This window comes from Pipra filicauda, unplaced genomic scaffold (genome assembly GCF_003945595.2).
Source record: "Pipra filicauda isolate LSUMZ 115617 unplaced genomic scaffold, ASM394559v2 scaffold67_size6003252_pilon, whole genome shotgun sequence".
Lineage (NCBI taxonomy): Eukaryota > Metazoa > Chordata > Aves > Passeriformes > Pipridae > Pipra > Pipra filicauda.
The window spans coordinates 2,274,333-2,418,511 of record NW_024104842.1 but is presented as its reverse complement, the minus strand read 5'-3'; the positions used below and the strand labels follow the sequence as shown (position 1 = coordinate 2,418,511).

At 38.5% G+C, this 144,179-nt stretch overlaps 2 protein-coding genes, 1 long non-coding RNA gene and 1 pseudogene across 4 annotated transcripts; 1 reads left to right on the top strand and 3 right to left on the bottom strand.

Moving 5' to 3' along the window:
- The first annotated feature begins 23,583 nt into the window (after nucleotides 1-23,583).
- On the top strand, nucleotides 23,584-126,748 carry WWC2 (WW and C2 domain containing 2). 2 transcript variants are annotated; one of them, XM_027735820.2, is made up of 23 exons: nucleotides 23,584-23,940; nucleotides 60,490-60,599; nucleotides 73,167-73,370; nucleotides 74,317-74,393; nucleotides 78,960-79,039; nucleotides 82,286-82,415; nucleotides 83,101-83,247; nucleotides 84,174-84,247; nucleotides 88,904-89,146; nucleotides 94,723-94,812; nucleotides 96,622-97,235; nucleotides 100,651-100,774; nucleotides 103,212-103,292; nucleotides 103,376-103,462; nucleotides 106,426-106,618; nucleotides 108,248-108,412; nucleotides 109,234-109,346; nucleotides 110,340-110,532; nucleotides 112,485-112,649; nucleotides 115,120-115,212; nucleotides 116,296-116,538; nucleotides 121,945-122,072; nucleotides 124,052-126,748. In XM_027735820.2, the coding sequence occupies exons 1-23, from the start codon at nucleotides 23,810-23,812 to the stop codon at nucleotides 124,116-124,118; spliced, it is 3,552 nt and encodes a 1,183-aa protein (XP_027591621.1). In that variant the 5' UTR covers nucleotides 23,584-23,809; the 3' UTR covers nucleotides 124,119-126,748. The 2 variants fall into 2 exon arrangements, with proteins under 2 accessions (XP_027591621.1, XP_039244664.1); XM_039388730.1 differs by lacking the exons at nucleotides 23,584-23,940; nucleotides 73,167-73,370; nucleotides 74,317-74,393; nucleotides 78,960-79,039 and having other exon boundaries at nucleotides 60,556-60,599.
- Nucleotides 119,610-140,033, bottom strand: LOC113995606. Its single transcript, XR_003543471.2, has 3 exons — nucleotides 139,945-140,033; nucleotides 120,017-120,076; nucleotides 119,610-119,752 (listed from the first exon to the last, which is right to left on the bottom strand). It is a non-coding gene; the product is annotated as an uncharacterized LOC113995606 (long non-coding RNA).
- Nucleotides 127,571-128,198, bottom strand: LOC113995605 (annotated as a pseudogene).
- LOC113995604 (claudin-22-like) lies at nucleotides 129,420-130,073 on the bottom strand. Its single transcript, XM_027735822.1, has one exon. The coding sequence runs from the start codon at nucleotides 130,071-130,073 to the stop codon at nucleotides 129,420-129,422; it is 654 nt and encodes a 217-aa protein (XP_027591623.1).
- Nucleotides 140,034-144,179: the final 4,146 nt, after the last annotated feature.

Genomic DNA, 144,179 nt, shown 5'->3' with positions numbered 1-144,179 from the left:
GAGTACAACCATAAACCTAGCTCTGCCAAGTCCACCATTTGAACCTAGTGCATTTGAACCTGAGCTCTGGGTAGGCAATAATTAAGGTTTGTTTCAATACAATCCTGATAGGGATGGTGGGACTGAGGGTAAGAGAGTAATCAGGCATTGGAATGGGCTACCCAGAGAGGTGGTGGATTCACCATCCCTGGAGATTTTTAAACGCAGATTGGACGTGGCACTGAGTGCCATGATCTAGTAAGTGGACTGGATTTGGACCAAGGGTTGGACTCGATGATCTCGGAGGTCTTTTCCAACCCAATCGAATCGATTCTATGAACTGGAACTCCATGGGAGTAGAGGGCAGGCCTTAGGGACAACATTAGGCTAGGGGACCCAGAATCTGTCTAAACAATGACAGCTTAAAAACAGAGTCTTCCTGCATGGATAAATAGTTGGTTAAAAGATAGAAAAGAGAGCATGAGAGTAAATAGTAATTTTTCATTGTGGAGGAGATCACAAGTGGAGATTTGCAGTGGTCTGCCTGAGATGTTTTCCAGTATATTACTTTAAAATGGGAGCCAATAAGGAGATGTCAGTGTGTGTTGACGATGTCATAAAATTAATGGTTAGTGGGACAAAGGTTTGTTGTGAAGAACTGCTGCAGTCTGAGAGACCAATGAAGTCCCTAAACATATAATACAAATTGTCTCCTCTTTGAAGGGAGTGAAAGAGAATATGCCATGAAGAATACTCGCTGGTCCAAGATTATGTAGAGGGAGATGTCAGCTGTCACTTCACTATTTAGCTCCCAGTTACAACTCTATCTGGTGTGGTTCAGGGGGCTTAGGGCTTGCATAGTCTGCAAGATCAGGTGTCACAATGGACAACCCCAGGGGCCAGAAACCCTCAAGAAACAATGTTAGGACACGTGAGTCAGTGTAGCAAAAGCATTAAATCACATGAATGGTGGAGAACCAGTCCTCTGAGGTAGTCTGAGGCTGACCAGGGAAGTTGGCTGTAGTGGTCAAGTTTATGGGACCATGCTTTGCATATGGAACACAACTGTCTTCTCTCTGCATGGAGAGTCACAAACCCAGGCTTTGTTCTGATTCCATGAAGCAAACAGAGAAGATGCTCACATTTTCCTGTTTGTTTTTGTCATTATTTAAAATCCATATCCATTAATAAAGCACAAAGAAATATGACGTATGCAAGGAAAAAAAAACCCTATTGCTAACAAAAGTCTATATTACCCTTAATTGCCCCAAATTTTTAGAGAAGTAAAAAAATAGGATGTGATTAAAGTCTCAAATCAGACTTCTTTTCACCATGAATCCCTGTGGAATTCATAAGGGTTTTGGTGGCAAGACTTTTTAAAGGATTTCCAGTTTTAAACATATAACAGCCTAATATGTTGGATCAGTAATTCTTCTTCCATTAAATTTAATGGGTACTTTTTAGATTTCATATGTTTGTGACATTTTTGCAGGTTCATATTTCCTTTGTTGTCTTCACATTGCTACAGAGTCGCACCCCAGGGTACTTTATGAAACTGTAACTGATGTAAAAACTTGACTGGCAGATTTTTGTGCATAAAATATATGTTTCATGACATTTTAAAGTATTTCTTGATGAAATCTACTTTGTTATTAGGCTGTAGTTCATTTCTGTTATGTGAAAACATATTTTTGCATTTGATACAGTACCAAATACACCGCTTTATGCACTGTCAGTAAAATGTTAAATATTGCTTATGGCATTATGACAGGTATCTAAAAATACAAGAGGAACATTTCTATTTTGGTAAACTGCCCAGATCTTCCATGCAAATAGAATTTTTAATATTTCAGTGTGAAGATTACCAAAATGGAAATCACATATAAAAAACTAACTTTATTTCTTTGAGGAAATGACAATAAAAGTAGACAAAAGTAGAGAAGCATATATTATTCACTTGGACTCCAAGGAAGTTTTTAATCCAGTACCAAATACGCTATTAATGAATAGGGCAAGAAGGTAAGGAAGTAATACTCAACTGGACAACAAGCTGGCTTGCTTACAAAATCAAGGAATGACCACAAATGTGAAAGGAAGATGACAAATGCAGAAAGCTTAGCATTAGACTCTCATTTTTACCATATTAATGGACAACTGACAGAGCTTCAAGGTGTGCAATTTGATGTGTGAGGAATACAGGTAAAAGCTGATCATGAACAGAAAGGAGGAAAATATAGTTCAAATTGAATGGGGAAAAAAGAGTGGATATGTGTATGCCATAAAAGTGAAGATATAAAATGTATAAAAGTAAGCATAAGGAAGTTAAAAAAATAACAGAGATTATGCTCTAAATTATGGGCTGTACTGAGCATGTCAAAGACCTAGCAGTGTTCAATACAAAGTTTAAAACATCAGGTAATTAGATAAATGATTACATTAAATTATGTTCAAACTATTTGGTAAAAACATTAAATACCATTAGCCATTCAATATCTGGCAGCAGCTAGAAAGGATAAAAATGATGTGCAGAAGATGGAGAATGCTAAATCCAGACTCATAATACAACGGATTGTGGAAAGAATTGAAAACTAGAATATTAGTTTGAATTTGTCTCAGGAAGACAAAGATTAACACGTCTTGCCATCAGTCTACTTGTTTGTCTGTCTGTGCAGTGAACTGATAATTATGCCAGCGGCTACAGAATCACAGAATCAACCAGGTTGGAAAAGACCTCTGAGATCATAAAGTCCAACCGATGACCGAACACCACCCTGTCAACTAGACCATGGCACTAAGTGTCTCATCCAGCCTCTTCTTGAAGACCTCCATGCACAGTGAATCCACCACCTCCCTGGGCAGCCCATTCCAATGCCCAGTCACTCTTTCTGTGAAGAACTTCTTCCTAATGTCCAACCTAAACCTCCTCTGGCACAGCTTAAGACTGTGCCCTCTTGCCCTATTGCTGGTTATCTGGGAAAAGAGACCAACCCCTACCTGGCTACAACCTCTTTTCAGGGAGTTGTAGAGAGTGATGAGGTCTCCCCTGAGCCTTCTCTTCCCCAGGCTGAACAACCCCAGCTCCCTCAGCCTTTCCTCATAAGACTTGTGCTCCAGAACCTTCACCAGCCTTGTTGCCCTTCTTTGGACATGCTCTGGCACCTCAGTATCCTTCCTGAACTGAGGGGCCCAGAACTGGACACGGTACTACAGGTGTGGCCTCACCAGTGCTGAGTACAGGGGAAGAATCACTTCCCTGGTCCTGCTGGCCATACTATTTCTGATACAAGCCAGGATGCCATTGGCCTTCTTGGTCAGCTGAGCACACTCTGGCTCAGGTTAAGCTGTCAATCCAAACCCCCAGGTCGCTTTCTGTCTGGCTGCTCTCCAGCCACTCTGCCCAGCCTGTAGCACTGCAGGGGGTTGTTGTGGCCAAAGTGCAGGACCCAGCACTTGGCCTTGTTGAACCTCATACTGTTGGACTTAGCCCATCTCTCCAGCCTGCCCTCCTACCCTCCAGGACATCAACTCTCCCCGCCCCGCCCCAGCTTGGTGTCATCTGCAAATTTGCTAATGGTAGATTTGATCCCCTCACCCAGATCATTAATAAAGATGTTAAACAGGACTGGGCCCAACACTGATCCCTGGAGGACACCACTAGTGACCAGCCACCAACTGGATGCAGCACCATTCACACCACTCTGGAACATTAGTGACTGACAGAAAATGAATTTTTTTCTTTCTCTGAGAATCTTCCACTTATTGTCAGAAAACCAGAAGGAGGAATACAGGTAGAGGACAGACAGAATATGTAATACTATATATGCTATAATACTTCTGAGAATAAAGAGGGATTTAGCACATTGTATTTCAAAAGTGTATATATTATGCACTAAGTGATGTTTTTCATTGCTCTAGTCTCTAACTAATGCAGTATATGCAAGCTCATAACTACTGTATATATCCTTGCACTTTGAGTGTTGCAGTGTGAGTTCTCCTCTCCCCTTGAAGGTGCATACTCAAGAACTGGAAGTGACTGGAAGCAGTGCTATTGCTACCAAATCCTCGGTTTACATAAGTCGCATGAAGGCTGCATTTTTCAGTTAGACAAGGAGAACGAGTTAGGCAAGATGGCCATAAACTAAAACACAAGAAGTTCCACCTCAGCATGAAGAAGAACATCATTACACTGAGGGTGGCAGAGCACTGGAACAGGCTGCCCAGGGAAGTTGTGGAATCTCCCTCTCTGGAGACATTCAAAACCCACCTGAACACATTCCTGTATAACCAGCTCTAGGTGACCCTGCCTTGGCAGGAAGGTTGGACTAGATGATCTCCAGAGGTCCCTTCCAGCCCTAACGATTCTCTGATTCTGTGAAGATTAAGGCAACAGCAAGTGTAAGCTACACTTCGAATATGACCATACTCATTAGCATCAAGATAGCTTATTCTTTTGTCAACAACAGCTCACAAATGAACACTTAGCTGAAACTGAAGCAAAGAAATAAGTGATGGTACTTGAAGAGCTCATAGAAAATAGAAAAGCTCTGAAAATAGAAAGCTGGCTAACTCAGTCCTTAATTCTGGACTGTTTGTGGATTCTTACATCTTTGCATTTAAGACTAATGCTCGCTCTCAGGTAGTTGTTTTTGTTGAACTGCACTAGATAATGATCTTTTATTATTCTCACTTCAGTTACCTAGATTATAGCAAGGCAGAGTAAAACCTGCAGCTCTCCAGGTGCTCTAGCCTACTTCTTATATTCTGAAAATCAGAGTCAATTCTGGACACATAAAATTCATTCTGCACTCTTCATATTTATTTTTCATTGATTTGAAGTCTGAAGATCTGAGATCTCAGTATTCTGCAGCCTCAAGCCAAGGTAACTGAAATCTAGAGGGTGAAAATGTGATTTTGGCAGAGTTGCTTCGCTGCCAGTCTATGTCAGAATAACATGACCTGTATGACAGACAAAATTCTGGAAGGACTGAGGGTAGGGGGAAAAAGAAAAAATAGAATCAATCCTTACAGAAAGAAAAGACAATCCCACAGGGTCACTGCCTTCCGTTTCATGTACAAGACCAGCTAAACCATGAAACAGACCCCTCCTCGATGAAGCAAAACAAAATGATATATATGTTTCCCCAGTGTTTTTAGGGCAGAGGTTAAATGAGGATAGTCATTGTATCTTATTATTGGAAGGAATTCTAATACTAAGATACTAAGTGTGGCATGAGAAAATGAATAGAATAGATAGGTCTTTTTTTTCCACAGTGAGTTCTAACCTTCACTACGTAGAGCAATACAGCTGTCTTCCTACTGATGTCAGATGCCTATGGAGAAAATAAGACTGAAAGCAGTGATGGTGAGGAATCCTTCCTGAGAGGTTTTTGTGCTGGAGATCACGGTACTCAGAAGAAAATAAACCTTCTCCTTGTCCCATCTGAATCCTTCTCGCAGCAAAGGGATGAACTAATCTCTGCCATGCTGACCAGTTCAGTGCTGGTCTTTGTAGTTCCTCTATATTATTAAACATTTCTAAGTCAGTATGGAGATTGTTCATAGTTTTCCTTTATAATTCTCTTGAATTAGCCTGTGGCTGTTTTTGCTTAATTTTTAATATATCTTAGATATTTTCATCATCTTACTGGGTGATGGTAATATAAAGGTGCTGTCAAACTCTCTGATGAATCTTAGATCCATACTTCATATCTAATATTTTTTGTAAAGAATTTTTCCTTAAAGACGTTCAGATATTCACCTTTGGTAGATTTCCAGATTTTGTATCCACACATTAAGATGCAAATTATCCCTACTCTCCCTCCTCAAAGCAATCTCCTAATGCTTCTTTTCATAATATTGTCAGCTTCTAACCTTTGAATGCTGAGTTTTGCAATACTAATAAACATTTTTGGTAGAATATGCAAAATAGAGCAATCTGCTGTTAGCATGTCTGGCATCAGTGGTATTATTCCTACTCTTGATGAGTACAATGATGAATACAAATAGACCCAATGCATTTGCGAACAGTTTCTTGGGATCCTATTCTGGACAATTTTCCATTTAATTGTTTCTTTTATGAAGCTTTCAAGACATCCAGAATTTTTCTATAAGTCTTTCTAATAGGTTGGAAGAAATATAATAATATATTTAATAGGCATGTAGTGAATGAAGCTATGAAAATGAAATGAGGATAGAAACAGAAATGGAAGCAATCTTACTACTGTACTTGAAAGAAAGGAGTTACTCTGAGTTGCTTGCTTTATGTTATTATATTGAAAAGAATTATTATATTTAATGTACTTATTGGTAGTTCATTTATAACTAAATGATCATCAGCTATGGTCTATATGGTGGTCTTACATTATTTATTAGCTCCTGTATCACAGCATCTAAATGTAAGTGATAATCAATAAATCATCAATACCTCACTTCTTCTTTATTCCGTGGGAACTAAATTATGCAGCTTTCTAGTATATATATGTGTATATATATCTATATAGCTGTATATATATATACACCTATATATGTGTATGTGTGTGTGTGTACATATATATAAATGTATATAATGCCCAGATTCTCCATCAGAAATAAACTTATTTCTAATCAATAGAGATGCACCTATCATAATAGGATAATAGTTAAACAGCATGGGATAAAATGGCAGGAGTTTTTTATGCATTCCAACTTTGCAGACTTACAGCTTTGAATATGAACAGAACTAGGTTCAATGTTTAGACAATGTTTTTATTTTATTGTGAATTGTGCTCATGTGACATGAGAATAGAGAATCCTCAAGATCTCAAACTCGTTGAGGAGAGGAGGGGAGGAGAGGGGAAAAGAGGGAAAGAGAGGGGAGGAGAGGAAAAGATTTTAAGTGATTAATAAGGAATGGTAAAACTTCATAAAAACAGAGAATTTTTTTCAATAAAATGCTTCCTTCAGGAAAGCAAGTTGGTTAATGATGCAACAGTAAATGCTAAAGACACAGCTTGGCATACTTTCTGTAATGGAAGTCATGTTAGGCTTGTAGTAGGCCTTAGGCTGGCTGTTTAAGCACAGCTACATTTCACCCACAGGCTTGAATTGAAGTTCAGTTTAGTTAAGAATTCAACCAACTTTATTTCAAACCACAGGGAAAAAATCGCAACATTTAAAACTTCTATTACCCCTAAACTTATTTTAAAGGTGTCTTTTGATAAGAAAAACTAACTCATTAATCTGAATGACAATTATTACTGTTCTCAAAATGAAACCACTTAAATAATCTGGGTGTTCTTATGGAAAAGTTTAAAACTATTATACTTCAAATTAAATTTGAAGGTGTTGCATATTGAGTTGCCTTTTTCTTTTCTCCCATCGATTTTAATTACTAGTACATTTGCATGAAAATAAGATCTTTATTTCTTGAAAGCTCATCAGCTCCCGCTGCTCATTCTTCATTGAAGATATCATATGCAAAGGGTTAGATCTTCGGGTGAGGTAGAATCAAGAGCAGATGTGCTTAGAAGAAAGAAATTTTTTTATGCAAATACTATTTTTAATAAAACAGAAGAAGATAAAAAGTGAAAATACCCGCTCTGAAAGCAAAATTCCAATCTCTCTTCCAGGATATATAGATGTCCCTCAAAAAAAAGTAATTTTGAATTTAAAAGCTGAATATTGAACATGAAAATACAATATGAAACACTAAAGACTTACTAGATCATTGTTTACTCCAATTACCCTAATTTCATACTCTTGCCCTTACTGTACAAGAAGGAAACACAAGTCCCAGGCAGTCAGGTTCATTTAAACCCTCAAAATAAGACTTTCCCTATACAAAGGCTTCTAATTTTTGATTGTCCTTTCTGAAACAAATGGCTGATTTCACATGGCTTAAGAGAGGCCTTCATATAGTAAAAACCGTAAGTCAAATGCTTATGTGAAGAAACCATGAGAAGCCAATACTGAATGCACACGAACTGTAAACTAATTATTGGCTCTCCCATGTGCAGATCCAGCTGTAATGCAGCTTTGAGGGAGTTTGCACCACCACGTGTGCTTTCAAGGACAACTGGAGGTATTTAACACCATATTTAATAGAAGAACCCTGCTTCTATTTCCTCATAGTGTGGCTTGATTTCAGCTACCAACAAAACCAAGTATGTGAAAATAGTAATGAGAGCCTTAGCTGTATTCAAAGTATGGGAAAAACCATCAAAGACTCGCACACTGCTTTGCTTTAAAACTACTCCTATGCTCTACCAAATTTTACTGAATATTAACTCATTTTTGGATAGCTCTGCCTTTTGAGGTAATCAATGTGGCAGTTATGTTTGACAATCATTGCAGCTGCCTGCAGCCTATCTGGGAAGCATCCTGAAGTTCATAAACTCTGGGCACCAGACTGGTAATGACAGTAAACAAGCTGTTATTCCAAAACTGTGCACAAAAGTTTGGCTGTGTAAATGTTTTGGAATGACAGAAGGGCACTAATGATTGCCATGGTCAGATCTCCAGTCTGTGTAAAGTAAAATTTAGGTAGTACTGCCTCTCTGATGAAAGGGGGGCACCACGGTAAGGGAAGGAAGGGGAGGGGAAGGAAGGGAGTTTGGGTTTATAACGAGTCCTACTAAGAAAAATACAGTTCTGTCAAAGCTCCAGAAATAGCATTTGACCTCATTTCTTCTGGTACAGAAAATGCCACAGAGACAGAGGGAAGGCCCAGAGAGTATTTTACCTGCAGCCAGGAAATATTGACAGTGCATCATATACTCAGATTCAAATCTGCAAAACAAATAAATTGCTACTAATAAAAACAAAGCACAGAGTCCCTTTTACATTGTTTTATCCTGTTTAAAAGACAAACATTTGCACATTGCAAGCCTCAAATGGATAAATGCTACCATGAGAACTTATAAGCCATCTGCTAGCTTCCTAATGAAGCCAGTAACTATTATTGTTTACAGTTGAACACCGGGGGTCATGTGTATTTGCTGTAATGAGAGAATCAATGCAACACTGCAGATGCTAAAAGATGGAACGTTTTTTTTCAGACAGCTAATTATAAATACAATAAAATAGCAAATTAAAAAAAAAATCTGTTCATTTCCATAGAGAAATAGTGCTTGGCACAACAAACACAAAATGCAGCATTGCTCTGTTTTCTAGTAGTCTCCACCTGACAGGTTCAGCTTACAGAAACAAAATCACAAAAAGTTACTGTCCAATATTTAACAAATAGCTGATCACCAAGGGGTGCTTAGTCCCTAATTCTCTAGCTTTTACAAACCTCCTACATTATTTTATTTTATTGTTTATCTGAATGTAATGATGAAGTGTGCATTAGCAGATATCTCTGTTGCTCTTTCACTCTGTATTTCTTGCTTGAAGAAGACACTATGATATATGAAAACTTTGTTTGGTTGAGCTATTAAAAATGTCTTGAAGTTTCTTGGATTTTTTAAATGTTTGTTGAAGAGAAACTGATACTATACTCAGCTATTAGGAATAAGCACTCCTCTGCTCAAGAGAGAGGATATAGTGGGTACACACCATAGGTCACCCTGTGGTTTTATCTGTGTGAACATGGGAAGGACACAAGGAAGTGGGATGAAAAATCAAGCTCAACCCCATAGGGACAGGTACATGAGTTGCAAGAGTGCTCAGTGTATAAACTAGGGGGAAAACTGGCTGGAGGCCACTGCTTGGGAACTGGCTGGGCATTGGTCAGCAGGTGGTGAGCAATCACATTGTACCTCACTTGTTTTGTATATTCCAAGTCTCTTCCTTCTTCTTTTATTACAGTTATTAGTCCTTTTTTTCATTTCTGTCCTATTAAACTGTCTTTATCTCGAACCATGAAGTTTACTTTTTTTTTTTTCCCCAGTTCATTCTCTCATCCCACTGGCAGGGGGGCAGTGAGCAAATAGCTGTGTGGTGTTCAGCTGCCTGCCAGGTTAAACCATGACAATAATTTAGTTATTTAATTTGACCATGCTTCCATCTTTGTGGACTTAAGTGAATAACTATTTTATATGTCTTAATTCTCTGTTTCATAACATGTCTGAGATAAGACTTTCTTCCTCAAACAGGCAAATATGTATGAATATACTTGATTCCCCAAATTACAGGGAGTTAGTTGCAAGAATTAATTAGTTAATGTTTGCTTCGAAGGCAGAAACCATTCTGTAAATGCTAATTACTAAATCAAAGGTTTATCTGACTTTATTACTAAACCACTAATAAAATAAGTTACATAGCTGTTGCATGTTGGAAAAAGCACTTTTACTGTCTAAAAGATATAAAGGTTTTAATTAGCAAACATTTTGAAAGCACTTTACTGAGGAAAAAAATGCTAACTATTAATACAGATTTTCCCTAATGACAATGGCTACAAAATATTAACTCCTGGATGCTACTGTAACTTCTGCATATATTATCTAAAGTTTTGTCCCATGGCAACGATATTTTTATTTTCAGCACAATTTTTGTAATATTGATGAAAAAATTGTGCTTATCTTTGTCAAATAAATGTTTAGATGCAGCAAGAGATTAAAAATATCATTCTTAGCAGAGAATAGCAAAACCTAATGTATTGTCAAATTAGACATATATACACTTATCATATTTTTGCTACTTAACTTAAAACTGTATTTTGCTAAGTTCCCAAGCTTCTGCTGATTTACAAGGCTCAGATCTTCCAAACGCTGTACTGTACCAGCACATATGTGACCTGTTATCTACACCTGATCTTAAAATCCAAGCATGCAAACAGATTTGAAATGTTTATGTGTAGGCAATTAGGCAGTCAGAAAGACTGAATTCTGAAAGTGCCTCAAGCCTTCCTACCTGCATTTTAGACTCATCCCCTTCCTACCTGCATTTTAGACATAAACTTGCTTTGAGAGCCTTCCAAAGTATAATTATTATTATTAGTAGTAGTAATATTAGTATTAGTATTTCAAAATTGTCAGATGGTAATCAGTATTTCTCAAGTGCCTAGGCTAGTGGTTTGAAAAGAAGTTTCAAAGTAGATCATGATATGTTTAATACCTGTTGTAGTGTCTGTCTGTGGCTGTAGAAAACTTGGAAGAAAGCTCAAGCTATACGAAAAGTCCTATTAGTCTGCTTTGCTGAGAGAGAAGCATACCAGCATCCTCCCTGCTTAAAACTGGGCTGATGGTAGGAGGATGAGGATGCAGTCAGCCAGGCCCACTCACTGAAGCAATGAAGCCTGGCTGCTGAGACAGAAGCTGCCTGTCTCCACAGTCCATGAGATAAAATACCTCCTGCTATCTCTAGTGCTCCCAGCAGGATGGAGAGGTCCAGGTGTTGCTCCTACAGAAACCAAAGGGGTCTGCTGCTTTCCATTGTCACAGCTGGGTGGCTCCAAAAGGTCCCTTCCCAAACAGCCCTGGGGGAGGCAGTAGCATGTGTTCATTAATTTGAGCCATAAATCACAACTTCATGTGGCTGAAAAATGTCCAGAATATGCTACAGTAAAGGGTTACATCCATTTCTGCACTCTTACTATAGCTCTTCCAGGCAGATGGGGATTCAGAGCAACAGCAGGAGTGCTAAACCTTTATCACTGCATTGATTTGTCAACCTATCCCTGAAGGAAAGATGACCGAGCTTTTTTGGAAAGGAGGCAGGGTTCAGGGCTGGGGACATGAAGGACTGTCTAGGAATAGATGGGAAATGAAAAGTGTTCAGGAGACTTGTCAAAATGTTAAAAGGGCCCTTAGCAAAAGAAACTCAAGAGTACTGAATTTCTCTAAGCCCAGGGGTTTTTGAGTGTGTTTTCTTGGCAAGCAAAATTATTATATCTTTACAAAATAATTCTAGGCTAACTAATAAACAGTCCAAATCATTTTGTGGTTAGTCAAAAAATACACATTGTGAAATAAGGTGTCAGTGACATAAAGCAAGAACGGTAGGGCTGAAGTAATGTCTTAATGATACTTTTGCTGTTATTCTTATAACTATTAGCCCTTATTTTTTAAAAGTTATAGGAGCTTGTGTGGCCTTTCTGGAGAAAATTTATGGATTTTAAAATTAATGGATGATATTAAGATTATACTAAAAATTTGTGAAAAAAGAAAAATAATCCCTTTTTTAATTTTTTCATGTTACATTAATTAAATCAAAGTGGACTCTGGTAAAATATAATTATAAACAAATCCTTATTTAAAAAACCTTAAAATGTATGTCAGCTTCCACGGAATAATTCTTATGGCACCAGTGCTCAAAAAGACAGGCCTACTTTGAGTTCTGTGTTTTGACTTTGTGTAGTTTAGCTTTTCACATTCTGATATCACAAATGGTAAAATGGATGGCCAACAGAATTAGACACAATGCAGAAAAAAATCAGACATTTCAAGAAATACTTCTCTTTTGTAGCTGGGGAGAAGGCACATTAAGTGTTAATAAGTGATGCTAATAAAATACTTCCTGTTTTGACAGTAAATTGTGAAAAAACGGGTGATGACGCTGGGATGGGCATTAGAGCTTTGGAATATGATGCCAAAAGTAAAGGATATGGGTTTCAACCGGAAAAATAAAAAATCATGTTATCTGGGAAACAAGTATGTAAGAGAAGGGTGGCCTTAGTCCTGGGAATCAGAAAAAGAGCTTCAGTCACAGTAGCAATCCTTGCACACAAGTCCCAGTGAGGTGCTGTAACAGGAGTTAATCCAATCTATGGCAAAAGTAATGTGGAAACTGTAGCAGAGGTGGATAGATGCTACGTATCACTATATTTGGCATTAGTGTGACTGTTGATGGGGAGTTAGTGTTCTTTCTGATGTTTCAAACAGAAGAAAGATCTCCTTTAATTGGAGTGGAGTCAGAGGAGAGAAATTAAAAGTATTAAGTGACTGGGAAGTGAGCTTTGCAGTGAAAGCTTACCAAAGAGAAGATTAAGAAGTTATTTGATCATATTATGTACAGTTGCAAAACAGAAATAGTCATTTCCACTTGTTCAAGATGAGATTTAAACGCATCTGATAAAATACAAGAGTGAAGAATTCTGACATGGAAATGCTATAGCTATGCTTAATTCTGGTATATATAAAGCACTAAAATTAAAATCTAGTATCTGAAGAGGATGCAAAAATGCCCTGCTTGACTTGCTTGCTTCAATTAAAAATTCAGCAGTTACTAACACTCAGCTCTTTGTGTTTCCTGGAATAATTTGAAGGCAACCCTAAAATTTTTCTATTTGGTTTGGTATCCATTATCCTTGCTTAGTTTAGCAATTCAGTTTTCTTCCTACTTGCTATGCATTTGCTTTCAAGAAAGTCTGCTCCTGTGACTTGTCCTAGAACAGTTTGCTTATACAGGTACACATTAAAATTATGAGTAAGCCTAACTGCACATTGAGACAACCACACATTTCAGAAACCATGTGTAACTATCTGTTTAGATTATATCCCAGCATTGCTCAGGAAAAACAAGACTTTGTAGAGATTAAGAAGCTCTGCCATACCCTGGAATTGACACCGTTTGCCCTGAACCCAGGCTGGATGACATTTGGAATATGGGATCAGGTTAAGAATTTAAATCACTGGACTAACAGGACTTCACATGGTGCTGCAAAAGTATCAACTGTTGGGTACAGCAGCAGAGAAAACAAAGTTTTGATGTGTTCATTATGCTTTCCTTTCATCCATCATAGTTTGCCTTTGGTTTTGGGTGGGTTTTTTTGATTGGTAGGTTGGTTGGGGGTTTTTTTCTTTGCTATTTCTTAGTTTTCTGCAAGTTCTTCAGTTTGGTATTTGACATGGTTTCAAAAAATATGACATGACAAGACATCATAATTATTCTGTCATGATGGTTTGATATATTTAAACATAAGAATTCTCTGTAAATAAAGTGAAAAGTTGTGAAAAAGAATTTTAGCTCTGCAGTCTGGTTTGTTTGGGTTTTTTTACCTTGATTTGGAAATGTCATGGTTCGCTGCAAGCTCACCAGAGTGAGTTTAATGGATTAGAATATATTATTAAAATGAGACTGCTGGAGAAGTATATCCCACAGATGTGGAATACTGTGAAGGGAGTTTAAACTCTACTGTATTAAGACGCAGTGTACCACTACTTTTTCTTTCTTACCTTACAGGATAAAGGGCAGGAGTAGCACTACAAGTTTACTATAGCAGAAAAGTTGTATCTATTTTTAGCTTTTCTTCATTAATGTTGATACATAAAAAAAGATCTTTTTAAAGTATATTCAGAAAAGCATTACTCTTTCATGTGGCATTATGGACACAAAATGTGCATATATGTGCTTTTGAGATTTTTTTTAATATTCTTTTTGTGATTTTTTTTTCCTGAAACATGATTTCGCTCAAGTTTTTATTTGATTCAAGAAAATTTCTTTTCATAAACAACTCGTTATCTTCTTCCCTGCCCCGGGGTATTTCTTCGCCTCCTCTTCTCAAAACAAAACAAGAGCTTGTGTTAGCTTGCTCACGATCTGTGAAATCCATCTAAAACCTTAAAAATCTGTATTTAATTGGGCAGATCTTTGCTTTCTCTTAACAGCATCTCAGCACCGGTGATTAGTGATGCTACATGTAACTTGAGAACAGCTTGCTCCCTGAAAATAGTGTAGAAGGCACACCCATTGTAGAGGTGTCAGCAGCCTGCAACCTCCAGTTCCTGCTTCTCAGTCATAGAATATCCTGTGTTGGAAGGGACCCACAGGGATCATTGAGTCCAGCTCCTGGCCCTGTGCAGGACAACCCCAAGAATCACACCATTTGTCTGAACAAGTTGTCCAAAAACTTCTTGAACTATATAGAATCATAGAAACTTCTTCCAGCTCTCACCAGATGGAATTGCTAGTGTGACTGTTGGTGCTGTTTTGAGGCCACTGAAGGATGTGCAGCATGTTCCCCTTCACTCACAACCCCTCCCAAGCAGAATCGAGGCTTAGCGCTCCTGTTTTGGCTTTAACCATATTTTTCTGACTCACAAGAGTGGGATGGTTTGAATGGCAGCCCCAGCCACTGACTCTAACAGCAGATGTCACTGTCGGCAGCATGGTTCTTTGCTGACAGTCCACAGCAACAGGTACAGAGAGACTACAGTCACTTTCAAGACTGTTCCGGGAAGGTAGAATGTGGGATCCTCCAGAGAAGGGAGCAGCAAGGTTGATATAGGTATGACAGCACACATTGAGAAGTGCAGTGATCATCAGTGATATATCAAAAATTACCATGAATTTTGATTTAAGTACATGGAGTGAAACTAGATGGAAACTGTAGAACAATGAACCCTTGTTCCACTACATTTTGAAGATACACACCACTTTATTTCCTTGGTGTGGAAGGCCTAATTCTGCAACCTAAAAAAAATGCCCAAAACTTACTGTTTCTGCATTCCTGGAGTGAAACTGCTGCATAAGAGTATTGTACTTCTTTCCCATTTATGTTTCGGAAAAAAGGTATTAATATTAAGTGATCAGAGAGTTTCTGAATGAGTGTTTGAAACCACCATTTTTCTTTATGTTAAAACCCCCCTACTTTTATTTGTTTCAATTGCTGAAGGTGGCATATTGAGTTGTACAGTCATGTATTAATGCTTCCATAGAAGAACCAAGGTCTTTTGTGAGTGATGACGTCCACAATAACCACAGACGGCTGCAGAGACTGCAGTATTGAGGCAGTTTATCTCTTGTTCTGATTGCCAAGTGACACTAAAGGGAAGGCAACACTGATTCCAAACATTCAGCTGCTTGCTTGAAGGGGAACCTCTGGCCTACGGTTTAAGAAGCCAGTTTGCAGTGTAGCAGTTTCTCTGGTTTGGTGTGTTTGAATTATGTGGCAAGCTTTTGTGCCCTTTAAAGTCGTGGAGAAGTGGGCAAACAGGAATCTCATGGAATTCTACAAAGAGAAATGCAATGTCCTGCATCTGAGGAGGAATAAAACCTCAGGCACCAGTACACGCTCCAGGCACAGTTGATCCTTGGTGATACAAGATGATCGAGGGAGGTGATCCTTGTTCTCTACTCAGCACTGGTGAGGACACACCTGGTGTGCAGGGTCCAATTCTGGGCTTCCCCATACAAGAGAACAGCAAAGGGCCACACAAAGACAATTAAGGGACTGGAGCACCTCACGTATGGGTAAAGGCTGAGAGAGGTGGGACTGTTGAGTCTAGAGAAGAGAAGGTTCAGTTTTATCTCATGAATGTATATAAATACCTGAAGGGAGAATACAAAAACAATGGAGCCAGGCTCTTTTCAGTGGTGCCCAGTCACAGGCCCAGAGGCAATGGGCACAAACTGAGACAAGGAAGTTCCCTTTGAACATCAGGAAACACCTTTTACCTGTGAGGGTTACCAAGCAATGGAGCAGGATGAGAGCCCGGGGGTACTCTCAGGAACATGGTGTGACTCTTGTGGATGGTCCTGCACAGGGCCAGGAGCTAGAATTAATGATCCTTGCGGGTCCCTTCCAACTCGACATATTCTGTGATTCTGTGAATCTCCATCCTTGGAAATACTAAAAAAATATGCCTGGACTTGGTCCTGGGAGATTGGGCAATCATCTCTGGTGGCCCTGTGCAACCAGGGGGGCTGGACAAGATGACCTCCAGACAACACCATTCCAACCTCAATCATCCCATGATTCTGTGATTCCTTTGGTATAAGCATCAACTATATATCCTTTTGCTTTCCTTGTACACCTTTATAGAACAGCTGGTTATGAGCAACAGCTCTGACATTTCATACTCTGAGGATTAATCATTATTTAGTACTTGAATTTTGCAGACTGCCTAGATTCAATTTTTTTTTTATTATTCAGTGTAATCTTCTTATGCTGTTGGAGGTTGTTTCTTTATTAGTATATTTCATTTATGACCACACAAGTACAGCTAACTACAATTTATGCTTTTGTTTTTCCACCGAGAAATTCAAAGGATTGTCATGTTTGGATGCAATCATTTCATAACACATGCTTGACCATATGGAATTGATAACTTTTATACACATTTTACCTAGGAATGAGATACCAAAAAAAAGGAGGTTTTGTGTGAATTATAATCTTTTTCTTGTGATAAGAAAGCTTATCCGAAGTATTCCTGAGACCACATATTGGAATAATAAAAATAACACAATTCAGTTCAATAGCTTCAGCTCAGGAGCTGAAAGCACCCTACATTCTAATCCCTATCCAATTTCATTTAGGTATTTTTTATTCCATCATGTCACTTAACATGATTCTTTTTTAATGTCCACTACAAAGTGGACATAATAGTATCATGCTGTGTTCTTCAAATAGTTTCAATCCTCCAAAAAGTGCAAACATTGTGATTCTCTGTTTTGGATAACCAGACTAGAATGAAAATTGCCATGGAATGATTCATACAATTCAGCAATACCTCTAGCAGTCTAGAAGTGCTAAATCTTGGTATTAATGCATCAGTCCCATTTTTGCTATAAATTTGCACAGATTCAAATTTTATTATTGCAGCACAGTTTTTACCTTAACTTAGCAATAAGATAGGATTGAGGTTACTTTGTTGTTGGCCAGGCCAAACATCAAAGTACTTTGTATTCATGCAAAGAAACAGTATTTTTTGAGGGGAAAGAAGATATGAAAAGTGGGTAAAGGAGAAAAGAACTTTCTTCGTATTATAGTTCGGCAAGTTCATACTTCTTTGCATTTGAAATAAGATTTTTTATTTGTTAGAAGAAATGTTCCCTAAGCCTCTCCATCAGTCAGAGGATCTTTTTTTCTTTTGTAGTGCAGACGCTAAATACTCTATTACTCAAGTCTACTTCATTCACTGCACGGTGTTTCTGAAAGTACATGTATGACAGAGAGCAGAAATGTACTTCAGAATGTTATTGCTAAAACTTTATTTCATCTGTTGTGCCCCCTTAGGTACAACACAGCACAGACTAAGTCCTTTCTACTGGCTGTGGTGGGAGCACATAATCCTTGTACCAGTAGAGAGGGACTGTTAAAAGCATTAGCTCTGTAAACCTGTGAACTTGGATACTGCTTGATGGAGGATCCTTAATACTTGAAGAAATTAATTGCTGTTCACTGCCAAAGGAGCTCTTACTGAGAAACTCCTCCATTCTTCCCTCCCTGCCAATGAGCACATACCCTCTATTGCTGGCCTGCTCCTTTCTTACATGCAGCCAAAAGGGAAGACCGGGCTTGTGGGAACCTTCTTGGCTGACCAGGCATGCTTTGCGGTTTTCCAAAGCCATTAGACAGCAGTGAGTAGACACTGTAATTCCATAGATATGATGAAAGGTAGGACACTTAAATGTGTGTACAAGTATCAGAAATACACAAAGAATAGAGTGAGAGTGTTACTCTGGAAGATGTAATACCAAGACTGGATCAAGAATTTTTTGGGAATATGAGTCAGAGACTAATTTGGACTTCATCAGTCACAGGGGTTTTGGAATAACCAAAATTCTTCATCTCCTTTTTATTTTGTCCACAGACATTTCAGCAGTATGAATCAAAATTAACAGAACTCAATGATAAGTCAGTTTAATGAGTGGTTTGGGGCAAGCTTGAGAAGACTTTATCATGAAAATGTTACATTTCCATAGCTAGGTTTGAGGCAAATCTCATACCACATCATTTCCATTCTAAACTTTCCATTTCCTACTCTAAACTCTTAATCAGAATAACAATCAGTTAAAATTGTTCTGTGCACTTACTAGGAGACATAGGATTTTAGTTATGTCTGCAAGGACTCAAAACATGCAATTGCTCATTACTTTCTCCTATACATGCTTGAAAGAAAGGAAAAAAGGCCAAAATTAAAAAAAAAAAAAAAAAGGAAAAAGCTAGTATATATTAATTTGAAGCAGAATCTGGTATGGTCTTTTTTTGCTGATACTTTGGGAATTCTTTGTAGAACAGTCTAAGCAATTGAATTTAAGTGGAGAGAGCAGGCTTTGAAATAACAAGAAAAGCTGAGTAAGCGTAAACATTATCTGGCTCCATCAATTCTGCAGAGCTTCATGATAAATTCAACCAGAAACAATATTAGTCCAGTATCTTTTACTCTCAGATGTATACATGCATTAGAAGGTGACAACAGTAAAAGCAGCACTCCTCCTCCTTTCCTCCCTCATGCATGTACACTGTTTTTCTTTACAGGATTTTTAAACCCTTTTTAAAACTAAAAAATCTCACTGCATCATGGAGTCATATTTATTGGTGTGGGTTTTTTTTTATTTGAAAACATAGCTGTCAGATAAAATTCACTGTTGTTAAACAAACAAATATTTAAAATGCTGAAAATACTGAATTTTTTTTGAGAGTTCTACAGTAGCTACACGTGACAGAAGTCAGGTTCACTGTCCATACTCGGTGGTTTAAGTGTTTAAAAAACCCCAACATAACCAATACATATTTTCAAACATTTTTGTCAGATGTGTCTAGAAATTAATTCTATCATCATACTTCATAGTCCATTCCGCACTGAAATTCTGTGTGAAAGCAGTGGAGACTGAACTATGCAGATTTTCAGGGAGACACCTGTGGCTCCTGCTTCAGAGCTGTTTGTGGACAGTACAAGTTAGAGCTCTAACAGCTGTAAATTTCATCAGGGACAAAACTCTAGTGGATCATCAAGTTAAGGGAGTCTCTTATTAGGGAAGAACAAGGTACAAACACGTCTTTGTTGATTACAGTCAGTCCCAGGAACAGATTTACTGTGAAAGAAGAAGCAAGCAGAGAGTATCAGGAGATTAATTACATTAGTAAAGACTGGAGTAGGGTATGTTATGTGACAGGATACAAGTATATGCCTTTGGAGACCCCAGTTCTGGATACAGCCATTTCCACCCTTGTGTTGTGAATTTTCACATAAACATTTTTTCTTCTTCTAGCTGACACAACATAGGTATTATTCTAATTCCCTTTAGCTCAATCTTTTAACTATGTACTACTTAAAACAGGACTTTCTTCAGGCTGGTTAAACATGCAAAGAAAAAGAGTGGAATGATTAACTCCTTTTCGTTGATTGCATCTTGTTGTTTATCATACTTACTGATAGATACTTAAGTTCATGCCATAGCTACATTGTTGTGTGCTTTTGGGCACCTCCTTCCTATGCACCCTTCTGTGTTTTGAATAAAGCATGTTTATGTCTTCTGAACTATGCTGTCTTACGCAATTAAGACAAACAATCTGTGGTATGCTGTCAGCTGACAATGTCAGTACAACATGCTAGGCAGGTTATCAATGGAGATGTAGGAGGTATACTTGAAAAACTACTTCTAGTTAGAATTTATAGCATATTTTAGGCTAAAAAGAATCAGTATGAACATCTGCTCTGCCTTCCTTTACTAGATTTATTAAAAAAATATTACAGGGTAGTGGAAGAAATTATTTTCTATCAGTCCAAATTGCAAAAGAACAAAAACCTAGGAGGATAATTGGATCCCATTTTGTACAATAGCCATCCTTCAAAAAGCTGTATGTTCTCACTGGTAATCTTAAAGGTCTATTTACAAAAATAATACCTAATTTTGTCTGTTTGACTTCAAATACTGTCATTTCTAAGTAGTCCTAAACTGGCATTCTGGACTGTAGACTCTAACTGCAGAGGCAAACACAATGAAGTACTCAAACAATGGAAATTAGAGGGAGGATAAAGAGAGCTTAACACCATGCAATAGTTTATATTTAAGTGTAAGCACATCTGTATATAGACACTCAAGCATATACATAAAAATTAGACAATTATGCAATGATACTAGTGCATTTATTTCCAAAAATTTAAGAATGGCAATTTCTATCTGTTGTGCAAATTAAAATATTGATGTTTTCTGATGAGAAGTTTTTTATAAATCAGATCCACATCCCTGTGTATCTCATCTGACCAATAATCGAAGATGTAGGTCTGGCTGCCTTGATGGTGACACAGCTGTACAACTGATTTCAGGAAGAAAAGTATATCCTCTATAGCTTTTTATCAACTTACATAATGAAATATCTTATTGATAACACAAACTGAACTTTAAATGGGAAAAGGAAATCCAGTTTATCCTGTCCCACAACTGCCACATGTACTTTCTCACTGTAGGATGTCACAAGTTTATAAAATTTAGTCATCTCATGGCTGGGCTTTGCAAACGAAGATCCGGGAAGGCTCTATCCACATTTGCTACAGGTACGTTGGTGACTTATGAGGCCAATACGAGACAGACATATCCGATTGCAAAAGGCACAGTAGAAAGACTCTTTAGGTGGTATATTCTGCAGAACACGGTTCTTTCTGCGTTGCCTTTTCTCCTCGAGAGTGATCCTGCGTGTGTTCTCAAAGGAGACAGCTGCGTTATAGATGGTGTGTCTCCAGGCCTCCCGGTTTGAGGCCAGAGTAGACCAGTTATGGTGATCAATATGGCCAAGGCTGAGATGTTGTTTCAGGGAGTCCTTGTATCTTTTCTTAGGGGCTCCTCTCTTGCGGCAGCCAGTGGCAAGTTCACCATAAAGCAAGATCTTAGGGAGACGGTGGTCCTTCATCCTGGAGACGTGCCCTGCCCATCGCAGCTGTGTTCTCAGCAACTTGGCTTCTATACTTGTGACTGCTGCTTGCTCTAGAACAGATGTATTGGTCACATAATCTGACCAGTGGATGTTTAAGATTGTTCGGAGGCAGCGTTGATGGAAGCGTTCTAATAAAATTTAGTAGATTATTTAAAAAGACACAAATGTAAATGCATAGTAAAAGTGGGGTTCTTTTACACTGATGGAAAACAAGACTGGTCTTTATAAACCAATCAGCTCACTGAAACTTAATATTCTCAATGAAAATAAATGCATCTGTCACTTTAATAGGCAATGATCCTGTTGCATTCCCTAAGTGGGTGAACTCTTATGGATATCCAGAAGTTAGGACAGCTCAGTTTTTCTCCATTGTTAACTACCAGGGCTTTCTTCATGTATGAAGTTTCACTGCACATTACCTTAATATTCACTGCACATTACCTTAATCTTTGTTCGCAAAGCCTAGCCATGACTGACTGACTGACTGACCTTAATATACCAGATATCAAAGTAAAATCTTCAAGAGAATCTGAAGGAAGGCATATGGGTCATGTGGAGACAGTGTTACACAGTAAAATAAGTAGAATGAATAAAATAATAAAGGTCTTACCCGTACCAGATTGACAATTAGCTAAATTAAAATCATATCTTGCTGGTACTTTTTTCTATTTAGGAGCAGATCCAACAGTAGGACTTAAAGAGCTGTAAATTAGTTACTTTAGTGCCTGTCAGATATGTGGCCTCTGAAGCAGAATCCAAAAACTTGTTACACACTGAACAAGTCCAGTACTTAATAAGTGTAAATTGTCTCTGAAGAAGAATTCGTAGAGCTGAATGTTAGACAGCTATAATGGAGTAGATAAATAGACTTAAAAAGAAAATAAGAAAAGACAGCTCTGGGTCACATACTTCCTCTTCCAGGAAAATTTTGTTACTTAAAACCAGTAACTTTAAATGAAAAGAAATAAAATATTCTAGGGGACAGGGACTTGGGTTACCTCGGAGTCCTAGCCACTAAACTAAAGAGTCATATTCCCCCACAGATGCTCTGTTTCTGATGCCAGATCTTGGGAATCAGATACACATGCAAATTAATAGAGCTCATTAAGTTACCTTCTATCCATGGTAACCGGCCTGGGATACTCTTCTCCTGTGGCAAATGCGAGATAAACACACAGTAACTCACACCTGGTTTCTATACTTAATGCGACTTAGCTGCCTGCTTTTCAGGCCACAAGGGTTCAGGGCACACATGGTGTACGTGTATTTTCCACCGATGCTTCTGTTAAAAAAAAAAACAAAACAAAACAAAACCACAACCAACCAATAAACACATAAAACCAAAACTAAAGACACTAAGTTTAGGTACTTCCAAGGTTAAAGAAGAGTTCACTTTTTAATTTAAATTTTGAATTCAAGTATTTTAAACGTGAAGGTTCTTTTTGGGAACCCTTGAGCCTTACTGGAGTTTTTAGGGAGAGTTCACAAGATGTGAAGTGAGGTTAGCGCGCCGTGAAGGGCTGGGACAGGGAACTCGACACCGCCACGACTGATGGAGGCACTGGCAAAGCTGCCTTTTCCCTGGGCGCGTTCCCTGAGCCCTCAGGGCCAGGACATCCCCCGCGATAAAGTCGCCTGCGCTACCCGGTGCGGGGCCGCGGCAACTTGGCAGACAAAGGACGGGACGCGCCGGTGTCCGTCGTGCCGTGGCGCTGCTGTCCCCGCGGGGCGGCCGTGGCTCCCGGGCCTCCCCAGCGTCCCGACAGGCTGCGGGGACGCGCCGGAGCCCTCGTCTGCCGCAGGGAGTTGTGTCCTGCCTTCACGCCGGCCGAGCCCCCGGGCAGAGCCCGATGGAAGCAGGAGGGTCCCTCTGGCAGCCTCTCCCCCGCCGTCCTGCCCTACGCGCTGCCCCGCCGGACGCTTCCCGTGCCGAATCCGCGGCCACGGCCTGCCCGTCCCGGCGGGCAGCGCGGGCAGGGTTAACCCTGAGGAATGCGGCGGGAGGAATGTGCATGTAGATGAGATGGATGCTAATCTCATGCTAATGAGCGGCGGCCGGGGCCGCCCGGGGCTCAGCCGGGCTCCCCGCGCCCAGACGGCAGCTGGGCTCCGCCGGCAGCCCTGACCCGGCCGGCGCGGCGCGGGCGAGGCGGCATCCCGGGCATGGTGGACTGAGACCCGGCCGCCGCACAGGGTTTCCCTGGGCTCCCGCGAGCCCCCGCTCCTGGCCCCTTCCCCGGCCCAGGTCGTGGCTTTTCCCGCTTCCCGTCTTTCTTTCTGTCCCAATGGAGCAGCTACTCCCACCGCTCGACCATGCCTAGGAAAGCGGGGAATGGGCAGCTCCCCTTACCCGATGGCTGGGAGGAGGCAAGGGATTACGACGGCAAAGTGTTCTACATCGATCATAACACCAAGCAGACCAGCTGGATCGACCCCCGGGACAGGTGGGCGCTAGGGCAGGGCGGCGGCGAGGCCCGGCCGGGGTTGGGCTCGGAGCGGCGCTGCCGGGGCAGCTCCGGGGCGGGGGGACGGGCGGGGGGCGCGCCCGAGGGTCCCCTCGGGACTGGAGGTGCGCCAGGGGGTCCCCTCTCGGGGCGCGGAGCGGGGGGGGGGCGGCAGGAGAAGCCCCTGCCTGCGTGGGGATAGAGGATTACTAAGTCCGTTGCGAGAGTTCGTGTTGGGGCTGGAGGGAAAGCCCGTAGAGCTCTTCCCGGAGTGGCCAGGGGTTGCTGGCGTTCGTGGAGTTCCTGGCGTTCGTGGAGTTCCGACAGGTACCAAAGTTTGCGGGTCCCTCCCAAAGCGGAGGCGCTGGCTCCTCGCCGTCCCTCTCCCCCGGGCTCTGCGGAGAGGGGCCGCCTCCCTCCCTCCCAGTTGGCGGAGCATCCCGGGCGCCTGCCCCTCTTGTGCCCCCTCTCCCCTGGCCCTCGGTCCGTCCGGAGCGCTGTGCGGGGCTGGGGGGGAAGGACCGCGGCTGGCGGAGGCCCCATGCGCTCGCTAGGCCTCAGCAAGCCCAAATCCGCTCACTCCCCGCCAGCCGAAGCCCAGGGTGTTTGTTGCCCTTCCCTGGTCTGAGCTCTGTAAACCTCCTGTGGAAGTGCTTCGGCGAGCGAAGGACCCAGCGGGAAGGCTGCTCGCCCCAGGGCACGTCTGCCAGCTGGTGAGGGATGCTAGTGACTCTTAGAGTCGGCTTCAATGCTGTTTTTAATAGCAGGATCTCAGGCGCACAAGATACCTATTGTAAAACGTATATTTTGTCCAAAGCGGTGCTGAAAAGTAATTAGAAACCAAAACTTGGTGCATATTATGAAGTATGATGTTGCTATTGAAAACAGTGCAGCCTAATTATAAAAAAGTTTTAAAAGACATTATAAATTTATGGAACAAGCAGCACTGAATTATAAATGAGGGCCTTGGCTTATGTTTCTCAGATAAAATTAGAAAAGGTAGTTGTCACGAAGCTTGCTGGCTGTAAGTTGCATAGGAAAGTTTTGACAAGCATCATGTGCTGTGTAAGGCCTACTGCTCTTCCCACTTGCTATAACAGCAAATTCCAGTAGTGGCAAACTTAATACTGAAATTTCTCTGTACTTCAAAACATGTTAATTTCCTTGTAAATATTAGTGAGGTGGTAAGGTATTACAGGACAATGTTATTTGTTACACCTGGCCTTCTCAGGTGATTTTTTTTTTTAATGCAGGCACTATAAAACTTCTGGCTTTACTGTCCCTAGAAATAGTGAATATGAAGTTTTGTTTAGTTTTAGACCTTTAATTTGTGTTTTCAAAGCAGAATAGAAGATGGTATAATTGAAGTAAAGCAAAATTGTGACACCGGAGTTCACTTGTTATAATACCGCCTCATGAGTATACTACTAATTTAATTTTTTAACACATTCTGTAGTCCTGAAAAGTTCAAGACTATACGTATTGGATGGTAAAATTTGAATCTTCACTCTTATTAACAGAGTAGACAGCAAAGTGAGTAACACTTGTGTGTTTGCCATCCTATAGAGATGGAATAAATATTGTTTCATTAATATCTTACAGGTGAAAGAGAAATCAAGTCCTGAGAGGTTACTTCCTTAGTTCTCATTACAGATTATAAAGACCTTTTTCAGAAGAGTAGTGTTTGAAATAATTGTTAACCTGTGTCAGTCATGCAAAACAAACAAAAAGGAATTTTGCCCTAGGTGCTTGAGAGAATCCATGCTTTAGTGTACATGGCTCAACTGTGAAGCTGAATTGCCTGCACAGAAGAGAGACTGACAAACCTGTTTAATGTGCAACTTGCAGTATTTGTATTTACATTATCCCTGTTTCCAGTCAGTATTTATACTGGTGACCTGTTTTGGAAAAATGAATAAGAAATGCATGAAAGCCCTGTGATGGCTTTGCTCCAGATTCCATTTTCGCTTCCAGCTATTTAGAGAATATACATTTGGAAACCATACAGGACATAATTAGAGCTTGCTGTCAAAAAAATTGAGAAGTGATTTTCCAAGTTTGTCAATACAATAAAATCTGGATTCATGCTGTTTCAAAAACATATCTTAAATTGTCAAAATGAAAGTAGTGGCCTCTACAGAAGGACTGAAAACACATTCCCTTGTCTGATGATACTTTAGGACTTTTTTGCTATTTTCTCTGATGGAGATGATAAAGTTTTCATGATGTTCTTGTGGAATGTACATGGGCTCCTAAAATCTTTCATTGGTAAAGCAAGTGTAAAATAGATAAGTTTTTATGGACAATATTCCTTCTAATGTTACACTGCATTCCCTGGATGATTACATAGAAAAGTCACGCCTGATGTTTTTAAATAATTTTTATCCTCTTAGATTTAGAAGATACAAATACCGAAGACTAGTGCTGTGAGACATTAGTCATATGGTTGTGGGCTGCCAGGTGTATTTGAGCACAGTTAGGAATGGTTTAAAGTAATCATATCTAGAAATAAGTTGATGTTGGAAATGCCATATTTCAAAGCTTCTTAGAAAATTCTGTGTTTGTGGTTGTTGTTTTTTTCTTAATATAGTGATGCTTTTTCTCATGTTCTTTTCTAGACTGTTCTGATAGTATATGTTTTTTGTTAGTGCTTAGATGGTGCAGGTTTGTTAATGTAATTATAGCCTTGTCGTACAACTGTGAAAAAAAACCTCACATCAGCTTCAAGCTTGGGGCTCTGTTTCCAGTTTTGCCCACTTCATTTATCTAAGTAATCCCACTGATGTTATAGAATCTCACTCTTTCAAGGGCAAGAGTGACTTGGCTTGTTGTGTTTTAGGAGTGTTGTGAAAGGTCAGGGATTTTTAATGTTTTCTACTATTCAGCAGTGATTTTTCTCTCCAAACACTTAGGGTACCGTTCTGATTTGTTTTGAAGACTGGTGGCCCAAAAGAGAGGGCCCTTTAAGATATAAAGTATGAGAAAGAGAAACATAAAGGCAAGAATGTGAGAGTTGTAGTAACATTTTCACTCACTAAATATATGGTTATGATTTCTTTTTTTATTACTCCATCACACTACAGCAAACTGAGTACTTACTAGTCTTGATGGTTCTTCTGAAACCGTTTTATTGTAAGACGGGGAGTAGCCCAAAATATCAATTGTATCCTTGACAAAGTTGTAGAAATACAACTATGGACTGAAGAGAACAAGCCAGATGAAAAGGGGAGAAAGGGCTAGAGGATTCATACTTTTCTTTGAAGTTCCCTTGAAACTCAGGTTCTTGGGATACTGAGATATGGTAAGGTATTGATGTGTTTTTGTTTCTTTTCTTTTTCTGATAGACAATTAAGAGGCACTTGGGGTGGGACAGAAATTTGAAAAGGAAAATATCTCTTTTTTTCCATCATTCAACAAATTGTAAATGGGCCTTATGTTTATTATATTTCTTAGTGGAACCAACAGAATAAAGCACTAATGAGGAGCGAAATGGGAAGCAGGAATCTCAATACCCTGAATTTTTCAGCAGTTTTCTTGATTGGTTCAGCTTGGTTTTCTTACCATGAATGCAGAGCTTCTCATATCTTGGTTTCTATGTCATAAATAATCCAGTGCACACATTGCTGATCACAACTGATTCAAAACAGATGATTTTTTTTTTTAATAGCTTGGCTACAATGAGTTCTACATCACAAATTCTGAAGCTACAAGTGATCTTTATTAAATGTTTATCTGCACTCCTGTCCCACTCCTGTCAGTGGTAAGGAGTATGAAAACCAAACTATGCTGTCTTTCTATCCTCACTTTGCTTTCCACTGAGGAGAAAAATCTGTTTAAAATGTATTTGTACTTTTGAAATGTTCATGGTATGGTTTTGCTAGTATGTTTGTAGAGTACTTGCTAACTGTGTAACCAAGAAAGTGCTTGAGAACATCGGATGTGCAGAAACCAGAGAACTTTATGAGTTAAGAGGTAGTGAAAGAGTTTTCTGTGTGAATAGGGAGTGCAGTTTCCATTGCTGCTTTTGGCTTGTGGGGAGGTGAAAACACTAGCAGTTTTTAGCATGGGATTCTGTAACTTGTGCAAGATTGGATTTGTCTGAATTTTAGAACATTTAAGTGTTGCTTGCACTTTTCCCTTAGAAAAGAAGGGCACTTTGTTCCTTACCTTCTCATTGGAATTTGCTTTCTTTTGTCCTGTAAACAGCAGAGACTGTGAAGAGTGAAGATACTGAGGTTTAAGTTATGTGAGGAGAGGGACTTTCATCCTGTCTCTTTCCTGGACGCTGCTGTGGCTTAGGCGTGTGTGGGTAGAAGACTTCCAGTCATAGCACTTCAATGTGTACAGCTTGCAATAATCCTGTAGTGAGATAGGACAAGAATTTTTCTCCCCAAATGTCTTTTTCTTCTTGGTTTCATCCTGTAGTATCACTTGCTGGTTTTTATCCTAATTCCACGTGTTCCTGCCTCCTTGTCTGCTCAGGAATGTGCATGTGCCCTGTGAAACTGTCTGGTATCTCATTCTGGTTTCAGTGATGGGTTGGGGACTGCTTTTACTTAATTGATGTATATTTATTGAAAATAAACCTTTGAGGCAAGTACTGAACGTGCAATGAGAGGCTAGCTGTGTCTGAAGTTCTGACACCTTCATTTGTTTATCCGGTGTAAAGCAGAATTCTAATATTACAGTGCTGATATAGCTGTGATAGCATCAGACACTGTTAAAATAGTGCTTGTGTATGTGGGTTTTTTAACCAGTCTGTCATTTGCTTGAGGCTGTGTGTTGTTGATTTTTAGCATTAGTGAAAATGGCTATGTTAACTCTGAGATAACACTTTTATTCTTTATTTCTCTGGAAGTGATAGGGCTGTACTGTATCTTTCATCTCAGAGCATGTGAAGTTAATAAGTCAGGAAATGCTGCAGAGTATTTGCTTATGTGTGCAAAGTATGTACTGCTGGTTACAGCCAAGGACTGTGACCTGGTATGTAAAGTGGGGCAAGTGGTCTAGACTGTGGTTTATCCAGACCTGTGTCTGAAGTACTTGCCTACTAGAGCTATTTCAATTAAAACCTATCTTGACTTACAATATAGTGTTACAGTAGTTGTCTTGCACAACATAAGTCTTAATGAGAAGTTGTACATGTGAAGGAAAATAGACTTTTTCTCAAATGAATGGAGCTGAGCTGTTTGCTAGGTATGTTGTCTTACCACAGTATGGTTAAATGAAAGAATACTTCAGAATTCTGTTTTCAGAGAAGAGTAACTGATTTTACTTTGGCGTAATGACTGAGAGTTAAGTTTTCATTTTTACAGGCAAGGATCAATATATAGATCAAGTAGGGAAAAATATTTACAACTTTAGAGATCTGTACGGATGACATGAGCAGTTCTTGTTTTTTTTTCCAGTTAAATAACTTATCTTCAGCTGTTTGGTTAAAATTCTGTGCTTTGAACATGAAATTGAGGTTATTAAAATAAGGTAAGAGGTTTCTCTACTTCCACTTACTAATGTTTGTAACATCTAGAGACAAAAGTGGGTTTTGTTTTAGCTTTCTTGCTACTTTTTTCTTTTTAGCCTAAAAAAACCTTTGGCTATTTGAGATTTACCAATTTTGATGTCACACAGATGACTGGAAACTGGAGTATACTTATGGAAGTAATGGAAAAGATTGAAAATGACAAACTTATTTACATACAGTAATATTTCCGTAGTTATACACTTTCAGGAAGGCATGAATAGAAACGATGCTAAGATTCCACAACTGTTATGCTGTGGTGTGTAAGAATGCTGTGGTATGAATTTACAGAAACCTGAAAGGGAAGTGGAAAACGCTTGCAGAGGGGCAATTCAGCCCACTGAGTCCAGAATGTCATGGTTCTGTTTATGTGTCCTTCTTCTGCCACCAAAACTGACCCCAGGAGGTGATTTGACTAAAATGAAATGTCTTGGTATTAGGGTTGTTTTCCAGCGGAATCAGCTCATTGTGTCACTGAATGGGTACTAGTACTAGTGAGGCTGGAGGCAAGTCCAGAGCTGGGAGCAAAAGGGGAAGATGGTACTGTAGAAATCAAGATGCAAATCAATCCTAGTTGCCATGGAACTGTTGTCTTCGGTGTCCATTTCTTTTGTTGGATGTCTCCATTGCTTTCTTGTACATGTCTTTGTGCTCACCTTTGCTATGAACCAGTAGTACAACTGTCACAGATATCTCGATCCTAAATATGTTTTCTATCGCCAATAAACCTTTATGATGTTACAGACTTTTTTACTGACTTTTTAAATGTATGTTGCTGTGAAGCTTTTGTTGAAGAGAAATTTTGTCATTGCACAGTTGCAGTATTAGAATCTATTTTTGGGAATGTGCTGCTGTTGACAATATGTTTATGAATAGCTAATTTCTACTGTGTATGAAAGTAGATAAGAAATTATTTTACTTTGGTGCTTTTTGTTCCTAATTATTCATAAAGTGTGTTTTATGATCTGCTGCAAAGTGTCTCACCAGAATAATGTTATAATTCAAGATTGTGAATGTTTTATTGTGTGAAGCAAACTGGAGCCATTTGTCTTCATGCATTTGAGGTTGTTATCTGTATGGACAAATGGCCTTCATTTGGAAGGAGCAGCTAGTGTCTGAAAAGGGCAGTTATATAGTAGTTATGGTTTGCCTTTTGTGTTTCTTGAGTAATTTGTAGGGTTTTGCTTTGTGGGTGTAGGGTTTGGGTCTTTTTAAATAGCACATGTTGGGTATTGCTGAATACTGTTACTCTTCACAGTGACTTTTTCTGTGGAAAACCATTAATTATGGTGAAGTTTCTACCTGATGAAGTCAAACTCTGGCTCTTGTTTTTAAAAGAGCTTCCTGGAGGAGAGATTGCTTCCCCCCCCTTTGTTTACATGTACTTTTTAAGGGCCAATTTGCTTTTAGAATTTTTTTGTTGGTTAGGACTTCTGGGCTAGAGGCAGTCTGTCAGTGTATTTTATCAACTGAAATAATCATTTGCATCTAACAGAACAAGATCGGATGCTGTCCTTTGAAGTTGGATACTATTTGTACTTGAAGAAAGGCAACTTTATCTCATCAACTCTGAATAATATTGTATTCAAAGTAATTGTTTGGGTATGTAAAGAAGTAGGGACAACAAACTCGAATTTCTGCATACTCTTGCTGTGTGCTACATAATACTCTATGTTGGACCTGCTTTGATATGTATGTGCTATTTTTCTCAATTCATGAAGTAAAACTTTAATCTTTATTTGAAAAACAAAAAGAACAACCATACTGGGATGCCTTCCATAATATGCTGTTTGTTCTGGTAATCAGGCATTCAGTGTCCAGAAATACCAATATTTTTTCACTTTTGGTATAGAGGAAAAGATTTAGAAAAATCTATATTTTAACTAAGCTCTGCAAGTGTGTTGTTAGTGAAGGAATAGTACTTTACACACCTATTTTTTCTTTTTAAAGTACTTTCAAGTGCTAAACTATAGTCTTGCCCAGATAAGTTTATCTTATGGCTTATAGATCTGACCTGTGAAGAATTCCTACTCTAATTCAATGCCTGGCCCTTCAGTCTCAAGAGCTTACCTCCCTCGTGGAGTTGGAAATGTCTGACAAAGATGCATCTGGTTTTAATCGTGGCAGATGAACTTTTGATAAAACCTGCAAATTGTGTGCAAGCACATCATACCATATGGCAGAAAATATGGCCAATGCATGATGAATAGTGCCTGCCTTTTAGCTATGTGGCAGCCGTATGTCTTAGTAGCATCTTGTCAAGATGAGTTTGACCAAAGCACAGGTGTCCCCTGTCGTATCACTGCATGGCAGTGTTTTTATTGGGATCACGCTGAGGAGGAACAATTCTGGTCTCTTCTGCTTGTCGCTCTCTAGGACACTTCTGGGCAGGGTGATTTGCTATGTGGTTCTCTTAATACTTCCAGAAGATGAGGTATGGGCCCCTTCAGCTGAAAAAGTGGGCATTTTAACATTGGTAGCTGTCCATGATGGACTGCAGAAAATTATTAGGGAAAGACATTTATTTGTTTTTGGTGGGCAAATAATGAAATCCTTTGTTTAGTACTGTCAATAGTTAAACTGCAGTCTAGCCTAGAAATGCCTGTCTCATGAGAGGTGGTGATGATCTGATAGAGAACAAGTACTCTTATTCAAAGACTAGTCTCTTCATTCTTAATACATATTTCTTTGATTATGCAAAAAATGTCAATGTAGACTTAGAATTTTCTACCTCTTCACCAATGCTAACAAAATGTCTCTTTTAAAACTCAGAATTCTTCTTAGAAGTAACCTTATGCAAAATTTGTTGGTTAAAAAACAGTTGATGTGCATCAGAGAACAAGATGTGATTCAGATTTACGTGCTAGATTTTTTAAATGCTATTATTAGCAAATTACCTGTATTTTTTAAATGTTGTTACTTAGCAAATGATTACAGTCTCGCCCTGTGGTTTGGTTCGTGTTCATGAGCCATTCTGACTGTAGCCTGACTGGTGCAGAGTCTGACCAAGGGGGTGCTGGTTTTGGCTTCTAGGGAGCAGTTGTCAATGGAAAAAGGTTTATAGTGCAGTAAGGCTGAAATAGCTGGGAGAGGACCTAGAGAGGGACTATTTGGGTGTGTTTCTTGCTTTTGGAAAGGCGGTGGGAAAAGTAGGACGTGTATTGGCATCTAATGGACTTTGCTTCTGTGAATTTGTGGTTACTATTGCTTAAGAAGCTTCTTTGACCTATGTTTATTCTTCGGTGGATTTGTAAGAGATGCTTGTGATACAAAATTTCCTTGTGAGCTAAGGGTCATTTTATCCACATTCCATAAATTATCCACCACTCAAGTCTAATTGTACTTCTGTTGTCATATGTGTGTTGTTACTGAGGATGTGATTTAAGTTTTAAAACGTTTTGGCTGTCCTGAGTTGCATTGTGAATACCCAGCTTGAGGTATCTCTGTATACATTGTTTCTTGGTACAGCACCAAATAATTATTTTTAAGAGATATGGAGAACATCCTGTGAGAAAGTCATGAGATTTCAGAAGTTTAGGAGCTACTATTTTATATAGGAAGTGTTGTCTTGGTAGGAATGTATTAACACATTATTTGTGTTCTTAATTTATTGTTAAAACTGTGACATAGGTCATGGTTCTGCCTAAGGGCTATATGGCACTTAATTATACTTTTTGTGTACTCTTGGGGATGTACTCCCAAGTGTACCTAAGCTCACTATCCATCCAAATCTGATCCCCATATTCCCAAGACCTCTGCAATGTATAGTCAGTGTAATCACATATCATAAAAAAGAAAAATCAAGTCCTTTTCAGTTAATTCTGTTAGTGCTGCCTTAACACATCATCATCTTGTACGGTAATTTGTGATAAATTTTAAATTATGACCCTTGCAAAAAGTTATTCATGTTTGTATTTTTTCTGAGGTACTGAATTTATTTGAGTTACATTCCCAGTAATGGAAAGTTTTATTGTTCTGCAGGATCTGAACCCAAATGGTATTTTGGGGTTTTTGTTTCTTGAGACTTTAAGTGCAAAGGCTTGCACATAGCCTCTCTTTTTAGTTTGGATGGAATTCAGAGCAATTCAGTTTGGAGGGCTAGGGACTTCTCTCAGAAAGACTTGCAAATTAAGTTATGGTATGAGTCTAAGGTACAAAACCATTTAGTACTAAATTCCAGGTTGAACAGTGACAAAATACAAAACCAGCATTGGAATGTCCATGGGGTTGGAGTAAGATCAAGAAAGCAGGATATTGCTCAGATGTGATCTCTGAGGGTCTGACTTGAATTTCACCCTTTTGAAGTAACAGCATTCCCTTTAATTTATGGATCAATTAATTAATTGGTTTGGAATGTAGACCTGTAGAGAAACTCCAAAATTCAAGGTCTTTTCTTCTGTGTTTTCATGCATTAATGTTCCTGAATAGTAGGAATTTTGCCAAAGTTTTTCACATTTTGTTTTGTAGTTCCCAGTTCCCTGCCACGCAGAAGTGGCAGGCTGAGGTGGTGCTTTACTGGGTTACATTATGAAGGAGGATCTTTTGGAATGGAAGTATAAAATATTTAAAATATATTTGGCTTAAGCATTGATTAGTAAATGGTTATACATAAGAGAATGCAATTCAAGGCAGCAATCTGACAAGGATTAAAGACCTCTTTCTGTCATGCTGTCAGCACTGCAATGTTTGAAATGAACTGTTAACACATTTACAGTCATTCTGGTGAATAGTAGAATGTTATGGATGTGAATAATCATCTGAGACCTCTACAGGACATTCCTGAAATAATGTTTAAATGACTAGAGATATTATGGGATGCAGGAAAGTATGCAAACACCGTAGTCAAGCCAGCATGGTCAGTGGTTTACTACTGCAGCAAGTAAGGCTTAATATGCAGGGTTATTTAATACACAGTAAACAGATAATTTGTTCTGAAAGTTTCAGAACTTTGCATATTCTTTTCTGGTTTTTTTTTGGTTGGTTGGTTGGTTGGTTTTTTTGTTTGGTTGGTTTTTCTGTTACTGATAATCCCTAGGCTCTCTTTTTATATCTACTCTTTGAGACAAAGACTGTAGTGGACTGAAGTTCAAGGTTTGCTAAGGCATCGTTAGTTGGTTGGGCTGCTGTTAGCGAAGTTAATGATGCTGCGGTCTAGAAGGTGAATTGCTGATAGCAAAAGAAGTTATTATGGTGATATGGATTTGGGGGTTTGGTTCTTTCTTATGTTTTCATTTGCTTGTGTGGTTGTTCTGCCTCACTTGCTAGCATGACTTCCAATGATATAAAATGAGCCATAGATTTCTGTACTGTGGCAGGTTGCTGATTTGCATTCAAGACCTGGCTGGCCTGTTTGCTCAGAATACGTGAAAGCCATCAAAACTTTATTTTTCCAGGCAAGATTTTGGCAAGAAAATGAGCTTGGAGGACAGATGAAGAACAGTTAAAGATTTTTAGTGCAAAACCTTTAGAACCTCCTAGACTTGATATTTCATGTACTTTTTTTTTTTTTGTCAGTTAGGGTTTGCTGAGAAATTGTAAGGTACCTTCTTTCTGCTTAAAGTTGTGGTGCCTGATGTGGCTAGTATTTTAAAAAATGTAGGAAGAGTATTTAAAAAAACAAACAGCAAGAACAACAAAAAACACAAACTAAAGAAACCCAACCAAACAAACCCCCTTGAAATAACCTTCCTGTAATCAACACTTCATTTTTGATTTTGTTCTGAATTTGGCAGGTGTCCTAGTTAGTTAAGCAGCTTCATCCAGCTGCCTGAAGTTCTTGAAACATTATCACTGCAGGTGTCTGGTGTTGAGGGGTGACAGTACTTACCAAAGTACCCTTCTTGTGGCAGTACTTATTAAGGTAGTAGGTTTCTAACAGATCCTTTGGGAATGAGCTGTCATAAACATCTATTTTGTAATACTGTTAGTTTTTTAAAATGGCCAGTATTAGAACTTTGTCTGAATCCCCTCTTTGTACTTATGCGTGACTAGTACCCATCTGTTTAAGACTTTTGGTGATATTTAAAGCTGATGTGATGATGAACACAGTAACATCCAGATACTATGAAGGTTTTCATGTGGCCTTGATGATGATGATGTCCTGATGGGTTTTTTGATTACATAGGAACTTAGTACTTAACTTTAAATGTAAGATGATTGAATACTTGCAAAAATTTTGAAGGACAAGAATCTTAAGGGAAGACATTACCCCTTTAGACTAATACATGGAATTTGTCTCTCCACAGGCAGTCATTTATGCAGATGCCTTATTGAAAGCAGACATATTTTAAAAAGCAGCTGTACTGAAAGAAGAGGAAGTTGTGAAACCTGATATATATTTTTTTCCTGAAAATATATTCTTTGTGCTGGATTGCAAGCTCTGTTTGGAGGTATTCCACTGCAGAATGTTTATAAACTTCTTTCTTGGGCTCTCTCATTCCACCTTTCATGTCATGTTAATACTCTGATGTCTAGCAAAAGTTGAGCTAGATGTTTTTATCCTCTTGGTAAGAGAGTTAGAGAGATAAGGAGATTTTATATTAGTCTTTTCTGCAGCTTCTCTTTCTTACAGTGGCTTTTAATGCAAAGGTCAGGTTTGATCCAACTTAAGAAAGGTTGCATCTAAACAGAAATATGTGTATGAGCACATACCCTGGAAACCTAATCCCGTGGTCACCTGAACTGTAGTCCTGACCATAACAGGTCATAGGTCTCTTTTGGCCCAGCTGATCCAGAAGTCAGCATTGAGAGATGGGACTGATACTTAGATAAGTTTCACTTTGCTATAGTGTCTGGTAACTCAGGAGGTTAAAAGCACTCCCAAACTCCACTTTTCCCAGTTGAGATGTAGCCAGAGATTGTTACCTTTCTGTTTCTCCTGGGGATATCTCCTTTGGCTGTTGATCAACCTGATGTTGCTTGATGATGAAGATAAAAAGGAATATTGGGATGGCAAAATCTTTCAAAGCAGCCATTCCTATACTGTGTGATCTGTTGTCTTTTCAATAACATCTACCCTGAAGTCATAGACTTTTGAGCTAATCAAGGAGTGTAAATAAACTTCCCACTGCTGTGGACAAACTCATTAAGGTCCAAGTGAGGCAGTTTAGGGACAAATTTTTTGTCTCCAGTGTTAAGACCTTTGGATCTGCTGTAGAAATATCCTAAGAATATAGGAGGTAATAGAAATCAGATATTAAGTCGTAAGGGAGGAAAGTGGGCAGAGAGTCTATATAATAAATAACAGTCTTTATTTTTAATTATTTTTTAAATAAAAAGAATCAAGTGCAAAATTTTACAAAATCCATGTTTGCTGTTCTGTTTCAGAGAAACATGTTAGTGCATTACTGTATTTCAATTCTACCTGTTTGGTTGAGATATATTTGATTTTCATGTGAAAACATCTCTAAATTTCTTTCAGGGAATAAAATGGTTCATGATATAAAATGATTGGGGCAATATTTGGCTGACACTTGTCAGTTTGAGTTGTCTGATGCACAGATGACTTTATGAAAGAGAGAAATGAGACTAGTAGACAATGAAGTTTTGATTTTGTGAATAACATTTTGTGCTAGTAAGAGCTGAAGGTATTTCTCTTTCCACTTTTTGCTTCTTTTTGACACCCCCCATTCAACTGTACTACACATCTGTTTGTGCAACTTTGCTGCGAATCAGAGTAGAAAGGCTTAAAAGCAGCGAGAGCAAAAATGAAAAAAGATGGCAATAAAGGTCATATCACAACATAAGCTTGTAGTACTTCTGCATCAGAGAAAAGTCAATTTACCTCTTTTTAAAAAATTATTATTTTGAAAAGATGACTCGTCCTCCTTACACTAGCTTTGGTACTGAAGACTTCACGTTGTGAAAGCACAATCTCTGGATGGTGTGGAGACTAAGGATAAATTACATATATAGAATAGGTATAGAATGTGTACCACATGAATACTGACTGGTCTTCCACACAAATGTTAAAGTATGTGAAAGTAACAGCGGGCAACTGATGAAAAATTTTTTTGATAGAAACCACAGAGTGGTTAACATGGAGATGAAATTAATACTGTTCATTATATTGAAACTGATGGGCCAATGTATAATCTGTATCCTAGAAGAGGTTTAAAAATAATTGCAAATGGAATTGCAGTGATTTACTACATCCAAAAAAATTGACAGTGTAGCCTGGGATTTGTGGTCAAACACTACAAGAGGTTACCCTGAATGGTTGTGGGCATGACTCAAAGCAACCTGGTCTGATTTCAGAAGTGTCCTGCATTGGGTAGTATGTTGGACCAGATCTCTTCCAGAGGTTCTTTGTCTTCATTATTTACCAAGCATATGTGGGTAAATATGGCTTTATCAGTGTTAGATCATCAAATTAACTAAACATCATATTTTAAAAAAAGATACTAGTTTCAGCAAAGTAGTCTTGATGTAATCTGTTTAAATGCAAGGAAATACTTATTACCATACCTGACATGAAGTCCTTAATCCCAAACACCTGTACCTTTAATGGAAAAATCAGATGATCAAGTAGCTGTGGGACAAGGAGACTAAAATGTGCTATATTGGAATGGGAATTATGAGAGTAGTTGGAGGTTATAAGTGCTGTTTAGCAGCATAATGACAGTAACTCAACCACTCTTCGCTTTAGTAGTGTCTGTAAAAAGATTTAAAGCTTCAATTTGCTTTAGCTATCAATTCTACAAGCAAAAATGTAGAAATTAAATTTCTTTATCACTTTGAAGAGCAACTCTATTTGATATCGATGTAGATCTCCCACACTTTGGAGTTATCATTGTACTTCTAATAATTTGAATTATAGAATTTGGTGAGGAAAATGTGTGTTACATCTAGTGGTTGGTTTATTAAAGATACCTCTGTGTGGGCTACGTTATATGCAGTGCAATATTAAAGTTACTACTAAATGTATTAGAAGCATCTCATTACAGTTGTTTTTTTTCCTGTTCCTTCAAATGTGACTTTGGAAGGGACAGTATTTTAAAGTTTGTTCCAGAAGGCACTTTCAGAGATGGATGATTGAAAACAACTCTCCTGAATGACACTTTGCTGTACTTCATAGATCATAACAGCTTTTATTCACCTCTGTGATTGTTTTTTAAATTACTACCTGTGGATGAATACTTGAAAGAATTGGCCTGCTGGCTACGTTTGGTTTGATTGAGGGCTATTTTGAAGTTACCTTTAAATTACATGCGGTTCTTGATGATCCTAGCGTTTTCTAATCTTCTTTGTACTACATGGTTTGTTTTGTTTCTTAAATTCTTGCAATTTTAGAAAGAATAGTAATTCTATATTTAATTTATTTTTTGTTTCCAAAAAATGTCATTTCAAGCTAAAAGATACAGAAATACTTCTTTAGCAAATGATAGTTGCTGTTTATTTTGCTTTATTCTTCCACTGGAAGCCATAAATTATGTAATGAATAATTATTATACTAATAGTTGCTGGTGGACTGGAAAGTAAGAGATATATTTGTCATAGGGATAGTTCCAAGATGTCCATAACAGTGGTGTACAAAAGCAAAACTGCTTTAGTAGTCTATTGAAAATATCAACATGGCAGTGGTGTGCTATGTGGGCTTTTCACTGGACTGTCACTAATAAACCAGGCAGAAGATGTCATGGTTTGAGAACTCCAAAATCCAATTCCCTAGTCCAAACCCCCTCCCACATCTCAACCCAGTGTGAGATGGTTTTTCCAGACACCACACGAGACTCAAAAATGGGGGAAGGGAATATATTACAATGACTGTACAAAATAAATACTACAATACATTATATACAATCTTAATTATCTCTACCATGACATAAGTATTTACAATGGATCAAATCTCTTCTCCCCTCCAAATAAAAGTCCAGGAGGGAAGAAGGAAAAGATCCCTTTCTACTCTCAGAGCAGCAATGTCTCTAAGGCAGCAGGCATCTGTCCTCTTCTCATGCAGCAGCTGTAGCTGGATCTCTGCCAGTATACATACAAGGGAGTATCCAAGCCCCTCGGCCACTCGTCTTCAAGCAAAGGTCTTCTCTTCCGTGGGCTACGTTCACCCAGACAACAGTTGCGTCACCACATCATACCATGAAGCACAGGGGTCTTCGTGACGGTCTGTATCTTCAGGGGGTTCAAGTCCCCTTTGCAGAGTTCTGTGCTCTGTCACAAGCAGCAGGGGGGGGCAAGGTCACCCTCTCTGCATTCCTTCTCTGAGCTTTTCAGCTCCTTCCTGCAGTGCTGTAGCACTCCAAGACTAAAAGTCCATCATCCCTTCCTTTCTAGGAGTCTCCAAGGAGTTTGGGGGTCTTTGATTCAGTTCTTACCCCAACCTCTGTCTCTCTCTGTGTAGAGCCTAGTTCTCTCTCTGCTGCTGGCTCTCTCTCGGCTCTCTCAGACAACTCTGTGTCTTCCTGCTCAGCTGCATGCTTGTTGCTGCTTGGTCTTACCTCTTCTGCCTCTCTGCCACCGATTCTTCGGTCAGTGCAGTTCTGCCGCTGCTCCTGCTGCTTCTTACAGTAGAGAAACTCCTTCAGCTCTCAGCCACAGGTACTTAGCCCAGCCTTACGCTGTTCCAAGTCCCTATAACCCCCCCTGCCAGGGGCTGGGGGGGCCAGAGGCCCCAAGGGGCTCCGAGCCCCTTCCTCGTGGCTCTACAACATGGCTACTTCTTCTACAACAACTACAACAACCTTCTCTTCCGTTCTGCTTGTGATATGTTTATATTTTGCAGAAGCGCTCATTGGGTAAAACCTCAAAACTTCAAGGGTCACCACCCCCTGGGGTTTTACCATTTTATAACTTCAGGGGGAAAACTGTTTCCCACCACCACAGAAGAAAAGGGAGAAAATGAATGTCAAAAGACAAAGTGACAGTTGAAGTTGTGTGATATATTAAAATAAGCTTTTTTTTTTTCAGAAGTTAGTGTTCATAAGTCTGTATAGAACATTCCATTCTTCTGTTTTGATGAAAAATTTGTGTCAGGGCTCTTTTGGGAGTGTAAAAGACTGGGAAGATTTTATTGCTTGTTAGTCAGTGTAGTGGTCTGGAATGTGAAAGAGTCAGATTCCAGTTCCTTTCCTGGCTCAGAATGACTTGGTGCTATTGAAAAACCAACCCCCAAATGAATGAGGTGGAAGAGGTACCTGAACATCCTGGTTCTGTTTTCTGAACTGCCATAACCCAAGGCAACAGGAAAATCTAGGTTTCAGTTTTGGAAATGGATCATTTTGAAAAATTTAGGGTGGGAGAAACAGTGCTGTAGAAATTCCTGTGGAATGTAATCATTGTCCTATGGATAGCGTTAAGAGGTGTGCCTGTCAATAGAAACATTTAACCAGTCAAAGACTGTCTGTGATCTCCATAAATTCTTCTCAGATTTTTATCAACAGCAGTTCCCAGCTTCAAGTACCATGTCCTGTGTGCCCTCTGTTCTTAGAATTTGATCATTTCTCTTTAGGTTCAGAAAAAGCTCCAGCGAATAAGCAAAAGATAGGAGTGTGATGAAAAGAATGGGTCTCAACCTGTTCAAATACATCACTCCATCGGTGTGAACAGTATGGAATAAATAAAAAGTAGGTAAGGGTGATGGCAGCAGGAGAATGAAGCATTTTTCAATGCTCTGAAGTCTGCAGTACATTTTAGCTTGTTGGCAGCTTAACAACACAACTAGAATTGTTAGTGACTGGCAGAAGGGTTGTGATTTGCACTATACACTTCTTGTTAGTTCTGCTTTTTGGACCACAACAGCAAAACAGAAGGGAACAAAGACTTGAAGGTCAGGGTTGAGGTGTTTAAGTCCTTGTATTATCTTAGTGGGGAGTTTTCGGGCTGCAGACATCCCCCCCTAACCTCAGCTAAGGGATTTCCCTGACCCCTCTCTACCTCAGTCTGCACCTAGTGACCGCAAATTATTCTCTGCAAGAAATACTCTGTCCCGCTTTGCTCTTCTGACAGACTTGGCAGTCTTTCTGCTAATGTGGGTATCACAGGAGCATCATGCCACGTGAATCTTTTTACCTGTGTCCCTACTGTCCCTGCAGTCATCCATATTGCAACACACTCTAGGTTACAGCCATTCATAAGTATTTGGACCATTCATAAGGGACTTGGGTTATAGCTTAAACATAGCAAATGTCAGTACAGTAAAGGCCCTTTGGACATCAGTTAGGCTTTCTAGTCAGGTTTGCGAAAGGAAGAGATTTTGCCTTCCCAAAGTCCAGTGAAAGAATCAAAAAATGCCCTAGCCTGCTTTTTTCAGCTGGCGCAGTGGATTGCCACGCTCCATCAACCAGACTAATTCTTTGGCTGCCGGTGAGGGTCACCAAGCACTGCTGTTTCCTTGTGTATCTCCCAGCAGCTGGCTGCTGGCTGTAGAGGGACAACAGGAAGAACAATCCAGGCATGGAAAAACAAGGAGATAACACTGTTAGTTACTTTGCAAACTTTATTCATCTCTGTTGCACAAGGCTATGTATTTTTTCTGCAGACTCTTGTCAAATGAAGCCAGGTGTCATTATCAGAAATTACGTGTGGTGGTGTTTGGTTTTGAGTGGTGGGTTTTTGTGCTTATTAGGATTACAAATAAAAGATATCTGCTGTTATGATTAGATTTTGGAAAGCAGAAATCAATTCTAGACAGAATGTCTTCTATGTGTAAATACAGAAATGCTAATAATGATTGAAATACTGTAATGTTAAGAAATTAACAATACTGTTTCTTCACTGGTACCCAGAGACTGCTCTGATACCGTTTGGCAGAGGTCTCTAGTTCTTGTTGCTATTTAAGTAAGTTTATGTAAACCAAACCAGAGACCTTGTTACAATCTGTTTATTATAAATACAAATGATAGAAGTACAATGAATTTAACATAGAGAAAGCAGTATGATGAAGGAGAGGAAATGTGATGGGCAAAATTAAATTCTTTTTGTGTCTTTGGCATGAAACAGTGCAGCAGCAAAAAAAGACAGGACTTGGACCCTTTCACCTGGACTTCTAGTAAAGAGCAGAGTTTTCACACTATTTGTTCAGAGTTAAAACTGCTGAAACAGATGAAACGTAGAAATTAGGTTGGGAGAGGATGAAATTACCATGTACTGAAAAGTGAAGAGCTATGCAGATCACATTTAAGAAGGAATGCATGTTTTATTTTATTGAAAACTCCTACCTTTCTTCCGTACTGTTTTTGCCTATAAAAGTTTAGTTCTTCATGGCATGGCACAGAAAGAGGTGCTTAGTATACTGACAACTTCAAGCATGAGATGATAAGCTCACAAGTGTGTTAAAAATGTTTAGAACTAAATGTAAAAGAATGGATTTTTCATTAAGCAAGCATGCAGTGCTAATGATTCCTATTAGCTTCTACCATTTCAAAGACTTGTCAGAAGATCAGATCTCTCTTTTTATGGTGGATTTAAATCAATCATTGTTCTGTCAGGCAAAATTCTAAACCCACCTTTGAAAGCTCTTTTGAGAATTATCCTTCCCCCACCCTAGGTTATATCTGCCAGATCAGGAAATTCCAGCTTCTTCTCCTAAATTTACTATGGAATCCCCAGAGTCTAAAACTCAGAAAACAGATTTTTGCTGAACTGTGAATAATCACGATCCTCTCTTTCTTCCCTAACCTTTTCACATACTTTCTAAATTAGAACTTTAGCCATACTGAGTGCCTGCAGATAAGCTAAAAAGAATTGCATGGGCTGTCACGAGCTTGGAAATCTGTCTGCTTGTTAGGTCAAGCTCCACGCTCATACACATTCTGACTGAATGTTAATTTCCCTTGTATTTGTTTTCTTTACATAGTATGTCATAGAGCATTGGAATACATGCAGATGCCCAGTGGCATTTTCAACAGATTAGAAGTTTGACTCCTGTTTAATTATAGTGTGCCCACTTTTAAACTTTCCAGTACTTCTGGAAATTGTTTTAGATGACTGATGTTTATAGGATGAGAGTCAGAAGCCTAACCTTCAAGTAGATATATATGTTTTATTTTAAAAGCTTGAATGATACATGAAGTAATTTCCTGAAGGAACCTAAGGATACTATGTAGAATTGGAGGAAAAATAGTAGCTCAAAGTATTAATATTTATGTTAAAGACTTTTCACAAAAGCAACTGATGTAGATTGATTTATGAGAGATAGTAAGAGCCATCCATTGAGAAATTGAAAGAGAGTACATAAGTAATTGGATAGTAGAGATTCATATCTAGACTATCTCTTAAGAGCAATCCTCTCTATTCAGTTTAAAAGAATAATAAATGGCAAATGGGGATGTAATGGTTGTCTTGGCAAGGAATGACTATTTCCACTGTATGAGCTAATGTTGAGGTTTTTCATTACTCAAACTGTATAAAAGCTTTACATCTAACAAAATACTGAAAATTATTTTTATGAAGGATTCATTTAAAATTACTGTGTCTAAGAAATTCCAGAAGTCTGTGAAATTGCAACTTTCTAGTCAGCTGAATTTATTGAAACGTTGCTTATATGGCAATTTGCCTTTTCCAGTACAAAAGATATGTACAGCATGGGAGATTACCGTTTAATCAATTGTTTATGCTTAGGTGTTGTTTTTCTGTGGAAGTGCCTCTGCTCAGTATTTGAGACAGTGTTGTCATTTTCTGTGTCATTAGTAATTGTTTTTAAACTCTCTCCTTGCTGGAGCCTCATTAAGGAACTAGCTTTGATGGAAAAATAAAAGTCAAAATGTCTAAAGTGAAGCCTCTCAGAGGAGGACAAAATATTTTTTAGATTTTGTTTTGCAAATATGACAAACATCAGGTAACTAAACTATTAATTAACCTCTATGCTGGACTTCAGGAGGGCAGATTTTGGCCTATTCAGAAGACTGGTTCAGAGTGTACCCTGGGAAACAACCCTTGAAAACAAAGGAGTCCAGGAGGGATGGACATGCTTCAAGGAGGAAGTTTTGAAAGCAGAGGAGCAGGCTGTCCCAGTCTGCCAAAAGGCAAGCCGACAGGGAAGACGACTGGTCTGGCTGAACAGGGAGATTTTGAAGGAAATTAGGGTAAAAAAGAGAGCCTACCCATTATGGAAAAAAGGGCTGACTACTCAGGAAGAGTTTAGGAATATAGTTAGGTCATGTAGAAAGAAAATTAGAGAGACGAAGGCACAACTTGAACTTAATCTTGCCACTTCTTTGAAGGATAACAAAAAGTCCTCCTACAGATGCATCAATAGCAAAAGGAGGGGCAAGGAAAACCTCCATTCTTTATTGGACATGGGCAGGAATATAGTTAGCAAAGATGAGGAAAAGGCTGAGGTGTTTAATACCTTCTTTACCTCAGTTTTCAACAGTAAGACAGGTTGTCCTGAGGACGCCTGGCTTCTGGAGCTTGTAGAAAGAGATAAGAATCTGAATAGCCCTCCTGTAATCCAGGAGGAAACAGTTAGCAACCTGCTGAGCCACTTGGATCCCTGCAAGTCTATGGGACCAGATGGGATCCACCCAAGGGTGATGAGGGAGCTGGCGGAAGAGCTCGCCAAGCCTCTCTCCATCCTCTACCAACAGTCCTGGCTCACTGGGGAGATCCCAGATGATTGGAAGTTGGCAAATGTCACACCCATCCACAAAAAGGGCCAGAAGGAGGACCCGGGAAACTACAGGCCCGTCAGCCTGACCTCAGTGCCTGGCAAGGTTATGGAGCAGATCATCCTAAGTGCAATCACACAGCACCTACAGGATGGACAAGGGATCAGACCCAGCCAGCACGGGTTTAAGAAGGGCAGGTCCTGTCTGACCAACCCGATCTCCTTTTATGATCAGGTGACCCACCTGGTGGATGAGGGGAAGGCTGTGGTTGTGTCTACAAAGCAAAGCCTTTGACACCATCTCCCACAGCACACTCCTGAAAAAACTGGCAACCCACGGCTTGGACACTCTGTGCTGGGTTAGGAACTGGCTGGAGGGCCGGGGCCAGAGAGTGGTGGTGAACGGTGCTGCATCCAGTTGGCGGCTGGTCACTGGTGGTGTCCCCCAGGGATCAGTTCTGTTTAATATCTTTATTGATGATTTAGATGAGGGGATTGAGTCCACCATTAGCAAATTTGCAGATGACACTGAGTTGGGGGGGAGTGTTGATCTGCTCGAAGGCAGGAGGGCTCTTCAGAGGGACCTGGACAGGCTGGAGAGTTGGGCTGATTCCAACGAGATGAGATTCAACAAGGCCAAGTGCTGGGTCCTGCACTTTGGCCACAACAACCCCCTGTAGCGCTACAGGCTGGGCGCAGAGTGGCTGGAGAGTAGCCAGGCAGAAAGGGACCTGGGAGTTTGGATTGACAGGAAGCTGAACATGAGCCAGCAGTGTGCCCAGGTGGCCAAGAAGGCCAATGGCATCCTGGCCTGTGTCAGTAACAGTGTGGCCAACAGGTCCGGGGAAGTGATTCTTCCCCTGTACTCAGCGCTGGTGAGGCCACACCTGGAGTACTGTGTCCAGTTCTGGGCCCCTCAGTTCAGGAAGGATATTGAGGTGCTGGAGCAGGTCCAGAGAAGGGCAATGAGGCTGGTGAAGGGACTCGAGCACAAGTCCTATGAGGAGAGGCTGAGGGAGCTGGGGTTGTTCAGCCTGGAGAAGAGGAGGCTCAGGGGAGACCTCATCACTCTCTACAACTCCCTGAAAGGAGGTTGTAGCCAGGTTGGTGTCTTCTCCCAGGCAGCTATCAGCAGGACAAGAGGGCATGGTCTTAAGCTCTGCCAGGGGAGGTTTAGGTTGGATATTAGGAAGAAATTCTTTACAGAGAGGGTAATCAGGCATTGGAATGGGCTGCCCAGGGAAGTGGTGGATTCTCCGTCCCTGGAAGTTTTTAAGATGAGACTGGATGTGGCACTTAGTGCCATGGTCTAGCAACTGCAGCGGTAGTGGATCAAGGGTTGGACTTGATGACCTCAGACGTCCCTTCCAACCTGGCTGATTCTATGATTCTATACATACAAAGGTTGCTTCTAGCCTTGTTGAAGGCAAGGCTGCCTTTGGTGTAGAAATTTCCTTTCTGTGAAGTTGTGTATCCTTCATAGGATCAGGCAGTTGCATCCCTCTGAAGCTGCCTCTTCTCCAAGCTGGACAAACCCCAGTCCCTCAGTGTCTTCACAGGGCAGGTGCTTCAGCTCCCAACCATCCCGGTGGCTTTCCCCTGGGCTTGCTCCAGTTAGGTTTGGGGATGGTTTTTTTGCCTTAGAAGATCAGAACTGAGTGGAGTATTTGAGATACAGTTTAATGACTGTAGAGTAGAGAGGGTAATCACTTTCTTTGATGTACTGGCCACATTCTTGCTGATAGAGGAGGCTGTTTGCCTTCTCTGCAGCCAGGGCACTGGAGCACTGCCAGCTCACTGCCCACCAGGACCCCAAAGCTACTCCACAGCTGATCAGTCCCAGCCTGTATTATAGTAGAGGGCATTTGCTTCCTGGATGCAGGACTTGGCGTTTGTGTTGCTGAATCTCTGAAGGTTCCTGCTGGCCCATTCCTGTAGCCCAAGTCTTCTGAAGGCTGGTCATGTCCTTAATAGTGTTGGTTGGTCCCTCCAATATGGTGTCATGTGCAAGTCTGATGAGAGTGCAGTCTGATGCCTTTTCCAAATCACTGAACAGATGTTAAACAGGACTGGTCCCTCCAATAGTCCACATTTCATGATTTTCCAGGTAGAATACAACTTGTTGACTACTAGACCAAAGGAAGGCAAGCGTGGTTTGCAGGTTGCTGTTACAAAACTGGGGCAGATGATGAGAATTGGTACCATGTTTTTAGTCAAAAGTAGAGACTAGCTATGACTTCTTTTGTTCAACTCAAGATGGACCTCAAACTTGTTTCCCCTCATCTAGGTTAGCTTTCTATTGCTCCTAAAATTTAATATTATTTGCTAGAAATGGGATTAATGTAAGTCTAAGAAATGTTAGCTTTGTGATACTCTTTAAAAAAAAAAATTCTTTGTGACTATAACTAACAGAAGCAAGAAAAAAAAGAAACTCTAGTGATTCATTATAAAAATGTTCAATAACTAAATGGTTTTTAACTAAGAATACATTAAACGGACTTCAAAGATATTTGTGTTTATGAGTTTCAGTGTTCCACAATATTCTCTGTAGTAAGACAGTTCTAAGAATACTTTCTAACAAGATCCAGTTTGAACTATGTGTACAAGACCAAAGTATTTTTCTTCTTTTTCTTTTTTTCCCAGTGGGAAGTATTTTCTTCATTTTCATCTTTGTATGTTAACTCTTAGGATTTGTGTATTATATGTTCCTTTCTGTTGCCAAAGAATATTGCTGCTATAATAGTAGCTATCCTGAAAAGTATCACCTGCCTTGGTTGGTTGGTTGGTTTTGTTGTCTTTTTAATCCTTAATGTAAAGGTCAGTAGATCCTATATAGCCAGAGCCTTTTCTTTAAGTTTACTTTAAGACAAGGTATTGTGTGTGACACAATTTCTACCTTTGGAATTCCAATTTCCAGTCTTAACAGCCTTGGGAAAGGGGGGAGTGGCAGATTTAATTAATCTTCCCGCATGTGCTAGGAGACAGGTGAATTTAGAATAGCAACTTCAATAGGGAAACAATTGTATCTGGAATATCACATTTACTGTCACTATGAATCTGTTCTTTGTATTTTTTGTCAAATCTGTTTTTGAAAGCAGTTATGATTTTGACCTCAACAAAATGCAGTGGCAGTGTGGTCCAGCTATGATTGTGTATTGTATAGAACTTTGTTTTGAGCCTGCCCTTCTGTACTTTCTGCATGTGCTTTCTTGTAGTGTGAGAAACAGAGAATAAGTGCTGCCTGTTCCTCTCATGTACACCATATTTCCACTCTGTAAGAGACTACTAAGATGAATGATGTTAACCTGTTCAGTTACATTACATTCTATACTCTGATTGCCATTGCTTGCTTTTCTCTGCATCTTGGTTTGCGGTTTTACTTTTAAGATGTTGTGGTGGTGCAGGAGTACAGGGCTATCAGAGCTGAATGGAGCATTAAAAAGTAGTCACACAACAGCTTTAAAAAAAACTGTATGGTGGTATTTTCTGTTTTGTGTTATATTTCTTTCCTCGTAACATGTAATTAAGCTGTTTGGCATTTTGGCTTCTGCTAAGCGTTGAGCTGATTCAAAGAGCCACCCACAAGGAGTTGAATGATTTCTGCAGTGGTGTTGGCAAAAATAGTTGTCTCTTGATCCAGTTAAATGTGATACAGTAGTACAAAGTCTCCTCACAGATTTTTGTAAATAGGCTACTTCCTTTTTTAATTTTGAGTTTTAAGTGTTAGCTTAAGCAACTGAATTTCAAAATGTGCAGAATAACCTCATTCTGGTGTTCTCATCTTCTTTCCCCTTCTCTTTCACCTTGAAGGACAGGACTGGTAAAACATTGCTTTTAGCTACTCATGAGAGCATTTTGTATATTGTTTTGATGTTAGTATGCTTATTTAAAGAAATGCTAATTTACTCTGTGCTATTAGCCACCACAACTAGGGACTAGGTTTGAATATGTACTATGTTCTCTGAAGTAATTCTTTAACCTGAATTATTCTAATTTTTAAATCATCAATACAAACTGCTAATAAACCTGAAGGGAGTACATTGTCATGTTTGGGAGAGGTAGGCAGCTTTATTCCAGCATTAGCTCATCTGGAAATTCCAGGTTTCCTTTGACAGTGTCTCAGAGAATTTCTCAGCGATCTTTGCAAATTACTGCTTTGGAAGTATTTGCTCTGAACAGCTTTGTGCCAAACATACTTGGTAAAGAGGGATGTGTGACAAGCAATTGTATGCTGGGGGTAGAAAGGCTTATAAGGGTTCAGGGAAAGGGAGCCAAAAAGGATAGCTGACCTGAAAGGCGTTTAGTCAATCTGACATGAGAGGCAGAAGGTGATTCTTCTTTTTTTTCTTTTTTTTTTTTTTCTTCCAACAGAAGGCCAAGCTTCAATAAACTGAATATGTGCTGTATTCCTCCTAGGGACTACTAGAAAATTTGCTGCCTTCATTACAGATTCTGAGGTGGTTTTTTTCAGGCAGTTTCTGGGAGTGGGTATGTGGGAAGGAAGTCACGGCAAACTTACATGTTTCCTGTTGGATAATTGTTGCATATTTCCCATTCCTCAAACCTTACAGCCACTGGGAATAAATTTGATGTAAAACTTGAAGTCAATTAATATTGTGAATAAAGAAATATAAAACCAGTAAAGATGGTGAAGAAACTCTTCATTGATTTTGTTTAATATAATACTATTTTCTGAGTATCTTGAAATATACAAAGAAAGACAGTTTAATTAAAGCATTGCAAACTAGAGCTTTTCATATTAAATTAGTGGGAGGGGATTAAATGTGTAGGCCAGAACATATATATGAAATCTTCTTATAATCATAATTTTATGCTACTGTAATTTTACAGTACCCTGACACTTGATGATCTTGCACTTTTAATTTCAATGTTAGATTTGTATGAAGCAAACATTTGCTACAACCTTTACTTGTTATTTCAGTTTTGTGCAATTTTACTAATATATAATATAATAACTCAGTCTGTGACTTCCATATGATCTCAAGAATGTAAAGATTTTTCTAGATTCTGTTTTCTATGAAAATTTCTATGAAATTATTTGAAGGATCTTTCTGAACCATTTGTATCAAGGGTTGGCAGACATTTTTATGGTCTCTTATTAATATTAAAATACAAATATATTATCCTTTTTCTTTTCAATATTATGCTGCTTGCTGTTTTATATAATCAGTGTTGAGTTTGTTCTTTTTCCATTTAAAAAAATGTTAATACATTTTTAAGGGTTTCTTCTGTAGCATCTGGATACAGGGTTTACCAGTGGCCAGAGATGGACCAAGTGGTTGTGTACCATTTGAGCTCTGATTTAACTCAGTGTTTTTGCAACAGGAGCTGCATTGTACTGCAAAACACATAATGATTTAATGAAATACGCATTAAAAATTGTTCCAAAACAAGTGGTTGGATGAGAAGCCGGAATCGAGACAAGAAGAACTTAGTACTGCGAATAACAGAGTGGGGTGTTGTCCCCTGTTGGGTTCAGTTTGTAGGTCTGTTACCAAATTGCAGTGACCTTGGACTTAACTCAGGTTTACTCTTCCCTTCTTCTGGAATGATTGGTATACTTGACTGAAGTGCTTCACAGTGATGAAGCTGAATGTTTGTGAGGTTATCGGCGATGTTCAGATGGATAGTACTTTTCAAAAGTGCTTGTCACAGACTTAAGTTTCCTGCTACTGAGATTGGTAACACTCCTGCTGACTTCAGTGGGAGCAGAGTTAGGCAAGGAGACTCTTTAAATATCCTGTCTATAAATCCAAAGGTTCCTTGCATTGCAAGTAAGTGTTTGTTTGCAGGAGAAGTGGAATTCACAGTACAAAATTTTCAAAATCATTTTCTGTAGCTGACGAGGTGAGTAGTGGGGTGATTTGAACTAGTGCGTGTATGAAATTACAGAGAGGAGGAAGGGGAAAGATTAGAGGTAGGGAGGATCTTTTGATGATGACGTTGTGTGATTGTGTTCTGGTTTTGACTGTGTTCTTTCTTTGAAATACATTTCTCTTTCCCATATTTAATTATCACACTACAAAAATGTCCTATATTTAACCCTTTAGTAGTTAACTATCTGTCATGAAGCCTACTTTTGGTACTTTGTGACTGACAGCCAAGATGACAAATCATTCAGATTAACAGAATAAATGTTTTAATCCTTTCCTGTAAGTGTATCTGTTTTGATTTATTCTAATAAAGTACTCCGATCTATAGGTATTTTCCTCCCATTGTTTGTTGTGTCATACTTCAGTTAAGTAGTAAGCTTTTGGAGGCAGATGTTGCTCCTGGTTTGCATATGGAAATTTCTGTAGTGTGTGCCATTATTTGAATTTCAAAAACGAATGATTGACTGCATTTGTTGGGTTTTCATGGTGCTTTTTTTAGGGTTTGTGTGGTGTTTTTTGTTGTTTGGCTTTCCTTTTTCCTTACCTTGTGTATTTCTAAGGGTCCATCTTCATATTGTAGAAGAATACTTGGATAATGAATGTATGAAATGAGAAGCAGAGTGATACAAGACAAGTAAAGGAAACATTTCCAAGTCAAGTTTGTAGGCAGAAATTGTAGGATTGGAAACATTTAAAATTACTGGAAAAATAGCATGATGTATATGGACTTAAAACTAATAGCCAAGTTTCTTAACAGTCTTCTCAATTGATGACAACACGGTGTCTTTCTATCAACAGTGTACAGTCATGTATATATATAAATAACCTTTAGCAACGCTGCACATAATAGCCTTTTCATAATGTCACTGCATTTGAGCTTTCCAGGGACAGGCTCAAAGGTCGTATCATTGGTTTATGGCTGTGGAATTATCCCTGTGCTAGGGTATGGTTATCAGACATTCCTCACATTCCAGGTGTCTAATATTATAGTGCTTACGTGCCAGTGCAGGACCAACTGCTGCGGCGAAGAAAAACGCGGGAGAAAACATTCACGGCATTACCAATTTCCACTTCTTTGTGCCCTCCTTTTCCCCTAACCTTTCAAAACGTCATCTTTGCATTGAACTGGGCAATGTTAAAGAGATAATTTAGTTACAAGTAGTGACTTGGTTGGGGGATTTTCCATTTTCCTACAAAAATATATAGCTGGAATGCTGAGTTGGAAAATAATGGTTCTCCTTTTCACTTACAGACTTGGTTTCTTTCAGTACCTTCAATTATGAAATAATGTAGCAAAATGTATAGCTGTGTTCAGTGTGGGCTTTTTTTTTTTCACTGATAGTGATTGTTAAGTGAAAAAGCCAAAACAGTTTATCATAATCAAAAGGCAAAGGAAACAAAAAACCGTACCAGCAGGCAGTTTGACCTGGTCCTGCAACCAGTGGGTGTGGGTCCCTTCCTTCCCCAAAGTGTTCTTCCCCTTCTGAGTCTCAGCTATTCAGTTCATGTGCCTTTTCAGAAGCACCTGTGAAGGGACAGAATGAGCTGACATTGAGCTAATGCCAGCTCAATGGGAGGAGGCAGTTATGCTCTGCTTCCTTGCTCTTAAAACGTGTTTTTATGGCTAGTCATTAACACGCACGTAGCATCTTATGGTGAGCTGGAGGGCAGCACACTCCCTCTGCACTCATCTCCCCCTATTTGCTACCTCCTGGACTGAAAGCTTAAGTTGTGTATTCTCTGCTTGCTTCTTTTTGAGTGTTTGTGTATGAGAAGGACATAAGCTGCCCATTCTGTGGAGAGGTTTTTTCTGTAGAGGAAATGGGCAAGATCTTTAGAGGACCTGAAGATTTCTATCCTTATCTTCTGTGTATTGCATAAAGCTTATAGAGTTTGGGGATATACCCAAATAATGTCCCACCATTCTATGTTGCTTAAGTTAGCAAACTTATGTATGTCTCTTAGTATAATCCTCCATCTGCACGTTTGTACATTTTTCTTTACCAAGGAAACTTGTAAAACCAAGAAATATATTTCTATAGGTCCTTTTGTCTTTCATAAGTATTCAAGGGCTTAAAAGAATCACAGGATAGAGGTTGCAAGCTATTAAAAATGTATACCTGTATGTTTTTTTAGAAAACTAGAATCAGTGCCCACATATTTCAAGTTTACATTCTTTTATATGGATTTGACTGTTTTACCCATCTTTGTATTACCAGGAGCAAAATTATCTGAAATCTGGAAAACAAGCGAAGACTCATTAAATGTATCCAGGAGATACTTGCCAATGGAGTTAATAAATTTTTGTCTCCTAGAAGTGTATAACTCCGCTGTGACTTTAGTCTCTGCAATTAGATTTTGAGAATCCACTTGTGGTGCAAAAAGGTGGAGGTGCAGTACTGTCGACTGCTACGTGCCCACGCTAGGTAGGAGTGTGGCTGGGAACATTTGACTGTAAGCCTATACTGTGGTGTGCATGTGTGGGTAATACAAAACAAACACATTAGTGGTGCACATGCTACTGGCTATAGGCCTACATTTAATGCTGTTAAGAAGCATAATTTAATATTATTGAGAATTTTTCATAAGTAAAGAATGGGGTGAAGTTTAGTTTGAGCTATTAGTAATTCTATATTGGCACAGAAAAGGTAATATGCATGTTTGCTGTCTTGTAGGCATAGGCATTTGTTAACATTTGGTTCCACACATCTTGGGAACAAGGTAAACGTGCACGACCTTACCATATTTGTTTATTTTACACTACTGTTCTCATACAGGCACTGTGACCACGCTACTCCTGTTTTGATCTGTTCTAATGTGGTACTGATGTCCACTTAGTTACTCTTTCAAAATAATACCTGTAATAAAGTGGCAGTATATCTTAATAATACCGTTACTAAAAGAGAATGTACCTGAGCAATTCAAAGTTTGTACATAATGTCTTGTCCTGATATCTGAATGGGAGGCACTACTGTGTTAAGAACATGGTGTTTAGAAGAAGAAATCCTGTCGAGAGACTCATGAGTGCTTTTTGGAGAGAGAGGTTTTGTGTGGGATTTGCTAGTTTATAGAACTGAATGAACAAAGAATATGGCAAAAGGGTGTTTTGTGGGCAAATTCTGCCCCTTCCTACAGGTAAACAGTGCAACTACCACTTTTTAAAGTTTGGAAAGTGATAGCAATATAATTAATACAAAGCAAATGCATTTTGTAACAGCTTCAGCCACTGTAATTTGTAGAAGAGAAAATTGTATTCCCTGTGCAGTGTAATTTTCATACTGTTAATGACCTCAGCCATAGGGAGCAGCAGTGCCTTTCTTTAACTCTGACCTGCAAGGTGGTGCAACAGTTGGGACTCTTTCACTATTCTGTATGCACTCTGATACCTGCTATAGTATTCATCCCACTTAAATTTAGTTACTCTTGCATAGGCTAAGGAGTGTTGCATTCAGAGTCCTGTAGTTACTAAGAAAAGAGGAAAATCTTCATATGCTGAATCTGCCTCTCTAGGGAACCTGAAACAGTAATTCAGGTTAGATAACTGACTCTTGAAGTTAATGAGATTAATTGCACCCCTGAGTTTTATACAAGAAATTTGTGTTGGATGCTTGAAGTGAGTAAAATCCACATTTGTAAAGATATTTGGGGTTGGATTAGAATACATGGTTATACACCCTTCAAAGTCATAATGCCTATAGCATTAGAAAGTTGGGTAAGAATTGAATTGATTTTGAAATCTAACTTGAGCACTAAATTCAGGAGATGTGAGGAAGAATTTAGAACATTTTTCTTCTTCTGTTTGTACATTCCTTTCCTTGATGAGTTGATTTAAATTTTTACCTTTGCTTGTCTCAAGCTATGGACCAAAATTAAGAGTAAAATACTTTCATCCTTTTGTAAAATAAGAAATTAACGGATCCTGATCATATGTTCCTCTTCTATGTCATTGTGCTAACTGAAAGCACTCAGAGTAAACTTTTTGTGTTGCTGTTGTACTGTGTTATAGGTAAATCATCTGTACACCCTTCTGTAGAGGTGTATGTAGTTAAATGAGCCAGGTTCCAGGTAAGTATGCATATAGTTCTGCCATCGTTGGTTTCTTCTGTTATGCTTTAATAGATGCTCATTCCTGCACATCTGAATCGTAAGTTGTGTTTTGTCTTCTCAGTTCTAGATTGTGGAGAAGAGATATAGTTTTCAGAACAATTTCTGTCTAGAAAAGGTTCTAGAGAGTACTGCATTGTAAGAGAAAATAAATGATGTAATATACATCATTATATATGAAAATGAGTAGATGTGACATTTAATCCATGCAGTGTTTCATATAAGTGTCACACAAGGTCTTGCTACATGGAAAAGTACAGGAGTTCATTTTGGGTATTTGAAGAAAGTTTTGAAATGCATGTTGAAGTTGCTATAGGAGTTGTGCATTAACCCTAGTTATAATTGAATTCCAAACTTCAAGTGTTGACTGTAGGTGAAGTGTCACACAGCAAAGGAGGTATTCTTGAAAGTAATTTTGAAAGAGATTAAGATGAACCTGTTCATATTTCTCAGGTATTTGTGTACCTCTACCAACCTGTATTTTCTTCCTTTCTAATTGAGGAAAAATCATCTCAGGTTTGGGTGGGGTGGGATTTTTTTAGTATCTGTGTCTCTTTCTCCCTCTTCCCCACCCCACCATTTTCTGAGATCTGCCTACTTTAACCTTCTCTCTTCCCCACACCCTCCACCACATGTATTATAAGTCACAGTAAATCATTGATGCAATTGATGCACATTGTTCTATGTAAGCAAATCATATCAGTAGCTGAATTCACACAGTAATTCAGAGTATGAATAAAATCAGGTCTTGGTAGTAGGGTAAGGAGATAGGTGATGCTGGTATCAACTGAGTTTAGAAGAGGATGAAGACTAAAGTGTGGAGTTTTCTGTTGATAGAGTGCTAATCATAATATGGTTTAATTTACAGTTCAATGTTGCAATCGATTTAATCCTCAATGGATTTTGGAGAAAAATGGTGCTCAGAGAAGGAATGCAGCAGAATGCAGCATTTCTCTTGCATTGAACAGTGTGTTCAAAATAGTTTGTGTATATACATAAATACATATGCATACACATTTTTAAGAACATGCACATTCATACTCTCAGATTACAGAAATGGGAAATACCATGGGCTGTCTGTATCTTCACAGAATGATAGTAAGTTTTACTAATATATATAGTAAATTTCTTATTTTCTGTGGACCCTGACCTTAGAAATAAGTCTATCTTCTATGTATTTTTGGGATCTAGGGACTGCAAAACGTGGTCTACATCAAACAAGAAAGTTGTCCCAACGGAGCAGTGTTTCTGCACAGACAACCCATCAGTCTGTAGTTACGGTTCCATTTTACAGTATCACCAGCCTCATTTTTTTTAGAGCATGGTGCTAACAATGCCATGGTTGCAGCTTCGATCCCCATATGGGCAATTCACTTAAGGGTTGGAATCGATGATCCTTGTGGGTCCCTTCCAACTCAGAATATTCTGTGATTCATTGTTAACCTTAGATGCATATACAGACTTATTCTTAAAGTTATGGCTGTAGGTGCAGTAACAACTGTTAACAATAACACATATATCATCATAGAAACTGCATTTTAAGAGCTTAGCTAACTCTGTATTTTGGAAACTAAAGAAAAAAGTGGATTTGATATGATATTACAGCTTTTTGATTTATAAACTGTATTTGTCTCCTGGGTTTCCCCAGGAGAATTCACTCTGAAGTGATTGGCAGTAACATAATTATAGATTGTTTGTATAGTGGAATTACAGAATGCTTCCTGGTTTTCCTAAAAATAGCCACTTTAACACACACCTGCTTCTTTTTTGCTAAGGCTAAAAAGAAAAGTGCCCCTGGGTGAGCATACTTGAGCTTAGATAAGCATTAAAAAACCCCAAGCCTTTTGTTAACTAATTGAACTTCATTGGATAGTAAATGTGGACTTTTAAGTTCTACTTTTTAGAGTATCAGCATTCTTTTAAGAACATGTAAATTGATGGCTACAAATGAAACGGTATTATGAACTACCTCAGAATATCAGCGCCCTAGAGATGCAGCACTTAATCCTCTATTATGGTGCAATAAACCTCATTTTTCTTGGGTCACGGTTAATGAATGTAATGGTAGTCCATCTGTCATAGGTTATTATGTCACAGATAATGATCTTCACACAGACAAGATTCCTTCAGTCCTTGTTCCTAGATATTATTTCCTTTCCAATTACATCTCGTAACTCTCTGCTTTCAACTTTTGTCTTGCAAATTTTCTCTTGCTTCATATCAGGTTAATCTCACCCATTTGCCATAAGTATTTTGAAAGTAAATACTATTTATATTGAGACAATTCTGAGGGCCTTAAGCAATCAGGTATCACCTTGTGCTGATTCTTGTTCAAATGTAGAAGTACGCATCGGACTCAAAAATCTTGTGCCATTAAAAGACTCTTGAACAAAAAAGAGAGTTGTGGGAACGTTACACTCTTAAGTAATTGTGATCTTACTATGTGCAAACTTTCTCATGTTTTAAAAATCTACTTGGGAGCACTTCTTCTGACATAGTTCAGATCTTAAGGATGTGATATGTAAGCATGATCCAGCAGAGCAGAACTCATAGAACAATTTATCCAGTACTACCTGTGTTTTTGGACCTCTGTCTCCCTCTTCTTCCCATTTTGTTTAAGGTCTAGAGTCGGTCACTCAAGTACTTTTCCACAGTTTTTTAGAGTCGCTTTAATGTATGAAGTGTCTGGGATGAGAGAATGGCTGCTATTCATTCCCACGGTATCTGATTTCAGAGAAGTGATAACACCTGGACAGAACATTTGCATGAGCAGAGTCGACTGCAGTCTAACATACAGAATGTGCTATTATAGTAAGAAGTCAGTATTTGATTAAAAATAAAACTGATGTGGAGCACAGAAGAAAAGCCAGGATAGTACTGGGCTTATATCCTTCCTGTAGAGGTGATCTAAAAATCATGTCTTGTGAGTGTTGTTAGCTGTGGTGTGTATCTTTGGTGAAAGCATTGAATGCTTATGCAGAGTTTTAAATTATTTTATTAGAGATCATCTGGCCATGTTTATATGAGTTTGTTATGATTTCTATGTTGCTATATGATATTTAAAATATTTTTTCCACTTGAACTAACTACATGAGTTAAGTTTTGAGTTAATATTATAATATTAAAGCTAATGATGACATTGAACTTTTATTTTTATCCAGTTTAAGATGTTTCATGAAAATCTACAGTTGTAATCAAATTTGAGGCAGGACTTTCTTCACAGCAAGATGCGCTCTTGTAGTTGGCACATCTTGTTCACGTGACTAACCAGATTCACCAAAGAACTGTTGCTTTTACATGATTGATGCTTCCTCTGAGCAGCAGTGGCCTGGGAACTCTCTGACTTGGGTGGATGCTCTGTTTTCAGTCTGCTGCATGCTGCCTGTCTGAAACTGTGATTGTGCTTACCCTGGCTTTAAAAGGCTTTTCCTACTTTCCTAAGAGCCATCTCTTTCTTTCTAGCTGTTACTATTTGCAACAAAACAGTAACCTTTGAAGTGATGCTGGTAATTACTAGTAGGCAGCATTTGGGCATATCATTTGTGTTTGATATGGCAGTGCCAGGCAGTTGTTAACCTGCTGAGCTGCGTAGCTTCTGCTGCCCTGAGGGAAGGAGGAGGGTCAGGAGCAGGGTGGCAGGTCAGAGCTGGGGTTTCTGGAGAGCTCCTTGGAGCAGCCTCACTCAGAGCTATGCCAGTGTTTGGATTTAAAAATGTATTTTTAATGTTAGTAGTGTTAGGGGTTAGAATAGATAGGCTTGGCTTACAACAGACTTGCTCTCTCCCTGGAAGTCACTGGGGAGTTGACAGCTTGCTTGTGCTGCTTATAATCCATATTTTTATGTCCAGATGTAATTCCACATTGGTAATCTCACCTGTATTTTGTAATAGTTTTCATTGTGTTTAGTGGTTTTGCACAGCAGTTTGTAAGTGGCAATAAATAGGCCAATTTGTCTCATACCTGCAAATTTGTTCAGAACCTCAAATTAAGCATTAGTAACCTTCATAGGATTATGTTGTAAACTCTGGAGAAATATCAGGAAGTGGATTCATGCTTGCAATTTAAAAACCATAAATTGGAAACAAAATCACCGTTCAAAATGTTTTGAATCCTAAGAGCTTGATTCCTTGTGATTTCTTCAGCCTTATTTTGGAGGAATACTGTCCTACTGAAAGAATTGGTAGATCAGATACCTTGATGATGATGATGATAATAAAGGTAACAATGGGGCAATGATTTCTAAATCAAACTTGTGCTCAAATTTCTGGTTTTTTCCAGCTGCATAAAGAATTCAATAGTTTTGTAAAGTACTGTCTGTCTGGTGGTTTCTACACAAAATCCAATTCATTTTGTAGAAGGTAAAATATAATATTCTTTTCTCTTTCTTTTCTCACAAAAAGTGTCAATAAACCAGTTTATTTTGGTCAGAAAGTAATTAAAGATAAAAATCCCAAAACACAGAAAAACATGTGTGAATTAGACTGTTAGCTTTTTATTTATAGAGAATTTTAGTGGTGAGATGAAAAATACTGTCTTAGGTGATAGAACCTAATCAGCAGTGAGCAAAGGAGTACTGCTTGTATCCCACAAACTGCTCTCAGTAATCTTACTCTGAGGATTCTTTTATTTAAACTTTGGATATGTACTAATCTTATTGTCACTATGGTGACAATAAAACCTTAAATCTCTTGTTCTTCCTGTTAAATATATCAGTATACCAGAGATGGCATTTATCTGTGGATTTATCGACAGGAAACTCAATACTAATTTCTTTTTTAAAAAAAGGAGAAAAAGATGATCATGTAAAGCTGTGCTCAGCCTCAGTTGGAAAAGAGCCCATGTATTATTTTTATCAATCTACTTAATGTAAGAAATAAGTGCTCCATTATTAAAATGAAAAACTTTAATAGTCTATCTTCCTAAAAAAGCACCATGTGAACATCTAAGGCCCATTAAATGTTACTTATAAAATGTCTGCTCTGTGCACACTGCTGTTTGTTTTATTCAAGTGCATGGATTGATGTGTGCTGCTAGCTGCATCTTAGGTGGTTGCATTCACTTTTCTGACTTTCTTGTCTGTGGTCATTAGAGAAAATGATCTTGAAATCTTGTCGACTCAAGGTTGAAGGGTCCAGTTCTCCTGGTGACAAATAGGAATGTAGATAATTTTTATTTTTTTTACAAGCTATTGGTTATTGTTTGATTTTAAACTGTCAAATATGAAAGATGTTGCATTGAATTTCTCACTTGAGTTCCTGGACTGAAAAATGTTTGCAGTAATATGTTCTTGGAGGTAATAAATTCTGAAGGATGGAATAGGGGAAAAACAGTCAAGAGCCAAAACTTTAAGAGGGAGAAAACAACTTGCTTTCCTTTCTCCCTGCAATCTTTCTTTAGTTTCTGTCATAATAGGAATTAATACGAAAAACAAACATGTATGGAAGCTGTGCCATTGAGTTGTTTCTTTGTTTTAGGTTAACAAAGCCCTTGTCGTTTGCGGATTGTGTTGGGGATGAGTTGCCGTGGGGATGGGAAGCCGCGTATGATCCTCAGATTGGTGTATACTATATTGATCACATAAACCGTAAGTATTTTTCAGTTTGCCATATTGATTATAAAAGCAGGTTCATCTTGGTTAGACTCAGAATTCTTGATTAGCATCAAAATGCTGGGGAAAATTTGCCCTTTGCTGTAACATTGTTGGCTTTAAAAGGCTTCCAAGAAAATCTGCTGGTACAAAATGGCTACATCTGTTTCTACGTATCTTTTTAATTGCATGGTAATTATGTCTAAACCATACAAAAATAGCAAAATTGGAATACAATGCTATTCAGAGTTACTGAAATGAATATAATTCTGAAAGCATGTCTATTTTCTCTGTATGCATTACTCCATATTAATTGATACCTTTTTCTGTTTTCTCAGAAATAGTATTTAGCAGCACAATAACAGAGATTCTATTTGAGAGTAATACCTGAATCTAGGTACCTGCCCTAGTAGTGCTATATGCTTACTTTAAAGATAGTAAGATGCTTTAAGTTAGCAGAGACAACTGCACGGTAGATATGTCACGGACATTAAGAGACCAGTGGCCTTCTGGAACAAAAGCTGGAGACAAGGCTCGCTACACGTGGCATCTCAAACCTATGGGCAAGTGAATCGGCCCTGTGGTGTCTAAGCTGCTTTTATAGTCAATAGCTCTATAGTCAGTACAGTCAGTGTAATGAAAAGTGTGCTGTAGCTGACTGGGTGTCTGCTTTGGAGATGAGGTGATTTAATTTCCTTTGGTTGGGTTGGACTATTACTCTGATAACTAGAATGTGATATTAGATATCAGCTGTGCTTACTGAGCACCTACAGATAGACAACTAATCTTGAACTGAATCCCACCCAGTAACCTCATTTGTGCTCTTAAAGCCTTGCTTTATTGGAATAGCAATGAGAGTCCTTTGATCTTGCATATGGTATTAGATTTTCATGAACTTTTAAAAATAGGGACGTTCTTGATTGAATTCAAAAGGTGAAGAAAGTAAAGGATTTGCTTCTGAATCTAAATGCTAGTATCAGACTAAACTCATCTCTAACTTCTGCTTTGGCCAAAACTATAAAACATAAAGCTGTAAAATTTTGAGAGGCAATTCTCATTTCTGGGTATTTTGAAAGTGTTTTCAGATCACTGCTCTGATAATTGTACTCTTTTTATTTCATATGTGCTCAAAATATTTATTCAGTTCTAAAAAATCTCTTGTAACTTTGTTGTTTGGGTTTTTTTTAAGAAAGAGTTTAAATACTTTCTTCACTCTTAATGTAATTTCTATGCATTGAAGGTGAATTCCTGATTATTATGAGCTACTCATGGGTTGAGATTCTGCTTCACACACATGTAAGATGTTGAGACTTGGACAACATTGTCTCAGAATTCTCTCGAAGATTGTAAATGTACTGCAAACACTAATGCTTTCATTTAATAGAGGAGAGTGGTGTATATCCATCTGTATACACGTCTTCTGTGGCTGGGACAAATGTGATCAGCTTGGTTTTGCTATGTCATGTTAATGCACAAGATGGATATCGAAGTGGTGTGCATTGGATGTTGGTATACTTACAGTAGTTTCCATCCCTTGTTCAGTAGTGATTTGGTTCTTCTTACATTAACGTATATATTTCTTTGTAGCAATTTCAATTAAACTTCTTATCTTGTACAGTGGTATATTTTAGTTTTGTACAGTGGTATATTTTAGTTTTGCACAGTGTTTTGGTGAGAGTATGTCTGAGTTGTTGGGAGGTAAAAACTGCCTAAGAATCTTACAAGTAGGTCATTTGTCTGATGTGCCAAATGTGGAGATTATAACTTCTACTTCATCTGACTAGGGGTGCATGTGTTGTTTTGATGTCATTGAAATCTCTAGTATGGAGGTCACTTGGAATTAGGGGGGCAAAGCCTTTCTAGAAAACAGTTTTTGTACCTACTTACTACTTTATTAGCTTTGTAATAATTCAGATGTATTGGATATGCTTTTTGGATTTGAACTGTTAAAATTCCCTGTCGGGACAGTGGCTGTATTAGAACAAGGAAGACTACCTCTTTCGGAGGTAGTTTTGTTAGATCTCTCTGTTACTGGACAAAGGAGCCCAATGAGGGAGAAAACCTGTAGCTACTGCTAGGAGGAGGAACAAATGGATAGATGCCTGAAAAACAGGTTGGATAAAGTGGAATTTCAGGACTCATAAGCGGCATCTTGAGGGGATGGCACCTCTGGAAGAAATCTTCTCCCATGTGTTATGTAGGGAGAGGTGAGTAATGATGTTTCACATTCACTGCCTTCTGGCTGGATTTATATTAGCAAAGTATTTGAGGGAAGGCACATAGATTCTTTCCTCTTGCATCCCATAATTGGTTATTCTGAATAGTTTCTCTATTATCTGTCCTTTTTCTCATTTCTTTTTCTATTGTTGTTCCTACTGTGTGCCTCTGTAAAAAGCTACGTTTGATTCAACTGTGAAGTTTCAAGTTGTCCACGGGACTTGGGCCCATTTTACTACAACAGCTTGATATTGTTAAATTTCTCAAACCAACCCAGTGAGCTATGAGGATCAGGCTAGAACTTAAGGCAATAGACTGTAAATTCAGAAGGTCTTACTCATGTTTTTTTTTTCTCCTTTTCTGTTAAAAATTCAAGGCTGAAAATGTTAAGGATGGAATTTCCATTAGTGGTCAGATAAGTCTTTACTCCTCTGGAAGGGTGGATATTGGCAAAACTCCCACTGATTTTGAGAAAGCCGTACTAGGCTGGACATTGCAAAGTTCTAATAAAAAAGTCTACTATATTTCTATAACGTAAGTTCTTAAAAAATTATGTAAATCAATGTATATATTATTTTTTCATGATAACTAAATATTTTCCCCATCTGTGTAATTATTTATCTTAGTCCCTTTGCTTCCGTTCTCTCACACAAACCTGAGAAAAGCCTACTTTCTTTAAGGGCAAGTGCAAACTCTTCTCTTCTGGAGAGGGTTAAGAGTTGTCTGTGAGCAGTCTGGAATTGTAGAACGATCCCTCAGATTCTTTTGGTGTCAATATGTTTAAGTATAATTTAATTTTATTGTCATCTCACATTTTCTATACTTTTATATATTTTAATTTTTTTCCCCCAAATGCAGTTTGGGGATTTTTTTTTTAGCTCGTAATGATTGCCTTAGAGCTTTTGCATGATCCTTTTGGATGATATAACCCACTTTGAGAAACATTGACTGAGGTCACTACTTTATGAATATATTACCCCAATTAGGAGTTTTAATGTGATGCTTTCAGCTTCAAGGGAGACCAGATTACAGGCCATCTGGCAAAGCACAACATGCATATGATGTGGATAGCTAATGCTGTAAGAACTTGAATGCTTACCCTGTGGTTCAGTAGTGCCCTTTGTTAGAGGATGACTGAAGGGATACTATTTGGTGGCCAGGGCCCGAGGAGTTCCTTTTGTGCAGGATCCTTATTACAGTGGTTTGTGAGAGTCCAAAGATTTTAGAACTTATGCTGTTTGCTCTTATAATTGTATATATGTTCTCCTCTGTGTTCATCTACTTCAGCTAATTTGCTGACATTTACTAATTTTGCTAAACAACATGGTTAGGAACTCAAAGCAATGCTAACACATAACTATTACTCCACTTTATTTTGTATATCTGCAGGTAAAGTGATCACTTTCAATTTTTTTCCAATTCTTCTGCAGGGTTTTCAACATCAAGCAATTAAGTGTCTGAGATGCAAACATTTGTGCTCTTAGAGCTTGGATTTGCAAAACCTTTAAGCTGGTATAATCTTTGAAAGAATTGGTCCTGCTCTATTGCTACCTCTGGCCTTTTGTTCTGTCCCTGCAATGTTTTTGCTTATACTGGCATGAACATTTGCATGGCCAGACAGTGAATCAGATCAGGGAGCCGATTCGAGTTGAAACTAATCTGGTATGGAAAAATAAAAGTTGCTGTTTGTTCTCCTTTCCACACCTCTATTTATGCAAGCAAGAAGGGGAAGGTGACCTGGGGATATGAAAGATCAGTCAAGTGGAAGAAATGGAGGACAGCTACTTTTCGTAGTAGCATTGGTTACATGTTCTTTGAAATTACATCCTTGAACTTTCATTTATTTGTTCCATGCTCTGTGCAGACTTTTCAGGAAGCAGTTTTGACTCTGAAGCTGTGATTTCCAAGTGCACTTCTCTGGTGATGGTGGCAGCTGATGTAGCAGTCATTGCTTGCTCTGGTTCCTGCCCCCACATTGTGTCAGTGTGAGGATATGTAGTAAACATGGACAATGGGGAAGCGCTCTGCTTCCTGAGGTGCGAGTTGTTGTCCACCTCTTCTTCTTTCCCCCAGCTGCTCAGGTTTTCTGATCTGGATCATTACATGGTGTGTGTTTAGATGAAGAGCTGTGGAGGTGATAGGAGCAAGAAAGGGAAACTTCTACTTCTGGCTTGACATGAATAGTCTAAGAGTATCCTGGGCTGGATTCTGCTTTGCCTTCAGCACCCTATGTGTTCCTAAATAACTTACCCTCTTTACTTTCAGTTCCTATCTTCAGTCTCAGGAATAACAAGGCAAGTGGTTGTTTTCTGCATTACATTGATCTAGGTAACCTATAAAACAGGTACTCTCCTGTTAGTAATGTTTAGTGGCAAAAGTAGCAGAAAGAAACTGAGTGATGGTATTTGAAAGATGATGATAGGAAGGAATAGCTCTTCTCAGCCTAGTACAGTTTCAGACCATCACATTGCTTTCTTTTTGCCATTCTGTACTTTGTATTCAATATGATGTTTTTTCTCCCTGCCTTCCTCCCCAGCACTTTTTTTCAAAACAGAGTTGGACAACTACCTTCTCTGCTTCTGCGGCTCCTCCCTACTTAGTTTTAATTGTCCCCTTTGGAAGCATGAATGTACCTTTCCAGAAACAGCTTTCCATCACTGTTCATCCACAGAGAAAAATAAAATTGAGTCAGAGATGCTAAAAAAAAAAGGCGAAGGGGTTTGTATCTGCTTAGCTCAAGAATAGAATTCATCAAAGGTTCCTCTTTGCTCACTTGGTGTCCTTCTTAAAATTTCAAAGCCTAACTATTTACCTACACTGTTTGATACTTACAGCACAATATTTTAACTACAGGTATTCTATTTCTTGTTGTAATCTTAAAGGTTTTCATGCTAGTTTATGCCTGTGCAAGTGGTTTATCTAACACAGGGACTTTTGTGGATAGACTGACTTTTCTCTGCTCCAGCCTGGGACTCTAATACATCTGCATCTATGAAAGTATGCCAGACTGTATTTTCAGAAAAGGAAGAAATCTGAAAATCCCACCATGAGTCTGCAATTACCAGTAGCTTGAGGGAGTCATGTATCATGATCGTAATTGTGTACTGTTTGTTCCCACAACCTACCACCATCTTCTGAGTAGAAGGTGACATGCAAACAATTATGAAGACTCTTTACTGTCAGCAAACACACATGGTGGAAACTCAAGTGCAGTATATCTTATCTTGAATCTTATTTGTAGGTAAGTGTCTTCTCTGTACCCTGGCTATAAGAAGGGATTAGAGTAATCTGGTGCATGCTGGCTACAGAAGGGGGGCTCAAGCAATGAAGGCTCTGAATTAAAGATGATTTTGCCTGCTGGTATTTATGTAAAGATCATACTTGCATCTTTTTCTAATGTCTTAGTTCTGCTAACCTTAGCAGTAGAATATTACCTACTTTCTTGATAATGTAGAAAAAGATGCTCAGAGTTTCTACAGCATTTTACTCTGAAATATATAAGCATACGTTACCTGATATCTCGAGGAATCTGATAGTAAAAGTCTTTGAATAAATCTTTCTTGCAAATCTGCTCATACTTACACAGTATAGCTGGAAAAAGTTCTCATTTTCTCTCTTTGCTCAAATTCAAACACAGAATTATTTTATGGAGAAGTGAAGAAGGTATCTGGAAGAGAGGATTCCTTTTTTTGGGATGAAAGTTTGATGCAGGAAACAAACTGTAGAGACGTCAATTTTGAACATACTCTAAATAACCTAATTTTCATCCATGTCTCTCTTTACTTTTGTAAGTATTTTTAAAAGCAGGGGGGAAAAAGGAATAAGAAAAAAAAGCATTCAGAAAGCATTTGCTATGTAAACAATAAAGTACATTCCTTTAGGCAGTCTAGTAACACTTGGTTATTCTCCCTGAAACTACTGCTAGTGCATTTGCTCCTTTGCTAAACATTAAGACTTGCATCTCAATTGCCTGCAATATTTGTTATGCCATTTGAAGTACAATGTAGTAATATTTGCACTTTTTTTCCCTAAATGTAGTTTTGGTTTGCATGCAAAAGTACTGGAGATTTGAAAGCCAGTTTGTTTATCAAATAATGTGGGATATACTTGTAGAATAAACATATCCATAGCGATTATGTAATGTTGTTGATAAAACTGCTTTCACCACTCACCACTAAGCTAAGTCATATTATCCTGTGATAGTTAGTATCAGACACCATTTTTCCTCTGATATGATACGTGGAAGGATTGGTTTTGGGTTTTTTGTGCCATCTGCAGACATTTTTGTGCAAGATACCGTTGAAATCCTGATTCTCCTTTGCTGCACCTGGCCCTAGTTTGGCTGGCCTGCAGCCCTTTTCCGGGGGCTTGCTCTCAGCATGCAGTAAGCTGATTTCCAGGTATCTCCTCCTTCTCAAACCACCTCTGTGGAGTAGAATGTACAGCAGAGGTATTGGGTGCTGTTGAAAAACCAGTATGGATTTAACTTGTGTACTTTCTTCAGCCACTGGGTTCGGGAGAGGCTCCAGTGAGAAGGGATCCTGAATGTAGTCACTTGTTGGGTTTACGGTTTTGAGGCCTGTCTTATTCTCTTGAAGGTGGAGTTCTGTTTGGTTGGAAGGAGTAGTCCTGCAATTATTATGCAAGATAACCAGAGATGTTATCTTGCATAATAATCAGGTGTAATGGAGTTATCTTTTCATCAGTTACTCTTTCAGGCAGAGAAGTTGCCACCCTGATGCAGGGTATCTAGCTCAGCTGTGACATGCAGTAGTTCTGCATCAGTTAGAACTACCCTCTTTTCAGGACTTAGCCAGTGCAGTTTTGCTGCCTGTTGTCTGGTAGTTCTGGTTTCCAGGTTTGGAAATTTTCCTGTAAGTGAAATTTTCTAGTATATGAGGAAGAAGGTGCATGGTACTGATGAGTAGATCCATATTTAAGAATCCAGTGGATCTGTAAGTAGGCTTACTGCTGCCAAAAAAAAAGATTATTGCCCCAGCTGTGTAGTTCTTCCTTTATACTGGCTCATTGGACCTTTGGTAGCATATCACAACTCACTTAACCTGCCAGAACGTGACGAATCTGCTTTTATGTTATCTTCTGGAGCCAGTTAGTGTTTGGGTGGGTTTAGTACATAAAACAGGTTTTGCACTGGATTGAGTTAGCACCAGAGACTGTGTAAAAGAGAACTTGTGAATGTGTAATGTTGGGGAGTGTGGGTTTGAGGTGATATAGTGGAAACCATCACTGCCAAAAAGGAGAGCTATTGCACAGCTCCAGCTGTGGTGTGCAACTCCCCTCTGCTCTCCTTTCTAGAGATCTTAGGTCTCTAGGTCCTCGTTTCTTGCCAGGTCAGTTAGTTTCCCTTGGAATAGCCTCTCTTTGGAGATGATGATTCTGCAGCATTTACAAACTGGAATAATATGGGCATGTGTTTAAATAGATGAGAGTTCTCTCTTCAGAGTGAAAAGTATGTAATGATTTTTGTCTCCTCTTGCTGTGTATTTGTCCTCCTCAAGTAGCAATTTAGCATATATGGCTTTTGTTTTTCCACAATGGATTGCTTGAGACTACTTGTTCTCTAACTGTGTTGCCTAAATGCAATGTGTCTAACTGAACATTATTTACATGTGGGTTGTTCTAGACCCAGCCAGTGCTATTATTTTTTTTTTTGGCAAGGGGAGATGTTGGAAACTATTGCTTCCACATATTGTTAATCCTGTAGTAAAATGTTCAATTCTCTCATGTCTCACAGTAGGGTGCCAAGGAGCCATTCCCTTTCCTGTGGGATTTTCTAGTGGGATTTTAATTTCGTATTTTATGGAAATAAGATCTACTGCTGATAAGGTAATAGTTTCCTTCTGTTCAAGTAGACTGTAAAATTTTGGCAGAGCTGCTTGATAGTAGACAGGAACATAACGTATGAAAATATCTCATTTAAAAACATTGACATGCCTTACTATCGCCTGTATTCCATGTATAATATATATCCTGTGTATAATTACACAGAGCATGCATAACATTGCTGCCCTTGAAGCACATTCCAGCCAAAAGAATAAACAAAACTTTCAAGGCAGAAAGTCAGTCCTGGCATTTTGATTTTGAATTATTGTTTGGGCCAGCTTTTTTGCTGAGTTTAAGTGCATGAAACCTATCTGGCAGTGACCCAAGAAGAGTGCATTTCATGAATAGCAGTATGATTAAAGCCAGCACAGCTTCCTCTTCTGTGTTACAGGGCTATGATCATTTCACTGCACAATAACGTTCTTGGGTGGAGCGTTGCCATCCTGCCGTTTGTGCAGTTCCGCTGGGCGAGACCACAGAATTTCCCCCCTAATCTGGGTAGTCATTCAGTTCTTTAAAAATAGGAGGAAATAAATTGCTTGTTTATTATTTTTTCATAAATTTATTAACTATGCACTTGCAGTAATTTGTTTCAAGTTAAATTAATTGGTTTTAAACTAAGATCTCTTAATAGAATTGAGTAATTTTGCTTTGCAAATGGCTTTGCCAAACGATTACACAAACCAATGCAAATTAGGAATGTGTAACCTGAGTATTACGCTCACCACCACCTTCTCATTCTGTTACTATGGATCATTATTTTTGCATTGTGGTTGGACAGAGGAAGTTGGTTTATACAATTTTTTTTTTAATCGAAGTAGTTGTCTTCATAGGGCCTGATGTACAACTCTTAGTTGTTTAAAGATCCATTTGAGGTAGATTCCTTTAGTTCATACCTGTGTTTCTGTAGAAAGTTTTGGAGAGGCCCTGCCAAAGGGGATGGTTTGTCATTCTCCACTGCTAACGATTGAAGTCCAGTTTACATTTTCTAGAACAGATGCAACTCTACAGCTCTATCTACTGCTCACTACCAGTGCTTACTCCTCACCTGATGTGCAGAAATAACATCTTCCCATCCATGTAGCTAGCAATCTGCTGCGTGATTCGTATGTGCCGCAGACAAGGTTATAAGGCATCCTGTTGCAGTCACCAGTGGAAACATTTATCTGCCTTATAAAAGGAATGAGATCTCCCTAGTTTATTTTACATCAGCTGTTGAATAATAAGGGTAGGAAAAAGTTTGGATGTTCTTTGTGATTTAAATCTCACTTTGGTTTAAGCATGAAGGGCTTCACAACTCATTTCTGAATGTTCAGCAAGCCGCTCCCTCAATGACTTGCATGTTAACTATCCCAATAATATTTTTGTGCGTACAAGTTTGACCTTAACAGCAGGTGCTTGAAACATTCTTGTCCAAGGAAAAAAATCCTTATCTTTCTGAGGCTTTACTCTGAGAAGTATAAATATTTGGTTTTGAAAGAACCCTGCTTTTAAAAAGAAATTGTTGGCTCCTGGAAGGTCCATGTGCTCAAATGAACATACTTTTCAAAATGCAGCGCTACAGTACCAGAAATATTGTCCATAGTTCTGTCTTTGGGGTTTTTTTTGCTCTGAGGGGTAAACCTACTGATTAAAACGGAGATGATTGAGAAGTGTGTATATATATATATATATATATTTATATTTATATTTATATATATATACACACACACGCATACATGAACAACTTGCCAAAAAAGTGATATGCTTTTTTGGGTACAGTGAAAAATATTCAGAGTCTTCTCTGTTTGGTAAAAGTTGAGTAACAATTCTGGGATAGTCATTACACACTGCTTTGCTTTTTCCATAATGATGTATTTTCACAACTGAGTGTTTGTTCCGGAATAAAATATGTAGATAGAATCGGCTGAGAGTAATTTGACCAGTCAATGTACCTACAGAGGCAAATACCCAAACCTTGGTATGCTGAAGTTACAGTGCGCAATTTTTAAAATGCAGGGTCACCTTTAACTCATTTATGACTATCAGTATAAAAGTTCTATATATATCAGTATAAAAGCTCATAGTATTGTTTTGTGCTTGCAGCTTGAGGAGACAAAAAGAAAGTGTTGGATTGTATTTGTCAGCAATACAAAATAATCTGTTGTTGATCAGCTTTGTCCTTCTCTTGCAGTTGCAAGGACAGGGCATCTGTAGGCCACATTTTAGAACTCTGCAGGCTACATTTGGTCTTTGGGCTGCATGTTGAGCAATCCTCACTTAAAACCTACAAAGCAATTACCTACAACATGCTCGAAGATGAGACCTTCCAATCTTGTAAGATTATTTGGTGGCTGCTGGTTGCACTCTTAAAACACAATCACATCATTACATTCTTCTAAAAAACCACCATAACTGCATTTATCGTATTTGATCATTGACCCATGAGAATCCTGCTTCATGCTCTTCATCCAGCTTCACAAAAAAGGACAACTCTGGAAACCAGCACTTCTTATCTTGTGTAAATAACTGTGAATGTGGAGTGTGTTAAAGCACAACAACAATAAGTGGGCACAGATAGGAACATGTGTTGCCCATTTAGGAGAGAAAAGGTATTGATTTGCTTCTTTGTGTGCCCAAATATCTTTGTGTAAAAGAGCAGGTGGCTATAAACATGGATCTATGTGTATGTGTGTCTGTAGCTATAGTTAGTTTTTTGGAGAGAGTGTTCCTGTTAGGGCTATTGAAAAACCAACTGTGTATAAAGCTTCTCTTCTTTAATCTTTTATGCACCACACTTGGATTTATGTGGTTTATACTCTCTGTGCATCCACTGTGCACATCTAAGAAATGGCTTTCCCAGGTAGATAAGTCACATTTATAAATGATAGACGGAGGGTGTTTGTGTATTTTAAAAGCATCAGTAGTTCCATAGATATTGTCAGTTTAGAATTCTACGGGTTAGTTTTACAAAATGCTGCTTTTCTTTGCATGTCTTTTTGTTTATGTGATATTATCAAGAGAAAAGGCTTTTTAAAAACTGGTAGTTAGTATTGGAAATTGTTATTAACCAGAACCTGCCCTTATTAGCTTTCACTGTTACAAAACCTGTTCTCATATATGGAGTTGAAAGTGTGCCTTCTCCCAAGAGTGCACTTCAGCTACAGTTTGGAGCAATCATATTGATTCTACTGCAGTTCTTTTTCCTCTCCATGTCTTCAGCCACTTGTTCCCTTCCCCTCTCCCCCCTGCCCTGCATTGGTTTCCACAATAAAGCAACTCATAGGACTAAAGAGGTAGAAATCTAACCCTCCTCTAAACATCCCTCCTAGTTTTTGCAGAAAAATTCTGAAGTAAATACTTTACACTTAAATACTTTGGTACTGAATGTTAGTTTTTATCTCTGTAGATCTCTGCAGATTTACAGTATGTGACCTAGGAAGTTAGGTGCACATTTGCATTTAGATTTCAAGCTTTTCGTGGCTATGTCTTATGAGAATGTTTTTGTATTTCTACAGCTTTTAAAGGAAGTATATTCATTGTACAACTTCAAAAAGTGCTGAACTAAGTCAGGAAGATAAGGTTGAACATTCAACCACAATTCATCCTCTTTGTATGTTTACATTAAAATAAAATCTTAAAACCTGCAGTTATATTGATCTTATCATATACCTTCTTAATATATACCACTAGGTATGTCAGATCCTCTTGTCTACATATCTTACGCAAGTCTGTCTTCTGTGTGGCTGCTGGAGTTAAAATGCTTGACCTGTCATGAATTAAAGGCCTGTTCCAGCCTACTCATTTATATTACCTGACTAGTCAGTGAAAAGGAGACACCTCAAAAAACCAGTTTGGTCCCAAATATCTTGGATATGTGCCTTTGTTGGAGTAAAGTACCCTCTGAGGGCAGCCCTCTCTTGTCTGTTGACCGTAAAAGGAAGTTGTGTATTGGATCAGATGTCTAGAAGGAATAGGGATAGAGTTAAGTGAGATGATCTGGAGAGTTAATGATCTATTGGTTCAGTTATAGGGGGAAAAATAAAATTGTTTTTGTAGAGTGAAAGGAGAGAGGTAACCACTAAAATCATGCATAATGTATGGCTGTAAAAATTAATGAAGTGGGGAGGAAGGGGGTTGAAAAACTGTAATAGCTAAGATTGATTTTAATTTTTGTACAGAAATGCATTAAATTTTAAGATGTCATTGAAAGACTTTGTTGATCCCATTATTTCCAAATACTCTGATGCAAAAAAAAATTTTTTTTTGAGTTTTAGGATGTTACTAATTCAAAATTGAAGACACGGGAATGATCTACATAAGCATTTGCCTATTGTACCTTACATTCTAATTTTGTAACTGATCCCTTAAGTACTGTTTCTTACACACACTGTTGTAGCAGACAAAGTCAAGCACCTGCTCAATAGCCAAACTCTAACTGTGGATTACAGCAAAGAAGCAATTTTAGTTGTCAATGGGTTTCAGCAGAGATCTCTTTAAATCCTTTATTTTATTCCTATAAAGAAACAACACAAATAGAAGATCCCAGGAAACAATGGCGTCAAGAACAAGAGAGAATGTTAAAAGATTATCTTATGATAGCCCAGGATGCTCTCAGTACTCAGAAGGAGCTGTACCAGGTGAAAGAACAGAGACTAGCACTTGCACTGGATGAGTATGTACGGTTGAATGGTGCCTACAAAGAAAAGTCAAGCTCTCGTACAAGCTGTAAGTACGGTTTAGAGTACAATGTAACTCCTTTGATCTGTGCCTTGCAGGGGATCCTGTTTCTCTTTAGGATGAGTTTTAAAGATTTGCTATGAACACCTTGTACTCTGGCTTTTTTAGAGATAGCATCCCTGCATTATTTATTTATTTAATAGAAAGGTATTCTGCTGGCGAGAACCCTCTTCTCTCTGGTACAATTGAACTCCTTTGAGCCATGATTTAGAACAGCTGGCTCTGAAATCTGTTTTGTCATGCAGTTTGTCCGGACAAAATTCTGCTAGATCTAGGTTCAAAGTAAATAGGATCTCTCTCCTTCATGTCTGCATACTGAAATGAGCCTACTGTGTTGACAGGTGTCTGTGACAGACCAAGAAAGGAATTTGTTACTGATTTATAAGAAGACCAGACAATAATTCTGTAGCCTGTGTGCTGTGACCGGGAGTGAAGCAGAGATACACATCACAGTGTTGGGCAAGGAATCAGCACACAGTAAAGCACTGTCAGAGGCCTGTTATTGGCCAAACAGCTCTCTTAGAAGTAGATAGTGAGATAAGAGTAGCACGTACATCTGCAGAAGGACTGAGTACCAGGCTTCTGAATAAATCTGCTTTCCAGAGATCTCCTTAGAAATTACAACTTTCAGGAAGGAAGTGATCACAAGATGGCACACAGGATAGAAAGCCAGGGAGAATTAGATGCTACTTTAGGATCCTAGGATAAGTAAATGAGAAGAAATGCCATACAGTAGTAGGGGAAGTAAGAGGAAAATTTTGATTATTCATTAATTATTGCCAAGCTGCAATGCTGACTACTCTATAAAGGCTTCATTATATGTTTTCCTGCAAATTGTAGTTTTTGATCAATGTGGATTCATCCAGGAAGGGACCAATTAGTGATTTAAAAGTACTTAAATATTTGTCTTTTTTTTCTGTCTTTTTAAAAAAAGTGTTTTCGGGCTCCTCATCAAGCACAAAGTATGACCCTGACATTCTGAAGGCTGAAATCTCCACTACGAGATTAAGGGTGAGAGTACTTAACTCATATTCATTTGGATTCTCTCTGCAAAGTTTATGACTATAGAATAAGCATAACTTGAACTAGCAGTTGTATCTTGTACCCTGGTACTGAAACTTCCTAATATACTAATTAGATACCATTCAGAGGTTTTAAATTAATTTTTAAAGCTGTCCATGGTACTTTCAAGTAATGCATTTTGGGGAACCTTTGACAGATATTCTGAATAGATGTGGGTTTAAATAAATCTCATAACTATTTTCAGTTATATGCTTTTGTTTCTAAAAGAAATAGTAAAAATAGAAACGTAATAGCCAAGGTGAGCTGCAGCTAGATGACTTTTTACACAACCTTTCTTCTGTTAGAAATGCATCATAAGCTACATGAACTGCCTCAGAAGTTTCTGTTGGTTAGAAAAACACTTTTCAATATAGTGTGAAACCTCTCTCTGTTTTGTCAAAATGTAACAATTCAGATCAAGGATGAAAGTTTGTGTCTGCATGTTAAATTGCTAATGAACACAAATCCATTATTTGGTCAACTGTGTTTGGTATGGTCACTAACAGACTGTAAAGAACTTTCATTCACAGTTTAGTCTCTAGTGAATTTATCTTGAATAAGGAGGAAATGATGTGGAAGACATTTAAAATATGTATATAGGGAGTTCATTTATTTCAGCTACGGCATATAACGCTCTATGGATATCTTAGACTTTCTGTAGTTAATAATGAAAAAAGTTAAATCAAACCATTTAAAAACCATTAAATCAAACCAGGTTAAAAAGACAGCACCTCACAGCATATCTCTTCGATGTGGCCTGAAATACAGACTGGGGGAGCAGAAGCAGCACAAGGAACAGCATTTACTCAGCTCTTCCATTGCCCCCTCCTGGTTTCTGCACAGAGCAGCACTCATAGAAGCCTCAGAGAGTAACATTCTCCTTCACCTAGAATAAGAGTTGTGATTAGGAATCTAAACAATTAATGTTTAAAAGCAACTGTGGAATAGTTCATTAAAATTTTAAAACCCAGTATAAATCAGGGATGGAATTTACTCTAAAACTGGTGTCTGGATGTTGCCTTCCTGCCTACTGAACACCTGTTTCTCCTTAACAAACTCAATTTGTAGTCCCTTATCCTTTAAGGAGAAGGGACGGTGGCTAGTGAGGGAACTTATTTTAATGCTGGAGGAGGTGGGAGGAAAGATATTGTGAATTTAGTAGGAAGAATCAACAGCAGTAAGGAACAAGAAAGAAGAGACAAGGTGATAACTTATTTCTAAAATGAGTGGAGCAGTAACAGATGTTTCCTTTGGCATGGCAATCACTAGTATATTTGGGAAATTAACAATGTTGTTGAAGAACACATGACCAAATTTAAATATAGTCACCTACAGGTCAGACATGGTCCTGTGCTCACTTTTTCCCACTACCATTGACTGCAGATCTAAAATTTGCTCACCAAGGAGAGAGTCAGATGTGTTAATCACAGTAATATGTTTTTTGGAGGTGCTTTCCTCTCTTCATTGTTTCTTGGAGTCAAGGAGTCTTAATATCCTGCTGGTTCCCAACACCTGATTTGTTGGCGTTGCAAAGTCCTGCATATGTGGCTAAAATAGGTGACCTGAATCTTGTCTGCAGAGTTTAGAAGGGTGCAGTCCAAGAATGTCTGTATCAGCGTAAAGTGTGTTGTCATCCATCCAAAGCCACTGGATATGAAAATTGATATAAGAAAAAGTGGAGCCCTGTGATGCTAGGGCTGGGAAGTGGTTTTCATGGAAGATGGCAAGAGAGGTATGGCTGTTATCATAGTTTACCCTTATTTGAATGTTTGAGGATGCTTGCTAATATGCCACCTTTGGGCATTTTGCAGTATATGCATGCGTGGACTTAATGAGAAACAAAGTTAGTCATTAGTAAGCTGCTAGCCAGTTACTTAGAATTTGCACATTGTTTAGTGAACTACTGGGTCAGTTGTACTAAACCTGTTTCTCTCTCTCACAGTATCTGAGGCTTACTGGTATCATCAGGTTAGTGGTGGCTGGAGGGGGGAAACTCAGCATTCAAGGAAGTTCTGAGTTGGCCTTTGGCCTTTTCCTTGTTAGCTGTGCATAATATGCCCGTGCACAATATGGAGCCTTCTGGATACATGAATTGCTTATTGTGCAATAGTTTGTGGAGAAAACATGACAGAAATCAGATAGCTATTAAATGAAATAAGGAGAAGAAAGATCTTTCTCACCAGATTAAAATTGAAGGATCTGATCCTACAGTGGACTTTGAGTGGGCCCATTCGGAGTCTTAATTAGTAATCATTAAGATAACTCAAACAGCACAAAGCATATGTGATCACAGTAAGTTTTACGCATATGCAGCAAGCAAGTAGGGAAGGCACCTTTATAAAATAATAAGGGGGGGGGAGGGCAGGGGCAGGGTGGTCGTGTTGTTCCGTTAGTACTCAAGTGCTGGGAATAGAAGGGGCTTAGCACAAGAGCCTGCTTGAAGATGCAGTTAGAAGGAGGAAGCGAGAGACCTGTTAGGTGACTGAGGATGATGTGCAGAAGCAGTAGGAAGGGGATGAATGTTAAAACAAGTGAAGAGCTGGGAAAAACCAGGAATTATATGAAAGTTTTGAAGGTGAAGACAATGAGCCTAAGAATAGTTTAATGCAGGTATGATGCAGTAAACACATTCTATATTATGATGTAGGTCACATCCTTCTAGGATAATGCGCCCAACTCACATTTCTTGATAATGAAATGATGATGAAGTACAGCAGAGAACACTCAGAAGATGTTGTTGAGGAAAATGTAATGGTTTCTGAGAGATCCAGTCCTCTAAGTTGAAATCAAGTGTGCCTTTTACTGTAAATTCACATTTCTGATTTTAAAAGAAATAAGTTTTCTGTATTTTTCAGAAAAATTCATAGTTGTTTCATATTTTACACATCACTTTACCTGGAACATTTCCCTTTACCTTGATCAGAACACTTGAGAGATTACTCTTGGGGTTTTCATTCTAGTCAAGGAAGAAATAGTTAAAGAGCACTGAATGTGTACTTAGAGACATTGTGTATTTATTGTGATAACTATTCAGTATAGTCAAAATAAAACAGTTTTCTGTCAAGTAAAGCAACTAGTATGATAGTTTCCAAAAGCCTGAACCTTACCCCTCATCCAGAGAACAGATTTTGCTTTGGAGAAAATGGAGACTAAAAACATTCTATTTCTGTCACAGAAAGTTCATTAGCCAGAAACTACAAACTTGAATGCCTAAGTATCATTCATAAACCCGTATGAAGGCTGTGCGAATCACTAGTTATTTTAGAAATTTAAAGAATTTTAAGTCTCCTGGAAAGCTTCAGCAGCTGCTGGTGCTCAGTACTTTTAGTTGCCTGGCATGTTGGGAATCTCACTTTTTTTTTCTTCTTTTAATTTGAAGAATATCAGCAAGTAGGAATTCTATCGGGATTTGGATACAAAACATTTTGGAGACGTATTTTGAAGTTAATTTCAGTTAAAGTGGTCTTAATTCTTAATATAATAAATTTTTCAAAAGAGTTGGATATCTGAGGACCTGAGGAAAACAAGCAAGAATTTCTCGGTGGTAGGTGACAGCAGGGGTCTTTCAGCTTTTCCTTTTTTTCACCCTAATGATTGGAAAATTAGAAAGTGTAACAATATCTGGCTAACGTGTGTGGTACAAACAAGCCAGATATAGATGTATGAATACCAAAATCTGGTACTCCACACTTCAAGGAGACATTTGTCTCTATGTGTATGCTGATAATTCATTTGTGTTTAAGTGCATTCCTTTTTGGGTACTCCAGAAATTTTGTTTCAAACATTTGGAAAATATGGCATTAAAAATTAAATGGTGGATTTTTTATTCAATCTTGATTCATAAATATTTTGTAATGTACTCATAGTTGCTGACATCTGAAATAGCAATATTAAGATTAAGAAGCAATTGACCATACAAATTTAGGGAAAGTAGAGAATGTTTTTCCAAGGATATTTTGATTAAATAGACACGTGTATTTGTGATCCATATGTGTTTAGTGATTGTTGTCTTTGAACTCAATGAGTGTAAATTATATATTTAGGGATCCAGTGTCTGGAAAGCTGTATAAGAAAGGATGGTTCATAGGGGAAAAAAAGAGTCTTTTACACTGTCTTTTACAGTGCAAATTACTTGAGAGCTTCCAGGAATGAAAAAGTGAAAATATAATAAGCCTAAAAGTAAACAGGCATGTCCCTGTAGGACAGTTGGAATGCATGCTTAACAAGTGAGAAGTAAATTACTTGTTAAAGTTCTCTCAGGTTTAATAACACAGTGTGGTATCAATACAAATAAGGAATGTGATTTAATCTGCTTGTGTCCCTTTAATACTAAAGCATGTTGCCCATAGACATCAGGAAGAGAACAGATCCTTTTTTTTTTTTAATATGTGTCAGTAGAGCAATTTACTCTTTTTCTCTTATCTGATGTAGAGCATACAGTAATTGTTCAAAGCCATGTGTTACACCATTTAACAAGAGGAATTTTCTAACTCTTGCTTTGATTTAACACACAAGGTTAAGAAGCTGAAGAGGGAACTCTCTCAGATGAAGCAAGAGCTGCTGTACAAGGAACAGGGCTTTGAAACACTGCAACAGTGAGTAAAAGAAAATAGTAGAAACTGACGTAATTCAGACACCTGATTTCTTTTTTTTTTTTTGGCATGGAATTGAATCCATTTTATCTGAGAGAAATATTATGGGGAAACAGGGGAACCTAGTAACTCTTTTTGTTGTAGTTAGGAAGCAGGAAATCTGTAGAAATGGCAAACCTTTTGTGCAAGTGTCAACATGAGAAATCTGTCTCCCCTCTTATTCTTTTTCATGAGGTAGCTTGTGTTGCAGAGAGGCAGAAAGGGTGGTTAAGGGTCTGTAGGATTAAATTAGCTACTTTGTGTGTCCCATTTAAAGTTATTTTTTTTAAATTTTGAAAAAGTAATTAGGTCTGTCTTTCCTCCTTCCTCACCCTTGAGCTCAAAAGAGATGGAGAGAAGGGTGCTGTTCTTGGAGGTATGAATGGTACACAACTGTGCAAGGTTTTAAATTAGTCACAATTTGAGGATTAGAGACCTGACTTTCTTTGTTCCAGTTGCTGGAATGCCTGGTGTCCAAAGGGCTGATGCTGAACCGGATGAGCTTTCTGGGTGTTTAACCAATTGGATTATTAGGGAATGAATTTTTTTCAGTCTGAGCAATCCGTGCTGCTCCTGACTTACAAAATTGGGCCCTAAAATATTAAACATTACTGGAACTGTCACCACAAAGAACTTGCTGCAGAGGAAACTTTGCTAACAAGTGTGTTTTCTTGACTAATGTGAAGAGAAATTTATTAATGCTAGTTGTTTTCTGTAGTATGTACCCATACATTAAGGATACATTTACAGTAAAATGCTGAGCTGTTTGCTCTTAGTACACTAGTTCCAGTAGCAAAAGCAGTGTTGCAGCTTTAGTGTAATATTGTCTGGAATCATTTACCCTTTTCCTCAGGACCTCCTGTGTTTGGCAGGATGCTGTCAGATAAGTAATAATCTCTATCCCGGAGAGCTTGAGAAATGCATACAGAAAATGGACAAAAGGTGGGAAAAAGGAAGAGCATTTCCATATTCCAGATAGAGGACTAAAATGCGGAGAAGTGATTTGCAAAGGATGACAGAGCATCTGTGTTTGGAGCTGAGTGATTGGAGTTCATTTCCCAGTTTTAATCAAAACACCTTGTAACTATTGCCTGTGTATTTTAATAGATCGCTTCTAAAAAATAGGCATTTTTTTAACTGTGAGAAAGAAAATCTGGTGTAGGAAGTGACCAGTCATAATCAGAAACATGTCAAAATGGATGAAAAATGTGGGGTTTTTATATGAAGAGTTTGAAGTCAATTTGGGACTGAAAACTCTCAGCACCTAAGGAGGATCCTTCTTCATTTTGACTTAAACAGAAATGTAAGATTTGTCTGTTATTTAAATATAAAAAGACCAGCAAGGATAGATGATTGAATTTAACCATAACACAGATCTCATTTGTAGTAAAATTTGGAAGAAGAAAGACGTATTGATTCTAAAGCTTAAGGTAATAAAAACTCATGCTGCTGTCCCAGGATTAAAGGTTAGCCAATCATGCTGATTTTATTATATTAATTCAACAATGAAGTATTGTTTTAAAGCAGCTTGCTCACAAGCCATTTTGACAGGAATCCAAAGCATGTTTCAGAAACTGTCAACAGCATTCCACAGAAACACAATGGACGTTTGTTTTTAAAATTCAGTCAGCCACTTTCAAACAGTACTAATCCCATTAATTTAAAACAGGATGATGGAATATCTTACATGTCAGAGATCCTTCTTGTCTATCTTAATTATATACAGAATAAAGCAGTTGCAATTTGAATGTGGCACGTCATATTCTAGACAGCATGTGGTGTATTACCCAGCTGTTCATTCATGATCCCAGTTATTGATGTATCCTGTATCTATTTGACCTTAGCAACCTGATAAGTTACCAAAAATTGAGTGTTGTCAGACAGCAAGTGCCTGCCTATGAAAGACTTTGAGGAACTTTCAAGCTGAAACAAATACATCCTTGAATAGAAATGATTGCAGAGTCACATAGGTAATTTTCTTACATAAATGCAGTTTAGTTTGTACAAAAACTGAAATGTGAAGAAAGGAGAACAGGCATGCTCACAGCTTTAAAGACTGCTTTAGAACCTCGATATCTTTGTGGCCAAAACTGGAAGAAAAATAGAATACAGTTACAGGTGTTTTGTGCAAGTTGCTGTTCTTGCAGGGGGTGCTTAAGATCACTTCTGATCATTAAAATGTTTGTTCATTCCTCACTCACAAGGTAAAAGACTTTCAGCAAAGATGATGGATGATAATAAAACCCAGAAAACCAATTGCATTATAAAAGAATGTATTCTCTACTAAATGATTGATTTTTGTCAAGGTGGCTGTTGATTTTAATTTTGTGAAGCACAGCTGCAGTCATTTCCATGATGCTATGAAATATTCAGTTAAACTAGAGACAGGAGAAATATGCTTACAAACTATAGTTCTTGAAGGAAATGTTGAAATACTAAAATGAATCATCTTTTTATCTCTACGTTTAGGAGGGATTTTTAAAATTATTTTCAATTTAATTATTTTCAATTTAATTAATTCAATTTTCAATTATTTTCAAAATCCTGATAGTTCAGGAATTTAATGAATTGTCCAATCTATGACATATGGTATTAATTATCTAGAGATTTTGTGAATAAAGAGAGCCTGGTGACTGGCTGAGCACAACAGCTGTACCAGATGGTTAATGCCAAGGATTAGGGTGAACTAGACGGAAGCTGAGACAAGAATGGTGCTGCTTATGTTTCTGCTCAGAAAGGCTGATTAGTAAGTACCAAGAAGCTTGCCTGTCTGCCCATGTCCCAGTGCAGGTCTGGGTAGAAGAATACTACTACTAGTAAATTCTGCTTCTGTAAGGATCACAGACATTTAATTGTATGAAAGGTGTACCCAAAAGCTGCTACTGTGCTGCAGAGTTATGGTGGGGATAGGAATTTTGGCAGTGTTGTCAGTGATAACTCGGTACTTGTGGTAGAATGAATAGAAGTCTTTTGGTAAGCCATTCTCTGGACACTGTCTGTATGCTACATAGCTTTGACATTTTTGCCCAGGATTAAGTAGTATTTGAATGGAGATTTCAATGTAATTTTTCCTTTTTGCATGTCTGTTACAGAAAATGGTATCTCATCTCCTTCCTTTCTGTTCTCTAAGTGTGCTTCTGCCTGAAGTAGAACAGCAGAGATGTTAGTATTATTTTCTGTATCTGGTATTAATATTCTCTCTTTCCACAGAATTGACCAAAAAATGTCTGGAGGCCAGAGTGGGTATGAACTGTGTGAGGCCAAAGCCATCCTGAGGGAACTGAAGTCCATCAGAAAGGCAATAAGTTCAGGCGAGAGAGAAAAACAAGATTTAATTAAGGTATTTTGAATGGTCGATGCAAGTTTTGTGTGGATTTGTTTTAATATGATTCACTTCCCAGATGATAAATACTTTGCATTTTATACTTTTAAGGGATTCTCAAAATTCTTTGAGTCAAACTAGTATTAAAATCCATTTTCATATGCAGAAACTGAAGCCTCTGATGTTCCTAGATCTAAAAGCCACTCTGTTAGAGAATATAGATTTTTTGAACATGTATGTAAGGTACAATGTATATGTTACCTCTAAATCACAATTTAGAATATAAAGTGGACGAAATTGAGATGTGTTTTTGAGATGCAGGACCATTTTCTGAATCAGTGAAAGTTTAACAAATCTAAATTGTCCTATTTCCATTTCTGAAAGCAAGTTTTTTTGTTTTAATCAACCAGATATTTAATTGGTTGACAAGTAAAAAAACCCCCAATAAAGCAACAAAACTAAACGAAATCCCAAAACAGATATAAACCCAAATGAGTAGTTTTTGCATTTTCACAGGTGTTGGTTACCCTTAGTGTCAGCTATCAATGGCTTGATTAAAAGGATGGTTTGCTTAACAGGAAATAAACATGCAATTTTTATAGTGGAGTCTTTTATGTAAATATCTTTTGGAGATAAACTGGTATAAACATGGTAAAAGTGCAAAGGAATTTTAACACCACTTCTTTATCTGTTTCCTGGACAGAGTCTTGCAAAGCTGAGAGAGAAATTCAGTCTTGACCAAACCATTGAAACATCTGAACCAGACTTAAGTTCCAGTTCTGTAAACTCCCAGCTGTGTTTTCCTAGACAAACTCTGGATACAGGGTCTCAGACTGACATTTCTGGTGAGGTGAGCTTTTTTCCATTTTGTCCAGTGTAAAGAGAAATTGAAACAGACTGCTACAGTTAATAGAACTGGAATCAAATGACTGTTCACTGTTGCTGATAGGCATATATATATATATTTATATTTATATATTTGTTTCAGAGAATTACTTAGAATCAGGTATCTGGTTTTTTTGTCCCTTGAATTTTAAATCAAGATTCAGATGAACTTTATACATTTAGCATTGAAGCATTTGACTATCTAATTTAGTCAAATAGTTCCAGTACAGTGAAGATTGATATGTCTCTAGGATATGTTTAACCTTACAGATGTAATTCCCTATGAAGATTTTTTTAATTTTCAGAAACAAGATCACAGAATTTAAATGTGCAATTTCATTTTACGGAGCTGAAAAACTGTTAGTGGAACTACTTGTTCAGTGATTTGGTAAAACCTTCTCTGTTCCACTGATGGTATATTTTATATACACAGACAGCTGTGCTTAATTTTGGCTGTTTCTTTCAAGTTCTGTGAACTAAGGATGTAAGGAAGAGAATGTACAAGGTTTTCCAAACAAAGAGAACTCTGAAATGCACGGACTTAATTCTAAATTACAAGTTCAGCGGAGTTCAAAGTAGAAGATCAAAATTTTGGGTACAATCACCATAAGACCTCTTTGAAAACACTCTGAGAATATGGACTACTGGTAGTATAGTAGTTAAAAATAGACGAACTGGCTCAGAAGAAAATAGTGCTGTTTTGTACATCACAGTAGATGAGATCTTAACTAGGCACTTAAAAGCAAGTGTGGTGCTGGCTGCAGAGTGGGTAGGGAATCTAGTTTTGATTTTAAGTCGTGATTTTTCTATCCTCTGCCTCAGTTTTGTTGATTCGTTTAACAGCTTTGCACAGTGATAAGGCTACTTTTTTTTTTTTTTCCCCCTCAACAGATTGGAGCAAGAAGTAAATCAAATTTAGCAGAGAAGGTCAGACTAAGTCTGCAGTATGAAGAGGCCAAGAGAAGGTAACGAGGCCGGTTGATGTGTTCGGTCACAGCCTGGAGCCGGGAAGGTTCCGGATCCCTGCGGCACTTATCCTTGTGCTCGCAGCGACACCCAGCGGACGGCGCTCCTGCCGTGTTCCCTTCCCTTCCGAACTCAAGCAGCTTCCAGGGGCAGCCGGGGCTCTGGAACAGTATGTTTGTCATTTAGTGCGAAGTTGGATGTGTTAAGAAAGAAAATTAAGACAGTGACAAATTACTGGCAAGTCCGGGATCAAGGGAATAGAGTGAGCTGACTTTCTGCTGAAAGGAGCTGCTAGGTTATTTATGTCCATTATATCCTTCTTTGGGATCATCATTTTACTTTACTATACCACTGAAGGCTCTTCAATTTCACATTGCTACATATTTCCAGTGCAGATTTAGCAGGCTTAATTACTTCTTTTTTTCCTGGGACTTTGGATAATTTAAATACTTGTTATCACTGTGGGGTTGGTTTTTTTAATGAGTTTAACCTGAGGAGAAAAGAAATCTGAAACTGCTGCACTGATGAATGTGGAATGCCTTTCAAATAAAGTTCTGTGGTAGTTGCTCGTGAAAGCAGTGCCATTTTGATGAATTGCCACAGCACTGAAAAATGGGCATCAAAAGGCAGAACATTCAAGGTTCAAATGACATGTCTTCTGGGGCACCAGAAGTGCTACATAATGCTGGGGGAAGCTTTACTATTGAGATAGCAATCTTGTATTGTATTATTTTCTTATATTTGTCACGAAATTAATTGTCAGCTATTCAGAAACCTTATTGGTTTTGTTATGTAGGTTCTTCATGATATAAGGGAAATAGTAATCTAAAAACTATCCCACACTCAAAGTTCCTTTTTTTACTATAAAGAACTAAGCAAGGCAACAAAATAAAAAATAATACTTTTCCCCAGATGAAAACTGTGCCTAAAATACTATTTAATCTGAGATTTAAGTATTATTTCACTTGGAATGCTGTGGCATGGTCAGTTAGAAAACTACGAAAATAAATTTGCAACTTGTAAGTACCAATTAAAGGCATAGTTGGTTTAAGGTTTTAAAGGCAGGAGGCTGCACAACTATTTTTTTGCCTAATTTTATATGTATATTCTCTTCATACAGAGTAGTAGCTACCATCCTTGCCAGTAACAACAGTAATCCTTTATATACTCATTATGGATCAAAAACTTTATTATATAATCAATGCATTCATTGAAGACTGCTAAGGCTATTGTGTTTGTTCAGTATTGAACATGTGTGATTTTGGCTAAGAATCATCATGCACATAATCTTAATTGTCAGGTGGTGGTTTAGATGCAGGTAGATGGCATTTTTTCTCAGGCGTAATTCATCCAAAACCACATCATCCTCTGCTCTGACTGTGTCTTGATACCAAGAAGTCCCAGTATTGTGTTTTATCTTTCCTTTGTAGGAACAAAAAACCTGGCAGTAAGTCAGTTTACCACTTCTACCTTGGAGGGGGAAAAAAAAGAACAGTACAGTGCTCAGAGTAGGGAGTACTGTAGCACAGGATCTTTCTTTCTCACAAATTAGTTAGCCAAGAACATTTCAGTGTTCATAATGTGGAATAATGAAGATAAGTAACAGTTTGCACATAAAGTTCAGAACCTAATTACACCTTTTCCCCAGTTATTTGGGCCACTGTAGTCATCACTGTAATTTAATAAGGGTTGACCATTTTTTCTGAAATATTAAATGTGCAAATTCTCAAATTTTTTTATAATATAACTAAGAGAAAGAGAGGATCTTGTAAGTGAACTTCTCTACTTAAAAATTATCAGGTAATTTTGTACATTGCAGATTTTCTGTTGCTTTGCCAGCAGAATGTCTTGAGGAGGTGGAATGTTCATAACTATGCTAATTTCAGTTGCAGGTGTTATTCAGAAGGATCTGTACAGCATGCTGACAGTCCTATGCTGATGTGGTGGAGATCTGGCAAATATTCCTTCTTGGCCTGTTGTGGCTTCCCACCCTTCAGGGGAAGGGAATATGCAAGATTCAGAGATGCCTGTGGTCGAAAAGGAATGACAAAAAGTCAGAGAGTCTGCAAAAACTTACAAAATTTTATTAGTTAATTATACACACGGCATGGAAATTGGTATGTTAAATCCACACACTTTGGTGAATTTTGAATAAGGGGTAGGGAGGAGAGAGAGGTTAAAGAGAGGGAGAGAAGAAGGAAGGAGGGAAAGAAGGAAGGAAACAAAGAAACAAACATCACCAGCCCTGGCTCCATTGTCAATGTAGCTGATAGGGTGTCCAGTGTCCTGGGGTGCTGCCCAGGCTTTGTGGGGGTACCTTTGTCCCCGCCCTGAATATAAGTTTCTTGCTTTCTATGCAGATTAGTTATGTATAGTCCGTTCTTCTAACCCTATCTGGAAATGAGTTGAGGGCTTCAAGGGTCTTGATCCCTCCCTATTGTGTCAGCCTTTGGTGGACAGTCCATGCCCGCTTCTCTATCTCATTCCTGTGCTTGTGTTGTGTTGTGCTTATCTCCGGAGCCAGAACAAGGGCGTTTGACCCAGAAAAGTGTTGCCCTACCCCTGTATGCCCCCCTTCTCCAGTCACATCCTGTTCTTTCTTACAGCATGTTCTTACCAACAGTCCTTGGTTGACTCCACAGCCATCCAGTGTCCGTATCTGAGGCATACACATTAACCCCTTCTCTTCTGGGCTTCTACACCTGTTGAGCAAGGACTTCCTCCAACGTGTGAGACCAGTTCAGTTTTCACATCCATGTAGTCCTTTGTCTGTCTGATAAGGCAGCTGAAAAGCGAGGAGTTGTCTTATAGCAGAGAGAGCAAAAGACCAGTTTGGAGACTGCCATCCCATCCCGTAAGACATCAAGCAGCTGTCAGCAGCAGCTACTTTCAGAGTAAGGTTGGGTAGAACCAGTGACCTAGAGATGAAAGTTTCGACATTTCATTATCCATCTGAAATTATTTGGTTGTTTTCCATCTAAGTACTGCTCCTCTAAGGGACTGTTGAATATAAAAGATACATGTAACAGCTGCAAAAATGTGTTGAAAGTCTTCGCGTTATTTCATCCCACCATTTGGTTACAGTGGCACTGCTGATATTATTTCTGTTTATTTTATATGCAGTTTTTTTGTGAAAATACCCTGAGTCAAACTTGTTCTTGTGGGGGTTAGGTGGAGGTATGGGTTGTTTGCATTTTTGAAACTGTTGTTTTTAAATTGAGGTGCAGGTAAGAAGGAAATATTACCTATGGAAAAAGAAAGGGGTGGTTTCCCTTAAGCTTCTAGTATGAGCAATGGGATAGTTAGATTCAACATAAATTCTTCTTAGCTTGGACCATAAATAAATGCCTTAATGTACTGTAAAATTAATACCAGAGATGCAAAATAAGCATGATATTATTGTTTTTGTTAATCACTGAAAACAAACTGGAAAGAAGAAAAATGCTTTCCCAGAAATCTGTCAGAACTACACAAAGATTATACATGCCAGATTATCTCTGTGTGTTTTTGAAGTGTAGTATCAGGCATTACCTTAGTGCTTGGTAACATTGAAGTTGCACAGGCTGCTATCATTTGTTGAGCTGATTTAGGTGCATTTAACTACGACAGCTACAGGTAAGTAAAAGTAGCAAAGTAGTTTCTCTCGCTCTAGATTGTATGGGAACTTCTGTTTTGATGTGTCCTTTCTCTACCTTTTCCCCATCATACAAAAAAGAGATGCAGAAAGCTGTACATATTTCAAAGCTTCCATATTCTTGAGCTATGCAGCTAGTTCAGGTGTGGCTAAGCCTGGAAGTGACTGAAAGGTCTCATCTTACTAGATATAGAGCACCTATAAAGGGAATTTTTAGGCTTTCCCAGTGGACAGTGAGTCTTTATTGCAAGACATGCACTTTTTAAGCTATGCTGCTGAGCCCATAGACAGAATGATTATGGAGACTGAATACTGAAAATAACTGGTCTTGATCATGACAAAGCTTTAGTACAATGATAATGTAGATTAGTTCCTGCTTCCATTGTGTGGGTGTATCTGTGCAATAGGTTTGGATAACCAAGACTTGGCTGTCTTAACTCTGTGGTTTGACATCTGCAATGGGAACAACAGTTGTGCAAACTTAAACTGTTGAGTTAATAATCTCTTTTGTGTTTAGGTAGCCGTTGTCCTATTACCTTTCATTTTAATTTCATAATTTGTCTTGGGATTTGCATGCATGTGTGATACTGAAGTGAGCACCTTGCTATGGTGCACATTCTTTCACCATGGGCATTGCCATTTCTGAGGAGCAGTCAGCCTCCAACAGTTTAGGAGAAATCCATCATACTCCTGAAGAAGTAAAGCATGGTACCACTACTATGTTACCAGACAGATCACTTTCCATAATCCTTTTATTAACATTTTGACTTCTGCTTGAATTTGGCATTGGAACAGGAGCAACTAATTTTTAATGTATGCGCATATTGCTGTTGGCCTGGATAGGTGACCTGGTTCTCCGGCGTAATCTGCGTTCTTGTGAAGCAAAACTAATTAAAAATAGGGCTTTGAGTATAAAATGTCTTTATGTCCTGATACCTTTCAAAATACTGTATCACTTCTCTCTTTCCTGGGATTTGTGTGCTGTGCTGGGCTCAGGCAAATCTGCTTTGTTTTATTTTAGCATGGCTAATTTGAAGATTGAACTCTCTAAGATGGATAGTGAAACCTGGCCTGGAGCACTGGATGTGGAAAAGGAAAAGCTGATGTTAATCAATGAAAAAGAAGAGCTTTTAAAGGAGCTCCAGTTTATTACACCATGCGAACGTACTCAAGATGAGTTAGAACATCTAGAAGCAGAAAGGAAGAGGCTTGAAGAAGAGCTGGTGTCTGTAAAAAGCACACCCAGTCAAGCACTTGCTGAAAGGTAAGGGGTTGTCTTCTGCTAATATTAAATGCTGCATTCTGCAATCTAACCTTTGTACTCATTACAGAACCTGAACTATGCCTTTGGTTACAGTTCTATGTAGTTCTTAATTAAATTTGTTATTAGCCCTATGGGCAGAAACACAAAGAAGTCTTCTGTGAGAGAAAGTGAACACTCTGTATGCGCTCTGCAATATCAGTTGCTCTGCGTTTGTTACCAGAACGAAAATGCTTGTGACAGATGTTAAATAACTGAGGAATGTCAACATACCAGCAGGAAGCCAATACATCATTCACTCGTTTCTGATAATAGCTGTAAACTGTTTGAACTTGGGTTACAAAGATTACCTTGATTGTTGCAACATCTGAAGCCTTTCATTGTGAGTTTTATTACATACAAAAATGCAACCAAAAGGGGAAAAAACCACCAAAAAGTTCAGATGAGAAGTATAATTGCTGCAAAACTTTTCTAAGTTGCTGTTACCTACCTGGTAACTGGAGCAGCACAATAAATTGTTTTAACCAGATTCAGAGTTTGAGAAAATCAAAGCTGTCTGTCGTCAGCTGTAAGTGGAAATAAATTTATGGGCACCTCTAGCACACATAAAATGCAATAAACAGAAAATGTCATTGTCTGTATTGGTTTAGTATGCCTTACTGATGTAATACAATCAGCATTGAGGGGCTTTCTTACTTCCCTCTACTAAGAAAGACTTGGTGTTGCTCCAGTTTCATTGAATGATGAAATTCCTATTAGTGGCATTAGAAGCTGGATCCTTGGTTGTAGCTGAGTAGCAAGAATGTGTTTTTTTTGTTTACAAAGTTCATAAGTGTGTATAATGCATGATTTTTTAACGTTTTTACACTTTATAATAGTTTAAATTACATTACATTGATAACCCAAATATATTCTAGAAGAAGGGTTATGTGCTACTGGAGCTATATTTTTGCAGGAGAAGCTCCCTGTCTGTACTAGTAGTATTTAAAGTACTACAGATCTGTTGCTCTCTGACTCCATTAATAAGTGGAGAATAAGGGGTCAATAATAAAAGCAAATTCAAAAATCATTTTAATCTAAGATTTTGATCATATGCTGTTGTAAGTAATAGCTAAATCTTGATTCATGGTATAAATAGGCAACTGGTGTCTGAGTCTTGTGTTTTGGATTTGCTTGTTTAGTGCCAAAGAAAATTCTGCACCTGACTCTTTTCCCATATGTGGCAGATGCCAAACTTGGAGTACAAAGGGCAAGTAAAATTGTCCCCCAGTGTCAAGAAGAAATGAATTTCCCATATATAGTGACACAATGAGTGTTCAGAGCTTACGTTTTTCACCTCTGTTTTCCTCAAATTTTTCTCCTGATTTTTAATCCAGAAAATGTGGATTTTTTTTTTTATATTTTTTTTTCCTGAGATTACTGTAAGACATCATGTTTTACACTGCTGGTTGAGGTAGCACTTATGGTAGCTTTTGGCTTGCTTTTTTGTTATTCCAGTGAATCTCCAGTGAATTTCTACCTACAACTGTTTATGATATTAAAACTGTCTCCCTTGTTGACTTCAGAGCATGTAAATTGTTTTACACCAGGCTATTTTGAGGATTGTTTCTCATTTGTCTTCTATAAACATAATGTTCATTTTGTAGAAGGATTCAGATGGTGAAACTTTTTCTGAAATTTAATTTGAAATTAATTAAATCAATTAATTAGTGATGATTAATTGTATCAGATAAACCATCAGCGTTTTGTTTCTTGGAGATGAGGAAGATTTTCCTCTCCATTATCAGTGGAGGAGCCATCTTCAAAATGTTGTACTATTGTTGCATTATTATTTTCTTCCCTGAAGTTTCGTGAATGCCTTCAGTTTGCAATGTTCTCACAGGTACTGATAATGAAGCAACAGTGTAAGAAGCTGTGGATTGTGCAGAGCTTAATGTTATGAGGGTTTTTCATAGGTTTGGTGGTTTGTTTCTTTTCTTTATTTCTAAAGTGAAAAGAAACAGAAGACGTGCTCTGACTTAAAATAAAAACATTATAGCATAGCCCTGGGATATTTTGGAGTGGGATGCTGAAATTGCCACTAGTAGATGTATGTGGATTCAATTTACAGAAGGAGGGTATAGATCATAACATATCAACTTCAAAAAGGCAGAGACAGGGCATACTCTGACTGCTTTAAGAAGCCTTCCAGCAACTGAGTAGAAATAACTGGACTGGGGAACTGTTGAGAGCTACTTACTACTTTCTTGTATCTGCATTGGTGTCAGGGAGATTCCATTACTGCTTTAATCCTTGGCAAAATCTCCCGAGTAATCACAGGCATTTAAACAGTTGCATGATTTAACTGCTCAGTTGTGGTGTTCCCTGCAAAACTGGCACCTGCTCTTGTGCCTGTCATAAACAAACATGTCCACATAAGTTTGCACTGAAAGGTGAGGTATGTGCACTTTAACTTTTTAATGTATTTTCTTTTAAGACTTTATGCCCCTCTCAGCGATGTTACAATTTAAGATCAAAACTGGAGAAAGACATCTTACTAAAACTGAAGTCCCTCCTGCAATGAGTAATAGGTTAATTGAAATAGGAGGGATGCAAACAGGAGAGACTGAGAGAGGCCTGTGTCAGAATAGATAACACTATGATTGTTTAGGTGTTTACATGGGTTTTTTGATATTAAAGTTCCTACTTATGCTATAAAAAGGGAAGGTTCATTGCCTGAAAGTTTTAGAGGGGTTTTTTTTTCCATTCAACCTAATGTAGAATGAAAATACATCCCTTGAATCTCAATTTGTTGTGAGATAGTAAAATTGTTTTCATCATGCATCTTGTGTTTGTGACTTGTGACTAACATATATCTGAAATTTATCTGCAGGCATTAATATTTGTACTTTAATTACTAGTACGTCAAATTACATCCAGGAAAGAATTTTTTTCAGGTGCTAAATTGTATGGGATAAATTATATTTTATCAATTTCCTTAAGATAATAAAAGAAAACAAACTGTTGATTGTGCTTTGTGGAGGCAAAAAACAAAAAACCTTTTAGTTCAATAGTACAAATTCAGTGGAACAACTATAGGTGTCTCTCTAGAGGACTTGAGTTAGAGAAAATCCTAAGCTTTTATTTCCTTTCCTACCTTCTACCATTAGCAGTTGAACACACAGAGCAATTTCTGTGCCTCTTCCTTGAGGAAAAAAATGATAGTTCACTATTGAAATGCCACAAAAGAGCTCGTGAAGAGCACTCTTGCTTGGGAAAAGCAGGATAGATTAGGCTTTAAAAGAAGACAGAAGGCATCAATAAATTGTAAAATGACTGGAAAGAGTGTCTGATAGTATAGATAAGCATAACTGGTTTGGAAACCTGTGTGTATGTCTTCCTGGGCAAAGAATGAAATACCGTGTATGCTTTTAACAGCCTTGGCAGGCATTGGCAGTTGAATCCATCACTGGAGTGTAAGAGCACACGGGGTGTGGGCAGTCGAGTGGAAGTTCACACCCTGGCTGACCTCAGGGTAACTTATTCACCTTTGCATAACCCAGATTTGCTCGCTGAATAAGCATGAGTGTAAGCAAGTGCTTTTCATGCTTTGCTGAATCAGAGACTTTTTACTGGTATCTGACGCTCAAAGGGAGTGAATTCTGGGAACTCTCCAGTATTTCATTCAGTTAATTCACTTTGCGTAAGAAAGCAATGGTTGATTTTTGTTTTTTTTATTTGAACTGTTCTCTTGCATTTGAATTTTAATTTATACATCCTTGAGATGACAGAAGGGCTAAAGGAACCATTTCTGAGAATGAACCATTAACTTTTTTTTTAATCCGTTAAAGGAGGGGAGTTAATTTCTTGTTTCCCAGATTAGTCACTTGAGAACTCGTGACATGTATCAGTTGACTGAGCAAGGGCTAGACGACAATATAGTAATCACAACTACAGGAGGATTTTTGCTGAATCCACTGAGGGAAACTAGTTTATTCAGTGTTGTAAATGGAGTGATAAAGGAAATTATAAAAGGAAAAAAAAATCACTGTAAAGATTAGTGAATCATTTCTGCTAGCAGCCAACCAAGAGGAATTGGAGAGTTCCACCTTTTGTGGCTTTAGAGCTATGCTACATAATGAAACAGGAGGCAATAAATCCTACTTTTTCATAAGGGTGAACCTTAAGCATTACAATGCTGTGTGGCTCTGAGGTGATGACAAAGCTGTTGGGGATGTAGAAATCTTTACCAAGTGTTATGACCCGCCCCAGGAAAAGAGGGGGGGGGGTAACCCAGGTTTTATCAAAAATTCCTTTGGGGTGGATTAAAGCAAAACGACACTAAATAATCGGTGTATGAAAACATATATTGATAAGATTTATTTTAACAATTTTGAATCAATAGGTAAGTTAACATTTTTGGGTGCTGTCATAACCTTTCTGGGGAGGAGAAAAATGCATAGGGGAGAGAAAGGCAGGATAAGAGCAAGGGAGAGTAAGGGAAAGAAAAGCTGAGAGTGGACAGATGTCCATAGTCACCGCCCACGGGGTCCAGCGATGAAACTTGATAGTTGCAGCTTCCATGTCTGTCACTTGAAGTGGTGGTCTTGATCTGCTGGGGGTGAAGGAGGGAAGCCCCCACACTCCAAGAAGTTATGAATTATCATATCCATGGTCAGTGTCACGGGCCATGCCTCGAGCCTCCAACCTCTCCCTGGGCCCTGCGCAAGAGAGCTGCTCTGTCTGGCCTGGCTCCCGCCTTTCAAGTTTTGCAGAGGGAGGGCGGGTCCTGATTGCTCATCAGATGTATCAATAGTCAAAAGCCTGCAAGGTCAGCTCTTGCCTTTTCAGGACTTCACACCTTCAGCACTGGAGGGAGGGAGGGGCCCGACTGCTTATCAGAGGTATCATGCAAGTCAAAAGCCTGCAAAAGTCTCCTAGAATGCATAAATCATTAACCATTTCAGTCTCTGACACCAAGGACTTCAGGACTTCTAAATGTCATCTGTCATCTCAGAACCTTTCACTGAATGCTGCTTTGGCTTGTTGTACTTTGTCTCTATATGAAGATTCTGAAATTAAAGGGAGTGCTTTGATTTAAAACTTGGAAATATCAAAACTAATTAGTGTTCTCTTGGGTTTTGATGATTTTATTTTTTTGCGGGGGGAGGGGGGTTGGGTTTTTTTTCCCTGGAACTGTATTAACTGAGGAGCCAGTCTGCAGCATAGCTTTTAAAAACTGTATTAGGGCAGGTCTTATTACACTTAAGTTGCAGGTATTTTCCCAGTGCTCATCTGTTACTCTTTTATTGAGTGCATGTTCTCCTTGGTACTGTGTGCATGTCCCAACACTCTACTTGCTTGTGCACTCTGCAGGTTTGTTACAGTGCTTGGAATTCTGCAGGTAAAGTCACTCTGCTGAAGCAGTTCAGGCTTTACAACAGGACTGAGAGCTAACACAGTATTTTGGATTTTAGTAGCTGTCAACCTGATAGAAATGTGAGGGATCTTCACTTTGTTTCTTTCTTACCTATAAAGTATTTTAGCCTACAGATTATTCTCTAATGCTTTCCTGAACTAATATATACATCTCTTTGCAGATTAAAATTGGAGGAGAGAAGAAAAGAGTTGGTGCAGAAACTCGAAGAAACTACAAAGTTAACTACTTATTTGCATTCACAACTTAGGAGGTGAGACTGTACTGCATTATGTAAAACCTGTTTGCTAGTGGACCTGGATGTCTTAACTTCATTCTTAGGTTTTTCTCTTAGCTGGAAGCTCAACAAAATTTGTTTAATATTTAAGTAAGAATATGCAAGTGTAATAGTGTCAAGCATTTTGTCACCATGATCACAAGTTCTCTACTTGGCCATATCTTCAAAGTCCTGTCACTGTGGAGACCAAACAGGTTTTCAGATTTCTGTCTAAAATGAGTTATTAGAACTGTAACCTTCATTCTATGAAATAACTGTAGAGGGTTAATGAGTACATGTATGCATGTGAGTATTTAGTGAATAGTTGATTCTGGTTTGATTCTTCAACACTGATTTACACTATCTGTAGACAGAAATGTATCCTCAGCTGGATATTTTTTTCCTGACAGTCATTGAATCAAAATTTGAGTCTGAGTTTATGAAATTCATAGTCATAACAAAAGAGTAATCAGTTACAACAACTGTAAACTCAACTCATTGCTCTGATGGGAATTCTAATATTTAATTATTATAGGATCATAGAATCATAGAATGATTTGGATTGAAAGGGACCTTAGAGATCATCTAGTTCCAATACCCTTGACATGGACAGGCACACCTTCAACTATACCAGATTGCCCAGGGCCCTGTCCTAGGGGATTCATGATACATGTAACTGGTATTAGGGAAGAGTTTCTCTCACTTCTGGACTATTACCTGGGCTACCAAACCATGTGTCCTTTATATTTATTTAGAAAATCCTGCATTTTCTTGCATATCCCACTGGGATACACCAATCAGACACTGTAATGTTTACCTGTTCCCTTAGAAATCAAAATAGGGCTTTAAGAGGAAGAATGTTTTTAAGTGTTCTGTAAAGTTCCTCTCACAATGTCATACATCCTATTCATTGGATCTAGGCTGGTTTAGCTATTTCAGACATCTCAGCCAGATCCCATAAATGTCATCTTGATTGGTGATTAGTTAGGGAAAGACTATTTTAAATAATTTTTGAAACTGTTTTGTACTCCTGTATAGACTTTGGGAAGTCTCTTTGTCCTGTTAAAAGAAGCTTTCTAGTCCAGTGGAAAAATTTTTCAAGTTGATAGTTCTGTTGTTGTTCAGTAAACAACTTTTAAGTGTTTAGAAGGGCCTGCTTGAGTTATTTCCCAGCAGTCCTTCAGAGCCAAGGCAGTGACACTCAGTTTTGCTGGCATGGCAGGACTCCTTATCTCTTGTTATTAACAAGACAAGATTGCATGGTATGGCCCTTGCCATACTTTATATAGTTGGATTTACTATACATGTAGCGTGTGTGTTGTCTTACAGATGTGAAGCAGCTCTGCTGTAAGTTATAGCTGCCATCTTTCCCAGGTGTTTGGTAGGCTGCATAAATTGCTTTAGGGGTGGCAGCACTCCTCTGCTGTCTTAAGCTCCATCTTGGGGATCCCTTTCCTGTCACATTGACCACGTGAGCACCCACATCAGAGTGGATCAGGTCTTTGACGAAATATAGCAGCTGAGAAGGCTGCCGTTACTGCCAGACCAGTTTGTCAAATCTGCAACCTTCTCCAGAAGAGAAGGGGCTTAGGCAGCTGGCCATAAGCTGGATAATTTGCCCTGGGGATGTGCAGGTTGGATACACTGGTCTAAACCAGGTATGAGTCCTTAAAAGAACATGATGTCCCCAGCAGCTTTTGGCTGTAAACCGCTATAGTGCAGTTGCAGTCAAGCTTCTCTCTTTGTTCTGTTTTGTGCTGGTTTAGTTTAGTAACATAAGTGTATCTGTTTATGCTTTCTTTGCAGCCTCTCAGCTAGTACATTATCTGTGTCTTCAGGGAGCAGTTTGGGATCCCTGGCATCCAGCCGGGGATCTCTGAATACGTCAAGCAGAGGGTCTCTAAACTCGCTCAGCTCCACGGATCTCTACTATAACCAAGGCGATCAAATAACAGATTTGGACTATCAGTACAAACTTGATTTCATATTGCAAGAAAAAAGTGGTTACATTCCTTCGGGGCCTATCACTACTATTCATGAAAATGAAGTGATTAGTTCCCATGGGAGACTGGGTTACAGTGACTCTCCTTCAGCTGCAGACCATCATAAATTGACTGAACCTCCCAAATCTGTGACATCACTGTCTTCCAGATCCTCACTCTCTTCCCTGTCTCCCCCAGGCTCCCCTTTGGTTTTAGAATCTGCATTTTCAGTGTCAGCTCAAAATTCCCCTCTGCATCACCTCACTACGGACTTTGAAGACTCTGACCTTTCGAGTGATTTTGCAGGCATTAGTCTCTGTGAGAACCAAATATTATTGCACTCTGAAGCTGGAGCAGGACCTGAGATTCCTACAGGTGATAAAGATCTTAATGAAGGTGTTAGGCAGCCTCTGCCTTCTCTACATGAAGGAAGTTCAGGTAATTAAAAAATATTTAACGTCAGATGTGTATGTAACATGAAAGCTAACAGCTGGCTCCTGAATGAGGAGGTACCTTGTGTATTTGAAGAGTATCTTGATCAGCACACATTTGCCAGGGTGGGGCAGTCGGTAGTCCTGAGTTACCGAACTTCCAGCTTTGGCTGCACAGAACTGCAGTCACTCTGATTCCATCTACGTTTTTCAGTCGCTATCCCAGAAAAAAAGTCCATGTATTGCAATCTCTGTCATGAAAAAACATTGGAGGTGGATCCTGAAGGCATGGAGGATGCATGGTGTTCCCAGGTACTGTCAGGATGTACAGACATAGAACAAAAGTACCCTCTTGCTGGTTTTTGGTAACTGGAAATCTGACACTTTGTTTCTCACCGAAGAATAAGTTACATACCAACTGACATTCCCAGTCCAGAGATTTCTGGACTCAGAATTATGTGTGTATGTGTATCTAGTTATTTGAACCTGCTGTCACTGAAAGATCTGCAGTTCATTGTGAGTTGAGGAAGATGGGTGACCACATGCCATGAAAGTTACAGTGAAACTCTCCCCATTTTAACAAGGTTTTCATAGCTTTTATCTTTTTATCCAAGTTAGAACAGAGCTCCTAAGCTAGTCTAGGTTCCCCCTGTAGCCTGTGGGAAACTTCCAAAAGAATGAGACATCTCATCCTAGACCATACTTCTGTTTTAAGGAATATGGGATGAATGATTGTGGGATGAATGATGAGTTAAGGCATCCTTAGTAACTAGTTACCTTTAACTTTGAGGTGGCTGAATTAGGTGTGGTGAATTCTACTTCTGGTCTGCAGTAAAAGCCATCCAACATACTTAATATTGTCAAAACCTTTGGCAGAGCCAGAGCTTCAAAAATGCCAGCTGTTAAGAATTGATGGCTTGTGCTCAGTCTTAGAGTGCTCACATTACTGCCTTTTGTTAGGGTTGACAGTATGGTATGCTTTCTCTGCATGTCTAGTCTTTTCTAGTGTAATTCTGTGTCATTGTCTTCAAGTATGTTGCAAACTCTTCATGTATACAGAATCACAGAATATGCTGAGTTGGAAGGGACCCACAAAGATCATTGAGTCCAACCCTTAGCCCCACATAGACCATCCAGAAGAGTCACACCATGTGCCTGAGAGTGTCATCAAAACACAGCCAAGCTCTTGAGGCTGCATTGTCCAGATTTGTTGTCAACTTTGAACCCTTGTGCTTAGCGTTTGCTAGTATTTAATAAAAGTACCTGGGCATATTGATACAGTTATATATTTTAATGAGAAATTTGATTTTATTTTTTTAATTCTCTCAGGGAATTGTTGTAATGTCCGTTGGCTAATTATATTACCTTACTGCAGGACTGTAGTAATCTCACTGTTGGCCAGAGCAATGTGGCACCAGAAAAGAAAGGCATGGTGTGCTTAGTAAATGTGAGTCCCCTCTCTGTTCCACTGTGCAGAAAGAAAACAAGAAATTGACTGATGGATGGTGTGAACCTGTGAAATGCAAAGTGAAAAAACATGGAAGGGAAATTTGGGGGCAGGGGGTCATTTTGTCGTTTGTCTTTTCAGGATAGTGTAACACATTCGTTATCTTACTTGAGCTGTATTATAAAAGATTGAAACAATAACTGATTTTCCTGCCTGTATTTCAGCAGCATATCCTTTCCAAATTAACATCATCTTTCGGTTTGTTTTTGCAGTCTGGCTGCAATTCATCTAGTCTGAGAACTGGCTTCAAGATGGCTTGGAATTTGGGAAAACATAGGGCTATGTGGAATCAGAGTTGTTGGGTTTTTTTATTTATTTCTATAGATCATTATTTCCACAGGCGTTGTGTGGTTGTCTAACATTTTTGAACTTCTCAAGGACCTGTTATTCTGGATATTGTCAGGGTGTCTTTTAAGTCTATATGAGTAGGTACTGTTCTAAATTGTAAATTCATCCTGTGATTCTTCATACTGATACTTCCTCAAGTAGGGTCATATACACAATATAAGTTATCTTTAAATCTACATTAAGGCTGCCCAAAACAAGCATTCAGATTTTGAAAAGCTGGATACTAATCAATTATGCTTCAATACCTCTAGTTTCCACAGTAAAATGGGCCTCATGGTGAGACTTCTGTACATTAACAGCGAGGTATGGACCTGGGGTTGGTTCAGTGTTTCTAGTCCAGTTTCATTCTTGAAGCTGCTGTGATGGTTAATTGGAAGGTTTGCAACAAACTGAGCTGGAGGCATTTAACCTGCATGGAAAATTTCAGCCCACACACTTAAGTTTGACAAGACAACAAACCTGAATACTACTGACTCTTAACTTGGACATAGACAAACAGACTTGAAGACAGTATAGCTCATATTTTCATGTAATCTGCATTGGCTCTCTAGATGCAGTGTTCACCTGCTTCTCTGTCTCTGTCTTTTCTGTACAGGTGAACCCTACAGAATTGCTCCTCTGCACATGTCCCTGCTGTCAGAAACCAAGTTGGAATGTCATATAGTTATTCCACAGTCAGTCTCTGTCATTGTCAAAGTCAATTCAGGCTGCTGTAGTAACTCCTAAGGGTAATCAATAAATCATGTCATCACCTTCACCCCTCGCATGGTGAGGCGGAAGGGAAAGAGCACTTCATCATCAAGGAAAAAGCATTCCTACTGCCATAAATAAAAGCACAAATGCAGCAATCAATCATCTAATCTGGAGCCTTAAATTTTAAACATCTTAACAGGATGTAAAGTCATGATTCAGACAGGGATGATAATGCATACCAATATCCTCACCCCTTGGCAGATAAAAGGCCCTCAACTTACTGTGCTGCAGAATGTGGCTTCACTGCATGACACTAGCATATGAATGCGAGTTGAAGATTAAAGCTAAGTAGTCGTTGATAGTAAAGAGACTGTAGCATAGAAAGTTTTTAATGATAGTAAACCAGAGGGGATTTTTCATTTCTAGCAGTTATATCACTGGGGAGAGGGTGTCTGTCTGACTTCTGAATATTTAATAAACATGACACAAGCACTTGGCATGTTGCTGAAGTGTTACTACAGTGCTGAGTATGAACATGGCAAATACAGGTTTAAAGATCAGGATAATGAGAGTTAATAGTGAGGATAATGAAGGATAATAACTAACTCAACAGAAAAGGGTGATGACAGGAGCCTGTTTCTCTGGGAATGAATAATAGTACATTTTCAAGTTCATCAGTCTGGTTTTATCTGTAGCCAGAATATGTGGTAACAGCAGTACAGTCTAAGAGTGTTTAATGATGTGAAACAAAACTACTCTCTGATACTCAGTTAAGGGTCACCGCTTTCAACTTGACAACTTTCTAAGCTATGCTCTTCTCTCTTTCTGACTGTTAATCTCTTTGACTAATATTCATTCTGTTTCCTTTTTGTAGGCGTTAACTTACCACGGAGAGCAGCCAGTCACCTGCTTGAGGAGAAAACAGCTTGTGTATCTGCTGCTGTGTCTGATGAGTCTGTAGCTGGAGATAGTGGTGTATATGAAGCTTCTATGAAACAGTAGGTTTCCACCAGGAAGTTAAATATATCTGTGAGCAGTTAACGTAGTACCAGCAAAACTCATTAATTGGTCCTGCCTTTTTAGAAATGTTTTGTACTTTCAGATGGAAAAGAAGGCATATTTGCCAAACAGTGAAGTTTGATTTGGTGATTTGGGTTATTTTTTGTGCTGTAGAACTTGGTTGAGTAGCATTAATATGCTTTCTTATAATATTGGGGGTTTTTTTTCTTGCTAGAAGTGTTCTCAAGAGAAAAGCTGGATTTAAACTTCTGCCATGCGACTGTATTGACACTACTCAGAGTTAGTGTTTTTACTTCTTGGTTTGTTTAGATACAATCTTAAGATTGCATGGCATTTTGTTTGGATGTTTCTTTTTTTGAAAAGAGGCTATAGAAAAGATAAGAAATCCTCAGTTGTAATGTTGGTATTAAAATAATCCAGATTGGGGTTTAATGTTTGCCCTGGTGAACAGGATATAAGAAACATATTTGCTGTTGACAACTTCTACAGGATTCTTTATATTAGTTTATATAGTATTATCTGTTTTCGACAGTGAGAACAATGAACTTCAGACTGCATAAAAGAAGGTTTGCTAACTCTGAGGGAAACAAAAATCTTTATTTTTCACCTCAGTTTTAGCAAGTTGTTGACATTAAGAATTTTATATCCTTTTGAATATTCAGGGAGATATGTTTTAGCATGATGGTTGTAAAGACATAGATGTGTGTCTTCTCTTGCCAGGTTAAATGCTTTTCTATTAGGACAGTTAAAGGTGCATTATGATACCATAAATGGGTTTTATTGGTATCTTATAAAATTACTTGTCTTTCACAAATTAAAGTGTAATAAAAAATAGATGAGAGCAAATAAAAATGCTCAAATACAAAAGGGCTTTCTTCTGAAGTGTTAGAAAGCCCATTCAATCTCACCTTAGGTCATGGACCCATATTTCACCCTGAACTCTGAATCCTAATATTGGTTTGCTCCATGTCTTCAGTTAGACCTAATGCAACTTCTTAGGCTGAAATAAACTTCCGTCTATTAAAACTTTAGCCTTCTCTTGACTAAGTGGCCGAGACTCTGTATTTTTGTTCAATAACCACTATTGTCATTGCATTTTGTTTCAATTCTGAGCTGCTGTGATCAAAACTTACTGTCTGCTCCAGTTACAAGTCCAGTGTAAGAAACAAGCAGAGATTGGGCTACAAGCTTTGGGTGTTCTGTGGAGCAAGTCATTAGCTGTCCTCTCCAATGACTGTGAGTGATGGGATAGGTGGAAAACACAACAAATTGCTGTCGCTACTCAGAAAAAGGGGAAAGATGACAATTGCATTCCCTAAACCTGTGTACAAAAGGACACTATTGACATCTGTGCAAGCTAAGACTTACATACCGACTATTCCATCATAGCTCCAGGTGTGGATACTCTTAATTATTACTGAGTAGGAAGTAGTGAAAAGGCAATGAGTGCCTCTGTGAGAGCTGCTTATGTTTAGTAGAAGTGTCTTTATGAGCACTGTGTATGGAATGACTTACAATTTGTCAGTTTGCTCCTGACGTTACAATGCAGTGATTTCTGCTCTATAGACCAGTCCTTTGTGTTGAGTAATTTAAGGTAGGGAAGGAAATACACTCACTCTATGAAATTAGCCATCAGCAAGGAAATGTGTGGTAAAAAGAAAACCTCTAAGTGCAGAGTCCTAAAATAATGCTGTCATGTCTTGTGAGATGTTGTCTCTGTCATTCTCCACATTTCCTATCTTGATATTTTCTATCTTGATCTTGTTTATTGATCCCAGCAGTCAAGTTTTAAAAATCAATGAAACACATTAATACCACATCCTAACTCAAACCTCCCAGAAAATGACTGGAATTATTTTGCCACATGGATTCCCTATAATTACTTTCAACACTAGATTTGTTCTTCAGCTGCAAGGCTTGTGTCCCTTTGGTTCTTTGAATGCTTCTGAAAACAGGCTCAGAGGAAAGATGCTTGTTATTTGCACAGAAACCTTTGTATTTTACAGAGCTCTGAAGCTCAGTATTCTCCAAAGCAGTATTTCATATCTAGTTTACACGTGGCCTGTGATTTATTACAAATTTTAACTTCCAATTTTGTATTCAGTGAGATAAAGAAGTCCTAAGTACGTATAAGAACAAACAATTCTCTCTTGACTTTTAGTTTGGCCTGCTTCGGTAATCAGCCTAAGGCCTTTCTGAATCATTACTGCAGTTGTGGAATGGTTCCCGCAGCGACTCTCCCCAAAACAGGCACTGCTGTTGTGTAGGCTCTGAAATTCTCACTTGGAGTGCCTGCTGTCATTGATTCAGCCTGTTTAGGAGAATGTGTATATGTTCTGTGTATGCATGCCTTAATTATTGCTGAAAGCTAACTATAATTTTCTGCAATTTGACTATTTGCCTGGTTTTCCTTAGAACAAATGAAACTGAGGACACTGTATTTAGTGAAGATGATGCAACAATTCTAGAAGCTGCTCAGGTACAAATAGGACTCAGGTGAGTGACCAGCAAAAGGAATATTTCTGTTCATACGCAAACATGAATTGTAAACTTCCCTCATGTTGTCCTCTCTTTTACAGATATGACCACGACAATTCAAGTTTTGTGATAATCATAATACGACTCAGAAATCTTCCAGCGTTTTCTGTACCTCTTGGCTCTAAGGTGTAAGTCAAACAATCACTGAGCAGTAGTGTTGAAATATGAGAGTATAGTAAGAAATTCTAAAAATTCTCTAAAAGAATCAGTTAATTTACTGCTTAACAGCACTGAAATATATATAAAACTTTTCAAGCTGTAGAAGTATTCAGCTTTTACATATTGTAGCAATGCTGCAAGCAAAAGAAGTTATCGGGAAATTTGCACATTCCACTGAACTGGAATAAAAAGGATTTTTAAATGGTGTTATATCTAGTGCTTCTAAACATTCTGTAGTTTTGTGGGTGCAAAACACCTGTTCTGCAGTTACTAAAAACATTTTTTTGATACTTTGCCATCCTTTCAGCTCAGAATGTTGTCTTTTTACATTTAAGTGACATTTTGATGTAAAATGATGTTTAAAGTAGTATGTGTCTTCTAAGTGAGCTTTTAAAGGTAAGGGGTAGTTTAATAAATTGCGAGTGGATGTGCACAGTCACATTGAGATACATCATTCCTAACAACTGGAGCTTGGATGGCTGTTAAGAATTAGTTCTTGTGTCAAATTGGACCAACATGAAAAGTCTAAAAGTAAATTACAGTGGAAATCCTATGTAGAAAATTAACAGAAATGCCTGAATATGTTACCACTGAGATTCTAGTCCAAAATTCTCATCTGTATAAATAAGTGCAGCTTTCCCTGGGGACACTCGTACTTGAGTGAATTTTTTTGACAGACTGTAAGACTATCTTAAACTGTTGAAAAGCTTAATAAGATTGGAATAGAACGTAATCAATCCTTGGAAAATTTGCTTTTCTTTCTGGTTCCTTTCCCTTTGTCCCCTATTGCCTTGAATTTGTTTGCAGATAAATAAGAAGCCACTGAATATGGAGAGGTTGTCTTAATGATACCAGCCTGGGTGTTTGCTGGATTTTTCTGTTTGTTTTTGTTAATAAAAAATGCTTGTCTACTAACATCCTTCCTTCTCTGACCTGCATTTTTCCTCTTCTGATCTTCCAGATCCACTAACATTTAGCACAAGAATATAGAAAAAACTATAGAAGAAGAAATTGGCACAGCTGAGAGGAAAAGTAGATTATGTAAACTGTCAAAAAGATGTTCAGTAAGATAAAGTTAGGTCAGAGCTGGCATCTTTTTAGGAATTAAACTGTAAAGTTGTAATTAGTAGTCAAGAAGTCTAGACCTGCTGCTGCTAAAAGGGATTTAATTAAATTAAAGCTACACAAACAAGGAGGAAGAAAGGACAGGGTAAAGGCAGGATCTTGCAAATAGCATTTTTTTTCTGTCACTTACCATTGTATGCATATATATGTAATAGGTACAGATACATACAATAATAAAAATTGGGTCTGGAAAATGATGCTATGTTATAGCCTGCATTTCCTAGAACATCAAATTGGATAGATTAGTACTTTGTTGAACCTTTAGACGTGAAGGAGTAGATTTTACATGAGGTGTTACTGATATCTGTTTCCACACTGTCTGTAGAAGCTGTTCACTTTTAGCGTAGGTAGAGTGTAGCTAAGGACTTACTGTGTCAGGAACACTTTTTCATCAGTTGAGGAGTTGTAGGTTTCTCACAGCAAAATCTGAGGCATTGGTTAACTCTTTAACTTTTTAAATTAAAAGGAAAGTAACCACTCCTGTAAAACAAAGTTTTTAATTGCTTAGTCTATTAAGATGGCTGTTTTCAGTGGACCGTGCAAATTGCTTACCTACATTTATATGAATACAGCAGCAGCATTGCTGGAATCACGTTATGCTACGACTTCACTTCAGGATTGGCTTGTCATAATGCTGCATACCTTCTATCCAGGCTATACATGCAAACCTAAAAATTTAGATCTTGCTTTTTATCCCAAGAAGTTTGGCATAATTGGGGAATAAAAACTATGCTCAAATTCAAGTAAAAAATCAAATTTCTCACAAACCTAATTTCTTTTGGTTTAATTAATGTAAAACCAAGTTTTTAATAATAACAACAGTATGCATGAAGTGAAAAAGTGAAAAGTGGTAGTGCTGTAAATTTTGGGAGAAGAAGTTCTTGCCAGAATTGTTTTCCTTGTCCCACTTTTTCTTCTTGCTTTAGCTAGCTAGCTTCATTGCATTCTATTCTACAGTGAATGTCAATTATGTATAAAGCCAGTACCAGAAAGAGACTATTGCATGGGCACAGAAAAGATATAAAACAATTACTATGTTCATTCATGAGCATATAGAAACTGTGCAATAGGTAAATAACATACAAATTGCATTAGAAATGTCTTTACTCTGTTAAGCTGCTGCTAAAGTGAGACTTGCAAGTTAGCTAGTACAACTTTTATCCACGTAATATCTAGCCATATTTGTTACATAAAAAGAATGCAGCCATTTAACAATTTCAAGCTACTCTCTCTGCTTAAATTTAGGCTTGCAAGATGCATTCTTCTAAGTTGCACTTAATGTATTATGAATTGATTTTGAGCAGCAATGGCCCGTAGTTATTTTCTTCCTCCATTTCCTTCGGGTTTTTTGTCTCTTTGGAGGCTTTGTTTTGTTTGTTTCTTTAGATTAAAAGGTCTCACTACTTTTCAGTGCTGCTTGCATTGTTCTAAGTTTAATTTTTATATCCACCCCGATTTTTCTCGTATTTTTAATTAACATTAAGGTTGTGTTTCCTCCCATCTGTGGTATGATCTTCAGTGTTTACTGTACTATACTAGAGGATAAATTTGGATAGAGACAGAAAATAGCTACCTCTCTTGCTACTACCTTACCAGGCACAGAAATTCCTTTTTGGGAAATGTTTCTGCAAGGGGCAAGAGGAGTTTCTCAGTCATCTTTGTCACCTCTTTTCCATTCCACCTCTGATTTGTTGCTGTTCCATTTTCTTGCTATGCAGTCCTTTAGTTGATGGGGTCAAGTTCTATCATGTGTCACCAGCAAGTGCCAGTTTAAATTCAGTGTAGGATTTTGTTTTGTTTCCGGCAGGTATATCAGAGTAGCAGTACTTCCATCCTCAACTGACATCAGATGTCTATTCCGCACCAAAGTTCATCCTGCCATGGAAACTGTTTTATTCAACGAGATATTCAGAGTAGCCATTTCCCAAGTAACTTTACTACAGAAGACACTGAGAGTAGATGTTTGTGCTGTTGGTAGAAGTCATCGGGAAGAATGTTTGGTATGCAGTTTTATTTCTGGCATTTTTGGCATGCATTTGTTTATAGTGTCCCCTCTTATTTTGATGGTCAAGGCTGCTAAAATTCAACAGTACTTGGAGACAAACTCTGAAGCATAACTTAGCTGTTGCTACAGTACTTAAGATACTGCCTTTCTCTGAAATTCCTGATACAGAATCTAATCCTGGATGGAAGTTCTAGGAGGTGTTTTGATAATTCTAACACTGCATTACCTTAACCCTTTTAATTACGGATTGATATTCTGTCTTTGTCATTTTATACGTAAAACCTCCATAAACTTCAATGCAACATTACCTTAATGCTAGATTTTAAAGCAAAAGCTGAAAAAGAGCCACCGGGGGGGAAAAAAAGCAAACCCTCATTATCACAAACTTGTCACAAAGAACAAACTACATTACGTTTTTGCATGTTGTTTTAAATTATATGATGAACACCTTTTTGGTTTTTATGATCTGTAGAAATAATAAAAAGGTATGACATTCATAGATCATCCCATTGGGAACTGTCATGTTTTAAATTTTGTTGTTAATTGTGGTCATCACCTAATCAGTGATGCTCCATTTACTTTCAAATTGCTTTTGCATGGTCTGGTACAACTCAGTTTAGTTTTTCACCATGAGAGTGATTTTAGTAGCACAGTGAGACTTTTTTAGTTACAACAGACTGAAGAGAGGCCGGAACCTGCTGGGGTTCATCAGCTCTGACTGCTGGGAACAGCCTCTCACTTTCAGAAATGTAGAAGTTAATTCCTGGGGATGTGTTGACCTTTTTCAGTATGTAAGAGGTTTCCCCTCAGGAAAGGGAAGGGCAGCAGAACAAAAATGCAACAGAATGCAGGATACAAAGGTGAAGAAAAAAACCAACAACGAAAACAAAACAAAACAAAAAAATCCAAACAAACATGGAAGGCAAGGGTTAATCACAAGATCAAATGAAAGAGTTGGAAGTACCATCCCCAACAGAAAGCCCTGGGCAACATGACCGGAGTCTTGGCAAGAGCTATGTGTGCAGCCCAGTAGCTGTGGAGATAATTTGCCAAAGAATAGAGGATTTTAATCTCCAAGGCACAGCCCAAACATGAGTACTTCAGAAGCGTTCCCAGAGTACCAACTCAGTGAATGTCAGTGCTTGTCCAAATGAGAGGGTTTCTTAATCTTTTACTGTCTTTTAATCTCCTCCTTCAGTGGTTAGAGCAAACAAGGTCATCCATTATTTGCCACATGGATGATTTTTGTGGTGGGACAACTAAAAATTGTTTCCCCATGAGTTGGTGCTACAGGCTTCATTGGCACAGGTTTTCATAACTGAATGCAGCAGAAAGCAGGTGTGTGCATTACTGTGATAGAGAGGGCAGTGTGTGCATGTGGGGAGAAATTCTGCAGACTGAAATAAAGGATGGCAGAATGGACAATATGAAGGACTTTTCCATGAACTTCTATTTGTTTATTTTAACTGGAAGTGGAGGGAAGTGGAAAATTGTACAGATAAAAAGGGAATTAAGATTCATGTCAAATTTGTCCTGTTTTACGTGGTAAGTACTGTAGAATTTATTTTCAGCTGTTTTGTAGAGAACAGAACAAAGTAAAACTTTTCTTCCCCTTTTTGTGCAGGCAGGGACTCAGATCAGCCTGGCAGATTTATCATTTTCGGATGAGACCTGTACTCTGTGGTACAACCTGTTGCCTGGCAAGCAAATTCCTGGCAAAAAACCCAAGGAACAAAATGATGAATGCATCTTTCTGTTAAGCAAGCAGTCACTGCACTCACTGGACTTGGTGAGCAATGGGTTGGCTATTACTGCAGCAGCAAGAAAAAATCCAGACACTGCAATTGTGCCATTGCGTTGTGATTATTTGAATGTGTGAATTCAAATACATCCTCCCCTGAAGGTCCAAGGCCCTGTTTCGCGGGCAGTTTTGTCTAGAGTGACTTTGTGTGTGAGTAGTTCCCATGTGGGTGTCAGACTCTTTAGCCAGGGGGATATGGCAGATGCTTTTTAATGGGATACAAAATTGCATTCCAATTTGAAACACTTTGCTGTGTTTCTTTATAAAAAGAATGTTATTGAAGAGCATCCTAAAGTTTACCATTTATTTTCATATGCCCAGATATGAATACCCACATCAAAAATGTCAGTTTATTAACTATTTGAATCTCCATATTTAAAACCATTGCACTTAAAATGCTGTTTATGCAAAACACATACTAATTCTTCTGGTTAAAGAAGCTTTTCTGCTTTAATACCTTCTTAAGAGAACTGCATTAAAATGTAACTTTGAAGAGCACTCTTTTTTCACCTCAGGATATTACAAGTATGAGAGGGAAGAAGAGAAAATACATTAAAGTATGAAAGGAGCATGTTTGATTGCATTATTGTTTTAAAAACAGTCTATTTTTGGTTGATATTTACTCTATAAAAACAATAATTTAATGTGCTATGCACTGACAATTCAAACACTTTTTACTCGTGAACTGGGTCATTGTTTCTGCTGACATCAGGGAGCAGCAAGGTAATGCAGCTCTTGCAAGAGTTGTCGGGTTTTTACCTGTTATGTGTCACTCAATTCTGGTTTTATCTTTTTTTCCTTGTGAGCAGGATGCTGTGTCAGCTCTGCTGGAGAGGACATCTGCTGAGCTGGAAGCAGTAGAACACGAGCTGGCTGAAGATGAGGAGGAGGAACAGGAGCAAAGGGGCTCTGAGAAAGACTGGTAAAGCCACTTTTCCTCCCTCATTGTTCATGCCTGAATGATTCGGCTCATTCTTCCTGTTCTTAGACAAACAAAAGGGCTGTACTTTTGGAGATTATAGACTTGTAGAATGGTTTGGGTTGAAAGGAACCCTTAAAGATCATCCAGTCTAACCCCCTTACCACTGGCAGGGACACCTTCCACTTGACCGGGTTGCTCAACGCCACATCCAACCTGGCCGTGAACGTTCCCAAGGACAGGACATCCACAGCTTCTCTGGACAACCTGCTCTAGTGCCTCACCACCACTGGAATTGGAGTCAAGCCTCATTCTCGTGTGGTCAATTAATTCATGTTCTTTTAGGTTTACAGTGTTTTGGCTGCTCTATTAACTCCTGCTGCCAATGCTCCTCCATTCCATGTAAACCTATGAAACCACTTGGGCAGTCTAAGCCACTGGAGGTGTAGCAAAATGTCTCATGTTATAGTTGCATTAAGTGTGATAAGCAACTAATAGGATTTGAAAAGAGAGCTGCTGTCTGACAGTCAGTGTGGGTGTGCTTCTATTGGTCTTGGTTTTGGAGAAATTGTGAGCTTTCCCAAGAAACAGATATCTTGCTAAATTGCTATTTGAGTTCTCTTATTGTGCAGTTTTTTAGCTGCAGTGTAGAAGTAAATACATGCTTTATTATGGGGGAGGGGGAGACACACTTGTTTGTTTTATTAATTTATTATAATGAAATTCTTTCAATGTTATCAACATTACAGCCATTAAATGTAATGCAGTGTTGTCATAATGATCTCGAGGGTGAACTGTAGTAGCACTTCTTGAGTTTTGCTGGAGGCTGCAATGAAATGTGCCTTCACGTGAAGTTAGTGGAAGCATTTGGATGGCAGTTGTTTTCCCTGTCAGGAAAATGCATACTTTATGGGTGCAGGTCTAGGCCTTCTGATATCTTTCTCTGGTGAACTTTTTCAGTTTGAGAATAAGCCTGGGTTACTTCTGTTCACACAGGCTAGAGATGCTCACAGAAGCCTCTGATGAAATTGTGGACGAAGAGGAAGACAGCATTAAGCTGGCAGTAGAAGGCAGCTGCCCTGATGACATGGGGTTACTCATCGATGCACCAGAAACAAATGAAAACAAGGACAGAGAGAACACCGATGAGGCTCATGAGGGCCAGCAAGCTGCTGTAATACTAACACTGGTGAATATCTTAAAATTTACATTCCTCCATTATCTTGCTGTGTCTGAAGATCTATTTCTGAGCAGTTAATATAGAAGTTTGCTGTATCTGAGCATTTACAATTTGATGTGGCCTTTGCTGTAGCAGTAATCAGCATGTACTTGTAGTGAAGTCAGTGTGGTCACTTCTGAACTACAAAGAGGATATTTAACAGACAAGCTAGGCAGAACTTCTAAGTCCAAAATAATTAACCAAAACTCTATCTTCACTTTTTTGTTGCATAGGGAGAATATTCGAAATACAAGTGCAGTTCAGTAGCTTCAGCTTGTACACATTTAAAATATTTCTGCACATCTGTTATATTGTTTCCTTTTTTTTCCCCCTGATTCATCTGATAAACAGGGGGAAAGACAAAACAGGGGTCAAGATCTTTAAACCAATGCGGGGATTTCTTTATTTCTTCGTTCTGTTTTAGGGTGTGAAATACAAAAACCAGCTTAGCAGAGAAATGGATGGAAGATTAATGAGCAGAAAATTCAAAAATGTGTGTTAAACTGTGTACTATGGAACTACCCAGACACTGCACAAATTCTAATTCCATGTTCTTGGTAATTGTTGTCTTTAAATTATATTCCACTTTCCTGGAAGCACTTTTAGTAACTTTTTAGTAAACATATCTCTGATGTAGTAGCACACACTCAGAAATAAAATTTTTGGAACCTTTCGGCACCTTAATAAATAAAAACACTATTGCAAGTGTTAAACCCGCAGGCTCTGTAAAACAGCAGAGGTAAAAATGCAAAGAGTGACATCTTGTTCCTTCAACTTTGTGACAATACAAAAGTTCAACACCTCAGTGGGATTGCTGGAAATTGTAATTAACTTGCAATTAATGTGGCAAGATGCCAAATGAGCTAAGGCCATGGTATTAAAAGGACTGAGAGTCTGCTGGGTAGCAAGCAAATATAGATCAAAGCCCTAACTTGGCAAGGGGAGACATCAAGGACAACATGGGAAGGTTAGGCACGCACACAAGTACTTTGCTAAGCCTGGGCTGGATGGACCTGAACAATGAGTGAAAGACATAGCAGACACCATTGCACAGTATAGATCTTTGTGTGCCAGATCCTCTCGGGGTTGCAGTTGTGCTATTTAGGTCACTGTATTTATCATGTGCACTTTGAAAACCGTGAACCTCATTAAATTACCAAAGTTGAAGAAAAAGCCCTAGTGCACATCAGTAACATTGGATGTTCCAGCTACTGCAGAACTTGGTCTAGCCTGGCAGTCAAGATAATTGCAGTATGTAAGCAAGCACAGGCCATGCCATCTACAGAAGTGGGAGTACCTGAGGCTCCCTGTGGCACATGTGGGGCAACTGCAGTAGGCAGCAGGCCATGCTGAGGGACAGCAGACAGCAGGGTCTTTTCCCTGGGTTCACAAGGCTGGTGAAGCTCTGCAGATTGCCATAAAGCAGCCCTGCTACTGAGGTTTGGAATGTGGGGCAGTATGTCTGGAAGAACCTGAGCAATATAACTTTCCCAGCTGCCCCCTTTCAGTGTGCACAGGCACCATCTCTAACATGACAGAACCTTGGTCTTCTGCAAAATACAAAATAAAATAAATATAAATGCACAAGAATAATGTCTGCAAACAGCAAAGTAAAACATTTGTTGCACTGTGGTTGCATCAGATCATCTGTCTGGCAGCAAAGGCCTTTTTGCAAAAGCTTTGGTTTTATTGGCTACAAAGAACACCTTCAAAGTCTCTCCACACAATGTTAAGCCTTTTGAGAATTTTGTGTTTCTTTACTTAATATAGCTTCTCTGTAAATGCAAGATGCTTTTTGCTGCTGGCCTTTTTAAATTTACTGCAAGATAACAAGAATGCTTGTAAAATCCAAAGGCACAAAAACTATGTAGTGACATGCTTCTGGATACAGTAGGTCTTTTAAACTAAATTTCATTTCATAGGTTGATAAAGAGACCAACACTGAGGAATCGATTAATGAGAACACACCAGTCCGACCCAAGGACAGAGCCAGCTGGAGCTCAAGACAGCGTCCCTTTGTCAGGAACAGCATGATAGTGCGCTCACAAACCTTCTCTCCAGGCGAGCGGAACCAATACATCTGTAGGGTAAGAGGAAAAACACTTGGAATGAAGAGCTATTAACCGAAGAGTCATTTAACTTCTTGGGAATGAAGCATTAATGACAGTGAGTCATGTACCAATTTTCCCTGCAAGAAGCAGAGCCTGTGCTTTCTCTAGAGTCTTTCTTTCCCTAACTGACCTGATGCATAGTAGAATTGACTTTCAGCAGAGTTGCACACTCTTGCAAAACATCTCTACTAGGGAAAAAAATACATCCTATTGGAGACAAGTAACACAGATGCCTGTGCTGGCTCTCTTCAAAAAGTGTGTTTCCCTGCACATCAGCAACTACAACACTCATAGCAAAATAATTTGTTAAAACATGAAATAGAATTCACTGTAAAATGCCATTGCATTACCATATTTTAGTAATACAGCCATTTAAGGGTAACAGTGTGGAAAGAGCTCAGTCATCAATTTTAAATATCGCTTTGTATCTCAACTGGTTTTAAATCTATGCAGCCCAAATCCTGCTGTAATTGCATCTTTGAAAGATGTGCAAGTGCTGCCTCAGGGCTGGGTTTTAAACATGGCTTTGGCAGCTAAGTTCCCAGTCTCTCTAGATCTATGGTAGTGTGAAAAAAAGAGATTTAAATTGTCAGCCTTGTTGCTGTTAAACAAACTGTAAAACTCGTGTGTTTCAAGAGGTAAGCATGGATTACCAGCTCTATAGATTTTAATTACAGATAGCCTAGAAAAGGCAGTTTATTTTGATCTGTAGTTTCTACAGGTTGCTCATACAAGTATGACAGGTTTGGGGTTTTTTTTAATAATACTTATGCTTTAATTCTCTGGTTCAGTTAGAGGCAGTTATCTTAATCATTTGGGAACATTAAAGTTGATCACTTCTCTGTGATTCTCATTGGCCTAAAAAAAATAGATTGATAGTCAATACCTACATACTTAAATAACTATTCCATATACTCTCCAGAATGAAACACAGCAGATTGTTTTCTAACAATCTTCACATAATTTGCATATTTGCATTATTGGCTGAATTCAGAACCTAGCCTTCATCTTAATTCCTGTACTAGAACTTAATTCCTAAATGGAAATTAGTAGTATTGGCAAAACATGTAGCCTTAGCTTACTGCCTATGTAGGTCTTCAACAGGAAGAAAAACTAGTTGCTCTGCAAAAGTGTTGGGCTTTTGTATCTTTGAACATTGCTACATACCTGCTGCCAGAAGCCAGAATAAAAAAAAAAAACTTTCCTTGAATAAACAATTTTTTTTCTCATTGTGTATGGTATTGCCTGGAAGCAAAGTGCCCTGGGAAAAAAACACCTTTGCACAGATGAATGTTTTGCAGTTTCAGAAATACTTGTTGTCCACTGCTGGGGCTCCAGAGTGGGCACTGTAGCTGCATCCAAATTCACAGGGAGGGCGGAACAGTGTGAGTCTCTCCAGTCCCAGACCTCAGTTTGCATATCCAGCCTTGCTTTTTGGTGCTGTACAAGAGGAAATCACCTGTTGGATACACTCTGGTGAGCTGTCAGCTGCTCTCGATTCAGAAGTGATGGCCTGGCTTTAAGAGAGCACCTACTCTCATATGATGTTCAGAAAACACAGAGATCTTGGAGGCCTAAAGGACAGAACCAAAATCTGTTGACGCCTTTAAAAAAAATCCCTTGAAAAGTGCTTAAAGAATATCAGTGATGATAGCTGCGTCTCTGTATCCAGGGGTGAGCTCCCAGTAGTGGCTTATGGTGAAAAGACAGATTTGTCTCTTGAGAGGTGTGCATGTATTGCAAGAGGTTGTGTTTCTCACCCCTAGCTCTCAGCCAGTCCTGTGTAAGCACGCTTTAGGACTCTGGCTTCACATACTGAAATGTTAGCAGAGTGATTCTTTTTGTCTGTCCTTCTCTGAAGAAGAAAAATACATATCCTGCAGAGAGATGCTTCTGTTTTCCCTGGAGGTTACCACCTGTCAGATGCCAATGCATCTAACAGTCACTCTGCACTGATGGATATGGAACTAATGCTGAAGTTAAGAAGAAGCTACTGCTGAGCTGTGGTACATAATTTTGAGAGGCAGGAAGTGCTTCTGAAGGAAGCTGTAGGCACACCTGTACTTGTTACAAATAATACAAAAATACTGCTTGTTGGACAGATGCATGTCTACATGTCCCTGTAGTAATTAGTTAAAAGCCTGCCCCAGGTAAGTGAAATTCATAGTTTGTATCTGTCAGTACCTAATAACCATAGTTACCTTCCTTGCATTCCTAAAGAGTCTACTTACTCTTTACTTACTATACATTCAGTAAGATCAATGGTTGTCTTGGTGTAGGATTAGAATTTTGGAGTAGATGCTGATTCTAGTTGCAGATTTTTTTACTTTATATTAAGAATACAACGTACATGTATATCAACACTGAGGTTCTCTTGACTGGGTATATTGACACAGATGTATATGAATGTCCTTTATTTCTCTTTTTGTTGTGTACATTTTCACAGTTGAATCGAAGTGACAGTGACAGCTCAACACTAGCCAAAAAGTCTCTCTTTGTAAGAAATGCCACAGAACGGCGGAGCCTAAGAGTTAAACGGGTATGTGCTTTATTAACAGGACATGGTTTAGGACAAAGTACAGGGAGAGAAGGAATACCAAACAACTTAAAGGATATGCTTTATTGAAAGTTTTTCAGCAAAAGCAGTGCAAGTACCACGTGTAGTCCTGTAATTTCACATTGAAATCTTAACACAGTGGTCCCAGTCCTACATCTTCACTCTCCAACAAAACGTGTGCTGTTTTAGTTGTGGCTGAAGCCAGCAGGCAGACACTGCTGCTCAGCATCATGGCATTTGTTGTTGAACTTGAGTTACTGCCAAAGGGATCTGGGTTAAAGAACCTGAGTATTACAAAGTCACACAGGGAGGCTTATGCCGCACAAAAGTCAACGCTAGCAAAGTACATCTGAAGCAAATTTTGGTGGAAATTTCAAGGATTTAGATGTCCTTTTAAAGGAATTTACTCTTTTCCAAGTGTTTAAGTAGAAAAAGGATTGAAGAACAAGAGAGTAAGATTCTGTTTCTCTTGCATGAAATTAATTCTTACATAAATTAAGAGAGTTATATTTTAATCTTAATTGTAACTAGAAAAATAGTCCCATGGAAGGCATGTTACCAGGTAGCAAGATTGCATTTTGCATAGAAAAGAAATACTAAATAGTCTGGGATGGCTTCTCCTGCCTGACTCACTCATATGGAAAGTCACTGTGAAAGGACAGTAAATAATGTGAAATACACTGAAGAAATGCATGTTTACGGAGTTTGTAACATTGTGTGTTTGGTTAGGCCTTGAAAAAGCAAATGTTTATAAAAATAAATAATGTAATTGAAATCTATGGGGAAATATGTGTAGTGTTGGGTCTCCTGGCAGTGTCATCCTGGGGATCAGAATGTTTTTCTTGGTTTTAATCTATAAATTGTGCACCTGGTTGGAGAAACTTTCGCATTTATTTTTAGCTAGTGACTGAAGAAAAATTCCAGGATACATGAATTTTTAATTTAAAAAAAAAGACTGCTAAAGAAAAACAAAAATAAAATTTGAGCTTTTCTGACTGTATTATGTCAAACCCTCCTCTAACCTTTCTATATGTTAATTTTTATTCTGTTTCCCAAATGATCCAGCCTGTTTGCCAGCCGATCATGCGAAGAGCTACGCAAGAATGCCCCGTACGCACTTCCCTTGATTTGGAGCTGGATCTCCAGGCGTCACGCACAAGGCAGAATCGTCTGAATGATGAGCTTCAGGCCTTGAGGGACCTTAAACAAAAGCTTGAGGAAATGAAAGGCAGAGGAGAGACAGACCTTCCCCTGTGTGTGCTAGAGGACGAACGTTTCCAGAAACTCTTGAAACAAGCTGAAAAACAAGTATGAGCAGGTTCAGATATGTGTGAATAAATAGGCATATATGCTCCTAACTTTGCCTTAAATTTGCTGAGGAATTTGGTCAATCGTGTTAAAAGATTTTTACAGAAGCTGACATTTGACTAATTACACCTCTGAATTACATAATGTAAACTGTTTCTTTATTGGTCAATACTACAGCATTTAAACCTATAATTTTAGGTAGTATTTTTCTAGTGCCCTCTAAATACTTTAGTAATTCAGAGTAGCAGTTCTATTATTTGGAGTAATAGTTGTGGTTGCTGTAGTAAAATAACATTTCCTTAGAAGTTAATTTAAAATTCTTACGTTCCAGCCATACTTCTACAGACTTGTGTATGCTCTCTATCCTTCAGCGTTGTTTGGTTTGCAGGCTGCACAGAACTTGTATTCAAAAGGTGCTTGTAACAGGTAGAGAGAGGCAATGACCATTACTTAGAGTGGTCAGGGCATGTGTAAAGGCTTATTTCTTTACTCGGGACATAAAGGAAATTTTGGCAAAGGAAAGCCAAATTCTATTCTCTATGCAATGGTCCCTAAAACAATATAAGTATATATGCACTGCCATAAGGTAGGAAGATGCCCTCGTGAATAAAAGAGAAGAAATAGGATAGAAGAATGAGATGCAATGGTAAGAAGTTGGGATGTGGAAATTTCCAACAAGATGCATCAAAAAGATGTTGTAGGGTTTTTGTTATGTTTTTCGAAGGTTGTTTTTTTAAATCATTAGGGAGATCATAGACTGGAATAGGAGCCTAGAGAGGTTGTTAGAGGAGGAAAAAACCCAACCAAGGAAAAAAACCTCCACTCAACCTGCACAGTTGGAGGTATTCATGACCTAACTGGACAAGACCCTGAGCACCCAGCTCTAGCATCACCTACTCTGAGCTGGAGCTTGGAGTGTATGCCCTCTGGAGCCCCTTTCCCATCCATGTCAGTCAATGTACACCAGTTTTCCATGAGGGCAGGTTGTGAGTGACAGCCAGGAAGGATTTGTTCTCTTTAGCTATTTATGGTTGGTAGAAATTAGTGTTTTGATGACACCAAGCTATTGAGAGTAGTAAAAATGGAAACTTTTTCATAAGGTGCAGAGGTCCTCCTAATATGTAAGCAATAGTTATTGGAGGGTTTTTGTTGGTTTGGTGTTTTTTTTTTAAAGCTAAATGTCAGTAAATAGCCTTGTGTAGAAGAGGGAAGGGTGATCCTAATGTTTACATATACAAAGAGGAGCTCTGAATTAGATGTTAGGAATGCAAGACTACAGATATAAGGAACAAAAACATCAGCAAAAACATCACAGCAATCAGCAGACGTTGAAAAGCAAATAATACAGGAATGAGTAAGAAAAGAATTTAGAACAAAACAAATACTGTTATGCCTGTAACTTAAACATTATTCATTTCTTGTTCCCCTTCTCAAAGTGGAAAATAAAACTACAGAGGGTCAACAAGGATGGTCAGAGGAGGAAACAGCTTTCATGTTAGGAGTGGCTAAGTAGCTACAACTGAAGTGTATACAATCATGAGTGAGGTGGAGGAAAGCAATAAATCATTGTCTTTTATTCTACAGGAAGTAGAGAATCGAAGAGGTGGCAGCTTAAATGCAAGCAAACGTAGCACAACATTCAGAAACTAAAAATGTTTTCAACAGAACATTGAGTGCTGCAAGTTTGCATAGGTTGAAAAGTTTATGATTTTATAAATTTTATAAATTCATGGAAGAAAAATACATCAGAGGTCATTAACTGTAATGTTACCATATACTTCAAGAAGCCCTCGAATGTCTAACAGCTTAGGAAACAAAACCTTCTCCCAATATGTTCTCCCAACCCTATGTTTATGCCCTGTTCTGTCTTCCTGTCTCTTTTGGTATCTGCTGTTCACTATAGTTAGTGGAGTTCTAAAATTACTATAAAGCACTAGTAGAGTTTAGGCTGAGCACTGACAAATGTCAGAAAAAACCTTGGGCAAAATGGGGTAGAGTGCAGTATTAAAACATCACACAGTGTAACTGTGGGTTTTTTACCATGTGAATTCACTGAATGAAATGTAATCTACATTTTAATCCATAAAAATAGTAGCTTATAGAAAAGAAGTATAGCTAAATTAATTCAGTTCATAGTTTATATCTAATGGTGGATGCAGGATAGAAATGATAATTTCTGATTGTTTAATTTAAAACTACTCCCACTCTAAAGCTATTCCCACTAGAACATAGTATGACTCTGCAACATTTAATATTATGAATCCTTTGGATTTGTGGTTTATTTCAGCTGGCTCTTTCAAGGCAGCAGATAAGTTTGTCACATTTTATTTTGCTGGTGTCAGTGATCGACAGCATTACACACACTGCCGTGAGGAATAAGGGCAATAATATACATTCCTAAAATATACAGAGGCAGTAGCGCAGCATCAAAGTCCTCTTTTCAAAGGTAGAAGTCAGAACAATGATCACAGTCACTCCACCTCTTTGAAGGGTGCTTACAAAGTTTCTAGAAATATTTCTACCCTTAAAATTGTTGCCTTCCCCTGTGGAGCAAAACAAGCCTGAGAATGCTGTACTCTGCTGTCAGTGTTTCCTCTTGGGTTAGCAAAACACAGCAGCCTCGAGAACATTGTCATAGATTATTTTTTAGATCCTGCAGGCATTATAATGGCACAGACTAATGCAGCAGCTGGAAACGCCAGAGAAATTGAGAGAGTCTCGAGTGGAAAATGAAACCGCAGATGTGGGGGATGTTGAAAATCAGTGGCTGCTTGCTAGCACTCAGTTACTCTGCTTGAAGCCAAATACAGAGACTCCATACCTTCCCTCCCCTTCCTACCACACCTTCCTAAGTACAGCAAGTATGTAAAGCCCACTAATACCTGCAGATCAGAAAACAGTAGGTAATTCTGTGCACCAGAAGCATTTTGTCTTGTTTAGATTGGATTTTTGTGAGAAATCATGCAGTGTTTTGAAGTTTCAGTCTTAACTCCTCATACAAGTAAGTTTTCAGACACCTGCTGTCCTCTGAAGGACTTCTTCGTTTATATCCAAAGAGATTCCTGTAAAGATCTGTACATATCTTCTTTATTTCTTTTCAGTACATCTTCTGTGTAGAGGTAACCTGTAGTTGTCATTAATACCACAAGTATATTCTTGATCCAGTGTTTTGGTGTTTAGCACAGTTACAATTTTTCCTTAGATTCAGTTTCTTCTATACAAAAAACATGGAAGAACGAGACAGGAAATAGTGTTTTAGCTTTAATTCTTATAGTGTTTCTTCTTTGTCATCTTAAACTAATTTAAGCTTAAACTAAGCCCAGATAGAGGATTCCAGTCTGGCACTTATTTTTGGTAGATAAGTGCCAGATTTTTGGGACTTATTGAATGCATGGCCATTTTATTAGTGTACTTTTCCATATTTTATATAGATCACTCAAGAAACATGATGCAAATGCAAACACAGTCATGTACTTACCTTCTCCTGTGCATACTCCCAGAGACATTGGGCTGAAATCCAAGTTTCTCTGAGAGCATCCTGAAAAAATAAATGGATTCAAAAATGAAAAAAGAATACATGCTAATAGAGAGTATGAAAACAAAGAAGTCATCTATGCTGTTAACCTAAAATGCAGTAGTCACAAGAATCTCATGTATAGTTAGGGAAAGGATAAAATTAGAAAACTTTGAAATATTGTATGTTTACTGCTTTGATGATAAATATTAACTAGGGGAGCTGGTAAAACATGTCCAGTGACATACGTAAAGTTAATTAAGACATTACCAGTTGTAGATTGCAAATTTATGCTCACTATCTAATGAAGAAAACTATATTTATAGGTTAATTTCATTTTAAAATCATAGCTATTTTGGAGCTGGGGAGTGAAGAAGTCAACAGCAGTACAAGGTGACAGGATTTTGTGCAAGTTTGAAAGCGTGATGCTCTTTCGTGTATAACACTTTCATATAAAACACCAGAGTGGTGCATTTCAACAGACAGAGGGTACCACTATCCTGCTGTGAACGGCTTTCTTATAACTACCCAGTATGAAACTGATAGTATGGACTAGCTCTTTTGAATTAGTTGATTTTGTTGTTTAGAAGTCTACAAGGGTTGAATTCAGAACTGGGGATGTAAACTCCTACGTTACAAACCACCTTGAAGATTGCCGTTTCTGGCTTGCATGTGTGTTTTAATTTGAGGTAACAGAACGGCATTTTCAAGTGCCTAAAGTTAAGAATCAGAAATTAACCTCTTTAGAACTTTGTAGTTGTTTAAGAATGTGAACTGCTTCTATTGAATTTTGATGGCTGACAAAATTCAAACTACAATAAATAACATTTGTCTGATGGTGCCTGCGGTCTAGAAATGAAAACTAAGTGTACACTTAAGGTGGCACTGCCCATGCCATGTACCCTACACATTATGGGGGTGATAATTCATGGATGTGTTAGGGGATTCGCCCACATGTGGACAGTGGCTATTGGTCTAAGAAGTCCAGGTGACCTAAAAAGTACTGCTGTTCAAATTATTGAGTGTTCAGAATCCCTTGATTAAGCTTTTTAAAAACCCAAGCACAACTGTTAATAGCAGTCTTGCCAAAAAGGTGGATGGCACAGCTGTGATTGTCCTGTTGATGCAACACTGCTTGGTAAAGACATAGAGCCAGGAATACTAAGGTACAGAAATAGAGTAACTTTCTGGGGAGTATGTAGCTGCTCAAAAATGTTCACAAGTGACCTTTGATCTATTGTTACCACTGATGTTCTGTTCACTTGCCTTGGCTTTTACACCTCTACAATGCAAATGAAAAAAATACATCTTGTGCAAAATAGGTGCCATGTCCTCAATAAAAGCACAAAAGTTCATGTTCCTTGCTAACAAGGTCAACAAAAGGTGAAAGCATATTTTGAGAGCACACCTTCCTTGTTTTTCTGTCTGTCATTTTAGAGTAGTTATAAGTAACTTTACAGAGAGTTTCATTAGGAAATAAAAGTATCTTACAGGGAAAGAGAATCAGTGGCTCCCAGCTCTAAAAAGATACTTGGATAGACAACACATGTTCATACAAATTTAGGTATTGCCTTAAAAAATATCGAAATTTATAAGACCTAGTAGCCACCTGTGATGGCATGGGATTTGTTCTATTTACTTTTTTAGGAAAAAAACTGTTTCTTATTTTGTGCCCATGGCCTAGGCTTGTGATGTCAGTCTTTTGTCTTGCAGACCCTTTATATAGAGGTTATCATAGATTAATTTAGGTTAGAAAAGACCTATAATATCATTGAGTCGAACAGTAAGCCTAACACTGCCAAGTGTTTTGCTTGACACAGAAGAATCTCTCATTTCTTTGAAATGAGTAATTGTTCATTATCAGCAAAATACAGTTATTTTTCTTGTTACAGACTGAACAGTCAAAAGAAGAGCAGAAACAAGGTTTAAGTGCTGAGAAATTGATGAGGAAAGCTTCTAAGGATGTGTGCCGGCTACGAGAGCAGAGCCAGAAAGTGCCACTGCAGGTGCAGTCATTCAGGTATGGCCTGTTCTGTTTTTCATGCCTTTTTTAATGTAGTGAAGTAACCTGAATTATTTATAGATATAATCAGATGTTCCCTGTAACATTAGTCAAAAGTCCACATGCTTTTGAATTACCAGAAGCATTGCACATTTCTAACATAGCTCTAAGTTGGAGTTTCGAAGGGCCAGGCCTCGGTAACTTGCTCATGTCAGAGGTGGCAGTGTGTCAGCTGAGCTGTGGTGGTGCAGAAGCCGAGGGGGAAATTTCAGACCTCTATTCTATGTGACATCTGCTGTAGGCAGGCCTGTGTGTGACTGTTGTCATGGCTCACCTCACCCACAGCAGGTTGACGGTGGGCTTTAAGTCTTGGGATCTCTTCTAGTGATGGCAGCTGCCTGAAGCAAAGCACTCCTCAAGGAGAGGTAGAACAGGATACATCTCATCAGGAAACTGATTAACCACTCCTTTTGCCTTGCTCAAGACTTACTAGTAAAGAAAGATCTTGAATCCCTCCTCCTTTTTCTTTCCCTTCTCCTTTTGGTTGTGGGAACAGCAACCAATTACTTGAAGCAATTAATGAAGTGTTCTTTCTTAGCATAAGCCAGCATGAATACTTTCTATCTCAAACCTTAATTTTAACTGGTCTAAATTCCTAAAAGGCTGGCCAATAAGTGGCCTGAAGGCCACAATTATATATAAAAATAAATATTAATCTTTTGATTGAAAAATACAGCTCTTGCTCTTGAACATTGAAATAATACTGCAAGTTAATTTGATCTGTTTTGTCAGTAACACGTTTTTAAAGTTTGGATTTTTGATTCCTTTATAGGAAATTTAAGTCAGCTACTAATAAATGTGAGATATTCTTCCTTTTCTAACCGTCTTTTGTGAGCAGCTGGAGAAATACATAAACAAGTAAGGGCCTGTGAGGTGACATGTATTGCAAATCACAGCTGTAAGTGATGCAGAATCGAAACAAGAGAAAAAAGGGTTCCTCAGCAAACAACAGCTGAGTTTTTTATCTTTAGTGTGAAACTCAGAGCATCTTCAAACAGTTTTCACCTTATTGCAAGTCTTAAGAAAGAGTTTTGGTCAGTGCTGGTCTTATGACAGTCATCACAGTCAGACTCCTGCCTAAATCTACAGGAACATATAAAAGACTTTCCCTGCAAGAAGGGTATCAAAACACTCTATTGTCCTTTATCTTCTAGTTATCACACAACTAGGAGGAGGAATCCAGTTTAGGGAGTTGAATTTGCTCTGAGCTACTATTTTTAATGGAAACTTAAGCCTCACCAGTGGAAAACATGGTTTGTCTTCTGGACAAATACCTCCTGAGGCTGAATTGTACACGCCCTGCTAATTAGGCTTGTTACAGTGCTGTGGCCTCAGACTAATCACAGACAGGCATTTTTGAAGCTCTCAAGAAGAATGACTCTTCTGAGCTTTAATTTTTAAGCCCCTAATACTTATCTTCTGCTTTCTAGCCTGCTGCTAGGCAAGCCTGTGTAAACTTGTTATGCTTCAGTAATTTCTTAGTTCATAGGAGACAGAAATGGTAACAGCACAGGGGAAGCAACTGGAGAATGGGTTGACAATTCTGCTTCTCTAACTCTTGCCCAGACACAACAATTCCCACCCTGCCCTTTTCCCATGTCAGAATAAAATGATTTCTTTTGCCTTTTCATCCCCCTGCTGAAAATGTCATCATAGGAAATTCAGTGACTGAATCAATATTTCAGGCTTACCATTGCAGTTATTAATGAAATATTGATATTTTTTCTCTTTCAAAATTGGAGCTCCTTTTTACATAAATCTGCCTAAGAAGGGAATTATGTCACATGAATGTGACACATTTTTTGTACGTAAATTGTGTATTTTCCAAACCTCTACTTTACAGAACTATGCTGTAACATTAGCAACTCTACAGTGGATGACATTGGAGTTGTGCCATAAACGGTAAAATAATCCCTTGTTTTCTTTTCTAATTTCAGGGAGAAGATAGCATACTTTACAAGAGCAAAGATCAGTATACCAGCCCTTCCAGCTGATGATGTATAATTATGCTTTTTCATTGAAGTGTTTTTCCATTTGTTCATCTCTTTTCAGATGAGCTTTGTAGTTTCAGTGATGTGCTTTCAAAGATCTATTTTACATTCACTATTGATATGTTTATTTGTAAAATATAGTGAATTGAATAGTTGTAATCTTAAAAAATGACAAAAAAAACCAACAACCAGAAAACCAAAGTAGATTAATTTTGGTATACTGATGCTGATTTTGTACAGTTTGTATGTGTCACATGTGTTTTTATTTTGTAAAGATGGAACAAATGAACTAAGGCAGTACTAAGCAAGTATCCTGTTGAACTGCACTGTGTTAAGAAAAATGGTGTTCAACAGACAATTGTTTATCTTTTCACTGTTTTCATGTGAGGAGACTGTGAAGATGGCTGTTTTGCCATACAATATTTTTGTACAAGTGTGACTTTTATAGTTTAAAGTTAGCCACAAGCGTAAGCTCCTTTCCAGAACATCCAGGCTGCCTCACAACAGCTGCTAATTGCATTCATCACCAACATTGGAATTTTTCCTGAAAACAAATTTCTTCTGTTTTTGTTTTTTAGTACTTTGTAGGAAGAGATGGAGTTCAGAGTTTAGTTTTGTGAATGTACAGTACTTTAACCTGCACTAAAAGGTTTCTTGCATCTGCAGGAGAGCAACAAAGGCAAGGCAGACAAGTAACCCTAAAAACTTATTATGAGACTACCAAAAGGGGCAGCTGCTTTCTGAATGGGATGAATCAAATTCATAATTCCAACATTGATATCGAAATAGTTATATCCAGTGTACAGTTAAAAATAAGAGTTTCTCTCTGTTAACCTTTTGTCCTAGGGGGCTGTCTGATTGCTAACTAGGAACACATAAAGGTGTGTGTTAGGTTTACAAATATGAAGATGTCTCCTTTAAAGTATTTGTACCAGGAGAAAAATCTGTCACATGCTAACTCAATTATCAGAAGTCCTGTTGGTAAGGTAAACCCTTTCTGAAAAAGAAAAGCTCCAAACTCTAAGTCTGCACATATTTCGATACAATAAAAAACATTTTTTTAAATACACGGTTGACCCTGTATTCAGTTGAGGGTGCACAGGTTTAATGAATAGATGTGAATGGCTTGTTTCAAATTTGTCTTACATGCTTCCTCCTAGCAGGCTGCTTCATCAGAAGGCAACTTGGATGCCTTCTCTTAGAAGTCCAGAACATTTTATGTAGGTAGGTTTTTAAGCAGTCCTGTCTTGGTAAAGCAATTGGGTTCTTATCTTCTGTGGGTACTGTGTAAGTAGGTGGACATTGCAGAGAACAGAATTATTTCATTTTCTACTTAATATATTGCATTCAGATGTATTTCATTCACTCGCTAGTTTTCTTCCCCAAGCAACAAGCCACATTGCATGGACTTCATCTTTCAGATATGCTATAATTACTTGATGAGAAAATGGAAACAAATATAACCACTATATGGTAGCAGCTGTCTTAAATTCAAAGTGACAATTCTGTGATGAGAGGTCTGTGTAACACCCAAGGGTTTTGTTATGCACAAATACATCAGTTCACTGAAAAGTATAGCCAAACATGCTATTTTGGGCAAGATGACTGATTGAACATCCTTTATGAATGCCCCATTTGTTTTTTGTGTCTTGGGTTTGAGATAACATTCATGTTTGAAAGGTCAATTTTAGAAAAAAATCTGGAATTATTTAATGTAGAGGTGAAATGATGGTTGTCAGTTTCAACTTCTCAACTTGATTATATAAGTTGTTTGTAGAATGATATTTAGAGGTGTACTTTATGATTTTTCTTTTATTTATTTACAGTCTTATTTATGTTCTGTTTAATGTAGTTCAGTTCTGGTCATAAAAATATTTGACATTAAGGATGCTATTGTGAAAAATACTTAGAGCTGTCTAAATTCTTGCCAGATTAGCTGGTTTTCCTCACATGTTGAATAATTTAAAAAAAAAAGTATTATTGTGTGATTTGTAAGCATGAGATGAGGTCAAAACTTAAGTATTGCTGGGTTCAGCTTGCAAAACTCATTTGAAAATGAGAGACTTATACATATTCATACTCTTAATTTTCCAGATTGGTAAAGTTGTACATATTTATAGGCAGCTTTTAAAAATTCTGGCTTTTTGGGGTTTTTTTTACTAATTCAGCTTATTCACACTTGAAAAACTCAATCGAATAAGCTAAAATACTACATATAAATAAGCTCCCATCAGTTTAAAGTTATAAATATTACTCTTAAAGTGGAATTTACTCTGCACAGTAGGGTACAACGAATGTAATTAGTTCTATGGCCAGGTACCAATGTCACTGCAGTTGCATATATATGAAAGTTAAATATTACTGGTACAAGAATATTTATCCAAATGAGCAAAGTTTAGCAGAAATTGTAATAGAACACAAATCAAATAATTTTAAGATTATTTTTCTTTTTACTATTGCTGTGTTTATACTGTATTAAATATAAAATGCTCAGGACTGAACTAAATATTTAATCAGGTTATATTCTGAATGTGTTTCTGTTCTAATTTTGTCTGTAAGAGTATGCAAGTACATCACATAGATTAACTTGTCTCTGCACTTTTCATGTGTTTCAGTGATTGGAAAATACATTTTTTTAACAAAGCTCTTTTCCAGACCAGTGTTTTATTTAATTCTTTTATTGCTGTTCTATATCTTTATATGCTCTTTGCAGAAACAGATGGCTGCTACAGCTTTGTCAATGTAAAATCATGGCAGTTTATAGAAAGTTCACATCAATCACTGACAGCTCTTAGGGTAAGCTATATAGGAACTGATTCATATACTTGAAGTTATTTCTTTACATTCATGAAGTAAAACCTGCAATAGCAATGAACACAGTCGACTCCACTGGACAACATCTCATGATTATTCAGAAATACTGGCTTTCCTTAGAGAGGGAGAGAAAGAGATTGGGCAGGGATACAGGTGGTCATATTATCTCTCTCTCTCACAGAGTCATGATGGAGAATCTTGTATTACATGACATTATGTCTGAGAACATTTAGTTTACTGTAAATGATACCGCCCAGCGAACTTCCTTCAAAGTTGTACTGCATTAGGTTTTTGTTATGCATGTTGAACTGGCACTACAAACTGTTTCAGAATTAAACTAATATTATTTTTGTAAAAAATACTTTGTTTAAAGCAGCATCAGTAGGAGTTCTGCTATTTAAGATATGGTCAAGTCTCCATGCAGGCCTAGAGATTAAAAATTTTATACTCACTTATTCTAAAAAAATACCCAAGCCATACTACAAAGACAAAATCTGCAGTTGATCACATTTGGGAGAAATACAGCAGTGGATACTACTTAGTAAGAAAGAACCCCTCCCCCGATCTTGTAAACAGTGACCTGCCTGTTCAGCAGATCTCTCTTGCTGTAATGCAAGAGTAAGAAATCAGAAAACCTGATATCTGCCTTTTTTAAAGTCTTCCATTTCCAGCTTCCAGATGTTGTTGGGCATCTTGTATATCTGCCATTGCATACTGCTCTGGTAATTGACAGTCAGATGATAAGCAGATTGCGGAGAGGAGTAGAGATCCTCCTAGAATTATAAAAAATCCACCAAACCAGCCACTGAACAGTGCATCCCCAATTTCCCATCTGGGCACAATCTCCAAAAATCCTGGATTATAGTGTAGGCAACCTAAGACACAGGGACTGCAGACATCTGCAAGAGTGTTCCTCCAAGTAGTAACAGCTGTTTCTCTAGCTTCTGCTCTGTATCCTCCATCTTTAGGCAGTCCAAACCAAGACCAGAGATCACAACATTCAGAAGTCCTAGTCGATTTGATGTAGACACTAAAATCCTGGAAATTTTGAATTCCAGAGGCAAAACTAGGAAAGAATTAAAATCCTTACGCTGTGTTCCTCCTACACCTTGGACTACACAGGTTTGCCAGAGTCCCATGGTCCAAGCTCCAGTATATTTAGGTCTAAGCTGAGTTTTTTCCAGCCTGATAAATAGTTACAGGTACTAGTTAAAATCCATCTTAGCACAGACAACAGAAATCCAGCAAACTGTAGCCTGTGTCTGGATGCCAAGGTCATTTTTTGCAGTCACAGAAGCGCCAAACTGCTGACTTTTGCAGGCATTGTTCCAATCAATTCTTTGTCATACTGTACATAAGCAAAAGTTAAAATAATGCTTTATGAAGCATGAAATACTTCTCCCCCTCCCTCCTGCTTTGTTAGCCTGGTTCCATGTGCTGGGAGGTGGTGTGGTAAACCAGTAGCAGAAGTGTGTGGCCACAGCTGGCTCACCTTTTGTTAGTTTTGTATTTGTTTGGGTTTTTTTTTTAAGAAAAGCATATACTTGGCTTTCCATCAATCTGCTAAAACATTACAGCAGTTCTGCTAGTTTTGGCATCTCACAGTTTGTTTTCATATTAAATTCTAATACTACATTGATGCATTTCCACTTAGAGAAAATGGTGCTGTCTGCTCTGTGGCAAGTTAAATGTCGTATGTTTAAAGTCAAAGATTGCACAGCAACATATTCCAAACATGAGTGAATGAAGCTTAAGGAGCTGTGGATAGGATGCGTTATGCCTCAAGACTGTATCTGAAGAAGATAGTGTAACTATTCGTTAAATTAGCATTTCTCAGGCTATTTTTGTGCATAAAGTATGCAGGTGCCAGAAATGCCTAGAATAACTTGTATGGGCAGTTTAATGTGGTAGACTGGGAAAACACGACTTACTAGGTATAAGGCACCCACACCATCACACCCCATGCACAAAAAGATATCTGCTAAGCATGCTACAATTTCAGAAAACTACTATTTCCAAATACACAGAAAAACCATTTGATGCAATGCAGGTATTTATAGACTGTTTAGGATAGGAAATCTCCTCTAGTTTGTACATCACTGCATTAGGCAAGTGGAAAATTGAAATAGCGAGTCAGGCTTTGAGGCTCATTTCATTGGTTACATAAAAAAGGAAGCACATTTTTGTTAAAACCCAAGCTGTAAGAGAACATGCATGTTCATTTTCAGGATTTTACAGTGCAGTTGAGAAGCAAAAGCACCTCTCCTGCAGAGTTTACAAAAATTTCAACATTCTTCTCTGAAACACAGTTTTAAGCAGTTCCCCAGGTGCAAAAACACACCACCTTCCAATACCAGTGTATGGAGAAAACAGACATGAATTTAGGAAATCAGCTAGGTAACAAAGAGTCCTTTGAATTACTACTGGAACAAGCTTCTGGCTTGCACTAGAGTTTGGAAAAAATAGGACAGTATTTCTGTACTGCTTTAAACCTTCCATTTTAAGGCCTAGTTTCAGTTTCCAAGCGTTGACACTGATCCTGCTGTTCTGCTACTGTGTAATGGACTGAAGACGGATGGACTTCAGTGGAACAGATTGTGCAATTAAGTAGGGATCCTCCTAATATTAGACAAAATCCAGCAAGCCAGCCAACAAACAATGCTTCCCCAAAATCCCACCTGGGAACAATGTCTGGTATATTCTCATCCCAAAACTCCTGGACTGTGGAATGGGCAACCCAAGAAACTGGGACAATAGCTGTAATCCCCGATATCCAGACGAGCATTCCTCCGAACAGCAACAACCGCTTCTTTTGTTCCTGTTGTCTTTCACCAATTTTCAAACAGTCCAACCCAAATCCCGAGAGCAAGAGGCCCAGAAGCCCTGATCCATTGGAAAAAAACATCAAAATCCTAGAAATCCTGAGCTCTGGAGGCAAAGCTAGGAAAGAATCGAAGTCCTTGCATTGCATTCCCCCTTCTTCCTGTACAACACAAGCTTGCCAGAGTCCCATGGTCCAGATCTCCAACTCATTCAGTTCCAAGTTAAGATTTTTCCACTGGGGTAGATAGGTGGTGAGACAGGACAGGACCCATCCCAACAGAGAGAACAGTATGCCACTTAATTGCATCATTGGTTGATAGACCAAGGCCATTTTAAGAGCAGAGTCCTGAAAGCTTGAGGAGGAAGGAAGGTCTCCCCAGCAGTTCTATACCAGCTGCTACCTTGAGTGATGGTGGAAGCTATGATGGTTTTAGTTTTCTGCTTCCCCAAATATAAGCCCTTGCTATTAACCCTTTGCAAGCTCTGAAACACTTTTTTGTTCTTCATGAATATAAAGTTTCACATAAAGGACGAAGGGCTTCACTAAACCATGAGTTAGGCTTTCCGATAAGGATTTGATCTGTTACCTTCCAATTTGCTTGGTAAAATTATATCCCAATGCCTGATGATTACAAGCCTGAGGATGAACAAAGAGGGCTCTATGACCCCTCACCCTAAAACACAACAGAAATCTTTGTGCTTCAATACGGATTAATTAGATTTTAAGTGGTGATAAAAAGGCAGCTCTGTGTGCAACAGGACTTCATTGTAATAGCTAAATTTGAGATTTCAGGGATGTAAATCAAGGCCTTGTAAAGAAAGGTAGACTGTTTGCCTATAATCTTTATTCTTAGACTTCCTCAACATACATAATGGCTTATCTTCCACTGCCCTGTTCTATGTCCCCAGCACTGTAAAAGACGCTTTGTAAAAGATCCTTATGTTTCACATTTTCTACATTCATTTCTTTTAAAATGGGCTTTGTTTTGACAGACTTTTAAGGGGAAAAGGAGACGGGTATGGTGAAAGTACCATAGAAAATGAAATCCTAGACATCCCTCCACCATAATGAACCCAGGCAGATCATCAGCCAGTGTAAACTTTACCTGGCCCAGGACTTCAGCAACACCATGGTAGCAACTTACAACGGCTTGGTGTCCCCTTTCCTAAAGCAAATGTCCCAGATGGCACACAGTGTATACACTTAGTGTCTATATCAACAACATTTGGCACTCAATGCTCCCAGGGCCAGGAATGCCTGGTACACCTTTCTGATCAAAGCAAGATACCATTATGCCATTACCCCATTAGGAAACCCAGCTTTTTTCCTCCTCTCATGTCAGCTACACTTGTGCATGTCTACAGGGTCAGCAAGGTCATCTGTTTACTGTTCCCCTCCCCACATGTAACAGCACAGCCTTTATGGGAGGGAGCAGGAGCTGAGCAGTGTGAACACATGCACATGTGTATGACCCAGAGATGTTTTCCAGTCTTTCTTGACTTCATTTCCTAGATGTGATAATGTACATATCTGTATATTTTTAATTCTCAGTTGCATAAAATGAATTATGTGATGGGAAAACATAACACCGCTTTTGAAGATTTCCAAAATCCTGAAGGGTATCATCAAGAAATATCACTGTGAGAAAATCTCTTCTTCCCCATTTCTGTATGGAGTTGTAATTTCTAACCCTTGTTTTTTCCTGTCACAAGCTGTGAAAGAACCAGCACAAGGAAAGATGATCTATTTCCCTTTATCTTATGTACCAGCCCAGTCCAATGGCTTTTACTTGGTCAAAAAATTACCATGCACAAGAGCAGGAATCCTTAAGGATATAACTGACAACACTGGGAACAGATTGACGCAAGCCATCCACCAGGCAAAAGAAGACAGACCAATCCCACATTCATTCTTTCATTTGGACTCCAGATTGTACTTTCAGATTTGGCAGTGTTGTTTCTCTCCCCCTTCTCTGCTAGAGTGCTAGTTCTGGAAATCATCGTGACTTTCAATGAGAATCTCCATAACGCCATTTGAATAATTTTTGAGATAAACAACCACACTCCAGGAGTGACTCTGCTCCTTCAGGGGCTACATGTTTATCTCACTTTAAAAATCACAGTTACCGACAGACTGGAAGCCTGTTGCATTTCTCTTGACTGTGAACATTTAATATTTTCTTCTCTGCTCTCAATTCCAACAGTCCATGTAGTGTGAGAGCACAGGATCAGGCATGTGAAGTCCATTCATTTTTCAAATGTTGATTACAGCTGGAACAGTGTGCCAGCCTTCAAATTTTAGCCATCAGAAGCACTGGGACTGCTGCATGAGTAAGATCTGCCAATTAAGTTCTGCAACTTACTTTTAACCATGCTTACTTTTAACTTAGGGCAAACAAAGCTTCCTTACACTATCCTGGATAGATTATATATAATCCTTGTGTGATTATATATAATACAATATATATTATATGATATATATATATATATTATATGGGGGGGGCTGTAAGGTAGCACTTCCCTTGTCACCAGGACAGCAATAAGGGTCTGAAATGCCTTTGCTTGAAACTTACTGATCTTATGACAATCTCAGCTGAACTGGGATATGTACATTCTCGAGTCAGTCACTGCCTGAGTCCAAACTCCCTTGTCCTTTTTTCACATTTTTCCTACCCGCTATTATTTCTTCTTTTCTCTCTCATCTAAAAATATCTCGTTCTCAGAATAATTTTATTTTGGTAAACTTGTGCCTACACAGATGGTAAGATGTCAGAGTTACTATGAAACCCAGGGGCTAGAATTGGGCTCCCATCAGTTTCTGCCCTACTGCTCATGGTAATTTGAAACACAAGCCTGAGGTTCACTGTTATATTGCCATGAGAAGAAACATCTGCCGACATCTGCACAGCCTGAATCAACAGATCATCTCAAGGGGTTTCAGTGGAGATGGCCACTGAAAGATGCCCCCAGGCTGGTGGGACAGGGAAGCTGCCTGCCAGGGACCTCTGGAGCCAGAGCCGGGGCCCACGCACAAGCGAGCTGCCCCAGGACAGCTCTGCCCCTTCTCGTCTCCCTGTTCGCCTTGCCAGCCTCTGCAGCAAGGACTGTGCTTGTCCAACACAAGCTTGTCAAGAAGAAAAGGAAGAGCAGGTACAGCTATCACTGACCAGTGTGCTTTCAAGTAAGGAAGGTGAGAATCAATTTAGAGGGGGTTTTGAGTGGGTTTAGAGCAAGTATTTTTGTATTCTTTTTTCCTATAGATTTTAAAGCCTGATGTATGTAACATACAGTAATACCACCCTACAGAGGCGTATGCACCTAAGCCAATCTGAACCTGTAGGAACTGAGGTGCAGAGAAGAGAGTCTTCTGGTCACTCATGCAGGCCAGCAGAGACTCTCCAGAGCATCAGCCCCCCTGAAGCCAGGCACTTGTCACAGACACACACAGTGGTACATCTTTGTGCTTGCTCCTGTTGCCATATGACTGTTTCAGCAGCCAGTTCTGTGAGACATTGAGCTTTCGTACCTCATGTTACAGACAGTGCCTGTGAAGAATATAGCACAGGTCACGATCAGGTTCCTACAGGCTCAGGAATATTTTTTAAAGCATTGGAGATCACGTAATTCATTCAAACTAGCTCCAAGCATCATTTTGCAAATTGATTTTCACTACACTGAAGGGGAATAGGAGTGGTCAGCATGCATATCATTTTATGCAGTTAAGTGCATTAAATTTTTACTCCCCATAAAACCATTTCAGGTTGAATACAAGGATTTTGAATCTCATTACAAGTATTACATAATCCCTCAAAAGATACACTAACTCTTCTGGGAACCTCCATGGTGAGAGATGGATACACTAATACTTTACCAGCTGGAAAGAGTAGTAGGGAATTGTTGTCTTTACACAGCTCAGCAGCCCACACAATTATCCCAATGTTTTGTGGTCAGCATAAGAGGAAAAAATATCAGGTGCAGGACTTTGGGATCTGATTAGGTAATTTAATACCACAAAAGCAGTATTATGAGACTGGCACTTTCCTATACTTTCAGTTCCTTCATAAAGCATAATCATGTTCATTTTGTGGCTTGTTTATTCTCCTTCAATGCTCCAAAAGTGTGCTCATCTGTGAAGTGCAATGATCTCCAATAGCATTCCCCAGATACTACCATTATTTTCTCTAATCTGAAGATAGTCATGGAGTTCCCTAAATATTTTTTGTTGCTCATTTAAATGTCAAGTACTGTCATGAGTCATTCACAGGTCTCTCAATTTTGGATTCCAATTTTATAGATACATATGAAAAAGATGGAAATAAGAGCTAGTGTACAGATTTTCTATGACAATCTTAGTTACAGCCAGTGAAACATAGCTACTGTCAGAAGCTGGCAAGGTAGTGTCTTTAGCATCTTAATACAAGTGAGTTAATTCATTCAATCCTTTGCTTTCCACATTATTGCTTGAACTGGAAGTTGTAAGTGTTAGTGTTTTCTTACCCATCTAAGAACACATTTCTCTGTGTGCTGGAGCTTCTTTGGGGTTTGCATATCCAATGTGCTCTTCAGTGAAACCATTGAAACACCAAGAAAAAAACCACAATCCATACTGCTGCTATCCATACTGACTTACTCTAGTCTGCATTTAAGTCTACTTTGACAAAAAATATTATTTGTATTGGTAGAGCCTAAGGTTTCACACAAAAGGCCATATCACCTCTTCTGATCCCCCCTCCCCAGCACGGGCAGTGAGGACACCCCAGCAGTGCAGTCACTGCAGATGGTTTCACAGTGCACCAGGGCTGGCACAGCAAGGCAAAGCTGGGCTGAGCACAGCAGTAGGAGGTGAGCAATCAGCACCTTCAGAAGAGCCAGGAAGGGGCTGCAGAGCCCTCTCACAAGGGAAAAAGGCATAACCATCTCCGGCCTTCTGAATAGGACCTCCTTCTGCAAAAGGGAATATTCCCAGCTTTTCAGTATTGCAGGGACTGCCCAAACCAGCATACCTCTCCTTTACAAACCTTGGATATAATTCATTAAGCAACTTTACAAGAGCCTGTTATGTATGCAAAAGAAATGTACTTCTGTGATTGAAAGACCTTGCTAACAGTTTCACTTCTGTAAGATTAATCAAAAGCTTGAAATAGGATGTCATGTAGAATTAATGGCAGTTGCACAAGATCTAGAAGAGAAAGGCACTGAAAGAGTCAAGCACAGCAAGGTGAAACTGTTGATTTCTGCTTTAGGGACTTATTCAAAGGTTGAAATGAGAGAGGGTAGATTTGCCATCATTATACTGGAAGAATAAAGAATGCTTTAAGGCTCACTACTTCAACCTTTGCAGAAAATTTTCCATCACCATCCCAATCCAGACTTCAAAGTGAGGGTTGACTGGGTTAGAAAATTAGTCTTATTCTTCAGGGAACTATTTTTGATATACTGTCCATACAGGAGATTACTGTAAGTATGAAAATTCATGTCACTTGAGTGATTGGAATGTGATTTCCTTGAATGATGGAAGACTAAGAAATTAATTTCTGAGTTGTGTAATATGTAGGCTTCTTTATCACTATGCATCCCTTATTATGAGACTCTGGTTTAATAGAGTGTTATATATATTTCTGTAATGATTTTCATTTAACACCTGCAAACAATTATTATAATAAGCTTTCTCTCATTCCTTAAGATATGTTTCTTAATGTCGGTAAACTTATGAGAAATTATTTGTGGTACCCAGCTGAACCCACATGAGGAATTGTTATTGCATGACAACTGGGATTAGAAAGATAATACAGACTTGTTAACCATAAATTAGAAGACTGCACACACCTTCTAACAGCAATCTAGCCAGAATGGGAAATGAGTCACAAGAATTTTTGACAAGTGAAGGAAGTGTGGGGTACCTGTGGCATTTTGGTCATCTGCCATATTGAGATTTGGGGGAAGGGAGGAAAGAAGCTTAACAAATTTATGGTAATTGTTTGAAATATGATTGTTCCTTAGATTCTAGTGGGTTAAACTGATTTTGCTCTTTACCTTTTAAAGTGCAGAGAGTTAGGAAATGCAGAAAGTGAAGACCTTTCCTAGCAAGAAAAGGCAATTGTTCTCTCTCAGATTGCATATCTTTCTGGCTGAAAAAAAGAAAGCTTTTCTTCCCTCACAGTATTACAGGATTTAATCAGGATTTAAGTATCCCCCTCTCAATGAAATCTCAGCAAACCTATAAACAGCAAAACCTGTTTAAAGAGTTCACGACATCCTGTCATTAACAAATTAAAGCATTACATTTTCAGTATACACCTTACTGTTGTCTTCTGCCATATTCGTCTCCACCCCTTCTCTCTGCTCCCTCTCACCTTCCCTACTTTACATCAAGAAAAGCTAAAAGGCCTCTATCCAATCAGGTTCCTTCAGGGGGACAGTGAGGAGGGAATCAAGTAAAGATGCCCATGGCTACTCCAGAGGAAGGAATGGATGCAAAGAGGGACAGCAGTTTCCTCCCTTCGTTTCCTCTGCCCTCCCACCAACTGCAGCCACCTAGCAGCACCCTCAGATGTCAAATACTGCCTGCAGAGGTGAAAGAGATGATGCACAGAATACATTATCACGGGAATGCCTCATGTACTGCAAAACACGGTATAGCTAAGAGAAGTGAGACTGCAGGAGTTTCAGTTAATACTGCATCAGTAGATTGAGACGATGCCTGCCCGTGTTCAATATCAACCCAGAGAGAGGTCACTGCTGGAGACTTCTAATATCATGCCTCTGCAATAGTTACGTGATAGTGGTTTAACTAATCAATGATGACCATATATTGGAAAAGTACTAAGTCTTCTGCAAAGCATTGCACATTTTCCAAACACAGTTGCATAGAGGTGAAGGTTACCTCCGTGCCATGGATTCAAATATTTAAACAGAGAATCCTTCATCCTAAGGATGAAGACAGTGAAGAATCTTAGGCTCTGAGTGCAAGAAAACAATTGTGAAGATGATTAAAATGGTTATTCCCTAATATGAAGATAACCTATGTTCACTTGACCAGACATTTGCTTTTAATTCTTTGATCTGTCACAAGAGCCTACTTTTAATTTACATAGTATCCAGGAAGAGATACTGAGAAAGTGACTATTCTGCAATATACTCAAGTGTTTGTATTATTTTGTAGAAAACTCCATGAAGACAAAAGGTAACAACTACATTATTTAGGGGAATGTATAAAGACAGATATGTTAGTGAGTTTGGCATATATTTGCAAAGCCACATTCGCTAATACAAGAACAGTAGTACTATGCCAGGACAAGCCAAAAGTTCATCTAGCCCAGCAGGAAAAGAATATAACAACATGGTAAGGATAGATTGCTATTGTCTCCATGCTACAGTGTTAAAATCTCTGAGCCTGAACTTTAAATCTACATCATCTTGTTTAGTAGCCTTTGATGGACCCCCTTCCCCTATGAATTTTCCCCTGAAGCACACGTTTGCTGCACCCAAAGCACCTTACAGCAATGACTTCCACAGTTTAATTTTGCCTTGCATCCTCCTGTAATTATAAACTCACTGCTAGACCATTTTACCTACTAGTCCCTAGTTCTTACGTGATGTTCATTATTCTTCTGTCATGGTTTAACCCCAGCCAGTAACTAAGCCCCACACAGGCACTTGCTCACTCCCCACCCCCAGGATTGGGGAGAGAATTGGAAGGGTAAAAGTGAGAAAAGTTGTGGGTTGAGATAAAGACAGTTTCATAGGGAAAACAAAAGCCACACACAAAAGGAAGGCAAAAGAAGGAATTCATTCAGCCCTTCCCATGGGCTGGCAGGTGTTCAGTCGTCCCCAGGATAGCAGGGCTCCATCACGCATAACAGTGACCGGGGAAGACAAATGCCAAAACTCTGAACATCTGCCCCTTCCTTCTTCCCCTACTGTATATGTGGAGCATGACACCATAATGGTATGGAATATCCCTTTGGTCAGCTGGAGTCAGCTATCCCAGTTGTGTCCCCTCCCAACCCACAGTGCACCCCCAGCCTCCTCACTGGAGGGGTGGGATGTGGACCAGAAAAGGCCTTATGTAAGTGCTACTCAGTGACAATGAAAACATCCCTCTGGTATCAACACTGTTTTCAGCACAAATCTAAATCACAGCCCCATACCAGCTACTGTGAACAAAATTAAGTCTATTGCAGCCAAAATCAGCACACTTTTTGGTATATACCTCTTTAATATCCTTATGCAGAGGTCTTGTTTATGCTAAAAGATCCTAGCTTATTATATATACAATTACCTCTAAGCAGATGAAAGAGTGGTGATCTCTCTTATGGTTATTCTACCTTCCCACTGTCAGAGATCAATACAGTGTGCACATTATCATCCATAAGACAACTGATGTGGGAAAATAAACCCCTCTTCTTTCATACCACTACCAGTATGATTTTCATAGTTATGTTCATGTTCACCATGCACTTTAAGACAAAATAACTTGTTAAAATCTTTCCTGAAATTGAAAATATTGTGAATATCATCTTGTTGGTATACTGGTATTTTGGTGTCTGCATTTTGGCGGAACAAGAACTCTAGCCCAAGAAATACAATGGAAAACAGTGAATTATCTCAGCAGTAGTCTGCTTGTAATCTAATATCTTCTACTGCAAGATACGATCTAAAAATGGCTTTTTTTTTTTTTTTAATAGGAAGGATACACTCACAAGTGGATGTACAAGTGAGTTTCCTGTAATATTCGTCCACATGCACAGATGGCATAAGATGAGGAAGGTGCTTCTCGCACCAAGTGCATGATAATTTTCATAAAGTATAGGTTCAGTGGTCGGGAGCAATACATCTGTACTCATGTAAAAACTCTTTGTGCTACAACACATTATCATGGTTCTTTTTACCTAATTATCACTTCTCTGCTGGACAATGATCACAGAATTCTCTGCTGTTGTGGTAGAGGGAAAAATGGGGCATTATATCCCTCTAAGAGTGCAAGTGAAATTCTCTATCTGACCTACATGTCCAGTTACACAGGCCACAACCCACAGGAACACCACTGACAGCAGGGTGCAGAAATATTTTTAACCTGGGGAGTTTCCGAACAAAGGTGAAATAAAATCGCATCTAGTTTCCATGTAAATTTGATGAATCATTAAAAGTCTTTTTTATCCATCTCTTACAAGACAAAATAAAGCAAATCACAACTAATACACAGTTTTCTTTAAAAAAACAATCTCTGCTGACAGAATAAACATAGCATCCCTACACAACCTGTTCTAATGAAGTGCTGGAATACAGATCATATTTCCTAAGGCCATGTTCTTGTTCTCCCCTTTTGTTCTCCTTTCTTAAGCAATAGCACCTAGTGGTAAATATCCTAGAATATCCTGAGTTGGAAAGGACCTACAAGGATCATTAACTCCAGCTCCTGGCTCTGCACAGGACAACCCCAAGAATCACATCATGCGTCACAGAAATGGGCACTGTCTGCTCTCTTAACAACTTTCCTCTTGTTGCAGTCCCTAAAAGGACGTAGCTTGTTGTTGTTGTTATCATCATTAAATCACATTCAGTTTATGATTTGCTGTAATTTTTAATTCTGCTATCATATTTGCATTCCTTGCAGTGCACACACACGTGCACACACACAGACACTTTCTGACTTCTGATGATGTTGACAAGACAAGGAGCTTTCTCATCTCCTAGCACACGTATGGAAGAAGATAGGGGCTGACAAGCATTCCCCTTCCTCTTCTTCCTGCTGGTATCCCTCCCTGTAGCCCTGACAGAAGTACCTTTGTCTCTCATCTCTGCAAGTGGTTTGCTTTTAGAAATGTTTGATCACTGAGCTCCCTGCTGAACTCTTATTTCATCTCCACAAATACAAGAAAGAGAGAGGCAGACTTTTACTGATTTCTGAATCAGAATCAAACTGTGTCCAGATTGTGAATGGGTGGAAATGAGGTGGCTTGAGGAAAGTGTAGGGAAAGGATATAGCTTTGGAACATCTTATTAAAGATCTGATGCTCAGTTCCTAAATACTGTGCCCGCATGGGGCACAGTGCATATGAGAAGAAAAAGCGAGTCAGTATGTAGCTGTGACATTTTCTCCTGCTTAATTAGAGAGCAGTCACATCTCTTGGATTATCTTCTAGGGTACAGAAAACATTAGTGTGCTCAAACCATCTCACAGCTACCACACAGAACATTACCTTTCTTGTGGTCAGACAGTGTTCCGCAAAATGTAGCAAATAAACTGGCTCCTCAGACTTATACAGGAAAACATGGTTCTACCTCCAGCTGATCTGGGGTAGCCCAAGCTGCAAAGCCGGCAGTCCTCATGGGGCTGAGAAGCCCAGCTGTGATGAAAGAGTCAGAGTGGGGAACAGCTTTTATCAGCATAAAACAATAGTGTTGCATCACAGCATTGAACCACAATGTAACAGAATCTTCTGACCCACTGTTAACTACAGAGCTACATTATTTGTGCAAGACCAGGAGAAGTGGGCCTGGGCAAAGTTTGGGAGATCCCATGGCAAAGAGATAACAAAACCCCTCTCTCATTTGTCTTTTGTATGATTTAGCTCTGTATCAGAGAACAGCATGCTGAGGGAGCCTAGTAAGTGGCCTAAACAACCAATAACAGATGAAAAGATCTTTGATGGCAATTGAAGACATTCAAGTTTCAGTAGAAGGATCTAAAGTGTCAAGTACTGCAGCACAGCCTGGGACTGCCACAATCCCCACTGCCAGTTGGAATAGGAATTAAAGGCAGAAATTAATGGCTCTTGCAAATTAAGCAGGAGCTACGGATGCATAATTTGGGAGTTTTCAACAGCTCAGGGAAGAAGCAGTAACTGATAGAAAGCTAAGAAGTGCCTGAGAGCAGCTTACTAACATTTCATCAACAAAGGAAAGAAAGATTTACAGTCAGCTGGGCAAACTGGGAGAAGAAGCTGTCTTTGGGAGTGTGCCTCACAGAAACGCTGCAAACTAAAGCATAAAAAAGATCTTTGAAATGTTACATATGTGAAATATTAGATAATTAATATAGAAAACTTGAGACTCTGCAATGCCAGGAGCATCTGATACAGATAAAAACCTAATTTATAAAGACATATCTAGGTCCCTGAAGGCAAAAATAAAACAATTTAGATCATAAAGCAAAGAAACCCTATTGTTAGAATTTGGTATGAGAAGCAGTCAGGGAAGTAGGTTGTCACAGGATTCAAATGACGTTTGTATGTAAATACATCTTGAACTGCCTTTGATTCCCTTGCTTTACTTTTGTATTAAATGGGGGTGAAGGTGGGGGCAGGGTGTTGGAAAATCAGTTATTTACAAGAGTTCAAAGAGTTTCAGCTGCAAACATACTGACAAGCCCAAGCAGTAAGAAAGACCTTCTGTTGCCCAGACACACACAGGTGGGGCCAACTCCAAGAAGGTGCACTAAGAGCAGATTAAAGCTATACACCAAAAGCACTGCTTAGCCAGTATCCTATTTCTGTCAGGGACTGGTAGGAGATTCTAGGGAAGAGCAGAAGAACAGGGCAAGGAGATAATGCTATATCATATCCTCAACTTGTTTCCAGCTTCCACCTGAATGCAGGTTAGGGGCTTCTAGAGGTGGTGTCTTTGCCTTCAGTAGACCTACACTTGTTTTAAATTTTGTCCAAGCACTTACTGAAATCATGTTTAGCTACAAAAAACCTCCTCATCTCAGGCCAAGCCTACAAAAAACTCTTGCCAGTAAAAATGTTAGCTTGTGGTGAAAATTGGTCCCTTCCCCCTTTTTTAAAATCAGCACCTAATACATTTTTCTGCTTGTACAGCTGATTTCCTTTTGAGGGAGTAAAATATTAGACAACAACACATAATAAAAGGGTTTTCTAGTTCAGATATCCTAGCAAGACTATTCCAGACTTTAAGAAAGTAGCCAGACGACAAAAACATATATTTAAATAGTGTCCACAGAAATTAAACATTCGAATGTGAATATGCCTACTCCTTTTGGTATTTCACTTATTAAAGAAAAAAAAAAAAGCCAAGCTGTTTCAAATTTCATTTTCTGTGAATCATATACTTTACTTTCAGAAATTGAATGCTGTTCCCACTAGCCTCATATCATCTGTCCTTGAAGCATAATACTTACACTACAAAATATTTCTAGGGGTTCTGGAATAACTGAACAGTGCTTTATGCCTTCTCTTTGTTTTGTTATGTGCAAACTAAACGCTAGTCCCCTCCAGGCAAAAAACCAGACTTACTGGTTCTATGGACGTGACAAGAAGCTCAAAGGTAGCATAAAGTTATTGTATAACAGAAATCAGAACCATAAAGTCAGTTTTAATGCATTCAAATAAGCAGACAAATTAAACAAACAAAACAAAAAACACATTAACACAGAGTTTACACAAGTGGCCATGAGAAGACTTGAGCTCAAGTTCTGATTTCCACACAAACTGGATTGCTGAGAAAAAAAATCACAACTCATAGTTCCCTAGTCTGGATTTAGTGGCTCTCTAGACCAAGCAAAGCAGTATGTAACAGGCAGAAAAATGAAGATGACCAAGGGCTACAAGTCAAGCACCAGTCTTTTTCTCAACTCTGGTAATGGATGTACTTTTAAGAAGCAATTTAACTGTATTTTTTGCTAGTACCTTGTTTTTCTTCACCTATAAAACTATTGCACATCTAAGGTGGCCAGAAAGAACAAAACAGTTACTGTGGAAGATATTTGTACAAGAAGTAATCTAATTCTGCATTTTATAAGGCAAATCATTTCACTTTTAGAAGAAAAAAGTCTATATTGGATGAACGTTTTAGAGCACAGCACATTTAGGAATAAGTCTAGCAGTGTCAGTATTCTGATGAGGAAAGTGGTCCTAAGGGTTGATATATCTTATGACTATAGGAGAATTGATAGTAGACGAAAATTCTTTGATGTTTTATTTAAAAGTTTTGCTCAATAATTCAATAAAGGGATCCATTATAAATCAGGAAAGAGTAAGAACATGCCATGAGTAGAATCCAGTAATGAATAAAAACCAAGTCTACACAAGGATAGCAAGTATCTGTAATTTAGGCAGCATATAATTCCCTACTTAACTCTACCAAATTAAGTTATCTGGGGTATAAACCAGCATGGAGTCTTGGATCTAAACAGCGACCCTACTGTAACTCCCTCATCTTTTGAGAATGGATAGATAAAAAGTACACAGCAGCTCCAATATTTTCATTAACAATGGTCTAGCTTTTCGATCACCTATACATGTTTGATTTTTTTCAGAATTCAAGGTGAGGCAAATATAAAAAGGAGAAGCAATATGTATGTGTTTTGTTGCTTATATCCTTCCCTCTCATCCCTGACTAAGCACTGTTAGGTCAGATAGGTACTCCAATGCTTATGAATCAAAACTCTGTTGTGCGCTCATTCCAAGAACAGGATTCAACAGGATTCATTCCAAAAAGTGTATTTACCTTTACTTCATAGAAACATACATTGCCTTAGTGTTCCTAGGTCTCAAAAAGAACATGTGGCACAACAGGATTGGATTTCTGGAATCTCTGGTGAACACACCTCCACAGACACCTAATTTGCCCCCCAGCTGCCTATATTTAGTCTCACTTACAGAAGATGAAAAATACTAACTTCTGACATTCTCACATCATGCCATTCTGCATATTCTAGCAGGAACTACAAAATTATTTTCCATAAACTTACAAGAAATCTGCTAGCATCAAGGAAGCCAAACCAAATTAGGAAATGCTTTTCCACGGAGTCTTCCGTCAAAATACAGCAAATATGGAAATTTCCAACAACTCAGCATGTTGCTACATTGCCATTTGCCCACAAATTCCAATAATACGTAGCTCTGTGATCCCACTAGCATCCTAGAGAGTAAATAAGTAGTGAGCTATAAATCTCAAAACCCATAATCACAGTCATTGCTACCTATCCCCTACCTTTGAATCCAAAAGATTTTTTAAAATTGCATTAGCTATTTTTATTTTATTTTTGTGCCAAAATAAGCAATTCTGAACTGAATGATACCTTTTATCAACTTCAGCTGTAACCCTGTCACATAACATCATTTTCTCTAAACAAGACATCCAGGTGGGAAAAAAAAAAAAAAAAAGGAAAAAAAAATCTTGACTTCAGGATCTCTTATTACAGCACCAACATCACATTTAGATATAGAAGGCTAGGCACTCTTTGCTTCCTTCCTTCCTTCCCAGGAAGTAATATTGCCAATATCCATTCTGTTCCAAATAGTCCTGATTGTCCCTTCAGAATATATCAGAATTTGTCCCAGGTGTCCTCTGTAGGTATTGATTAATAATAATAATAGCCATCTTTCTTTCTAACTCAGGCACCACTGAAGCGCCCAAGGTCAATAATAACACAAACCAGAACTTAGAATGACATGACAGTGGTAACATTTGC

What these genes read in the sequence shown, in the direction of transcription:
- LOC113995604 (XM_027735822.1), bottom strand. Translation starts at nt 130,073, where the DNA reads ATGGCCTTGGTCTATCAACCAATGATGCAATTAAGTGGCATACTGTTC.
- WWC2 (XM_027735820.2), top strand. Translation starts at nt 23,810, where the DNA reads ATGCCTAGGAAAGCGGGGAATGGGCAGCTCCCCTTACCCGATGGCTGG. An exon ending in GTCAAGCTCTCGTACAAGCT is followed by an intron (nt 73,371 to 74,316) that starts GTAAGTACGGTT and finishes TTTTAAAAAAAG; the next exon opens with TGTTTTCGGGCTCCTCATCA. An exon ending in AGTCAAGCACTTGCTGAAAG is followed by an intron (nt 89,147 to 94,722) that starts GTAAGGGGTTGT and finishes ATCTCTTTGCAG; the next exon opens with ATTAAAATTGGAGGAGAGAA.